The 143,525-nt window shown below is 48.4% G+C and overlaps 2 protein-coding genes across 4 annotated transcripts; one reads left to right on the top strand and one right to left on the bottom strand.

The window, feature by feature from the left end:
* Positions 1-2,087: 2,087 nt before the first annotated feature.
* Positions 2,088-4,124, top strand: VRTN (vertebrae development associated). The gene has a single exon (XM_030562614.1). The coding sequence runs from the start codon at positions 2,088-2,090 to the stop codon at positions 4,122-4,124; it is 2,037 nt and encodes a 678-aa protein (XP_030418474.1).
* A 26,724-nt stretch (positions 4,125-30,848) lies between these two features.
* Positions 30,849-143,192, bottom strand: SYNDIG1L (synapse differentiation inducing 1 like). Of its 3 annotated transcripts, XM_030559170.1 has the most exons (7): positions 140,888-141,143; positions 139,736-139,850; positions 122,341-122,529; positions 120,223-120,379; positions 46,457-46,908; positions 36,595-36,732; positions 30,849-32,977 (listed from the first exon to the last, which is right to left on the bottom strand). In XM_030559170.1, exons 5-7 carry the CDS (start codon positions 46,865-46,867, stop codon positions 32,819-32,821), a joined length of 708 nt encoding a protein of 235 aa, XP_030415030.1. In that variant the 5' UTR covers positions 46,868-46,908; positions 120,223-120,379; positions 122,341-122,529; positions 139,736-139,850; positions 140,888-141,143; the 3' UTR covers positions 30,849-32,818. The 3 variants fall into 3 exon arrangements, with proteins under 3 accessions (XP_030415030.1, XP_030415031.1, XP_030415032.1); XM_030559171.1 differs by lacking the exons at positions 139,736-139,850; positions 140,888-141,143 and adding an exon at positions 143,155-143,192; XM_030559172.1 differs by lacking the exons at positions 120,223-120,379; positions 122,341-122,529; positions 139,736-139,850; positions 140,888-141,143 and adding an exon at positions 74,457-74,958.
* Positions 143,193-143,525: the final 333 nt, after the last annotated feature.

The raw sequence follows: 143,525 nt of genomic DNA, 5'->3' as shown, positions 1-143,525 counted from the left end.
CCGCATTTGTGTCATGAAATTATAAAGAATGCAGGAATAACAAACAGTGACTTGTTAGTGAGATAAAATGAGGGGGAAGCAGCCTCCCGCTGCTATGACAGTCCAGGCAGTACAGAATCTTTTCTTTACACATGAAAGGGAGGGGGCTGATGGAGCTCAGCCCCCAGTTGCTATGATGAGGATGGTTACCAGCCGTTCTGTACCATCTACCGGGAATGACCAGGAATCATTCCTATTTTTACCCAGGCGCCCCCGTCCAGCCTCACCTGAGGCCAGCCAGGAGCACTCACGGGTTGATGGTGATGACGGATAGCAGTCATATTGTACTGTCTGCCACTGGGGAGGGGAGAAGAGCTGATACTGTTCTTCACTGCTGCAGCATCATGTCTACCACCAGCATTCAGTAGACATAGGGTGACATTGAAAAAAGTCAAGAAACGATTTCTTTCCCTTTTCTTTCACGTGGTGGGGAGAGGGAGTAAATTGACGAGCTATCCCCTGAACCACGCCAGACAATGTTTGAACCTACAGGCACTGGGAGCTCAGCCAAGAATGCAAATACTTTTCGGAGACTGCTGTGGACTGTGGGATAGCTGGAGTCCTCAGTACCTCCTCCCTCCCTCCATGAGCATCCATTTGGTTCTTTGACTTTCCGTTATGCTTGTCACGCAGCACTGTGTAGCCTGGAGATTTTTTCAAACGCTTTGGCATTTCATCTTCTGTAACGGAGCTCTGATAGAACAGTTTTGTCTCCCCATACAGCGATTAGATCCAGTATCTCCCATACAGTCCATGCTGGAGCTCTTTTTGGATTTGGGACTGCATCGCCACCCGTGCTGATCAGAGCTCCGTGCTGGGCAAACAAGAAATGTAATTCAAAATTTCACAGGGCTTTTCCTGTTTACCTGGCCACTGCATCCGAGTTCAGATCGCTGTCCAGAGTGGTCACAGTGGTGCACTGAGGGATACTGCCCAGAGGCCAATACTGTCGATTTGCGGCCACACTAACCCTAATCGGATATGGTAATACCGATTTTAGCGCTACTCCTCTCGTTGGGGAGGAGTACAGAAACGGATTTAAAGAGCCCTTTATATCGATATAAAGGGCCTCGTAGTGTGGACGGGTGCACCATTAAATCAGTTTAACGCTGCTAAAATCGGTTTAAACGCGTAGTGTAGATCAGGCCCAGGTATCTGAGAGCTTTGTTCTTTTCACAGCTGGGATCATTGTCTGAAGCTTCACTCCTTCACCTGACCAGGCAGAGGGAGCGCTCTGAACTAGACTGTCCCATTTATTTGGTAGAAAGCTCCTTGAGAATAGGCTCTGTGGTTTCTCTGTTCTTTGAGCATTGGTCTGCTAAACTCAGGGTTGTGAGCTCAATCCTTGAGGGGGCCATTTAGGGATCAAATACTGTCTTTGACAGTTTGTTTTTTGTTTTGGTCAGGTTAGTGAAGGCGGGGGACTGGACTCAATGACCTTTCAAGGTCCCTTCCAGTTCTAGGAGATAGGTATATCTCTATATGTTTGTACAGCCCTGTGTGCAATGTTGCTTTCTAACAAATTCATTCTCACAAGAAAGCTGGTGACCTCTCTCCTGGTGCTGTTGTTGGATAATAAAATGAATACATCTTTTTTTTTCCCTTTTGAGATTCCCAGGTTTTACCATTTGGGGTAAATATTGGGCTCAGTGAGGGCAAAGGCAGGCACAGAACAGACAAGGTGTAAGCTTCCCCTCTTCACAGCTCTGCCCAGGCACCAAACTCCTGGTCTGCAGCACCTCCTGCTCTTCCAGCCTTGCCTCCCACCCTCAAGCTGTCCTTTCCTACACCTTGCTTCAAATCACTGGCCAGCCTGTCCTCTCTGGAGGCCATCAGTGCCATTTTATACATTGGCCAGAAGAGGTCACTTGATCAACACAAGATTTATCCCTTGCCCATGTTTGTGTGTGGGGACCCAGGATTCTTCCTTTTGAATCTGGAGGACTGAGAGCAAGAGCAGCCTCTTTGAGTGGGGGTGGGGGGTTGGTAGGCATGGTCTCTGCTGGAGAGCTGGAGCTCACATCGTTTGAATTCTTGTGTCTTGCAGGATGATCCAGCGGCACCAGCTAGTGCAGTCTGTACTGCAGGAGCTGCAGGAGGCCACCGAATGCTTTGGGCTAGAGGGACTAACAAGCGCAGCCCTGGAGGCTGAGAGGACCTTGTCCTCTTTCTCCCTACCCAGCTACTGCGGGAGGCAGTTCCAGGAAGAGTTGGAAGTTGACCGGGTGGCAAGAAGCCTGTATCCAGAGGATGCCCCCAGCAACATGCTGCCTCTGGTCTGCAAGGGGGAGGGGAACCACCTGTTTGAGGCAGCCAGTGTGCTGCTGTGGGGGAACCCTAGCCTGAGTCTGGAGCTGCAGGTGCGCACAGTTGTGGAGATGCTGCTGCACAAACATTACTACCTGAACGGCATGATTGACTCCAAGGTGATGCTGCAGGCTGCCCGCTACTCCCTCTGCACCGAGGAGTCCCCCGAGATGACCAGCCTGCCTCTGGCCATCCTCGAAGCCATTTTTGATGCTGACATCAAGGCCACTTGTTTCCCTGGCACCTTTGCCAACATGTGGCATGTCTACGCCCTGGCCTCGGTGCTGCAATGTAACATCTACTCCATCTACCCCATGAGCAACTTGAAGATCCGGCCATACTTCAACCGCCTCATCCGGCCCAGGAAGTGTGGCCCACAGACCTCCACGCTCCACATCATGTGGTCAGGGCAGCAGCTCTCCTCACAGGTCTTCAAAGCACAATACTTCGTGGCTGTGGTAGGCCTAGAAGAGCTGGAACCCACAACCCCTTCTCCAGAGCCTCCAGTCCAGCCAGTCCAGACTCTGGAGCTGCTGAAGAGTGACCCCCGGCTGACCTACTTTAACCTGTGTGACCGCTATAGCATCACCAAGAGCACCTTCTACCGCTGGAAGCGCCAGTCCCGGGAGCACAGACAGAAAGCAGCCACCAGGTTTGCAGCCAAACACTTCCTTCAGTCTTGCTTCCAAGAGGGCAATGTGATCCCTCTTCAGCATTTCCGACAAATGTTCCCAGAAATCTCCCGCTCCACTTACTACGCTTGGAAGCACGAAATGCAGAGCATGGTCAATGGCGGCGATACCTCTGCTCCAGCTGAGTCCATGGTGTCACAGGAGCCTCATGGAGACCATCAAAAAAAGCCTCACCCAGACAGGGATGATGCAGCAAAGTCAGAGGGGGGCCTAAGGCCGAAGATCCCTCCCTTGGAGCCTAACCAAGCAGGAATCTTCATGCAAGGAGCCAAGTCATACCTAGAGAAATGCATCTCCATGAACACTCTGGTGCCCTACAGGTGCTTCAAGCGGAGCTTCCCTGGTATCTCCAGATCCACCTACTACAACTGGCGGAGAAAAGCCATTAAGGGGAACCCCAACTTCAAACCCCCTCAGCCTCCCTCAGTCAGCCAGAAGCCTCTAGTGAAAGGGAAGGCATACCTGCCATTCAAGCCTGGAAATCTGCCTGGCAGGAAAAGGCTGAATGGACACCGGCCAGAGCCCAGAAGTCTCCTCCAGCTCAAACCCTCTCTCTATAACTGGAGAAAGCAGCTTCGAGACATGGCCAAGAGGCATGTCCAGCAGTGGCGGCTGCCATTCTGCAAGTTCCGCCTGCGCTACCCAGGTTTCTCCTCCACAGCCTATTGGTTCTGGAAGAGAAGCAGCCAGCAGATGAACAAGCATCCTCTCTGGACCAGCTCATCCCAACAGCTGAGTCAGGTCATCTCCGAGGCTCCTGGAAAAGCAGAGCCTGGGATCAAACCACAGTCACAAATGGAAGTGGCTCCCAGGCATCTAGACAAGCAGGCATCAGTCACTCCCTACAATGCCACAATCTCAGGCTATGCCATGTCAGAAAGAGCCAACAGCCGGATGTTCGTGATGGATGTGATTGCCACTGCCCAGTTCAAAGCTCAGGCCAAACTGTTCCTGCAGCAGCGCTTTGAATCGAAAACCTTCCCGACCTACAAGGAGTTCAGTGCCCACTTCCCCCTCACGGCACGCTCCACCTACTACATGTGGAAGCGCGCGCTGCATGATGGACTGACGCTAGTGGATGCCTGAGGGTGGGTTGCCTGCTGGAACCTACTCTCTGCTGTCCAGGCAGGAGGGCAGTGTTTGTTTGTGAGCTGTGATTCAGCTGGCTCTCTCTTTCTTTGTGATTTTTTTTTTTCCCCTCCTTTTATTTTGTTTTCTCTTCTGTTTGGCTAGATCTGGTCTCAGGGTGCAGGGACCAGGTCTGCATGCTGCCAGTCCCTGGAGGTGCGGGGAGTGGAATGAGAGCTCTGTTTTGTGTTGGGTTTATTTTTGGGCTGCAAAGATGCTCCAAAAGAAAAAGGCAAAATGGAGTTTGCCTTCTCCTGGTGCTTAGGCTGGGATACAGGGTGGTGGGAAGAGGGAGGGGTATGTGACTCTGAAACGTTCCTGTAGGTACCCTGGGTGTAAATGCCCTTAATTCATGGACCGACAAGTTGCAGGCCTCCATTCTAAATGCTGTGTGCAGGATTTGTGGGCTCACCTGCCCCAGGTCACTGCCCAACCCAGAATCGATCTTGTTAACGTCAAGATTTTCTTGGGAATGAGGTGAGCCATACGGTGCCTGGCCCAGAGATAACAAGCTCATTCTCGCTCAGGCCCCAAGAAATGGTGCTGAGACTGTTCCGTGCATGGTGTTCTTAGGAAGAGTTCCTAACAACCCAGCCTTGGCTGGGGGCACCCTGGAGGCTGCACTGACTGTTGGGGAGCAGCTTCCCTGCTTTGGTGGATTCCTTGTTGATTTAGGAGCAGGGACTGGGGGCTGAGGAGCAGTTTAGCTCAGGCACAGCAGTGACATGATCTGGGGTTTTGTGATTGTATTAGTTCTAGAGGCCACATGACTCTGTAGCTTTCGTGATCACTCTTCTCCTGTGACTACAGGCAGGGCAATATGACTTCCTGGCATTCTTTGGTTGACAAGTGGATTGTGTTCCTGTTTCCTTCAGTCTGCCCTTCCTCTCTGGAAATGATCAAATGTAGATCTTCAGATAAACAGGGACCTGTTGGCCTTGTCCCATTCAAGCCTGTGTCTTGCAGTCCTTTGCAGGCTCTGGAGAAAGATAACTTCTCTGAGTCCTCTGCCCTGGTAGTAAGTGACCTCACTCCTGTGCCCCTCTGCAATCCCAGTGAGCATGTGCCTTTATGTTCCTGCTCTCCAGGAGCCTGATAGGATGCCCCAACCTGCTGCCCACTGCAGGGGGTAGAGACAGCACTGTGGGCTGGGGGGGGTGGAGAAGAGGAGGTTCTGCTTTCACTATCTAAAAAGAACTGTGAGTGGGTGGGAGGGGTGACTCATGGCTGAGTAGCAGAGCCCTATGCTGAGACAGGGCTGGATGTACACGTGTGACCTGCAGCAATTTAAAGCAATAAAAACCCTTCCACTCCCAACTCTGTGTGGTGTCTCTCTTGTTTCACCCCCCTTGTCTGACTGAAATGCCTTTAATGAGGGTTGTTGCCCTCCTGTTTGTTTTAGAGGAAAGCTGGGCCTAGTGGGGCCCCCAGAAGGGTGATAATTTATCTGTCTCCAAAGTCATGTGCAGACAGCACCTGTACAACTTTCCCCCATGTACCATCTGCCCTGAGCCTGTGGCATCACCTCTACGGAGAAGATGGGACTTCAAGTTGCCTTCCCCTCTCTGCTGCAACTGGCCAGGGAGGAGGGAAGTTTTGGTGCTTTGAGCACCCACCAGCTCATCTCGCTGAACAGCTAGCAGGGATGTGATGGAAAGCAGAGACAGGGAAGATTGTCAAGCCCTTCTCACTACCAGAGGATGTTGCTCCCTACAGCATAGGGCAAGGACTACCACCTATGGGTTACTGCTGAGCTGGGCCAGATCCAAACCAGTGACCTAGGAACTTATCCAGAACAATGGGGGTCTCTATATTGACTTGAACGGAAGATGCATCAGGCTCATACAATTGAATGCCTCTGGCAGGCTTTTCCCTTCTAATAATGTTAGAAAATGAGCTGGTATTTGCACCTCTGGCTGAAACAGGTGGTTTCCCACCCATGGGGGCCTGTCACACATGGATAGGTTTTATAGAGGTAGTGGGGCAGAGACACACTGCCGGCTAGTCACTGCAGTCCAGTATTGCAGTCTGTCTGTGGTACGCAGCAGCACCCACCCCCAGCTGCTGACAAAGGGAAGTGAAGCCAGTGCCTGTTAGAAATAACTTCAAAGGGAGAAGCGGGAGGGTGCTTGCACATTTATTATTAGTGCCCCCAGGCCTCTCGTGTGCTGAGCACTGTACAAACACGTAAAAGTCCTTGCACTAACAAGCTCACAATCAAAGGGACACACAAATCATTGTAGCAAGTGTCTTGTTAGAGAGCTTATTTTTTTCAAAAATAAATGTAATATACTGTGAATGGGGTGATAAATCTGCTCACTCCCTGTCCCTGGAGAAAAGTGGGGTCTGGCTGGTGAAATGGGATCACAGCCAGCAGGTGGTGCTCTTCTAAAGGGAGACTGGAAGTGCAGCCAGTGTTTGAAATGCACAGTTCTGCACTCAGCAGCCCCTGCCTATAGGTCAGTCCTCTCTACACTGCTTGCTAGGAAAGATGTACGTTAACCCTGCCTGTCTACAGTGGGGAAACAGCAAAGCCTTCCTCCCCCAAGAACCCAGTGCTTCCTGTTACCCCCTGCTTCCCTCTGCGGCCATGTCCTTCTGTGTATGCAGAGAGGAATCTCAGGTCCACGGAAGAGTGGCTGGCAACCCTGGCAGTCTGAGGTTCTGGTTCCTGTGGGCCTAGAAAGCCTGTGGCTAGGCAGTTTGGCCTGATCCCTGTTAGAACTTAGCACTGAGGGGTTGCCGCCAATAGACCCAACAGGGACCCCACAGGGTATCCCAAGTGGGACTGAAATGGGCCCTAAGGCAGGCGTTAAAATAAGAGACCGGGTGGAGGTCCAATTCAGCCTCCCATTCCCGTACTAAGAGCCCCCTCCTTTCCCTGCCATGGGGGAGCAGCATTCCCCCTCCACTACCCTGCTCCTTGGCTGGTGGGGTGCAAACCCTTCCCACACATCCTGTTTCAATCAACTATAGCCCTTGCCCTAAATCCCACTGGTAGTGGGGACCTGCCCACGTAGGATCTGACTCCTGCTGGTGCCAAGCCCTGGGGAGACTTATTCTGGTACTGCTCCCCCCCCAGCCTGGGAAGCAGACACACCTGGAGATAGCTAGGGTTGTAGGGAAAGGCCTGCCTTCCTCCTTCTATCCCTTGCACTGCAGCAGTTGTCCCCATCCCACCCCTGGTGCTGCAACATCTCTACCTGCCCCTGCCCCACCCCTAGCCCAGACTGAATCAGTGCAGGATCAGCAAACTCAGGTGGGGGGCTGGCGCAAGTAGCCCTAGGGTTCATTCTACCAGCTTGGTCCATGAGGTGCAACTGGTGTCAGTAGGCTGTTAGAGTTTGTTTTACTGTGCAGTCAGGAAAGGGTGCTGATGGGAGACATTAAAAAACCCCTACCTACAGGACAATGAAAGCAGCAGGGCTGCGATCTTGGATCCAGAGCAGTTGCCAGTAGGAAAGGTGAGCAGCCCTCCACCAGGGCAGGGATCCAGGGACTGGAGAGCACTCCCCCAAGACCAAGGAATGGGCGAAGCTATTGCAGAAAGCACTGCATTTGCTCTGATCACTGAGGTTGTGTGTGAGCATGAAAGAGAGAGAGAGATACATACACACACAGACACACACAGTAATTAGCTCCCAGTGACTTCTCATCAGTGAATTCCTCTGAGGGAGTGAGCTGGTAATTACTCCAGAATGATTATCCATGTCTGTGAACTGTGCCTAGAGGCTGGGAGATCAGCTGTTTCCCCTCAGCAGCAGTGGCAGCAGCAGCTGTGAAATTGAAATCAAGATTAAGTGGTATTTTCCCTCAGCTAGACAAAGGAAGAGAGCTATAGAGGGTGGATTGTCTGACACTGAGCCTAATAAAGCACAGGTTCCAACTCTAGGCACCAGTGGCCGAGCCTACTCAGCATCAGGGCCAAGGCTCAGAAATACATGCACCCCAGAGATCAGGAGCATAGCATGTACAACACATTGTCTGAGTAGATGAGCCTCATGGTGCTCCATCTGCTTTTATAATCAGACCCTGAGAGCAACCAGATGCTTCTGGGGAAGGTATAATGGTGGACAGTTATGCAACTCCCTGCCCAGAGGGGAAGCTTCTTTTAAACTTGCATCAGGCAGTGGTTGGTTTATCCCTGAAGCAGGCAGCTTAAATGCCATACACATATTTATCCTCTCAGATAGAGTTGTGGATGGCTTCATGGTGCTTACCTGGTCCTTTGGGAATCCTGCTAAGTTCTTGCCCTCACTATGCACTTGCAGCAGTGAGTTCCACAGATTAATCATGAGTTGTGTTAACTAAGTTATTTCTTTCATCAGTTTCATATTTGTCACCCACCCATCTCTCGCCCCGCAGCCTGTCACTGACCCTGTAATGGGGTGGCTGGAGAGCTACCGGGGGCAAGTTCCTCTGGTATAGCCTTGTGTAAAGGGGCCAGAGGGCAATGGGGTCCACAACTTAAGATCAGGAGAGTTCTAGTTTGTAATTTGTAAACACAGATTCTTTTCCCTGCTGACTTGTTGCGGATTAAATTTTCAGCTTCTGTGACTTTGCAAGCTCCCGCTGAGCTCCCTCTGGAGCAGGATGAAATGGAGTTGGGGAGTCTGCCTTGGCCTCATGTCTCACACAACTAAGAGACTGGAATTGGTGCCATCGCTGCTCTGTTCTCTCCTCACATTACTAGGGACACGCCTGGAGCCACTGAAGTGGCCTGGGGACTGTGTGCCAGAGGACTGGGTCTGTGAGATGCTAATTTCAACTTCCCCCTTGCCCCAGCACCTCTTAAAGAAAGTACAAAACCTTCCTGCTGCTCCTGAACCTCACTGGGGTTCACTTCTCCACTGCCATCAAGCAGCATGGTCACAAATGGGAGCCCTTATAGGTCCATTAATTTTGCACTCAAGATTTAATAGCTGACTTCTTTAAAGACTAATGTCCATAAAGCCATGTTGATCTCAGTCTGCTGAGAGATTTGGATTCTTAAGTGCCTGGCTCCAGCTTGGGGGAGGTCAAGGCTATAAGAGCATCCAAGTTGGAGGTCAGAGCCAAGGGGTAGCAAAGTGTGTAGGTTGGTGCCAAGGAGGGGACAAGGCAAGACTGGTCCTGGGAGGGAAGTGGCCAAGGTGGAGACTGGGAGTTTAACCCAAGCTGTATATTTTGAAGGAAGGGGTGAGTTTGCAGGGTACACAGGATCAGGGAGGATGTTCCAGGCACTGCAATCAAGAATGACAGGTCTGCCCTGAGTCTGGCTGTGGGCCAGGTTTCTTGGGGGTGGGGAGAAGGAAGGGGGTATATGGCAGATAAGTAAATAGTTGGGACTATTGGCAGCTGAGAATGTTTGGAGTACAGTGCATACTAGCTAGCCCTCCCTCAGCCTACACCAACAGTGAAGGCTGTGCAGGGCCAGTGTAGAGCTGTTGTGCCAGCTCTAAGCACAGAGTTGAACAGCCCTGTTTTGGGGCAGGCCTTGGGGGTCAATTCCACCTCCGACCCAGTGCTTTTGTGACATCAGAGCAACATAAACCAGCACAGAGGAGCAGAGAATCAGCACCAGTATCTCTTACAGAAGAAAGCCTATCAGAGCAAGTGGGCACAAGGAGAGGGCACGTTCTAATGGGTTTGATAGACAGAAGGCCTTTATGGCGTGGACAAACCTCTCCTAGGCAGATCCTTGGTGTATGTGCCATTCGAAAGACCAGAGGGTAGCCTAGCTGGCGGGCTCTACTGTCAATCCATCCTTTGAGAAAGATGGTGCTAGCCCATCAGAACTCTGTTGAACTTCAGGCTTTGCTCAGGGAAACCACTGCTTGACATTCTGGAGCGATCCACTTCTCCAACAGTCTTGAGAGCATCCCTTTTTGGGGAAGGTGCTACCTGAGAAGCTCTAAGGGCTTCTGAACAGAACAGCAATTGTTAGTAACTTTCACCTTGGGGTCAGGCCCCAGTCAGCCATAGGGCTCATGCTGTCATACCTGACAGATGGCTTTGGCACTGGATAGGAGAGCTCTCCAAAGGGAGAATGGTAAATTTATCAACGGCTGTCACTACTGGTGGTAGTATTTTTTTTCCAAAAAAATAAAATATATATATAACAAAGAAAGGAAACAGAGTAGTAATTGTGACAGATAGTTGGGTACAGCAGAGTAGCCTGTTGCAAAGGGGAGGGGATCAATCCAAGGGCTGCTCCTGATTCCTCCCATTCCTCTTTTCCAGAGGACCTGCAGTTAGTTTCTCCTCTGTTATAGGGACTGTTAGGATTCCACAGCCACCTTCTCCCACACTGGTGGATTGTAAGGACCTCCTTTTGGACCTTACTCACTAGATTTCTTAGTGCCAACATCTGTCTTCCTGGAATCTAATGCTGTTGTACTGCTGTATGCAATGACCAATCCCTTCCGCATGCTGAACTCAAGTAGCATATGGTCTCTGGATACGCTGGTCACTGGTTCCCTATGCTCAGCCGATCCCTTCTTTTCGGCAAGGAGCAGATCCAGAAAGCCTTTTGCTGGAGTCTCTGTGTTCTGGATCATAGGACTGGTTTTGCCACAAGAACAACTTTGATGATCCTTGTTGATTTGTATCTGTTACTCATAGCCCCCATGACTATTGTTCCCTGCAGTATGGAGCTGCTTGAAAGTTGATTCAGGAAGCTCTCTCACACATGGGAATGGGGAAGTGTGAAGCTAATGCTCAAGGTCACTCGTCCTTTACTATATGTTCCTTGTATCTTTGCCTCCAATCCCCCTGTTTTATCACATTATGACTCATTGGCTTTGACACACAGGGCCTTTTCTCTACCTCTTCTACTTTTCCTCTCTCCCTGTAGAGGTTTTTTCTATCACTATTAATAGCCCATTTATGGGATTTATAGCACCAGATCTCACTTACTCCCACGAGGTACTAAAGGATGGTGACAGCGACAAGTATCACTTTCAATTAATCTTACTTATTTCCAACAGGGATCACAAAGTGCTTCACAGACTTTGTGCATAATCAATAAAGTGCTTGTCTTCCTGGGCTGCAGAACATACTAGCTGTCTGGCATCCCTACAGCAACACTGCAGGACATCAGAGGACAGGAAGTGAAAAGGAATCGTGTATTCAGTAGAAACTGTAGGGGGAGTGGAGGGAGCAGAATGGAATTAGCCCAGGTTGGAATTTGGCCTTGTGAACCTACAATCCTGGAGCCATGGTTGGAGTCTAAAGGTTGGGTGAGGGCTCCAGCAGTAGCAACAGACCCATCCCCTCTGCTTTTCCCAGCCAGCCTTATCAGCTTGTCAGGCAAGGCTGCTGAGGACTGTGCAACTCTTTACGCTCATCCTCCCATTGCTGGAGATGACACTGTCCGGGATTTGCTGCAACTCACCCACCTAAAGCATGAATCCTCCAGATACACAGTCTCAGCTCTCTGGGACTCCCTCTGCCCTCGGTGTCTGCTTCCTAGGCCTCGTTTCCTTTCCCCCTCTCTGGGGTTGGTTTCTGTTTCCATTTCCCATCCTAAGTTCCAGGCTCCAGTGTCAGTTTTTCTTCCCAGTTCACATCCCTCTGGTTTCCAATCCTCAGCCCAATATCAGACTCTCCATCTTGGTTTCAATGTGACAAACCTGCATTCGCCCCCTGTCGGCTCAGGCCCAGTTTGTCTTCTTCCTTGGTCTGCTGTAAGGAAATGATGTTTTATTGCCCAGCCAGCCCGGAGGGATGTGGACAGAGGAGTACTCCTGGCAGTAATGATCAGTTGTGGGCGCTTTTTATTTATTGAGGTAGTTTGTGGCTGAGTGGAGTCTAATTGGGGGGAAAAACATAACCTGTGATGTATTCCTGTCACACTGAACTCTCATTGAGCTGACGGGAGAGAGATGAATTTCAAACAGGCCCAGCTGCTCCTCACTTTGCTGTCAACCCTGGGCCAATAAATCTCTCCCTTCACATGTGTGGAATAAGATTTAGTTCAAGTGTCACCTGAAATCCCTCACAGCCTGGTACTTAAAAACACAAACCCCAGCAAAGCAGGAAATGAAAACAGTAAAAGGAGATTAAAATGCAGAAGCTGGAGGACTGTAAAACCCACACAGAGGAGCCCTCCTGCCTATGTCTGATTTAGGGGCTGTTCTCAATCACTGACGCACCTAATTCACATTCACCCACATCTGTCATGCTACTCAAAAACCAGCCAGACTCGGTGCAGGAACTGAGAGATAAGAGCTTTCTATGCAGCATCTGGCCCCAGGCTCACCCCATGCCAGGAGGAGAGGCTCACAGAACAGAAGATTTGTCAGAGCACTGGCCTATCCAGTGCTGGATCCTGCTTCTACCGGGGGTCAATGACTGGGCCAACATTTTCTGTGTGACCACTGCCATTAGGCATCTACATGCCTATTTAGACATGTAAATAAGTGAGGTGATTATCAGAAGTGTTGAGTACCCACAGCTCACATTAGGGTCCCTGAACATGGAGCATACTGCACAGTTCATGTCTCCACTTGATAGCAGAACTGACGTTTTCAGACAGATCAGCAGGGGAGTTCAGAGATGAAACAGAGGCTGGCAAGGGGAGGGGGACTCAATTGATAAGGGTGATTGGAAGACCTAAGAGATGGCTATGAGGGGGCAGGAGAACCTTTTTGAGATATGTGAACGGTGCTTCTGTGCTACAGGTGCTCCTGCCTTCGTGCTGGCAAGAGCAGGGTTGCCTTTTCCCCAACCCCACCTCTCAGAGCAGTTGATGAGCAGCTGATTAGGTGATGCAGAGAACTTCCCACTTGTCAAAGCCTGGCTATGATGCTGTCTTTGTCTCCAGCGCCCACTGGTGAAAAACGCAAAGCCTATGTTCTCCTTAGTGAACATTACAAGTCACTCTAGAGACCGCCCTAAAACATCGTTCTGCTTAATTAGGCTCAGTCTCAAATCCAAATACAGGAGCTGGGAATCTACCACAGACAGTGCGAGAGGTCCTGTTCCTTCCGCTAGTGCTGACACTCAAAAGCCCCTCCTTCGGACTTACTTTGTTGTTTATTTGCAAGCTATAATTAGCACTTCTTCCCATTAATCAAGGCAATGGGGTTGTGTTCTCTTATTCAAGTTCTGTTTCTGTCTTTTCAGAGCTAGTCACTTGTTTCAGAGCCACATCTGTGGAGGTAGTAGCCCTTGGAGTCAGCAGCAAGGCCTTCAACTTTTTGGAACCCTACTTCACGTTGTGCGATTGGGGCCACAAAATAGAGCTCATGCTTTTTCCACTACACCTGTGTTTTGTACCTTTATTACAAGCAGAACCAGTCAGCAAATTTGATGGACATTTTCCGCCAAAAAAGGTAGTTTTGACTAAACATTTTGTGGGAACATGCCTATTTTGACAAATGTTTTAACTTTTTCCCTTTAAAATCTTGTTTCAACTGTATCATTTTGATTAGTTTTGACTAAAATTGACTTAATGTTCAATATAATAAAATTAACATGAAAATTTTAATGGTTTCAAATAACCAAGGTTTTGGAAGGTGTTTCGTGGGAAGTTGCAGCTTCTCATACCAATTTGGAACTAATTTTGTTTCAAAAAAGTTGGAATTCCTTGCCAAACAGAAATTCAGGTTCCCAATCAGCTCTAATCACCATGCATCTGAAGATGACTGCATTTTTAAGAAAAAAAATATGGAGTAACTGAAGTCACTTTAATTCCCCAGCCTGTGAGGGAAGCTGGCAGAGAACTGCAGGAGAAGGCTGTAGCACTTCCAGAATTTCTTGGAAGCAAGTGGCATTGCTCAGAAATCTGAGAGAGTGAAACACAATGGTGCCCGGAGCAAGCCTAAAAGCATTGAGGACTTGCAATCCAGTCCATTGGGAGCATGGAGGAAACTGCAAACTGCCAGACAAAAATAATTCAAAGATATCCACAATACTGTGACCCACAGAAAAAGATCACTTGGCATAGGCACCTTTTCTTTCCAAAAATCCAATAGCCAGATGAAATAATTGAACCTTATGGTACAAGCCTACCTAGTAAGGCTCAGCTAAGCCATGAAAACCTGACTGGTTAACAGATGAACTAATCAGAGTGGTATAACTGATGAACAGATCAAAGCAAGGAGACCTTGAGAGCCAGACTTGACTTTGCAAAGAATGGTAGGTATTTGTGGGGCTAGTGACAGCTGTGCTTGCAATGAAAACGTTAATAAGCAGTGAAAGGACTAAAAAGTGAATCCAATGAAGCATGGCACACAAAGGCAGAAAGACACAATACAAGGGTAAACAAATGACAAGGACCAATTTGTTTGCAATGAATGTGGAAGCCATTGCAATACACTGTGTCCAGCACAAAAGCTGCAACAGCATGTAGTGCAACCATATAATGAACTGGGATTCATCAAATCCATAATAATCCCAGTGAGTGCCAACAACAATACATCAACACCTAACATTTAATTTAGCAGAGAAGGAAGGTAAAAGCAAAATTTGACCAGATGGTAAAATTAAATGTTATTGAACAAATACAGATACCAGCTGACTGAGTTAACACTGTAATAAAACCAAATGAGTTAAGTGGACTACTGTTAATTTAAAAAAACACCAAAACACCACACCACTTGAGGTGCTGCATAACCACATCCCCTAGTAGCGTTTTAAGCCTATTAAGTCACTTTGTTCACCAGGAGACTCCAAATGAGTTAACAGTTAAGGGCCTGCAACCCATAAATGGCTCATTTTGGTTATTTGCATTATAGCAGAGCAGTAGCTCTGTAAGTTTGAGTCACTTACTGTTTAAAAGATGAGAATTTTAAGGAATCTTAAGAGGCAACTGGCCAACCGAGGACGTTGATCGTCTTGACATTTGCTGTGCCTCGTAAGAATGTGGGGATAGGGTTGGTTAGTAGCCCAAATCTGGGATCCCTTGAGCAAGAGGATCCTGAAATATAATCCCCCTAAAAAAATCAGCTGTCTAGAAAATCACCTGGTTTGGGGTTTTTTTGTCCACTCCTGGGGCTCAACCTATTGCTCCAAATCCTCCCTGAGCTGCTTGTGATTTAGCTCAGCATTTACTGACTCCCACTTTCAGGGCACATCAAAGGTTCAGTCAGTGATCAGCATGCCCCCCAAGGCTGGGTGTGGCATAGCAGCTCAGCTGTCTCCTAAAATCATAGAATCTCAGGGTTGGAAGGGACCTTAGGAGGTCATGTAATCCAACCCCCTGCTCAAAGCAGGACCAATCCCCAGACCCCTAAATGCCCCCCTCAAGGATTGAATTTACAACCCTGAGTTTAGCAGGCCAATCAATGCTCAAACCATTGAGCTATCCCTTGTAGTGTCACCTGCAGTTTAGATCACTTGGTGACCTGTTCTTTCACGAAAGTCAGCCCTTCATGCCAAGTCACTTGGAGCCACCTCACCCCTCCAATGGCTTATCCCAAGTCTTCAGTATCAGCCTGGATACAAAACTGGCTTATACTGCCTAACCTTCCTGCAGGGCGATGGGGAAAACCAGGCTCAACTCCTTCTCTGGGTTCCTGCCTAGGGCCCTTGCAATAAGCAGCTAGGGTCTGTTCCTTACAATACTTTGCTGGAGCCCTGGGCAGCTGCTTCCTACCTTTGTCAGTTTGCAGGCACATGTTACAGAGCTGCACTCTCCAGTCCTTGCTCCCTGGAGTTTCACCTCTCCATACAGCTTCCTCCCACTTTGTTGCTAAGGCACTTTCTCCAGTTGGGTGGCTTCTAGCACCACTACTCTGCAGCCTTTTATCCCAGCTGTGATTAATTGGCCAATTAGTCACAGCTTGAGAGGGAATTGACTCATTTATTAACCCCTTCCTGGCCACAAGATGAGGTCTATACATTCCATCACAGGCAGCAATACTGAAAAATGTATTAAGGACAAAGTTTCACATTCCAGATATGCAGAAGCTAAACTGACACGCCTAAAAGAGTGAAATGAACACGTGCAGCATACCCTAGTCTCTGCCTAAGCCTGAGGGTTTGCAGGCAGCTTGTTACAGTAACTGGGTAGCTCAGGCTCATGCTGGGGTCCTTGAACCGGAGAAGCACCCATGCCCTGAGGCGTTGTCTACATCACAAAATTAAGTTGACTTAACTTACATGGGCACACAGCCGCTGCAGTAATTACATCACTTAGGCATGTCTACATTTGCATCCTCACCAGGAGCACTTGTATGGATAACACTGTTGGCATGGGACATTATGGGATGGCTCCTGAAAGCCAATAATATTCTACATAAGCAATGCAGTGTCCATACTGGCACCACTTCGACCTATCTACATTGACCTTGACTCTACGCCACTCATGGAGGTGGAGCAGTTAGGTTGGAGGGAGCGAAATTTAAGTGTAGACACATCCAGAGTTAGGTGGCCATAAGCTGCCTTGCATCAACCTAACTGTGGAAGTAGAGAAAGAACTGACAGGGATTTGAAGGGCTTCCTCGCTATACAGTAAGCACTCAGCTGGGACTTATCTTCCATTGGGCCTGGTCCACTCTCCAGGTGCAGCCAAGTGTCCTAATTGAGCTTTCCAGTGAACTTTTTCAGAGCCAGTGGGCGTATACTCCCCATCGCACACACCTCCCTCTCCGAGACACAGTTCTTCAATAGGAACAGGAGACAGTTAAAAAAACCAATGAGAGCATCAAATCTCTGTTTCTTTAGGAACCCCAAATGACCAAGAGTGCTCATGTGCTGCCTGCAAAGTAGCTCATGCCTGCCCAGTCATTGACAGCGGAAAACAGTTACAAACCAAGACTCCAGGTCACAGCTTCACCTCAGGGCTCAACAGGGCACCGGGGTTGCCAGGTGTCCAGTTTTTGGTACTGACGGGGCCATTAAAAGTCTGGTTGGCAGTGCAGCGGGGCTAAGGCAGGCTCCCTTCCTGCCAGGGCTCCGCATGGCTCCTGGAAGCAGCAGCATGTCCCACCTCCAGCTCCTACATGTAGAGGCAGCCAGGGAGTTCCGCGCACTGCCTTCGCCCCAAGCACCAGCTCCACGGTTCCCAGTGGCCAGGAACTGAAGCCAATGAGAGCTGCAGGGGCAGTGCCTGCGGATAGGGCAGTGTGCAGAGCTGCCTGGCTGTGCCACCACGTAGAAGCCAGAGGGGGGACATGCCACTGCTTCCAGGAGCTGCCTGAAGTAAGCGCCGCCCAGAGCCCGCACCCTTGACCGCCTCCTACAGTCCTGATTCCCCACCCCCAAACCCCTTGATCCCAGCCCAGAGCACCCTCCTGTGCCCTAAACCTCTTTCCTCGGTGCTCCAGGGGTAGGACTAACCTGCAATGAAAACCCCTCAGCTGTCTCATGCCAGCTGACTGAGGTTTGCAGGGCTTGGACTGTGGAGCTGTTGAATTGCAGTGTAGACTTAGGGGCTCTGGCTGGAGCCTAGACTCTAGGATCCTGCAAGGAGGGAGGGTCCCAGAGTTTAGACTGCAGCCCCAGCCTGGCTGTTTACACTGAAATTAAACAGCCCCTTAGCCCGAGCCCCAGTCAGCTGGCACGGGCCAGTCCCAGTCTAATTGCAAGGTAGACATACCCTAGGTTAACTCACTTCAGCTGTGTTATCAAATCTGCTAACAGCTCTCAGGAATGAGACTGAGGTGTCGCTGAAGATAGAATGGTCACCCTTGATTTTAAGGTGCCTTTTATAAATGGCTTGTAAAGGGTTAATAAATGATTAATAGGGTTTTCAAGCATGTCACAGTATATGTAAGAGTATATGTAAGAGTGGATTCTAGGCACATCAGCTATAGTAAGGTCTAGCAATTATTGACCCATGTGACTCTATACCACTTTATTAACCATTGATTAACCCTTTATTAACTATTTACCAATGGAATTGCCATATAAAATGTGACCAAAATTGTTATACATGGGGGACTAAAGGAAAACAATAAAGGTTCATATGTTGGTGGGGAAAAATCAGGAGATACTCTCTAGCAGGTGCTGGTATATGTATCTGCTCTTCTCATTAGGGCTGGAGTTCAGTTTGCTGTTATATATGCAGGGAGCTAAGGCTCCAGGCTATTTAGGATGCGAATGGGGGGGATGGAGAGCAGGATTCAGAGGTCGTTGTGTCTTTTAGTGGGGCTGCTAGTCACGGGCTGGAGCATTAAGATTCCTCCGTTCTGTGCTATTTCCCTTCCTTTTATTATTTCCGACACGCAGCAAATAAATAAAACTGAATTATGCCTCAAGTATCTTCTCTAGCCTGATTCCTTTTGGCAGGAGCGTCCCAAGGAGTGCGGGGCAACGAGCACCTCCTTGTACACTAATTCTCCACTGCGGCGCACAGTCTGTGACAGACATCAGCTTAGATTAGCATTCAGCCCTCACCACCTCCCCTTCCTCGGCCTAGCCTCTGCAGTGGCCCTCGGTAGGGAGGGCAGGGGCGAGGAGAGGGGAGATGAAGCTGAATGTGCTTTTGCTCTCTGTGTTCCTCGCTGGCTCCAGGCTGGCTCAGGTGTGGTTTCTAAAGAGGAAGTAGTTCCACAACATGGCAAGCAGCCCTAATCTTTACTTCTCCATGGGGCTGCAGGAAATAACTGCAGGTCCAAGTGAGCACAGCAAGGAGCAGAGTGTCCCCACCACAGGCCCGCTCTGCTCCAGAGAGGTCTCTGCAGCAAACAGAGATCTCCTGAGCACGCCGTGCAGAGCTGAGGAGGGGGCTACGAAATAGACCCTGGTCTCAGAAAGATCAAGGCTAAGGAATCTCGAGCTGGAGGCAAAGTTCGTCCATGCACCTCACTCTGTGGGAGTAGACAGCCCCCAGCAATCCCTGACAGCCTTCGCCCACTCTCTTTAAGTGCCTGGAGTGACACTAATGTTTCTGTCTCTTTTAAGGCTTTACCGTCTTTTCTCTGAGTTGGCAGAAGCCCTGATGGGACTTGCTGCAGCTGTTCGAGGTAGGGGGAACACGGACCCAGCACTGTGTTCAGAAACGGTTAGTCAGGCCCCCCCAGACCATGAGATTTTTGAACTATAATACGTCTTGGGGCTGTTTATTCACCGTCCGGGTTCAGAGCCTTTCGAGTGCCCTCGGGTCACATTTCCAAGCTCTTCTTGACAACTGCAAGTGCTAGAAATCTGCTCAAAGGAAAGTTGAGATTTCCGTGCACACCTCTGATTCCTGGAGCTGGGTGTTAGGACAGACATTAAATATCGCCAGTTGCAATAGAGTCACCAGAGCTGGCATCTGTTGACCTGATCCGCAAGTATCACAGCTGACCCATTTGTCCCGGGGCTGGGCAGTTCCCAGCAGTGCTCTCAAGGCTCACCACCACTCCTCCCTGCTTAGCTCCTCAGCTCCTCCAGGCAGCAGACATTTTCTAAAGCCAAGGAGCATGGAAGCAGCTGCCTTGCTGGTTGCAGGTTCACTCTTAGCTGCTCGGGCCTGACTTCTGCTGCTGGAAGAGGCAGTTCCTGCCCCATGTGGTCTCTGAGGGCTAGACAATGATGCCTTGGGGTTCCTCCTGCTGATGCCTGAGTTAGCTGGGCAGCTCTTCTTTGCCTGCTTGCATCACCCACTGGATACAGGTGCAGTCCATTACTTGCATGGTGAGAGGCTGGTGGGACTCTCCTGTGGGAGGTGTTGTTACATGGCCTCTTTCTTGCCTTGCCCAATGAGCTCGTGTCTGTTTGGGCAGCCCTAACCATTGCGCTCTGATGCATGCTGCTGCTGGAGATCTTTAAACGGGGAGATCATGGCAGGTGTCACAAGGGAGAGGAGCAATAATGAGTATCCTGGTTTTACAGCAGCTGATATCTGAATGATGGCCCTTAATTGGCTTCTCTGTGAGTAAATCCTTTTCCTCCAGCCTCTAGAGAGATGGCACTGCCACAGGAGGAGCCTTCACAGTCTCTCCCAGCTGTAGGCTGTGGGTGAGGAACCGGAATGGAAGGGGGCAGGTGAGTATATTTCTGAGATCCTTTTTTTGCTACAGGAATAGAAAATTCACTCTGCCTCAGATAATTAGACAGTTCCTCTCTGGATTGCTGTGAAAGGAAAATATTGATTGTGCCATCAAGGGAGGAGAAAGCATCGTTCCTGTTCTATTTCTGAGTCACTCTTTCTGAAATGAGGACAGCATGTTTGCAGAGGGGCTGGAGTGACTCAGGGAAGGGTGAGCTAGCGTTTTTCAGCTCTAGGGTAGCGGTGCCAATCCAGCCACAGCTGATGCAGGGACTAATAGAGTTTTTCACTTTTAGATGATGATTTCCCATCCATCAGGGCCCTGGATGATTTAGGGGGCTGGGAATGATGAATACCTTGCTTTTAGGTAACACTTTCTCCAAGCACTTTACACGCCTGGGGCAGTGTTCGTGTTCCCATTATTGTCCATGACAACCCTGAGAGATGGAGTGGGTAAGGCCAACATGGTGATAAACGGCCACTGATTCTGAGGGCCCAGCTTCAGACACCTTGAGATGGGGTTTTCATAGGTGTTAGGCCCCCACAATCCAACTGAAGCCAATGCTGTCTCACGCTGGGCACCCAGGGCAGGTGCAGCCATTTAGGCGCTAGGATTTGGAGGGCGGCATTTTCTTCGGCAGTGACCGCGGCGGCCGGATCTTTGGCTGCCCCAGTCGCTGCTGGCATTTAGGCAGAGGGAGCTGGGACAGGGAAGCGCGGGGAGGGCCGCCTGCAGCAGGTAAGGGGGTGCAGCATGCAGGGGAACTCCCTGCCCCAGCTCACCCCTGCCCTGCCTCCTCCCTGAGCACGCCGTGGCTGCTTCACTTCCATCGCCTCCTAGGCTTGCGGCACCTAAGCTGATTGGTACCGCAAGCCTGGGAGGTAGGAGAAATGAAGCAGCGACGGCGTGCTCGGGGAGGAGGCGGAGCAGGGGTAAGCTGCCGCAGGGAGGGCACCCCAGGGCAGAGAGAGGGAGCTGCTGTGGAGGGGGTGCCTCAGGGTGGGGGCTCGGGGACGGGGGAGGGCACAAGGTGGAAGTTTCGCCTAGGACGCGAAACATCCTTGCACTGGCCCTGTGAGCACCCAAAATCAATCACCACTTCTGAACTTTTGGTTGTTGGTAACTGACTTGCCCTAGACTGCACAGTAAGTCACTGTCAGCGCTGGGAATAAAACCCAGCCTCCTGCCTCCCAGTCCCCTGCATTAATCACTAGACAACGTGGATTCCCCTTGGTACAGAATCTGATAGGTCACCACTTTGAATAGGGCCCAGGTCAGAGTGATTCAAATTCTTAATCACCAGGCCACTGTTCAGCAGTTATGGGTAATAGGTGTGAGAGTCTAGTGGGCAAATGGCTTCATAGTTGCCACCGACTTGTCCCTTTGCTGGCTTTCAGCTGAGAGGCCAAAGGATGAATGGGCCTCTGGAGTCTGCACTCCTGCTCCTAGCCATAGAAGAGGTCTTTGCAGGGCAGAGGAGAGGTACATGGTGTGGACAGGGAAGGACACATTGCTGCTGCCCCCAGTGTCCCTGGTTTGGGGATAGAGATCTTCATTTTCCAGAAATCTCATTCATTAACATTCATTTGGTAGAAGCCAGCGTATTCTGTCCTGAATATTCTGCACCAGCCCCTCTCCTTGTGCTCCCTGCTGTCTCCTCCCGATGCACTTCAGAGAATGAGAAGGACTGAAATAAATCAAGCACAGAACCAGCCCCTGCACCCTTTGTAACTACTACAAAGCCCAGCATCCAGAGGCAGCTTCTGCTTCTCTCCATCTCAAATCATGAGCCAAGGGGGAAAGGAGCATGAAGAAAGGGAAAAAGGAAGCATGTGCTGACAGACTTGGCTCAGATGTGTCAGTAACTTAGATCTGTGTTGGACAAACCAGTGCATTTTCCTTTTATAACGTTCTGTTTCACTGCATCCTCATAGGCAGCAGGGTACAAAGCATAGCCCGGCTCTGATAAAAGAGCGCTTCATCAGCCAGGTCCGTCTCAGGAGGGAAGCACTTCCTAAGATTAAAACCTGCCAGGATGAGTTTGACTTGAAATTACAAAGTGAGATGAAGGGAAATACAAGTGGGGAGACGGCACATTTTTCACTTTGAGCAAAAAGGGCAAACAAAAGAAACTTCAATGCAGCTAGCGACAAGAAGCACCAGATTGATGGGCCCCAGCTTATGAGAGCGAGGAGCCGATGGAAGGTCTGAGCCCCAGGGAGACTTTCAGGCCCAACAAGGAGAATTGTCCTCTTAAATCTCTGCACATTTTATAACTGCCCACCTGGCAGATCTGAGCTTCCTAAAGAGAGAACAGGCAGCTGGTCCTATTTCTGCCTAACAGCTGGCAAAAGCCAGGGGTCGCTTTTTACTCCCAACCTCATGGATGTAGTGACAGCAGTGTCAGGTAAGGCACATCTGTCTAGGTTAGATACCCACGTCCCTTTCATCATCCTGGCTCTCTTCTTAGGCTTCTTCCCTTCCAGACTGCAGAGTGTGTGTGACCCTGGGGAGTTACATCCTTGGGCTGCTAACGTAGATAGCTTATTAATATGAGCTAGCAACCACAAGTGCTTCAGACGTGATCTGTCTGATCGAGCCCTGCCCCAAAGAACTTCTAGTCTAACTCAATGACTTACCAACAAAGAGGGGAGGGGAAAAGGGATCCAGGATTTTGTAAAAGGCTTCAAAGACTCCTGACCCCCCCTTTTAGTGTTTCTTCATTTTAACCCTCATGTTCTCTTGCTTTTTGTTAGTCCAGGTTTAACTCTTGCCTACATTTGTAATGGGCTTTACTTTGTTTGGGTTAAACCTGGCCTGTTTCCATTGGCTTGTTGTTTACAGAGGTGTGAGTTCCCCTGCTACTGTTCTCTCTCATGTATAGATGTCAGAGCTCAACATCCCGCTTCAGAACCAGAGGACGGTCTCTGTATCCAGGGAGACTAGGTGGTGGAAAATGCCTTCTAGATGGAAGGTTGGGCACTTTTCCACCATGAGTTACTATCTGCAGTGCTGGCACCCCCCACAGTCACAGCATGGGAAGGAAATCAGGCCAAGCTGCGGCATAGTTGTGGCAACTCTGGATGAGCCAGCGAATAGCCTGCTGAGCCTGGTCTAGGATGTACACTCAAGTGGACAAAGAGGAAGGTGCAGCAAGGGACTCCTGAATTTACTTAGGGCTTGTCTTTTGGACTATGGAGGTGTGACTAGTGGAGCTTACCAAAGTGCTGTGCTGTAACTCTCCTGCATGGATGCTGTGGGCACAAACTGAAAGGTTCCTAGTGCACGATAACATAGTCCTCGTCTGACAGGATTACATCCCTGCAATTCACACCCCCCATAGTCTGAACTGCAGAGACTGTGTGTGTTTTACTCTCTTGCCAAACTGATGCATCCACTTTGTAAGGATGTAGTCTTCAGTTTCCTAGTGGTGCTGATCATCCATGCATGGTGAAAGGCCAGTGGGGATTTTGTCCAAGAGTGCATGAGCTGTCTTAACAAAGGGGTGTCAAGAGATCAGCTGTGGTGTCAAACGTGGGATTCCTCCCCTAAATATGAGCAGACCTATGAGTTTGCGCAGTGCAGGCAACTGTTGAGAAACTGGGATCCTAAATGGAAAAACCCAGCCAGTAAGCAAATGATGGTATGTGCTTCATGCTGAGGAAATCCCACTTCTGTGGAGTAATCCTGATCCCAGGGTGGCTCCTGACAACAGCCTGGTTCTAGCAAAGCAAGATGTTGCTGTGTACCCTGGTCAGCGAGTGCTCTGTTGGCTGGTTAATGGCAAGGGGTGTTAGTGGAGCTGATCACACTGCTCCCTACTCTGCCCAAGGACAAGGGTCTGCTTTTCAGACACGCTCAGCATCCAAAAGCCAATGTGGTCAACTGGAGCTGCAGGTGCTCAGCACCTCTGAACAGGAGGCCCTGGAACTGTTAGGCCTTCTGCCTCTCTCTATAAAACAAACCCTAATCAGCACCTGTGCGATTAGTGCCATCACTGTACACTTGGGAGCCACTACCGACAGAGCCCACGTTAAACTAGAAATCAGTCAGTTATTTATACCGGGCCAGCCACATGCAAACTTCGCCTGAGGATACAGCCTCTTCCCCACAGCCCTCGAGACTGGAGTAGCCAAAACCCAGTGACAGAGCGGTGAAGGAATGTAACTCAAAGCGCAGGCCTTTGAAGTACACTGTGCCCCCACACCCCCCAAGCAGCTTTGGGTGAAATGGGGAGAAGGCTGGTGTAGGTTTTAATGCGTGACCAGTTCAGCACAGGGAGGACCAGAACGCATAAGCATCACTGAAGAGAGGGTTTACTTGGTCAAAGTGCTGTAGTAACACTAGGCCTGCGTCAGAGGGGGTTTGTGATGTAGCCAGTGATTTTAATTTATTGTGTGGTTATGATTAACTAATGTCATGTCACATATAATCATTGTATGTTAAATAAAGTTAAATTGTAGGATTACAGAAGTATAAATGGCAAAGATGCAGCTGCCTTTTATAATATATCAGGGTTGGATGAGACCTCAGAAGATCATCTAATCCAACTGCCTGCTCAAGGTAGGACCAATCTCCAGACAGATTTTTATTCCACTTCCCTAATTGACTCCCTCAAAGATTGAGCTCACAACCCTGGGTTTAGCAGGCTAATGCTCAAACCACTGAGCTAACCCTCCCCACACCACCACCAAGATTGATTAGTCATTAGAAGAGATAATTATGCATTAGGTATCTAAGTAAGTAGGGCTGAAACACAATGTCTGTAGGCTGAGGCCTGCAAGATTTTAGCTTAGCTATTTTAGGCCTTGGCGATAAGCAATCCTGACATAAGTAAGTGACCAAAGAATTACAAGATTACAGGAAAAGATGTACCAATGGGTGATATTACAAAAAAATAACAGTAAAAGTAAATTTTTGCTTACAAGATGCCCAGTAGTCACATTTTTCTAACATGTGCCCTAACCACAGAGTGCACTATGGGTATAAATGCTAATGCGGTACAGTCAGAATTACATTATAAAAAGGAGGGGTGGGGGAATTGAGCTCACTATGGGAAACTCCAGCAGGGACTATTCCTCTGCTGCTGATCAATCCATGAGAGACCCATCAGACCCTAACACTGTTGTTAAGGATGTGAGTATAACTATATTTGTAACTTTCGCATAGGGCTATATAGAATGTTTATATGCTTGGGTAATCATAACTTTAAATGTAACTTGAATAAAACTTATAAAACAGTCTAGAGCTTGTACTTGTGAATGTCTGTGTGGTCACTATCCTTGGTCTTTATGTGTTCCTAGAAACTCTAAATCTGAAGCAAGTAACAGAGGTAACTTCCACTCTGTTAAGCTTCAAACTGTAGCCACCAGAGCCAAACCCACAGTGGTATAATACCACATTACAAAATTATCTTTAAATAAAATAAAAGCCTACAGTGACTAACTGGGGGGAAAGAGAGAGTTGTTTCTCCTCCTAACAGTGTAGGTGGAATGGGAAGAGAAAGACTTGCTGTTCCCCTCTGAACCTGGGCCCAGAGCAGGCCACCACCAGCCCCCTTCTCAGTCCTCATTGGAGAAGGGGGAAAGAGATCCTTATGGTGAGGCAGGGAGCAGAGGTGGAGGAGGTGGCAGAAAGAAGCAGAGGTGAAGGGGATGGGCAGTGAGGGGAGTAGGAGGAAGAAGCAAAGGGGCTGTAGGCAGGGTTTGCCGGTGACCAGGGGAGGTTCCAGGCACCAGCACAGCAAGCGCGTGCCTGGGGCAGCAAGCCACGGGGGGGCACCTGCCGGTCTCTGTGAGGGTGGCAGTCAGGCTGCCTTTGGCGGCATGCCTGGAGGAGGTCTGCTGGTCCCACAGCTTCGGCGGCAATTCAGTGGCAGGTGCGCTGAAGGTGTGGGACCGGCGGACCTCCTGAAGGCATGCCACCAAATCCGTGTTACCAGTGGACCTCCCTCAGGCATGCTGCCAAAGGCTGCTTGACTGCCGTGCTTGGGGCAGCAAAATACATAGAGCTGCCCCTGCCGGTGATGATCCTTTTCTTTTAGAGCCTTGAGCAGAAATTTAATTTTGAAGGATTTTGTAGTTTGTACGAACTCCTGGAGCTGCTTTTTAACCAGACTGTTGATTTCTTGGTTTTGTGCATCCCTTCCCTTTGCTCCCAGGCATGCAGCAGACTGTGGAGACTATAATAAGTTATTCTGAGGCAATCACCATGCTGATTCTATGGCTTTCAATTTTCCCAAGTTTCCCTTTAGGCTACTTCTAACTAATATCCTCCTTTCTGTAACAACCCCCGAGGGGATGTTCTTGCACCACCCACCCCTTATGGTATCACCGGAGACCCCACTTATAAGCAGAAAACACTTTTTAATTTTGTCGGTCCCTTTCATATCAAGTTCTTTTCCTTATAGCTTAAATTAAAAAGCCAGAGAGATGAGTTTCAATTTAATACGTTCTGTTACACAGGACGTCACATATTCCCCAGTGAGCGCTAGTCATTAAAGAGCCTGTGCAAGTGAGTTTGGGCCCTCGCAGTTCTGGTGGAGCCCAGCCAGGTCTAGTTTCTAGTTCAACGGATGGTAACCTAAGTTCTGTGTTTGATGCTCATCCCCATGACCGGCAATGCAGGGGTGCAGGCTGAGGTGTCCCAGTGCATCACCCCAGGAGGTGCCACCAAGTACAGCTGACGAGCAGAAGAAACTTGGAGCCAGCCAGTCTGTAGGGAGCTGAAGGGCTAAGCCAGAGGAAGCTTAGTGGGACTGAGCATGTGAGGAGATGCTCCCTGAATAAGCAGGAGCCTGAAGAGCAATTTCTGAGTGCAGGGAGGTGTGAAGCAGGGGCCACAGGGGTTCTTGATAGCAGGGCTGACATATTGCTCACAGTTCAGGGGAGTGGAGGGTGTGGAAAACCAGACTATTCCAGTCAGGCCCCACAGGCTGACCCATAGGCTCCTGAGGACAGACATTGGGTAGCATTTTCAAAATTCATAGATTCATAGATTCTAGGGCTGGAAGGGACCTCGACAGGTCATCGAGTCCAGTCCCCTGCCCTCATGGCAGGACCAAATACTGTCTAGACCATCCCTGATAGACATTTATCTAACCTATTCTTAAATAACTCCAGAGATGGAGATTCCACTACCTCCCTAGGCAATTTATTCCAGTGTTTAACCACCCTGATAGTTAGGAACTGTTTCCTAACATCCAAACTAAACCTCCCTTGATGCCGTTTAAGCCCATTGCTTCTTGTTCTATCCTTACAGGCTAAGGTGAACAAGTTTTCTCCCTCCTCCTTATGATACCCTTTTTGTCATAAACAGATGGTTAAGCGTTAATGTCTCTTTTACTTGTAAAGGGTTAAGAAGCTCAGTAAACCTGGCTGACACCTGACCAGAGGACCAATAGGGGAACAAGATACTTTCAAATCTTGGTGGAGGGAAGTCTTTGTTTGTGTTTTTCGTTTGGTTCCTTGTTCGCTCTCGGGACTGAGAGGGATGGGACATCATTCCAGGTTCTCCAAATCTTTCTGAATCAGTCTTTCATGTTTCAAAATTGTAAGTAGTAGCCAGGCAAGGCGGATTAGTCTTATGTTTGTTTTCTCAACTTGTAAATGTGTCTTTTTGCTGGAAGGATTTTTTACCTCTGTTTGCTGTAACTTTGAATCTAAGGCTGGGGGAGGGGTCCCTCCAGTCTATATGAATCTGAGTACCCTGTAAAGCATTTTCCATCCTGATTTTACAGAGATAACTTTTACTTTTTGTTCTTTCTTTAATTAAAAGCTTTCTTTTTAAGAACCTGATTGATTTTTCCTTGTTTTAAGATCCAAGGAGTTTGGATCGGTGTTAAGCCTCTCAAGGCAACCGAGGGAGGGGAAAATCTGGGGGGAAAAGGAGGGGGATGGTTAATTTCTCCTTGTTTTAAGACCCAAGGGGTTTGGGTCTAGGTTCCCCAGGGAAGGTTTTGGGGGAACAGAAAGTGTGCCAGACACTAAATTCTGGCTGGTGGCAGTGTACCAGATGTAAGCTAGTAATTAAGCTTAAAAGTGTTCATGCAGGTCCCCACTTTTTGTACCCTAAAGTTCAAAGTGGGGGAAAAACCTTGACAATAGATGCCTGAAAACTGCTATCATGTCACCTCTCAGTCTTCTCTTTTCCTAACTAAACAAACTCAATGTTTTCAGCCTTCCTTCACAGGTCATGTTCTCTAGACCTTTAATCATTCTTGTTGCTCTTTTCTGGACCCGCTTCAACTTCTCCACATCTTTCTTGAAATGCAGTGCCCAGAACTGGACACAATATTCCAGTTGAGGCCTAACCAGCACAGAGTAGAGCGGAAGAATAACTTCTCGTGTCTTGCTCACAACACACCTGTTAATGCATCCCAGAATCACGTTTGCTTTTTTCTGAAACAGCATCACACTGTTGACTCATAAATGCACCTAAAATGCACCTAAGGAACTCAAGAAGCTGAGAACCAGTGATTTTTTTTAGCAAACAGAAATGAATTTTCATTGGGACTCTCATAAAATCCTAGAAGATGCAGGGCTGGAAGGCACCTCAAGGGGCTGAGAAAACATTGGCTCTTGTTCTGAGTGTTCTGCACCGAAGTACTCAGGGCAGACATACTTGGGCTGAGACCCTCTCCCTCCCACACCTCCTCAGTAGATGGTCACCCCAACTCCTTCCCTCTCAGGAGATATAGAAGAGGGTCCCTAGTGGGTGAGAACTCCACCTCCCTGGGGAGCCATTGCAGGGTCCCACCAGCTGCTCCCTGCACCTGGCTCTGTTGCTGCCCGCCCCATGCAGTGTCAAAGTGAGGTGTGTGAGTGGCAGCCCAGTAGGGGAGAGAAGGCATGGTGGTAAGGTAGGCCAGGGTAGCAGAGGGGCTTCTATTATGGGGGAGGCTGCAGGACCCTGTCTCAGCACCCCTCCCAGTGGCCACACACTGTCCTGTCTTCCCACCACATTACCCTCCCCAGAGACCTGGGAATTAGCCAATCCCAGCAGCCAGCCACCTGGAGTATAGCTGATTTCCTAGTGTAAGTGGGGGGATGGTCCTACTATTGTGAGGAACTTTCCTGGCTTATGCCCTAACCCGGTAGAATTGCTAGTGAAAGGATCTGAGTCCTCGCTCCGACTCCTTTTACCCAGAGGCCTGCCTGACCTCGAGAACCCCCCTTCACTCACTCTCCCCAGCTGCTCACCCCACTTGGCTCACGTGCTACTCATGGCACAGTGAGTGTCTGCTCCCCAGTGCTGGGCTCGCAGCTCCCCATTGTAGTTCAGCTCTGGCTCACAGTCAGCATGGCTCCAGCTCCCGGCTCTGGGCTGCTCTAGCTGCAGCTCCGCTCTGCCTTCTGGGCTGCTTCTCTGACCCCTCTGGTTCTGACTACTGCTGCTCTGCCTCCAGCTCAGCTCAGGCTTCTGCTCTCTCCTTAGCTCTGCCCTACTCTGGCTCAGGCAGTTCCAGCTCACAGGAAGGCTGGGACCCTGGACTCCTAACTTGGTCACTGGGGTGCCTGCTTCCCCCCCACCCCACTCACACATGTTGAATCTATTGGCTCCCCATTTTCTACTGCATCAAACTCTACCTTCTTGTCCTCACTCTCTGACCAGCAGACACTTGCCCAGTTTTTCATCCAAACACTGGCCCCTCTGTGCTGCAACCACATCTGATTTGCAATACCATGTAGTCCCTGGGATCCTGGCTCCCGATGTCCTGGATCAGGCCACTGGTCAATGCCGTGCCCAGTATTCCAGCTCCTGCTGTAAGGGAAGCATGGCAGACTGGTCCCTGGGCCTGTCTATTTAGACAGTAAGCTCTTTGGGCCAGGAACTGTCTTGTACTGTATGCTGGTACACAACGTAAGGTCCCACTCTCTGGTGAGGCCTCTAGGCACCACTGCAGTACAAATAATGTAACACATCAGACCCTCCCACCCATGCTGCTGGTCACCTGTGCCTCACTATGGCTGGGAGGGGGAGTCCTTATTACCTCCTTGGGGGCTAGTTGATGGGCTGAGATTTCATTACACTTCTTTTAGTATGCACAGCTTCAGAAGTGATTATTGGCCATCAAATTATCTTTTTAAATCCAGCCATGATTTCCGGCATGGTGACCCCATGGGGCACTGACTCCTCCAGCTAACTAGCTGCCCATTTCCCTCACTTTGTTTCCCGTTTACTTTCTTTCACTATGATTCAAGTGACCCCACTCCCTGAGTTATGAATCGGTCAAACTGGTAAGATTTTACCAAATGGTAAAAAAAGGAAACGAAAACCTTGGACCTGCTCTAACTTTCATCTCTTTTATTCAAGTCCTGTCAGGCCTTGAATCATTTTGTTGGCTTCTCTGACTGTTTCCAGTCTCTCCAGCGGACCTGTTAGTAACTCCACAGAGGAGTTCACTGTTATTAAAAATCATTACATTTTCTCTCCCTCTCTTTTGAGCATCTTTACTTTTTAAACATCAACTGTGCACTGGGCAAAATGAACTCCATGGGGACTCCTGAATCTTTCCCCTAAAAAGCTACTATGAATTCAGAGCTCTAAGTTTAGGCTCTTTTCCCCAAAGTGTATTTCTTTGCAGAGACCTAAGTTAACTGTAATATTACAGTAATATCCCATGCTGTTGCCCAGCCACTGGCTGGATTACATCCTCCAGCCTCCCTCACAAGCATCCTGGGGTTTTACTGATCTAAATAGCTTTGTGCCATTTGCACAGTGCACTCCCATTCTGTCCACATCCAACTCATCTAGGATACATTCCTGTTCCCTGCTCTTTTATTAACTCTTTCATCTTATAAAACATAATGGGATCTTCAGAGAAGCTTCTGAACAGGTCTCTTCTCTTGTATGTTTTCTTCTTTTATGGCTCAAGTACAACAGAAATGTCAGATATTAACATGCTGTTTTAGAATGAAATGTACATATGAACAATACACGGATCAAGGAACATGCTGAGTTTCTTACAGAATGTGCTATAGTGTGCACAGAAGCCACAGGGAGGAGGGGTGAGTTGGGAGCCTGCCTACACCCCATCATGGTGAGGTGTGGGGAGGCCAGGAAAGAAGTGCAGGGAGGACTGGCCAAGGTGAGGAGGGTTTAAGATGTGGCGTCTGAGGCACAAAGTGGAGCTCAGTTTGAAGCAGAAAGTGTCTCTTTACTGTAAGCTTTTTGGGGCAAAGACGGTGCCTCCACATCCGTCTGTGAAGCACTTAGCGTGTTACTGGCACTATACATACAAGTAATAGGCTGTAAGCAGGGCTAAGTGGCACTGGCATTTCCAGTGTGGGTCCTCTCCAGCACAGAGCCTTACACAGACACTTCTTCCTGCTCCCCACCTGGGGTTTTGTCTCCATCGCTTGTCATTCAGTCTCCAACCCTGGAACATATATTTTCTCCTTCTCTGGTTTTTGTCCAGTGACAAACAGTATTTTTGGCAGGAGGTTATACACAAAGCTGAGTTAAGAGGTTTTTTTTGTTGATCTCCTTATTTGTCTGTGACCAGCCTTAATGGGATCAGGCCAGTTCCAGTAGAGGGGGTTGTTATTTACCCGGAAGAAGATGCACTGGGGGCAGAACAGGATATTTTCTTCTGGGTGTTGGCCTAAATGGCAGTACCTGGAGTGTTTCATTGCTCACTGCTAAAGCTAAAGGTGAGGTACGTAGCCTAGGGCCTAGCACTCCAGCCTAGGGTTCTGTGGCCCCTGAGGCCCCTGATCTCAGTGACCCTGTCAGCTCTCAGTGCCTCCATTTCACACACGGCCTTTGTCTGTTCTGGCTCCTGAGACAGACTGTATGTTCTTTGGAGCCAGAGTTCTTACTGTGTGTCTTTATAGAACCTAGCACAACAGTTGGGCCACTAGGTGCTACTGTGACGACGATAATACACAAGACTTGTGAGGCTTTTCCCAACCAGCTTCTACATGTGAAATGATGACACACAATTACCAACCCCAATGACCTTTCGTTGTCTTGTTTAGAATGGATGTATGACTCCAGAGCTAGGTCTGAATCACCAAGGGCTGAGCCATGGCTTGGTAAATGAGACTAGGGTAAAGCCTGGTGGTAGAGCTGATAGCTGAGGTTCTGCAGACTGAGTCCCAGAGCTCTCTCTTTATTTAGGGCTGCACTGTGTCCTCCTAGTTTATGGCAATTAAAGGGACAGTTGCCAGCCTGTGGCACTAAAACTGAAGTGTTTTCCCCACACCAGGAGCCCTGACCAATCTCTGTTGCAATCAGCCTGTGAACCCACTCTCCTAAAAGGAAGAGCAAGCAATGAACTAATTGCCCCCTGTCCTCTCTTCCCCATGTGCCTCAAAATCAGACCAGGGCTATGATATACTAGGTGGTGGGATTCACAGTGCAGGACTAGAACATGAACATGTTGTTTTGAAAACTATAAGTGGCTGCACCAGGCCCTGCCGATGAACTAAAAAGATCTCTTCCACATTCTTCCTTAAGTGAAACATGCTCCTCCCAGCCTCAGAATCCAGGACTCTCAGCCTGTGCGGAGTTCTTTACTAGCAAGATGTTGTTAGCCAGCTGTCCAAGGTGTAAAGGAGAATGGAGTCTACTGTTCATGTAAAAGGGAAAGACCCTGTACAGCGCATCCAAGCCTGGATCCCTCCACTCATGGAGCTGCTCAGCAGCCCTTGCAAGTGTTGTGTCCTATGCTCCATACAAAAGCGTGAATCCCACTAGCATTGGCCTTTGGGTGCAGAGTGCTGAGCTTTGGCGTGAAGGTCTCTGCTATACATGGCCACTTTTGGATAGATAAGCAATCAGTGCTACAATCACACCAACATAGACCCCTGTGCCGATGGTGATGGAGAGCGCAGCAAGGAAGAGGGCCCGCCGGGAGGCTGAACTTGCCATGTGGAAGTCCCCCTTGGAGACAGCCTTACTGGTCTGGAAAGAGAAGACAATGTGTAAGTGACTATTAACACCATCCAACCCCTTTGGAGAAGAGGAATGACTGTTCACTTACTCCAGGGAACAGCACTGACTCCCAACCCTTATCCTTCTCTTCCCTTCTGTGCAACTTTACTTTGACACAGCTTTCCTTTAAAAGGCAGGTTTGAGGGGTTGAGAAGTTTGAAGTACATGTGTGCATCTGATATTCTTAAACTCCACTCTCATAGTACAGGGATAATTGCACCAGCTCTTCCCAGCACAGTACACCTCTACCCCGATATAACACTGTCCTCAGGAGCGAAAAAATCTTACTGCGTTATAGGTGAAACCGCGTTATATCAAACTTGCTTTGATCCACCAAAGTGTGAAGCCCTGCCCCCCCCGGAGTGCTGCTTTACCACATTATATCCGAATTCATGTTATATCAGGTTGTGTTATATCGGGATAGAGATGTATTTCTTGGTGAGCAGCTACAGATATCCATACATTTGTAGATGGATCAGTCTTTGAACTGGTTGTGTTTGGACTTTTGAATATGTTACTTCGTGCACTTGTGATCTTGAAATGTAAGTGCAATGGAACTTCATGATGTCATGCCAGAAGGACTGTACATGCAGAGATACTAGCTATATTGTACTAATAGTCTTCAGTATGTTGGCTAATTAGAAATATGTAAATTATGTCTGGTTACATTGTATTGAAAAAGGGATAAAGAAGAATTCTGAAACAGTATAATGTCATTGCATATACTGGCGGGTCACCTTCCTCTGGTGTTCAGTTCTGGCCACATCATTTCAAAAAGGATATGGCAGTTATAGAAGGAGTTTGAAGGGGAGCAATGAAAATGATCAGAGGCCTAGAAATACTTTCATGTGATAGAGATTAAAAGGGTCTTTCCAGGCCTCTGATCATTTCCATCAAATGAAAATATTCACAATATAGTGAATAGGATAAAGTGTGTAAATGGTGCGCTGCCCTTTACACTTTCTCATAATCCCAGAGCACAGGGACATTTACTGAAATTAAAAGGCAACACATTTAAAAGTGATAAAAGGAAATACAGTTTTTCCCACAATGCATAAATAACCCATGGAACTCACTGCCACATGATATGAGGACATAGTGGAGTCAACATGTATATAAGAATACTGCAGATACATTAGCTAGGATAAACCAATCATTGACTGATAGGAGTGAAGAAGAATATTCCCCCAGAGGCAGATTATTCCATAATTGATTGTTATGGGAATTTACACCTTGGCATTTGGTTCTGGGTACAAGCAGGGGAAAGGCAGCAGACAGCCTGGACCATAGATCTGGCAGTAACTGTGTTCCTAGTCATTTTTTAATTGCTGTTACCTTTTCCTGTTTCTTCTGTTGCACCTCATCTTTAAGATGAAGTGCCTGGTACTGAATGCAGTATTCAAGGTGAGGACACACACCACTCTATGCTATGGCATTGTCACATTCCTCTCTACTCCCCTTTCAATATCCAGGCATCCCATTTGCTCTCTGGGCCACCACTGCACAGATTCAGGGTTGCTTACAGTGACATGCCGCACTGCTTCCTGAGCGGCTAATTCAGTGGCCAGCAAGATTGAAGTGCTCCTTGCAGTGGGCATCAGCTTGCACTTGTCTGTACCGACTCATCTGCCATCATGTTCCCAGTTTCCTGGCTGTGTTACATTCTTCAAGAGTTCCTCTCAGCCCTCCTCACCTAAATGACTTTGTGTCATCAGCAAATGTTGACGTCTCTTTATTCAACCCCAACATCTAAATCATTAATAAAATATTTAACATAATAGTCTGAGAACTGTTCCGTAGGGGAACCCATTATTAATCTCCTTCTTGGTTGAGGATTGACAATTATTTAGCCTTGTCCTTTAACTTTTTACCTCCTAACCAGTGTATAATAACCTATAACAGAACTGAATCCACCTTGCCCAGGGTTACCACCTTTATCAAAAGCCTTTGAAAGTCTAAATAGACCCATCTGTCATCTTTTATCCACTAATTGTTCATTCTTAGTTAAAACCTACGAGCTGATTCCCCACTGCATTGTTCTAGTTTTACATTGGCATAATGTTATTGATTTCAATGGAAACCCACTGGGCATAAAACTGGAGTGACACAGGGGTGGAGAGAGTGGTTAGACTGCAAGCTCTTCAAGATGGGCACTTTTAAATTCCTTTAAACACTGTGCGTGTTGTCAGTTGTTCAACAAACATAGAGACAGTCCCCGCCCTGAAGAACTAACAAACAATCCGAGTAATAACCAAGCACCATGTACAGAAATTACATTAGATAAACAAACAACAAGAGCTCCTCTTCTAAGAACTCCAGCAGCTTAAAGACCCCACTTTGCCTCACAGGTGCTGTGCTAGGTTGTTCCTTTCATATTACTCTCAGCTAGGTGCATTATAACTTATCTTTTATTATTGTTTCTACTGTCTCCATTCTTAAGACTGTGAGAAAAACTTTGATCTTGGTATCATCCAGTATAAAACTGGCACAACGCCATCGACTCCGAGTGAATTATTCTGGATCTACATCTGTGTAACCGAGAACAGAATCTGGCCCATGCCCTGACTAGAGCAGCAGCCAGTCAGAGCTAACACAGGCCAAGGCCCAGATTCTTGTCTTATTTGTGCCAGGCTTTACACGGCTGAGTTACACTTGACTTACACACACGTGTGAGGAGAATCAAGCCCTTGTGTGATCTGGGAGGATCACAATGGACTCATGTTTCAATCGGGAGAGCTATCAATCCATCCCCAGATTTAAACAGGAGAGTAATATTGACTCAAGATTTAACCAGCAGGTTGGCAAAGGGAGGTGGTGTTATCCCTGTTTTATAGAGGGGGAACTGGCTTTATCTGACAACATCAGAGGCCATTACTACAGACATAATGAATGGAGGGACCCCTGTAATGAGAAACAGAGGCCAGAGTCTCTGCTCTGCCCAGTCTCCGAGGCAGCTGGATTCTCAAGCAGATCCACTGCTGGCTCTGGAACAGTTTGGAGTAGCCCGGGGGCAGCTCCAAGCTACACCAGATGGTAAAGTCACCCAGGAGACCATCCACCCTTCGGGGATTGTTGAAGCACAGAAACTGGAGCAGGGCAATGTAGGAACTAACTGTAGCAGCTCCACCCCAGCCAAAGACTCACTCATGCTGGAGAAACTCATTTGGCAAGTTATGGTCAGTTTTGGGTCCCTTTGCACCACCAGAATGGCACAAAAGGTGGGACTTTGGCCGACAGTATCTAGTCTCTGCACTGAAGGGCAAGTCCTGCAGTTCCACAACATGATCATGGAGAGCCCTGGCTGCAGCGGAACCATGTAATTCTGCTGTGGGGCGTGGATGAAGGGTGCTCAGAGCACTACATGCCCTGGAGCATGACTTGCTGTGCTCCAGCACACAGAGTTGGGTCAGTGAGGGTTGGAAACAGGACCAATGGGAATGACAGAGATGTGTGTCTCACTGACTGGAATGGTGCCAGGCCCCTGACTCAAGGGGCTCTTCTGGCTTGCAGGGTCCCTGAGTTAGAGCCATTACCTAACCCAGCATGTGCAGCACAGAAAAGGAGACATCAGCAAATGGATTCCTCACCCTATGGGAGAAGTAGAAGGCAGCGATTCCCAGGGGCCAGAAGCAGCAGAGCATTGAAAAAATGGCCAGGCCCAGGTGGTCTCGTGGGGGCAGCATCAGGAAATGATCCTCACTTTCACTGTCACTCGAGGAGTCACTCTGGAAAACAAATGAGTTCAGTGCTACTGAGCAGCGCAGAGCCATCAGGCCTGGAGAGTGCCCAGGTAGAGAGAGCTTGGGAAGAGCAGTGCAAGCGCACCTCATTCGCCCCTCAGTGGGACAGGCTGGCATGTCTGACACTTACGTGACCCTGAAACATGTCATGAGGCCAGCCTGTCAAAACCAGGTGAGGCGGGGGAGGCTGCAAACACTGACACAGGGGCAGGGCCGGCTCCAGGCCCCAGTGCACCAAGCGCGTGCTTGGGGCAGCATGCCGGGGGGGCGATTTGCTGGTTGCCGGGAGGGCAGCAGGTGGCTCCAGTGGACCTCCCGCAGGCGTCCCTGCAAAGGGTCTGCTGGTCCCGTGGCTCTGGTGGAGCATCTGCAGGCACGGGAGGTCCACTGGAGCCGCGGGACCAGCGGACCGTCTGCAGGGATGCCTGCGGGAGGTCCACCAGAGCTGCAGGACCAGCGAGCTGCAGAGCGCCCCCTGTGGTGTGCTGCCGTGCTTGGGGCGGCAAAATGACTAGAGCCGGCCCTGCACAGGGGTGTCCTCTCCTCCTCCCACCAGTCTGATGCTGGCCTGCAGTGGAGGGATCTGCCACAGGGATAACAAAGGGGTGCAGTCGCTATAGCACATCCAGACCTGCTGTGTGGGGGCAAGTGTGATGGGAACGAGGCTGAGATGCAGGATCTCATGACCTGGTGGTGGAAAAAACTTTTGGTCACTACCAACCTCTGGCAACTCGGAGCTCTTGACACAAAATGCTCTGTGTCCTATTACTAAGGGTTTTCCCTGAATCAGAACTGCCTCTGTCGGTCTGCCCACCGATGGTATTTCTAGGGCATTTATCACTTTGTATATAAGCAGCGCTTCCCACCCCCACCCCCCTGTGTGGGGTCTATATATCCTCTCACCTGCCCTTATTCAGAATGGCCGCCATTTCCCATTATTTTCTGTAATGCCACAGCCATAGTCAAGATGGCTACCACTGCCTTGCATTGGAAAGTGAGGCTGTTCCTAATGAAGATGGCCACCATTTCCCATTGTTCTCAACTGAGCTGAAGTCAGGCTGATATCAGGAAAGTTGGCCACCTCCTGGGCTTTGGAGTTAGGAAACTGGACCAGAAATTGTGAAGAGACAGGGAAATGTTGGGTACACAGAGAGAGGGTGCATGGAGGCATAGGAAATTACTGGGAAAGATGAGGAGCAGGAAGGGAAACTGAGGGAGTTTTAGGGAATGTAGGGTGCAGGAGGGAGACTGAGGGAAATGCGGGGGCAGAGTCAGAGGCTAAGGAGTGCCAGGAAAGTGATTGAGGAGGTTCAGGGTAATACAGAGAGCATGAGAGAGACTGAGGATGCAGAGGAATGTGGGTAGCAGAGTGGGAGAATTGAATGATGAGAGAGTATGAAAGGACTTGGAGGGAAAATATGGGGCATGGATCTGTCATAAACAGATAGCTAAGGGTTAATGTCTCTTTCACCTGAAACACCTGACCAGAGAACCAATCAGGAAACCGGATTTTTTTTCAACCTTGGGTGGAGGGAAAAGTGTCTCTGAGTCTTTTGTCTGCCTGCTTCTCTGAGCTTTGGAGAAGTACTTTTTATTTTCTAGTCTTCTGTTTCTAAGTGTAAGGACAAAGAGATCAGATAGTAAGTTCTATGGTTTCTTTTCTTTGGTATTTGCATGAATGTAAGTGCTGGAGTGCTTTAATTTGTATTCTTTTTGAATAAGGCTGTTTATTCAAAATTCTTTTAAGAAATTGCCCTGTGTTGTGTCATCTGAATACAGAGAGAACATTTGTATTTTTTCTTTCTTTTTATATAAAGCTTTCTTTTAAGACCTGTTGGAGTTTTTCTTTACTTCAGGGAAATTGAGTCTGTACTCACCAGGGAATTGGTGGGAGGAAGAAATCAAGGGGAGAGCTGTGTGTTGGATTGCTAGCCTGATTTTGCATTTCCTCTGGGTGAAGAGGAAAGGGCTTTTGTTCCAGGATTGGGAACGGAGAGGGGGAATCACTCTGTGTAGTTTCACAGAGCTTGTGTCTGTGTATCTCTCCAGGAGCACCTGGAGGGGGGAAGGGAAACAGGATTATTTCCCTTTGTTGTGAGACTCAAGGGATTTTGGGTCTTGGGGTCCCCAGGGAAGGTTTTTCAGGGGGACCAGAGTGCCCCAAAACACTCTAATTTTTTGGGTGGTGGCAGCAGTACCAGGTCCAAGCTGGTAACTAAGCTTGGAGGTTTTCATGCTAACCCCCAAATTTTGGACGCTAAGGTCCAGAATCTGGGAATAAGGTTATGTCATGGTGGCAGCGGCGGGATATAGACAGAATCCAGAAGCCAGTAGGAATATTATTTTTTTCTTTTCTCTGCTAAGGGTTTTTTAGCAGAGAGAAACAGTTTGGTTTTAAAAGGGAACCAGAGAGAATTTTTTTTTCTGCTCTCTATAGCAGTTTGTGGCTTGCATAGTAAGCAAGAGGCCATTAGCAGACTATTGACAGTCTATTGTCACACAATAGCACTCCCATTGAGAGTCATACCAGCACTCTATATGCATGCAAATAAAGTGGTTTTTCTGGTTTCCCTTCATTGAACATTAGCTAGAGAGAGAAAGGGAAAAAAGCACTGTTGCTAGGCAGACTTCAGGAGGCAACAGAGCCTGCAGTTCAAAAGAGAAACACCGGAGGGCACCCCAACACAAGAAAACAGGAACCATGACTTCTAAGGCAAGGATTGACGCCGAAGAACAAATCAAAGACGCTGAACACAGGCGACAGATGGAGATGAAAGAAAAGGAAGAAAGCCTCAAACTGGCAGCCTTCCAAAGAGAACAGGCAGCCCAAGAGGCAGCACACAAAAGAAAACTAGAAGAAGAAGAGGTGGCCTACCGAAGGAAACAAGCAGAAGAAGAGGCGGCCCACCGCCGAGAAATGGAAAAGCACCAAAAAGAAATGGAAAAGCACCAAAAAGAAATGGAAAAGCACCAAAAAGAAATGGAAAAACAACAAAAAGAAATGGAAAAACAACAAAAAGAGAATGAAGAGAAGGAAAAACAGAGAAAACATGAACTGGAGATGGCAAAAGCTGGGCTGCATGTGCCAGCCAACCCTAACAACCCGGCGCCAATTATTGCTCCACAGCACAGGAAATTTCCCACCTACAAGGCAGGTGATGACACCGAGGCCTTCTTGGAAAATTTTGAAAGAGCCTGTCTTGGGTACAGCATCCCCGAAGACCAGTACATGGTAGAATTAAGGCCACACCTCAGTGGACCTTTAGCAGAGGTGGCAGCTGAAATGCCCAAGCCGCAAATGAATGACTATAAACTTTTTCAAACCAAGGCCAGATACAGGATGGGGATAACCCCAGATCATGCCCGTCGGCGCTTCAGAACCCAAAAATGGAAACCAGAGGTGTCATTTCCCAAACACGCCTACTACATTGCAAAAAACTATGAGGCCTGGTTAACAGGAAACAACATTCAAACCTTGGAAGAAGTGAACCTCCTCATACAAATGGAGCAGTTCTTGGATGGTGTTCCTGAAGACATCACACGGTACATACAAGATAGAAATCCCAAAACTATCGCTGAGGCGGGGGAGATTGGAGCCAAATGGATGGAACTGGCAGAAAGCAAAAAAGCTACTGTCAAGGGGAACGATTACCCCAGGGGGCACACAGACCATAAACCCTACAACCGAGGACAGCCAAAGACCCTCCATACCACCCAAGTAAAGCCACAGATACCCTACTCTTCAACCTCACCAGTCTCCAGTAACTCACCTCGGCCCAGTGACCCATCAGATGGAAGATGTTTTAAGTGTAATGAACTGGGACATATCAAGGCCAACTGTCCCAAGAACACCATGCGAGTGCAATTCATTACACCACCATCACCCCAAAGATCCCCAGGCCCTGATGCCTCTCAAATACCCTTGGAGCGAAGGGAAAATTTGAGAGTGGGCGGAAAGAAGGTTACTGCGTGGAGAGACACGGGGGCACAAGTGTCAGCTATCCACCAATCCTTCGTTGACCCCAAATTCATCAACCCAAAGGCCAAAGTTACCATTTACCCCTTCATGTCTCAAGCTGTAGACTTGCCTACAGCTGAACTGCCTGTCCAGTACAAAGGCTGGTCAGGAAGGTGGACTTTTGCAGTCTATGACAATTATCCTATCCCCATGCTACTGGGGGAAGACTTGGCCAACCAAGTGAAGCGGGCCAAGAGAGTGGGAATGGTTACCCGTAGCCAAACCAGGCAAGTTTCCAGACCCAGTCCTGTTCCTGAGCCGTCCACAGACGCCCCGTCTGTGTTACCAGAGACCCAGACAGAGGTAGTGGACCCGGATTCCATGCCTACCACTGAAACAGCCACAGCATCTCCAGTACCAGGCCCGCAACTGGAACAGCAACCAGCACCAGCAAGTGCAACCACATCTTCAAACTCAACGCCAGAGGGCGCCAGCGAGCCAGAACTGGCAGAAGCAACAGACAGCCATACCCAAAAGGCTCAGCCAGAGCCTGAAATACCCTCAGGTGCACCAGCGGAGAGCGGTTCACCAGCAACGGAAACAACCCCATCACCTACATCGCTTCCAGAGGGACCAAGCCCAAGTCCACAGTCTGAGGAGGAACTGGTGACCCCAGCCTCAAGGGAACAGTTCCAGGCTGAGCAGGAAGCAGATGACAGCCTTCAGAAAGCGTGGGCGGCGGCACGGAGCACCCAACCGCCTCTCAGCTCTTCTAATCGATCCCGGTTTGTTATAGACCAAGGACTTTTATACAAGGAAATTCTTTCTGGTGGACACCGGGAAGAATGGCAGCCGCAAAAACAGTTGGTGGTCCCAACTAAGTACCGGGAGAAGCTCTTAAGCTTAGCCCATGATCATCCCAGTGGCCATGCTGGGGTGAACAGAACCAAGGATCGGTTGGGGAAGTCCTTCCACTGGGAGGGGATGGGCAAGGACGTTGCCAAGTATGTCCGGTCTTGTGAGGTATGCCAAAGAGTGGGAAAGCCTCAAGACCAGGTCAAGGCCCCTCTCCAGCCACTCCCCATAATTGAGGTCCCATTTCAGCGAGTAGCTGTGGATATTCTGGGCCCTTTCCCAAAAAAGACGCCCAGAGGAAAGCAGTACGTACTGACTTTAGTGGACTTTGCTACCCGATGGCCGGAAGCAGTAGCTCTAGGCAACACCAGGGCTAACACTGTGTGCCTGGCCCTAACAGACATCTTTGCCAGGGTAGGTTGGCCCTCTGACATCCTTACAGATTCAGGGTCTAATTTCCTGGCAGGGACCATGGAAAAACTGTGGGAAACTCATGGGGTGAATCACTTGGTTGCCACCCCGTACCACCATCAAACCAATGGCCTGGTGGAAAGGTTCAATGGAACTTTGGGGGCCATGATAAGAAAATTCATCAACGAATTCTCCAATAATTGGGACCTAGTGTTGCAGCAGTTGCTGTTTGCCTACAGGGCTGTACCACATCCCAGTTTAGGGTTTTCACCATTTGAACTTGTGTATGGTCACGAGGTTAAGGGGCCATTACAGTTGGTGAAGCAGCAATGGGAGGGGTTTACGCCTTCTCCAGGAACTAACATTCTGGACTTTGTAAGCAACCTACAAAGCACCCTCCGACACTCTTTAGCCCTTGCTAGAGAGAACCTAAAGGATGCTCAAGAAGAGCAAAAGGCCTGGTATGACAGACATGCCAGAGAACGTTCCTTCAAGGTAGGAGACCAGGTTATGGTCTTGAAGGCGCAACAGGCCCATAAGATGGAAGCATCATGGGAAGGGCCATTCACGGTCCAAGAGCGCCTGGGAGCTGTAAACTACCTCATAGCATTTCCCAATTCCTCACTAAAGCCTAAAGTGTACCATGTTAATTCTCTCAAGCCTTTCTATTCCAGAGACTTACAGGTTTGTCAGTTTACAGTCCAGGGAGATGATGCTGAGTGGCCTGACGGGGTCTACTACGACAGGAAAAAAGACGGTGGCGTGGAAGAGGTGAACCTCTCAACCACCCTGGAACGTCTGCAGCGGCAACAAATCAAGGAGCTGTGCACTAGCTTCGCCCCATTGTTCTCAGCCACCCCAGGACGGACTGAACGGGCATACCACTCCATTGATACAGGTAATGCTCACCCAATCAGAACCCCACCCTACCGGGTGTCTCCTCATGCCCAAGCTGCTATAGAACGGGAGATCCAGAACATGCTACAGATGGGTATAATCCGCCCATCTACCAGTGCATGGGCATCTCCAGTGGTTCTGGTACCCAAACCAGATGGGGAAATACGCTTTTGCGTGGACTACCGTAAGCTAAATGCTGTAACTCGTCCGGACAACTATCCAATGCCACGTACTGATGAGCTATTGGAAAAGTTGGGACGTGCCCAGTTCATCTCTACCATAGACTTAACCAAGGGGTACTGGCAAGTACCGCTAGATGACCCTGCCAAGGAGAGGTCAGCATTCGTCACCCATACGGGGGTGTATGAATTCAATGTCCTTCCTTTCGGCCTTCGAAATGCACCCGCCACCTTCCAGAGGCTGGTAGACGGTCTACTAGCTGGACTGGGAGAATTTGCAGTTGCCTACCTCGATGATGTGGCCATTTTTTCAGACTCCTGGCCCGAACACCTACTCCACCTGGGAAAGGTCTTTGAGCGCATCAGGCAGGCAGGACTAACTGTTAAGGCCAAAAAGTGTCAAATAGGCCAAAACAGAGTAACTTACCTGGGGCACCAGGTGGGTCGAGGAACCATAAACCCCCTACAGGCCAAGGTGGATGCTATCCAAAAGTGGCCTGTCCCAAGGTCAAAGAAACAGGTCCAATCCTTCTTAGGCTTGGCCGGATACTACAGGCGATTTGTACCTCACTACAGCCAAATCGCTGCCCCATTGACCGACCTAACCAAAAAGACCCAGCCAAATGCCGTTAAGTGGACTAATGAGTGTCAAAAAGCCTTTACCCAGCTTAAGGCAACGCTCATGTCTGACCCTGTACTCAGGGCCCCGGATTTTGACAAACCATTCCTAGTAACCACAGATGCATCTGAGCGTGGTATAGGAGCAGTGCTCATGCAGGAAGCAACAGATCACAACTTCCATCCTGTCGTGTTTCTCAGCAAGAAACTGTCTGAGAGGGAAAGTCACTGGTCAGTCAGTGAAAAGGAATGCTATGCCATTGTGTACGCCCTGGAAAAGCTACGCCCATATGTTTGGGGACGGCGGTTCCAACTACAAACTGACCATGCTGCACTAAAGTGGCTTCATACTGCCAAGGGGAACAACAAGAAACTTCTTCGTTGGAGTTTAGCTCTCCAAGATTTTGATTTTGACATTCAACACATCACAGGAGCTTCTAACAAAGTTGCTGATGCACTCTCCCGTGAGAGTTTCCCAGAATCCAGTAGTTAAAAAGTGTTCTTAACATGTAAAAGTCTGTTAGTTATATACTTAGTAGTATATGTAAAGGTGCATGTGTTGTATTAATCTGTTTATTTTCAAGTTCTAGAAGGAAATTGCCGCCAGTGAGCTTCCCCACTGTCTGCAATTTGGGGGGCGTGTCATAAACAGATAGCTAAGGGTTAATGTCTCTTTCACCTGAAACACCTGACCAGAGAACCAATCAGGAAACCGGATTTTTTTTCAACCTTGGGTGGAGGGAAAAGTGTCTCTGAGTCTTTTGTCTGCCTGCTTCTCTGAGCTTTGGAGAAGTACTTTTTATTTTCTAGTCTTCTGTTTCTAAGTGTAAGGACAAAGAGATCAGATAGTAAGTTCTATGGTTTCTTTTCTTTGGTATTTGCATGAATGTAAGTGCTGGAGTGCTTTAATTTGTATTCTTTTTGAATAAGGCTGTTTATTCAAAATTCTTTTAAGAAATTGCCCTGTGTTGTGTCATCTGAATACAGAGAGAACATTTGTATTTTTTCTTTCTTTTTATATAAAGCTTTCTTTTAAGACCTGTTGGAGTTTTTCTTTACTTCAGGGAAATTGAGTCTGTACTCACCAGGGAATTGGTGGGAGGAAGAAATCAAGGGGAGAGCTGTGTGTTGGATTGCTAGCCTGATTTTGCATTTCCTCTGGGTGAAGAGGAAAGGGCTTTTGTTCCAGGATTGGGAACGGAGAGGGGGAATCACTCTGTGTAGTTTCACAGAGCTTGTGTCTGTGTATCTCTCCAGGAGCACCTGGAGGGGGGAAGGGAAACAGGATTATTTCCCTTTGTTGTGAGACTCAAGGGATTTTGGGTCTTGGGGTCCCCAGGGAAGGTTTTTCAGGGGGACCAGAGTGCCCCAAAACACTCTAATTTTTTGGGTGGTGGCAGCAGTACCAGGTCCAAGCTGGTAACTAAGCTTGGAGGTTTTCATGCTAACCCCCAAATTTTGGACGCTAAGGTCCAGAATCTGGGAATAAGGTTATGTCAGGATCAATAACAGGAAACTGGGGAGAGCATGTAGGGAGAATGTGCGGGAGGCAGGAGATTGGGTGTGGCACAGAAGGTGTCAAGAGGGGACTGGGAGGATGGTGACAAGATAAGATTGCTATAGGGGAGGGAGGGAGATGGGTAAATGAGGTCCCCTCTGAGCAGCCAATCAAGATACCCAAGTGCCTTGTGACAGAGCAGCATATATGCCACATGTGGCTGCCACACAAAGTATGACATCATTATTCATCTACAGTTAGCCATCACGTTAAAAAAGGGCTATTTCAAAGGACCCCCCGCCCCCGAGATGGCTCATTCTCTTGGCTGTATTTCTGGCCAATTCACAGTGCCCCAGATTACTTTCCAACCCTAAAAATATAACAACACCTTCACTGCAGTGCTGCTGCTGTGCAGCTATCTAGCTGACAGAAATAGTAACATTTGCTCTGTAATAAGCCAGAGCTGGAGAGGAGAGGGGTGGATGGGAAAGGACAAATGAGCTTTTTACAGTCTAAGAGAAACTCACAATACTAGGATAACATTTCAACTAATGGTGACAGGTTTCAGAGTGGCAGCCATGTTAGTCTGTATCAGCAAAAAGAATGAGGAGAACTTGTGGCACCTTAGAGACTAACAAGTTTATTTGGGCATAAACTTTCATGGGCTAAAATCCACTTCATCGGATGCATGCAGTGGAAAATACAGTAAGACGATATATATACACAGAGAACATGAAAAAATGGGAATTGTCATACCAACTCTAACAAGACTAATCAATTAAGGTGGATTATTATCAGCAGGAGAAAAAAAACTCTTGTAGTGATAATCAGGATGGCCCATTTCAAGCAGTTGACAAGAAGGTGTGAGTAACAGTAGGGGAAAAATTAGCATGGGGAAATAGCCCACGAAAGCTTATGCCCAAATAAACTTGTTAGTCTCGAAGGTGCCACAAGTACTTCTCATTTCTTTTATTTCAACCAATGGGACTGCAATATGCAAATGAAATGAGCTCATGTTATAATAATTGATTGAGTCCTCCTGGATGCTTTAATCTCAGCTCCACTTTGACTTCAGCATTAAATTAAATTTGCAAAGTATCCCACCAAAAATAACCCTGTTGGACACCAACAGAAGCAGCTAGGACACTCCGTGGTGATGGCGAGTTCAGACACAGAAGGGGATGGTAGAAATTTAACACCTTCAGTCCCATTTGTGCACCATCTATCCCCAAGGGCAGTCGGACATATTCACCGGGGAGCAGCTTGTTACTTTTTCTCCTAGAAGTAGCTCACCTCACACTCCTGGAATTCCTCCTCCTCCACCTCATAGGACACTGTTTGGATTCTGATGTCACTCTCCATCTGGCATGGCCCTTGTTTTTCTCGCCCATCTTCAGGCTCAGAGGGGGCCTCTTTGTTTTCCATGAAGGTCGTCTCGCAGCTCTCCCCTTTGTTGTCCTTGGCCTTGAGACTGGTCTCATCCTTCACCAGGATGAAGCTGGGACCATACAATGCTTCAACGGCCAGCTGCAGAGAACTGGCATCCAGCAGCTGGTGAGTCCTGGCACTGCCAGTGTTTTGAAAGATGTAAAGTTTCCCCTGGCAGCAATGACTAGGGTGATGCTGATGGTAGGAGTAGCTACCGTGAAGATGCCTGCTGCTCTTGGCCAGCAGTGGGTTCTGAAGCTCACTCAGACTTTCCATTCTGCTAAAAATGGCCTGGAGAAGCTAACAGGAGGGTAACCCTGAGGAATAAAAGAGAGCAGAAGGAGTGAGTGTATAATATCAACAAGGCGAGGCTGCGGATTCAGGGGTACCATTCATAGTAACATCTACTGTGTACAGCACAGATGACTGCAGGACAGTGACCAGTGCAAAATGGCACTATCTGGCTGCACTGGAGAGATCAAGAATCTAGGAACCCTATTCCATGGCTTGAACACTGTCTCAGATAATCAAGGAGCTCTTCATCTGTCACAAGCTGATAGTAAACTAAGCATGTGATGAGATGATCTGATAACATCAGGCTGGAATGAGTGGAAGATTTGCTGTATCTACAATGCACATTGAGAAGGGACCATACAGTCAGGATGCAACAGGCATTCCTTTCTGGTGACTCATAATTTATATTGCTGTAGAGGATACCAGATGGCACTGCAGTAGATGCACAGCTGGCATCCATTTGAGGGGCCTTTCTGACGTCCAAAACTAGCAGGACATACAGTAAATTACCGCCTTTGATGCATTACAGTTTCAACAGCTAATGGTTTCTAAACATACTCAAGCTTTCATAGCGCTTTTTAATGCCTGGGCTCAGGCTGATGAGGGGGTGAGTATAAATTCAGGGAAGATGGAAGGTTGCTATGAGGATCTTTTAATTATGTTACCATCTTAGTGTTCTCGGGGGGGGGGGGTCTGTCTCTCCATACACTATACAAAGCACAGTAAGGGAGAGAGGGATTGAGAGGCTGAGGCCTGGTCTACCCCTACAGCTGCACTTACCTATCTATTGAAGGTTCTTATATGGCCCCATCACTGTAGTAACTGAGCACCTCACAATCTTTAATATATTTGTCCTCCCTATACCGCTGTGTGGTGGGGAAGTGCTATTGTCCCCATTATACAGATGGGGAAATGAGGCACAGAGAAAAAAGGGTATGGCTACACTCTGAGCTGGGGGCGTGATTCCCGTCTCATGGAGACACTTAAACGCTAGCTGTCATTGAGCTAGCCTGTTATGAACAGAATGCAGCTGTGGCTACCCTGAGTTCCTGCCTAGGATCTCGGAGAGGTACGTACTCGGTGGCTAGCCTGTCTCACAGCCATGGCTATATTCTATTCTTAGCTCCTGGCTCAGTGAGAGCTAGCACAAGTATGTCTCCTCGAGCTATGAATCACACCCCCAGCTCCAAGTGTAGACCTACCAAGCCTAGGGATATGTCTCCACTAGACACGCTACTGTGGTTCAGCTGCACCACTGCAGTGTAGACACTCACTACAGCAATGGAAGGGGTTCCTCCATTAATGTAGTAAAACCACCTCTCCCAGAGGTGGTAGTTAGACTGATTGAAAAATTCTTCCATCGACCTAGAGGTGTCTACACTGGGGCTTACGTCAGTTTATTATATGACACAGGGTGTGACATTTTTAATGGCCCTGAGAGATGTAGTTAAACTGAACTAACTTAATAGTGTATGACAGCCCTACGTGACTTGCCTAGGGTCATGCAGAATGTTTGTGACAGAGCAGAAATTGAACCCGGGTCTCTGACAGCCCCGAATAGCCTCCTAACTACTGTACCATCTTTCCTTTCTAAACCCATTTTTCTTAACTAGTGCAACATCGCAGCTTTAATCAAACCAGCAGCACCCCAGGCATAGAAAAGCGCTACCACTGAGCTCACTTCTGGAGACTCTAACTTGAGCTGGCTGACATTTTTTTTGCACAAAACAATTTCCCATCAGAAAATGTGATTGTCAAAATCAAAATTTGCCATGGGAAGATGCCGATTTTGACAAAATTGTTTGACTTTCCATCAGCAAAATATAAACAAAACAAACATTTGGTTTTGAACAGACATTTCTTAAATGACATGAAAAGAATTTTTTTAAAATGTCAATTCAAATCAAAATGTATTTTGGGAACAACGAATCATTTCATTTTCATTAACAATGCAGACATCGCCCATTTTAACATTTCCAAATCAAAATATTTTGGAACCCTTTGTTCTGTGAAAACGGCTGATATTTTGACTTTTCCTCCTGATTTGGCATGAAAACAAATATTAGAATATCAGACTTTCCCGTGGGGCACAAATTCCATTATTTGGCCACCTCTAATTCTAACACTGGACACTGTGTTTTTACAGCAGTTCTTTAGCATACACCTGTCTCCTAAACAGACCTCAATGCGACACCCTGCTGCCTTGCAGCCAAGAATGTCATTTCTTTTTAGACACCTTAGTAATTTCTTTCTCTGCAGTATGTTATATAGTATAGGCAGATTCATCTGCCCGATATAGGGCTCCCTGGGGTATGCCACTCTTTCTGATCTAAAGCATATCACCTTCATTTTATCTGTCCTCCAGATGAAAATTTAAATAAAGAAGTTGAATTGAAGACTTCTGAGGATCAAAAGCCCAGTCAGCTCCCATGTGTTTGCCCCCAGGGCCAAACCCAACTTCCCCCCTAGTGTACAATTCCTAGTATTGTATCCAGCTTCAAAATATCCCTATCAATGAGCTTCCATCCCTTCCCTTAGGGCAACATTTCTCAAACTTTTGAAAGTTGAGCCTCCCTTCAGGAAGATGAAATCATTCTCTGTCTTACCCTTCCCCCTCAAATCCTTCAGCACCATCTTGTGTTGTTAAAGGCCTACCCATCTTAATTCACATATCTTTCATGCCTCTCCCACCAAGAGAGTCACTGAGATCATAGCCTGACCTTCGGTATGTCACAGACCACCAACGCCACCCAGCACCCATACATTTAACCCAACAACCAAAATAAGACCAATGGCATGCCCCAGATTCTTAACCCAGGGTTGTGAGTTCAATCCTTGAGGGGGCCGGTTGGGGACTGGTCCTGCTTTGAGCAGAGGGTTGGACTAGATGATCTCCTGAGGTCCCTTCCAAACCCTAATAATCTATGATTCTATGAAATTTTCCCATCCTACTAAGAATTTCTATTTGAACCATTAACAAGTAAGGAAGACCTAGTTAAAATAAAATAATAAAGGCTAGTACAGGCATATATGGGAAATTTTCAATAGAGAAGTGAAACAATCTGGATGATGTGTGTTTTAAGAATATTGAAGGAATGATATAACAAATTATAGCACTGACAGTTAATTCAAGGAAATCACAGAGAACTGGGCTTGTAATGGAGGGTTGGAAAAGAGAAAAAGTGATCCTGCCAATTACTTTTCTGTAAATTTAAATTCTACTTCTAATAAAATAATGGAACAAATATTAAGCAGTGAAAAATCACGAGATGTCTACAGGATATGATCCAGCCATGGAGTTTGGGAAGAAAAGATCTTGGCAGACAAACTTGCATTTTTAGTAAAGTATTTGACAACTTTTCTCATGACATTTTTTTCTGCCAAAGTTCATTCAAAGTGGGAAATAGTCACTGAACTGGACAGAAAACTGCCTGAAGGACCATGAACAGAGTGCTGATAAATTGTCCTGTATGGGGTTGCAGGGCAACGTTTAATGAATATTGCATGTTTCAATGTTACATCTAGTCTTATTTAAGATCTGCATTAAACGATCTGGAAGAAGGAATGAACTGCAGAGAAAGGCCTAATACAATTCAGTGGCTGGAAGTTGAAGCTAGACAAATTCAGATGGCAATAAGGTGTAAATTATTAACAGCGAGGGTAATTAACCATCAGAACAATTTACCAAGTGCTGGGCGGGCTAATTCTCTGTCACTGGTTGTTTGGAAAGCTTGAAGATCTGTTTCTCCAAACAATCTGCTTTTGGTCAAACAGATTAATTCAGGGACATTCTAAAGCCTGTGTCATACTTAAGCTTAGTACGAATGTGGACACAAGAACAAATGGATATAAACTGGACACTAGGAAGTTTAGACTTGAAATTAGACAAAGGTTTCTAACCATAGAGGAGTGAAGTTCTGGAACAGCCTTCCAAGGGGAGTAGTGGGGGCAAGAGACATATCTGGCTTTAAGACTAAACTTGATAAGTTTATGGAGGAGATGGTATGATGGGATAGCCTAATTTTGGCTATTAATTTGGCAACTGATCTTTGATTATTAGCAGGTAAATATGCCCAGTGGTCTGTAATGGGATGTTAGATGGGGTGGGATCTGAGTTACTACAGAGAATTCTTTCCTGGGTATCTGGCTGCTGAGTCTTGCCCACATGCTCAGGGTTTAACTGATCACCATATTTGGGGTCGGGAAGGAATTTTCCTCCAGGGCAGATTGGAAGAGGCCCTGGAGGTTTTTCACCTTCCTCTGCAGCATGGGGCATGGGTCACTTGTTGGAGGATTCTCTGCAGCTTGAGGTCTTCAAACCACGATTTGAGGACTTCAGTAACTCAGACATAGGTTAGGGGTTTGTTACAGGAGTGGGTGGGTGAGATTCTGTGGTCTGCAATTTGCAGGAGGTCAGACTAGATGATCATAATGGTCCCTTCTGACCTTAAAGTCTATGAGTCTGACATTTGCTCATGGTACTACAATTGGAAGCACTGTGAATATTGGTGGGCAAAGAAATAATGCAAAGGGTCCTCGGGAAATTGAAAACATAAGTATAAGATAAAATGAAACTGAACTTGGAAAAAGGCAGCTAAAACATGAGGAAAATAATCTGAAACATGGGCAATCAAATGGTATTGAAGCGCTGGGATGCAGAGATGGCTAAAAGAGATTTAGTGGTGATACTGGACAACAAATTAAACCAGCAGTGCAATATGGCAGCAAAACAAGCCTTTGTGAGGCATCAAATAACAAAGCCCAAAGGTGATTATTTCTCTTTATAAAGCTCTACTGCAAATGAATCCGGATTATGTGAGTTTGGGAACCTTATAACTAGAAAGATACTGATGAACTGGAAAAAGTTCAGGGAAGAGCAACAAAGATGGGGCTGGATGACAGATTTACAAGGAAAGATTGAAAGAGCAAAATCTGTCTAGTTGGGACAACACAGAGAGACGTGGTAACAGTCTGCAAATAGCTGAAGGGTGTAAGTATCCAGAAGGGTGATGAATTACTCAGGGTGGCTCAAGGGAGTAAAATTGGGAGTAATCAAGGAACAGATGGGAAAATGTAAGTTAAGTACTAAGAAAGTCTTCCCAAGAGTGAGCGGTAGCAGTTGCAGAATTCTATCCCATGGGAAGTGATGAAGGCCAATCGCTTGGGACTTTTAAAGCTATGCTGGACAAAGCACTGAGCTACGTAGAGAACAATCCTGCATTGACAGCAGGTGGATGGGAGGCACCCAGGGTCTTTTCCCTCACTAACTTCTGTAACTCTGCGGAACAGAGCTCCCTCTGTTATAATGTTCTCTGTGATATAAGGTCCCCAACACTCTTTTCCTTGCTTCCCTTCAGCACCCTAGGGGCTTGGCTCCCAGAAATGATGTTATAAAGAGAGGGAAAAAGGATATTGGGGTGTTGATTGCAGGGGATCAAAGGGCCACAGAAGTAACTTAAGTACCTCTGCCCTAAGCCATCCCATAAGACTGTGGCTGCAGCAGGAAGGAGTACGGAAATTGCTGTATTAAGTTGAGGGCCAACTCTGCACAGGGAGGATCATGGTCAGCAATCTCTCTTTTGTGGAACAGCTACAGAAAAATCCCAGCAAACTGCATCGGCAGCTCCCTCTTTAGGGAGAAAGCTGGATAACAAGGGTCCCAGGGTAAGGAGAGAAATGAGAAGCGAGACCTTTCCACCACAGGTCTCATAAATATGCAAAGTTACCCTGAAGTGCAGCCACAGGAACAGTCTGATTATTAGGTTGCAGCTGTAGCTTTATGTGGAAGTGGAGCTGTCATAAACAGATAGCTAAGGGTTAACAAAGGGAACCAAACACCTGACCAGAGGACCAATCAGGAAACAAGACTTTTTCAAATCTGGGTGGAGGGAAGTTTTGAGTGTGAGTTCTTTGTTCTTTGTCTTGGTTCGGACCCTCTCGGCTCTGAGAGTGATCTTTCTATCTCCTGCCTTTCTAATCTTCTGTTTCCAAGTTGTAAGTACAAGGATAGTAAGACAATAGGTTTATATTGTTTTGTTTGTATTTACATGTGTGTAGTTGCTGGAATGTGTTAAATTGTATTCTTTTTGGATAAGGCTGTTTATTCATTTTTTCTTTTAAGCAATTGACCCTGTATATTGTCACCTTGATACGGAGACCATTTTATGTCTTTTTCTTTCTTTTTATATAAAGCTTTCTTTTTAAGACCTGTTTGAGTGTTTTTCACTGGTTAAGGCTAAGAAACGAAGGGAGGGGGAAAATCTCTTTGTGTTAGATTTACTAAGCCTGACTTTGCATACCCTCTGGGTGAGGTGGGAGAGAGATTAGATCTCTTGGTACTTGTGTTTCAAGGACTTGAAGCAGGGAATCTCCCAGAGTACCCAGGGCGGGGAAATCTGGGAGGAGGTAAAGAGGGTGGAATCCCTTTGTTTAGATTCACGGAGCTTGAATCTGTATATATCTCCAGGAACCCAGGGAGGGAACACCGGGAGGGGAAGAGGGAGAAGGGAAGTGGGTTATTTCCCTTTGTGGTGAGACTCAGGGCATCTGAGTCTTGGGGGTTCCCCAGGGAAGGTTTTGGGGAGACCAGAGTGAGCCAGACACTGGAATTCTGGCTGGTGGCAGTGATATCAGATCCAAGCTGGTAATTAAGTTTGGAGGTTTCATGCTAGCTTCTCATGTTCTGAACTCTAAGGTTCAGATCTGAGTAGGACAGTTATGATAGGAGCATTGAGGGATATTGTGTTAGAGTCCTATAGGTGCTGTGCTCAGCTATATTGTAATGCAAGCAAGGAATATGCTTCCTGCTTTAATACAACAGGGTTAGCATGTCCTCTGAAGAGCCCTCTAATATCACAGAGGCAGCTGGAGCAGGGGAACGGGGGAAGGAAGCCACAATTGTTGAAGGGTTAGGGATCATTCTAATTTCTTAAAGGCGCCAAGGTCAGAGCATTGCACAAATATAGCAGGTGAGTGTGTGTGTACACGTGTTTGTGTGCAGTGAACAAAGTAAGTTTTTCAGGACAGGGACTGCATTTCATATGTTTGCACAGCACCTACGATGCTCCTGAGAATATCTGGATGATGCAGGAAATCCCAGGAGAAGCAAGAAAAGAAAGACATACAGTCATTTCCCTCCCTGACCTCTGAAGAGACAGAGTCCAGCAAATCATGCAGTAAACTCCAAACCAGACTGGACTTCCTTGAGTTCTTCAATTAGTTTAACTAAATTGGGGCCTTATTACCCATCATCAGGCTTTAGAGAGAAAGAATGAAACTGGCAGATCAAAGCGAAGAAGCAGTGAACAGACAAAATTGGCTGAGAGCAAGGCACACTCCATCCTCATTATAGACAAACTTGGATGGAATGTGGCACTATTCACCCCATAGGATTAGTCTACATAATACTGAGAGCGGGTAAAAGCAGGTGTTGTAGGGTGGTTAGGGAAGATACATACACACAGAGCTCAGACAGAGAGATGCACCTGGAGGAGAGAGTCTATCAGATTGACAGAGACAGACTGTACCTGCAGTCAGGCTGGGATATTTCCCAGGTACCCATGGATGCTGTGTCCCCATAATTACTTGGCTGCTTTCTCCCGACAGTTGCACACTCATAGTCACTCCAGAGGGTGCCCTCTACACCCCTAGTCTCAGCCTACCCTGCCCATTGCTCTAGTCCTTGGCAGAACACAAAACTGATCAGTGTGCCTAACGCCAAGAGATCATCAAAACAAGTGCTGCATTGGAGACAATGGACATGAACTGAGCTAAGGAAAAAACAAACAGGGCCAGATTCTGGTTTCTGTAGCCCCAGGATAAATCTGGGTCTCGTTGAGTGTGATTGATGTCTCCCAGCTCCAAAGCCCCCAACTCTCAAGACTAGACTGGCACATTTATGCTCCCCGTGCAATAAGGTTACAGTCACTGAATACTCCTCTCTCTGGACAGTCCTTGATTCTAATTTGACACTTGGCACAGATGCTGGGTGTAACAAGTCGGGTTAATGGTAAATTAAGTAGCTTTTCCAATAATCAATCACAATTTAGTTGTTCTGTCAGATGAACATTCAGTCCTGCCTCACTGTTAGGTTATGTCTGGATGTCATAACATTTCTTCCCAGATCTGGACCTTAGTGTCCAAAATATGGGTGTTAGCATGAAAACCTCCAAGCTTAGTTACCAGCTTGGACCTGGTAATTGCTGCCACCAGCTAGGAATTATACAGTGCCTAGCTCACTGTGGTCTCCCCAAAACTTTCCCTGGAGGACCCCCAGACTCAGATGCCTTGAGTCTTACAACTAAGGGAAATAACCCCCTCCCCTTGTTTCCTTGTTACTTCCTCCCAGGCTCCCCTCCCTGGACGACCCTAGGAGATTCCCTGCTTCCAGTCCTGGAAACACAAGTACCGAGAGATCTAATCTCTCTTCCCCCCTCACCCAGAGGGTATGCAAAGTCAGGCTTAGTAAATCTAACACAAAGAGATTTTCCCCCTGACTTCTTCCTCCCACCAATCCCCTGGTGAGCTGCAGACTCAATTCCCTGGAGTCCCCACTAAAGAAAAACTCCAACAGGTCTTAAAAAGAAAGCTTTATATAAAAAGAATGAAAAAAGGACATAAAAGGATCTCTGTATTAAGGTGACAATATACAGGGTCAATTGCTTAAAGGAAAAAAATGAATAAACAGCCTTATCCAAAAAGAATACAATTTAACACATTCCAGCAACTACACACATGTAAATACAAAAAAAAATATAAACCTATTGTCTTACTATCCTTGTACTTACAACTTGGAAACAGAAGATTAGAAAGCCTGGAGATAGAAAAATCACTCTCAGAGCCGAGAAAAGGAACAGACCAGGAACAAAGGACTCACACCCAAAACTTCGCTCCACCCAGATTTGAAAAAGTCTTGTTTCCTGATTGGTCCTCTGGTCAGGTGTTTGGTTCCCTGTGTTAACCCTTTACAGGTAAAAGAACATTAACCCTTAGCTATCTGTTTATGACACTGGATTACATCTCCTCCAGAGGAGGTTAGAACACCCTGATGAGACTTTAAGCCACCGGACCTTCGGGCTGATATGCAAGAGCACTTGCAATTGAGCCATGCTGGCACATTCAGAGAGCAGTACCGGGCACTGCAGCCACTCTGCTGGGACCATGGTGAAGCAGTTTGAGAGAGGAGCAATCAGGGAAGCCAAGAGAGAACAGCACAGCACAGCAGCTGCTGGAAGAGGAGCTCCTGCTCCTGCTCCAGCTACAGTGAAAGTAGCATACAAATAGTCTCACCTGCCTTTGCCTCGAGGCATAACAATAGGCAGACTCCAAATCAAACCATGTTGCGCAGCACTTGACATGACAGCAATGGCTGCACAGAGAAGGCAACAGAGTCGTTATTATTGTTACTTGTGGAGTGCCAACCCATAAGTGCACATGATCATAATTGTGCTTGGTGCTTTCCAGAGATAAGAGGAGGTCCTGCTCCTGCCTAACACACAAGGAGACAGCCCTGCCTCTGGGAGCTAATTATCTGGTTCAGACCAAGAGAGAACCAACCCAAATGGGCAGGTGAAAAGCAGGGGATGAGGATACCAGGAAGAGGGTCACAGTTGGAAGCGTGAGCAAAAGAAATCGTTTGCAGGAGGGATCAGAAGGAGCAGAGACCAGCCATTCAGTCACATGGGTGTGTGGAAAGCTGTCCCAAGTGGAGGAGGCAGCATGAGAAAAGGGGCCAGGTCAAGTGTGAGCAAGAGACAAAAGGAGCCTTAAAGTGAGAGCAGTAAGCTCAGAGTAGTGTATGGTGGGGGAAGGTAAGGCAGAAATGAATGCCGTGATGTAGGCAGTGGTGAGATTACGTACGGCCTTGAAGAGAACGAGGAGCTTGAACTTGATGCAAAAGGAAAGGAAGCCAGGGAAGGGATGCAAAGTGGAAGGAGACATCATCAGAGCAGCAAGGGAGAAAGCTGGTCAGAGCAGCATATGGATGAAAGGGACGGAGTCTGTGGGAGACACAGGGAGAGGGAAGTGTAATCCAAACAACCTATGAGCCAGGTGTGTACAACAGCTCTAACAAGCAGGATGACAAGAGAGGAGATTTTAGAGCTATTATAAGGGAAGGATTTACAGGAGGAGAAGGTGACACAGACTGTGGACCTGGCTAGTGGGCATGATACAGGGTGTCTGTGATGAAGAACAGCTAATGCACAGCCGTGAAGCAACTTGTTTGAGAGAGCTGGAAAGGAGTAAATATGACGTTTGTTCTGCTCTCCTAATAGGGGTAGAGTCAGCTGCCTCAGCGACGGGCTTCCAGAGCTGACAGAGACTAAATTGCTTTGATAATTGGGATACCGTGTGCTGCTTTTTCAGGGATTCGCTAGTCAAATTGGTCGATTTCCAGATGCAAATCAAATCTTCATTCTCACTTAGATAAATGTTTCTCTGCAGAAACATTTCATCCAGACTACTTAGGACTGAAGCATGGCTCCTGATGGGGACAGCCAGAACATCAGCCCCCAATCCCTTCAGTGGCACTAGTCTGGCAGCTGCCTGAGAAACAGCATCACAGGGGGGAAGTCCATCAGGATTCCTTACATTCCCACACACCTCCCTCCCAGTTCCATAAAAACGTACCAATGCAAACCAGATGGGCTCTCGCAGAGATCAGGTTAGGGTGCACTTAGACAAAAGGGGCTTGGAACATGCTCAGTGGTTTGAGCATTGGCCTGCTAAACCCAGGATTGTAAATTCAGTCCTTAAGGGGGCCATTTGGGGATTGGTCCTGCTTTGAGCAAGGGGTTGGATTAGATGATCTCCTGAGGTCCCTTCCAACCCTAATAATCTATGATTCTATGCTGGGTAAGTTAACGTGCTACATGTATATATAAGAGGTCCACATTTTGACTGTCTCCTGCTTTCCCCCATCATTTCTACATTGCCTGTACTCCTGGAATGTGAGCTCCTTGGGGCCAAGAGCCTCTTCACATGTGTAGGCAGCACCTAGCACACAATGTGCAGCATCAGCACACAAAAAATAGATTTTCCTATGAAATCCATGGACCGGATACTTTTCTATCTGGCCACTAGATGTCTCAGGCGCTCTACAGAGAATGGTGCATTTATCAGAAGGTAAAGAGTTGATTCCCAATCAGGTACCAGGCATGGATAGTTTAGAATGGTTCTCAGCCTGGGGTATGTGTATCCCTGGGGTACTCAGAGGTCTTCCAGGGGGTACTTAATTCATCTAGGGGAGTGTCTTTCAACCTGGGAGTTGTAGCCGACAGAGGGGTCATGAGGTGTGTTCCCTCTAAGGTGCATGCCTGTGCGGCTACACAGGAGGCCATCAAGGGTTGTGCACCAACTGTGCACATGGGTGAGCGTGGAGGATGTGTAGGGTGGGTGAGGGCAGTGGGATGAGGCGAGGGTTGGTGATGGTGACTTGGGGGAGCTTGGGGTGTGCAGGGCTACGGTGGGGAGAAGGTGCTCCCTCAGCAGCACTGGACAATTTATTATTAACCATTGCAATTTATATTAAACTCTGAGCTGATCTTGGAGTTTACATTATTTATCAGCTCTGAAAACTGCTGCAGCTCCCACAACCAGACAATAGAAAATGACACATTATGTTTCTTACTCTAGTACAATTGAGCTGAAATGTAAAATAACTTTTAAAAATAGCCAATGTGTTTACAGAAATACATTGTTACTTTCATTGAGAAAAATTACCTGTCCTCTGTGCTCTTGGGGACCAGACTACTTGGTCATAAAGCTACGATGAGAGAAATAATAGTATTAGTACAAGTTCTCCATTTGTAGAAAGGAGCTGATGATATTTACCTGCTTCAAAATAGTTAGTGTGTGGCTAAATTAATTCAGATATATAAACTTATCTGATGGCCTCAGAAGGAAGAGGTGTAAATTATTAGTAGTTTTATTATTACTCCTCTGTTAACTATTTTTTTGGGGTGGGGTGTATGGCTTGGATGGTTCAGGAAACTAATGGGATATGAAACCTTTAGTTAATGAGAATCCAAAGCAATAAACTGATATTAATAAAATAGCTTTATATTAATATTATGGTAATGTATTATGTATTGTTTGTGTTTATACTTCCTTCCCTTTTCCTTTCCTCCTTTTTTCCCCTTCCATTAACTGTATATTTTGGTGTATCTTACTCCCCCTGCCATACATCTGCTCACACTCACATCCCCGCACACCCACATATCCGTTCACACACACTGCCCCTCAGGCCTATCAGAGGCACTTACTCCACTTCTGGGGATGTCTTTCCGATGCTGCAGGGGCGGGGGGAAGAGGATATTTCTTGTCTCTATCAGAGAAGGGGCTGCTGTAGAAAGGTCCTTTCCTTTTCTCCTTGCTAGATCTTTAGGCTTAGGGCACTGGTCTGCACTGCACTCAGTTTACTGTGCTTAGTTTAGTCTTAGCCCAGGCGGTGAGCTGAGTTACAATCAGCCATTCAACATGAGTTCAGATGGAGAAGGGGACAAAGGGGAGGGAGCTGCAGTTGGAAGTGGGGGAAAGGGAGGAGCAGGGTTGGTCAGTAGTTGCTCTGAGAACAGGCACAGGGAGGAGAGGGCACTAGAATCCTGGGAAGGGCAGAGGGAGGTGCAGAAAGGAAAGTAATTGTTTATATTTGTCTCCCACCTGCCATAGGTAGCAGCAGGGTCTCTCCATAGAGCACTGCTTGCTCAGGTGACAGGGGGTATTTTTATTCATATAAACATGTAATCCTTTTATGAATGCTTATAAATGCTTGTGTACAGTTTATCTATTGGCAGTGAGTTCCACCAGTCAATTATTCATTATGTTAAAATGTTTCCTTTTATCAGTTCTAGATGTGTTGCTTTTCATTTTGATTGAATGCCACCTTGTTCTTGTATTAAGAGAGGGCAAAACTGGAGTTCCCAATTTACCTTCTCTATCCCATTCATTATTTTATGCAACTCTATTATATCCCTTCTTACCTATGCGCACTCTAATCTAAATAGTACTAATCTTTCCTCATGTGGAAGTTTTTCCATGACTTTCCCACATAATCCGGTGAAGTCACAATGGCTCCCAGATCTCAGCATTACCTCGATATTGGTGCTGCACGTAAAAAAATTCATTCCACACACGGATGGAGAAAATTAGAAGGAATATTGGTCATGGGATGGGGTTAGGGGGTTGCAAGTGCAGGGCTGGCATTAGGAGGTGGCAAGCAGGGCAGTTGCCTGGGCCCCATGAAGCTAAGTTACATGCTTCAGCCCCAGGTGGCAGGGTTTTGGCTTCAGACAAGACTCACAAGTGAAAAACAGATTCAAGCATCACACTGAAATGTTCGTACAACATTTATATTCCAACTGATTTATTTTATAATTATATGGTCAAAATGAGAGTAAGCAGTTTTTCAGTACGAGTGTGCTGTGATACCAATGGGAGAGGTCTCAGACCCCTAGCTCTCTTGACTTGATCCAGTGGTGTCGGTGGATAGTGGAAATCCATCCTAGCTACTCTGAGTGCTTCCTCACTGGCTGCCTTCTTTGTTAACAATGACAGTTCCCCGTGCTCAATCTTCTTGTTTCTTGTCATAATGAACTGACATTTCTTTAGGGCTTTTCATCCAGAAGGATCACAAAGCTTTTTGCAAATGTAACAAACTGATATACAGACTGCACACCGGGATCCTTTCATCTACCTTTGGGATGGAGCCACTTGAATTTACCTTTATTTTTGCAATATTTGTCCATTCTATTTACAAATCAACACATCTGAGTGCCATGCACTACAGGCTCGTATGGCAATTAGCCAGTGATTCGGCTACACTTATTATTGCCACTTCCAACTGGGAAGGTACAAACTGGAAAGGTCCTAGAAGATTTGAGAAAGACAAAAGTGGGACTGATCCTCAGAAAAAGCTGAGTGTGAATCCAGCAGTTACATGGATTCTGGTCTTGCTCACACTAGTTATTAATTACAGTAGTGCCCAAGGGCCACAATCAAGATCATGGCTCCATTGTGCTGGGCACTGCAGATACACATGGGAAGATATGGCCCATGCCCCAAAGAGCTTACTGTCTAGTTTAAGACAAAATGCAACAGACACAACAATTTGGTGTATCAAACAATCAAAGGGAAGGGTGAGGGAGGACGAGGGTAACCGTGGAAGAGGAACACATGGTTACATAGGCTACAGGTGCATAGTAGCATGTTTCCAGTCAGTGTGGTCTTTTAATTTATAAGACATAAATAAACTGGGTACCTACACTGGCCATTATCCACTGGTGACTTCCTGTGGGGATGGTGGCAAGGGTGGGGCTTGAGGAGGAGAGGGTAGTGGCCTTCTAGATCAGTTCTGTGTCCCATGCACAGTGAAGAGACATGGAAGGAGGCACAATGGTGCTTGAGGGAGAAGCTAGAAATGGAGGCTAGTGTCACTGGTGGAGCAGAGTGGATGGGGAAGGCAACACACCAAGGTACAAATGCAGGTAAACAGGAACAAGGGGAGCTGTGCTGGGCCTTACAGGGGAGGACAAGAAGCTTGAATGTGATGTGGTGGAGAAAGCAGAGCCAGCAGAGGGCAAGGCCCAAGAAGATGACCTTAGGAGAAACATCCTGAATGGACCCGAGGTCTGCAAGGAGGTGTTAGGGAGGCCGGAGAGCAAGAGGTTCCAGTAATGAAGTCAGGAAATGATGAGGGCCTGGTCAAGAGCTTTAGTAGTGCAGATTGTGATACTAGTCTAATTCTACTGGCTTCAGCGCAGCTACTCTGGATTTACACCAGAGCAGCCTCATTCCCCATAACTCTGCTTTCAATCCCTAATCAAATAATGGAACCAGGAATAAAAGGAAAAGTCTCTACCCCTAGAGGGCAATGTGAGCAATAGCAACATTTGGGAGTGGGAGTGGGGGTGTAAAGAGCAAATCGTGTCAGACGCAACTGATTTTTTTTTAATTTGGAAGGGATCAACTGGCTGCTGATAATGCTCTTCTCAGAGGAGGGGAAGGCCAAGGCATTGACTTCAGCACAGTGGAGTCTGGTGGAGGCTGTCATTCAAATTCTCAAGCCCTTTGAGGAATTAACCCATGAGAGAAGCTTGGGAGACACTTGAGTATCTGACATGGTGCTAGCTGTCAGGGCTCAGACATCCCATCTCAGCAATAGAGCGCCAGACCAGAGAGTCTGGGCCATGAAAAGGGTAACTGTAACTTTTACAACAACTTGCAGCCATCCTCAGACTTCACAGCACAGAAACAGAGTAACAGGAGTGCAGGCCACGTGCTTTGAGTTCCCCTTGCTCACTTCTGAATCTCACCAAGAAAATCATGCCAGAGTTGCCATATATAGGCTGGCTGGCAAACAAACACCAGTAGAGAAGGTGAAAGAGAGATTGTCATTTAGTCCCCAAGAAAACCTGCTTGAAATTTCAAGCATGTACAGCTTCTGAGAACCAAACTTTTAGACTTATTGGATCCAGTGGCTATGAATATTTTCCAACGAGATAGCACTTGTCTTCACTGACCCCACTATTCCCCACCCAGGGGACCTGGCTGGGGATAGAAGTATAATGCAATCAGATTTTGTCATCCCATAAAGCTAGCTCTGCCTTTTCTTGGAGCTCTGTCAGGCTTTGGATGCTAAGTATGAAACAAGAGATATCAGCTGCTGCTTGAAATGCACAGAGGCTTGTGCTTGTGCATTATGATGTGCCTGTGGTTGATTTCATGTGCCAGTGGTTATGTTTCTGAATTCTTCACCATGCTTTTCAGCAGTTGCTCATGTTTGCTGTACTACAATATGCATTTAGTCTCATGGAGAGCTTTAGGAGTGCCAAGATCTCTGCCAAGATAGTCTTCCCAGCCTATGGCAACCCCCCTCTTTGGATTCATCAACTGGCTCACTGTTTTTCCATCACATCAATTTCAGTTCCTTGCCCTCACCTTCCAGAACCTTTACCACTCTGCCTTGCCTTCCTTATCCACTCTTCTCTCTTATCACACCACCTCTTTGGCTAGACACCAGCCTCACCAGCCCACTGGTCTACTTCTCTCCCAAACATCTCTGTGCCTTCTTCCACACTGCCCCCAATGCCCAGAATGCCCTAAACTGACCTGTAAAGCAGCCCGCTGCAGATTCCCTCCTCAAGATCTATTTCTACCAACCAATGATGGCTTCTGTGACACTGCACCCAATATTCGTCATAGTAATATTATTATAATATGGTTGTGGCATAATTATGATGCATTTTGTACAAGATAAGCCACGTGAGGTGTCATTGGAAAAGTTATGATTTGCTGAATATGATTATTCTATTTGTATGCACATCTCATTTTTGTATCCAAAGATATAAATATTGACTATCTATCTGTACTTCAAATGTAGTTAGACCTAAGTAACCCCCTGCTTTCAGTCTAGATGGCTGGTTGGGAAGGGCCTAGTCAGGGCAATGACCCATTAGAGAAAACAATAGGAGAAGCTTGTCTCCCACCTAGTGAGCCTTCCTGAGAACACTCCAGACAGCCTGTAAGTAATGGCTGCTATGACTCTACAAAGACATCTGACCAGCCCACATGATTCTGCACTCCTTCTTGGGATGTCAATATTTTTCCACAAACCCGTCTGGGAACCAAGTTTTGAAACAAAGGGTTCCCGGCCTATGCTAAAGCTATATAAGGCATGGCATGACATCATCTGTGATTCTTCACTCCTCACACAAAAAGACTCCTGGTAATACCTGAGGAACAAAAACTGAATTGGAGGAAGTGCTGGACCCAGGCTAATGGGATTTCTAGCCTGTATATGAAACACCTGGGGATTCCAAGTTGCAAAGCAAGTGCAGCTTGTGCCTTAAGAATCTACAAGCCTGTACCATCAGTTAGGGTGAGAATCTTCTATTCATGCTCATTCTGTTTAGTATATTAAGCTCAGTTTGCATTTTTTTGTTTATTTGCTAGGTAATCTGCTTTGATCTGTTGGTTATCACTTAAAATATACCTTTTGTAGTTAATAAACTTGCTTTTGTTTTAATCTAAACTAGTGAGCTTTGACTGGAGTGCTTGGGGAAAATCTCTGCTTGGTACCACAGGTGTGCATTGTACTCTTCACATTAAGGGAGAGGCGGACCAGGTATTAAACCCATACAGTGGCCAGATTTGACCAGGGCAGGACAGATCTATTCTGTGGTCCCAGGCTGGGAAGCTGGTGGTTAGAGAGCCTGTGAGTAACTGCAGTTGGGCATGTCCCTACCTGTGTGAATGATGGTGAAAGTGCAGGCTGGAGGGCTTTGCAGCTTCTCACAGCAGTACAGTGTGAAAGGCAGCACAGACTGGTAGGTCAGAGGGTTCAGTGGTACCTCAGTTCCAAGTGGCATCCTGGGGGGAACCCATCACAGCTTCGTAAAGGTGGGGCTGTCAGACATTGCTAGTGTTATTGGAAAACCCAGGAGGTGGGTGGGTGCAAGCCCGCCCACTTCTAAAGGCCCCTCCCCCACTGCTGGTATTTCTACCTTCCTAGTGTGTGTTATACTCAGGGTACGTCTACACTACGGGATTATTCCGATTTTACATAAATCGGTTTTATAAAACAGATCGTATAAAGTCAAGTGCACGCGGCCACACTAAGCACATTAATTCGGCGGTGTGCGTCCATAGTCCGAGGCTAGCATCAATTTCCGGAGCGTTGCACTGTGGGTAGCTATTCCGTAGCTATCCCATCGTTCCCGCAGTCTCCCCCGCCCCTTAGAATTCTGGGTTGAGAGCCCAGGGGCTGATGGAACAAAAATCATTGTCGCAGGTGGTTCTGGGTAAATGTCGTCAGTCATTCCTTTCTCCGGGAAAGCAATGGCAGACAATCATTTTGCGCCCTTTTTCCCTGGATTGCCCTGGCAGTCGCTGTAGCACGGCAACCATGGAGCCCATTCAGCTTTTTTTTTTTTTACAGTCACTGTATGTGTACTGGATGCCGCGGACAGAGGCGTTACTGCAGCGCTACACAGCAGCATTAATTTGCTTTTGCATGATAACAGAGACGGTTACCAGTTGTTCTGTACTGTCTGCTGCCGGTGTAAATTGGCAATGAGATGACGGTTATCTGTCTTTCTGTACTGTCCACTGCTATCATGGGTGCCCCTGGGTGAGATTGGCCGGGGACGCAAAAGCAAAACTGGGAATGACTCCCCGAGTCAATTCCTCCTTTATGGTTTCTAAAAATAGAGTCAGTCCTGCCTAGAATATGGGGCAAGTGTACTAGAGAACCAGTGTATCAAACAGCACAGCCGCTCTGTGTCAGATCCTGCAGAAATGATGAGCTACATGCCATTCATGGGGGGGGGGTGCCCCTGCAACAACCCCACCCGTTGCTTCCCTCCTCCCCCAACCTTCCTGGGCTACCGTGGCAGTGTCCCCCGCATTTGTGTCATGAAGTAATAAAGAATGCAGGAATAAGAAACAGTGACTTGTTAGTGAGATAAAATGAGGGGGAGGCAGCATCCCAGTGCTATGACAATCCAGGCAGGACATTAAGCGGTGCAGAGGAGAGGAGCCCAGCATCTCGCTGCTATAATAGTCCAGGCAGTACAGAATCTTTTCTTTACACAAGAAAGGGAGGGGGCTGATGGAGCTCAGCCCCTAGTTGCTATGATGAGGACGGTTACCAGCCGTTCTGTACCATCTACTAGGAATGACCAGGAATTGTTCCTATTTTTACCCAGGCGCCCCCGGCCGACCTCACCTGAGGCAAGCCAGGAGCACTCACGGGCTGATGGTGACGACGGATATCAGTCATATTGTACCGTCTGCCACGGGGGAGGGAAGAGGAACGGATACTGCTCTTCACTGCTGCAGCATCGCGTCTACCAGCAGCATTCAGTAGACATAGCGTGACATTGAAAGAAGTCAAGAAACGATTTCTTTCCCTTTTCTTTCATGTGGGGAGGGGGGGAATAAATTGACGATCTATTCTCTAAACCACGCTGGACAATGTGTTTGAACCTACAGGCATTGGGAGCTCTGCCAAGAATGCAAATAGTTTTCGGAGACTGCTGGGGACTGTGGGATAGCTGGAGTCCTCGGTACCCCCTCCCTCCCTCCATGAGCATCCATTTGAGTCTCTGGCTTCCCGTTACGCTTGTCACGCAGCACTGTGTAGCCTGGAGATTTTTTTTTCAAATGCTTTGGCATTTCATCTTCTGCAACAGAGCTCTGATAGAATAGATTTGTTTCCCCATACAGCGATCAGATCCAGTATCTCCCGTAAGGTCCATGCTGGAGCTCTTTTTAGATTTGGGACTGCATTGCCACCCGTGCTGATCAGAGCTCCATGCTGGGCAAACAAGAAATGAAAATCAAAATTTTGCTGGGCTTTTCCTGTTTACCTGGCCACTGCATCCGAGTTCAGATTGCTGTCCAGAGTGGTCACAGTGGTGCACCGTGAGATACCGCCAGGAGGCCAATACCGTTGATTTGCGGCCACACTAACCCTAATCCGATATGGTAATACTGATTTTAGCGCTACTCCTCTCGTCGGGGAAGAGTACAGAAACCGATTTAAAGAGCCCTTTATATCGATATAAAGGACCTCGTAGCATGGACGGGTACAGCGTTAAATCGGTTTAACACAGCTAAAATCAGTTTAAACACGTAGTGTAGACCAAGCCTCAGAATCCTGTCCTGTTTCAAATTAGATGGTAAGAGCCTCAGTGCACAAACTATTACTGTCTTTGCCTACCATGCTCAGTGCAATGGGGCCCTGATTCTCATGCGGGCCTGTGGGTGCTACTACTAATGTATTTAAAGCCCTTATTCACTGTGCTTTACTGCCAGTACTAAGCCATATTTTGGATGCTGCACTTTTCTATTTCAGTTTTTCAAACTCAGAAGTATTTCTCACAGATGCAATAAGCTGGTGTAGGGAAGAAATGAATCATTCCATTAAAGTTCAGGTAAAGAATTCCTTGTTTGATACAAAGCGTGAGGCCTGTCTCATTACCCAGCTTAATAGCTGCAGCCTGAAATTTTTTTAGCCTTGTTTTTAGTGTCTGATGTTTCCACCTGGACTAGTCAGATGGCGATTTGCCCTCTGTCTTTAAGATAGTTTGCCTCCAAATTGGCAGGAGCTTCTGGACTGAAGGAGCTTATTATGTTTTCAAGGATGACAGAAGAAATAACATCTGCTTCAAGCTTTTAAACTAAACTACTTTTGCTCTCCCTGCAACGCCCATGGGAAGAGGGAAGTATGGGAACTTCAACAATGTAGAGTCTTATGGCTTATAGTCACAAAGACTCTTGCAATGTGGCTGGGAGGGAGAAGAGAGCCCTGCTCAGAGAAAGCCTAACCCTGGTAGAAAGGCCACACTTGCCAGCCTATAAAAACCCAATGCACAGCAAATGAATTGTTTAAAGATAAGATGAGGGGGGAGATTTTCAAAATCACAGAAGGCTCGACGGGCCCTGTCATAAACAGATAGCTAAGGGTTAATGTCTCTTTCACCTGAAACACCTGACCAGAGAACCAATCAGGAAACCGGATTTTTTTAACTTTGGGTGGAGGGAATTGTGTGTCTGAGTCTTTTTGTTTCTGTCTGCCTGCTGTCTCTGAGCTTTGGAGAAGTAGTTCTATTTTCTAGTCTTCTGTTTCTAAGTGTAAGGACAAAGAGATCAGATAGTAAGTTCTATGGTTTCTTTTTGGTGTTTTTCCATGTCTCGGCGGTGGGCCGCCTCATCTTCTGCTTGTTTCCTTCGGTAGGCCACCTCTTCTTCTTCTAGTTTTCTTTTGTGGGCTGCCTCTTGGGCTGCCTGTTCTCTTTGGAAGGCTGCCAGTTTGATGCTTTCTTCCTTTTCTTTTATCTCCATCTCTTTTTGTTTTATTTCCAGTTGTCGCCTGTGTTCAGCTTCTCTGAATTGGTCTTCAGCCTCCATTTTTGCCTTAGAAGTCATGATTCCTGTTTTCTTGTGTTGGGGTGCCCTCCGGTGTTTCTCTTTTGAACTGCAGGCTCTGTTGCCTCCTGAAGTCTGCCTAGCAACAGTGCTTTTTTCCCTTTCTCTCTTTAGCTAATGTTCAATGAAGGGAAACCAGAAAAACCACTTTATTTGCATGCATATAAGTGCTGGTACTTGCCTCCTAATGGGAGGGCTATTGCATGACAAAAGACCCTTAACAGTTTGGTAATGGCTTCTCGCTTAACATGCAAACCACAAACTACCAGAGAGAGCAGAAAAAAAAATTCTCTCTGGTTCCCTTTTAAAACCAACTGTTTCTCTCTGCTAAAAAGCCCTTAGCAGAGAAAAGAAAAATAAAATATTCCTACTGGCTTCTGGATTCTGTCTATCTCCCACCGCTGCCACCATGTCAAACCTTATTCCCAGATTTGGACCTTAGCGTCCAAAATATGGGGGTTAGCATGAAAACCTCCAAGCTTAGTTACCAGCTTGGACCTGGTACCTGCTGCCACCACCCAAAAAATTAGAGTGTTTTGGGGCACTCTGGTCCCACTGAAAAACCTTCCCTGGGGACCCCAAGACCCAAATCCCTTGAGTCTCGCAACAAAGGGAAATAATCCTGTTTCCCTTCCCCCCTCCAGGTGCTCCTGGAGAGATACACAGACACAAGCTCTGTGAAACTACACAGAGTGATTCCCCCTCTCCGTTCCCCAGTCCTGGGAACAAAAAGGACTTTCCTCTTTACCCAGAGGGAATGCAAAATCAGGCTAGCAATCCAACCCACAGCTCTCCCCCCTGATTTCTTCCTCCCACCAATTCCCTGGTGAGTACAGACTCAATTTCCCTAAAGTAAAGAAAAACTCCAACAGGTCTTAAAAGAAAGCTTTATATAAAAAAGAAAGAAAAAATACAAATGTTCTCTCTGTATTAAGATGATACAACACAGGGTCAATTGCTTAAAAGAATATTGAATAAACAGCCTTATTCAAAAAGAATACAAATCAAAGCACTCCAGCACTTATATTCATGCAAATACCAAAGAAAAGAAACCATAGAACTTACTATCTGATCTCTTTGTCCTTACACTTAAAAACAGAAGACTAGAAAATAGAACTACTTCTCCAAAGCTCAGAGACAGCAGGCAGACAGAAACAAAAAGACTCAGACACACAATTCCCTCCACCCAAAGTTGAAAAAATCCGGTTTCCTGATTGGTTCTCTGGTCAGGTGTTTCAGGTGAAAGAGACATTAACCCTTAGCTATCTGTTTATGACAGGCCCCCCAAATCTCCTTGAACATCGATAACAGTTGGGCATCTAAAGCCCCTTTGCAAATCTTTTCTGATATGTCTGGGCTTGGCCTGGCGCTCAGTTCTATTCAGAGAAACCACAGTGCTGCAGTGACTGTGTAAAGCCCAGCATTCCCCTCCAGTGCTTAAAGTGTGTGTGGTGGATGGGGGAGCTCTGTTTAGGGGTCATGGACCCAGCAACAAAAGAAAAGAAAATTCAAATTAAAAACCAAGCCCAGTTTCCGAGGGGCACACTTGAGGCACTGTCTTACCACGGCCATGACTCCCAGATGATAGCACTGATTCTCCCACACTCAGTCTGAAGTCAGGAGCAACAGTAGTCGAGGAGGGGAAAAGGGATTCAATATTCCCCCAAGCCCTTCCTCAACCCTGTTCATTTCCAGCCCCAGGCACAGGTTGTTCTAGGCAAAAAGATCCAACACAAAGGCGCTCCCTCTCTTTCCCTCGCCTCCTGCCTTTGCCAGCAGCTGGAGGGATTGTACTCAGCAACAGAGCCGTGTGTCGGGGGAGAGGCAGGTGTGATGGCAAGGAGGCAGATGATGGCAGTGGATGCCATGTAGGGATTTTTTAAATGGAGCCCTCACACTGTGCCAGTGCCTTGCTGAACAGGGTTATCAATGCCTTTGTCCTTCCCTTCTCCTTTTGGTCTGTCCCCCCAAACTGGAGATATACACACGCTAGGTCTGATTGAGCTAGCATGGTTATATCTACTGGAGGTGGAATTTACCCCACTGGTCTGTTTTTCCTTCTCTCCTTGTCATGTCCCATCTGGATTTAGATCGGCAGGTCTTGGAGGCAGGGGCTCAGCCTATCAGTGTTTCATGAAGTGCCATGCACACTTTTAGGTCCTTTAAAAATAAACAATCACCACTGGAATTTTATACTGTGCACCATATAATTGGACCTGAAAAACCAGTTCAGCCTGGCTTGGGTCTGATATAGCCACCTGGATTAAGAATCTGCCAAGGGACTGGAAACAAAGGATGAAGACAAACAGCAAGGAATGGATGGGGGAGTGGGCTGTAGGGCTAGTATTGGGTCTGGTCTGATTTAGCATCTCTATTAGTGATCTGGAATGGGGTGGTTAATGATGTTCACAGATGATATTAAGAAGGAGCTACATAAGCACACTTCTCTGTCCTCAGTGGGGTATCTACCCTACTGAGCACTCATGTGTCTAAAGGTACCTAGTGCTTCATGAATAAGGTTAAGATTTAGTCACAGGTATTTTTGGTAAAAGTCACAGACAGGTCACCGACAATAAATAAAAATTCACAACCTGTAACCTGTCTGTGACTTTTACCAAAAAGACCCCTAACTAAATCTTTACTTCTGGTCCCTGCTGCGGGGGGAGGCTGCTCCAGTGCTGGGGTTTGACTGCCTCCCAGCTGCTGCTCCCAAAAACTGCTCTCCGGATGGCCTCTAGGCACCCCAAGACCGCTGCGCCAGCTGCCCTGGGACTGCTGCTGCTCGAACAGTCCCCAGGTCACCCCCCAGGACCGGTGTTCAGGTGCTTTCTGAAGCCAACTGGCCCTGGGCCTCCCAAGCAATGGCTGGTGCAGCTGCTCCCAGGGACCACTGGAGCAGCTGGCACCCCTGCCGATGTCTCCAATTTCCCCTGTAACAACATCCTCTGGGATCTGTTGAAATCCTGGGCAGTAAGCAGGGTTTATGGGGCAGCCCCCTAGACTGCTAGGTGGGGAGAGTGGTGAAAACTTCTTGAAGGAACAACTGGAGAGAAATGCCACTGAAATTTCTTCCCTTTGTCCTCTCTTGAGTCCCGAAGCGCTTGGGCATAGGGAGAGTGGGTCTCAGACTCTGTAACGCAGTTAGCATCTTTTGGATGCTGGGGCTTGAATCCAGCAAAGCACTTAAACAGCTGCATAACCCTCAGCATGTAAATAGTCCCATATAAATCAATGCATACTACTCATGAGCTTACTGCAGTGGTCCCCAAACTGTGGGGTGTGCCCCCCTAAAGGGGCATGGAGGAACATTCGGGGGGCATAGGCATGGTCCAGGCCAGCACCCCAGATGGGAGCCTCACTCAGCCCCACTCTGGCAGCAGAGCTGGGGGCAACAGCCCCATTCCTGGTCCCAGCCCCAGCTGCAGCTCTGGTCCCAACCCTGACTGTGGCCCCGCTCCCGGCCATGGCTCTGCTCCTGGCTGTGGCCCCCAGCTCCAGGCCCCGACCGGGGCCCCAGCTGCAATGCTGGTCCCAGCCCCAACCAACCATGGCCCCATTCCCAGCCATGGCTGCACTCCTGGTTCCTGCTCCCCATTGAAGCTCCCTGGGAGGCACAGACCAGGTAAGTAGGGGGCAAAAGTGACAAAGTTTGGGGACCACTGGCTTAATGATATGCCTATACCGTACCGGCTCAGAGTCTCTCTGCCTCTCCCTCAATACATAATGAAAGTCCTCACATACTCTTCCTCCCCCTGTGAGGTGAGTCAGTATTATCCACATTTTACAGATGGGGAAACTGATGCATGGAGACATTTTACTGACTTGCCCAAGATCACACAGCAAGTCAGTGGCAGAGATGGAACTTGAATCTGCATCTTCTGCTTGCTAGTCCCACGCTAAAGCTACAAAAGAAGCTGCCACTTGGGGTTAGAAAGGTTAGAAAAACAGGCAGAAAAATAGCAATGTAAGGGCAGGTTTACACTTAAAATGCTGCATTGGTGCAGCTGTGCCACTGTAGTGCTTGCATGAAGATGCTCCTATACACAGAGCTCTCAGAGAGCTCTCCTATCAGCGTAATTAGAGGCAGGAGCTCCAACAATGGGAGAAGCTCTCCCATCGACATAGTGCTGTCTACACAGGGGGTTAAGGTCAGTGTAACTACAGTGCTCAGGAGTGTGCAGCAAAATAGTTATACTAGCATAGGTCTATATGCGGACCTGGCCTAAGGTTCAGTTTGGGAAAGTTTGTATTACGCCTGGGGACAATAACCCCAAACACCATTATCAGCGGGAGGGAGAGCTGAGACCAGGAATGGCTGAGAGAGATTTGATGGGGAAAGTGGGCAGCAAATACCACACTGCAAAGGACTGTGTTCTAACAAAAAGGTCAATTCAGTTTGGTGCCATACACTCCAAGGTTGAATGCCCCAGAGCAGGGAGGGGAAGGTGGCTCTGGTGCCACCACTCTGGGTTACCACATTCAATTCTAGGCATCCCGTTACAGAGGGAGCTTGACGAATTGGAAAGAGTCCAGAAAAAAAAAGCAATGAAAATGACAGAGGACAGGAGAGAAAAGCCTCAGGCAGGAGAGATTAAAGGAGCAGAACACCAGCATGCTAGCAGCTGGCAAATGTCGGAAGGGTGTACACCCCAAGGTGAGGGACGGCTTGTTTAGGGTAATACACAGGGATGTACCTAGGTGTAATGAGATGGAAACAGTGAGATCATTTGGGCTGAATATAAGAAAACACCTGCTGAACAGCAACCTAAACCTAATTTCCCTCTCCTGTTACTCACAACCTCTTGTCAACTGTCTGAAATGGGCCACTCTCATTACCACTTCAAAAGTTATTTATCCTGCTGTCAATTAAATTGTCTCGTTAGACAGACCTCACACTTGGTAAGGCAAATCACATCTTTTCAGGTATTTATACCTGCTCCTGTATCTTCCACTCCATGCATCTGATGAAGTGGGTTCTAGCCCACGAAAGCTTATGCCTAAATGAATTTGTTAGTCTCTAAGGTGCCACAAGGACGCCTCATTGTTTTTTCCTCTTGGGCTGGGAGATCATCTCCTAAGGGATGAGGGGTAGCTCCATCCCTTGGACGTTTGGCGCTAGAGAACAGCCAGTATGGAATGACCCAGCCCAGGAGATGGGCAAGGTGAGCTAACTGGGCTTCCTTCTCCAGCTTCCAAGATTCCAATCTCACAATTCAGGCAGTGTTTCCCCTTCACCCTGGGGAAGCTGCCTGACAGCCTCACAGTTTAACCCTTCCTGGGCAGTGTCTGATTTTCATCAAAAGGAGACGGGTCACACCAGAATGCTGGGCCAACCTGACAAAGAGCATCCCAGTTGGGCAGTGCTGACCCTTTACCAGGCTAGGCACAGGGGGCATAGGAAAGAAAGATATTATGAAAGGGAGATTCATAGCAGGGCCTGAGTGTGCCTGACTCCTCTCCCCTAGGAGTACTGAAGTCTGAAGGTTAGGAGGGGCAGGGAGGGACAAAGCTCTGAGGCCTTCAAAGCAGGGAAGTGGGCTGAACAGACTGAGGATCCCAAACAGGAGCTGCAGCAACCTACTTGCTCTCCAGTAGCCTGTTTACTCCCTGGCTCTGGTGAAGAGGCAGGGAATCAGAATGAAGAGTGTTTAGCTTCCAAATGCTGCAGATCTACCAGCTATTTCCATTGCACTGGAAACTTTTGCTAGATAAATATAATGACACCCTTTTTGATGGGCTAATTCCTCCCGCTGCCAAGTTGGGAAGTAGCCATCTATGATCCTCTTAAGACAAAGTGGATTTTCCTGTGACAGTCTCAGCCAGCCTCACACCTGCCTCCATTTATTATCTGTATTATTTACATAGCATCATTGCTTTCCCTTCAGGTCCCTTTGAGGGGAGAAGTTTTTGGTGGCAGATGCTGTGCTCATTCAGAGGAAATCTAGTTTTCGGAAGCTAAGCAAATAGGTTCATAATGGGGGGCTGAATAGAATAGCAGGTGTTTCTATACAACCTGGAGCAGCCTAGGAGAATGAATTACAAGCCAGGCACTGGTCAGATACCAAAGACACTTTCCTTCCACACTAGCCCTTTGAAACTCTAAACGCACAGCTCCTTTCCCACAGACACTGCTCAAGAGCTGATAGGACCTTGCAAACCTGGACTGAAAAGGGGATACCTTCTACTTGTACGTGCATACAAGTAGAAGGTATTGTTATTGGCACAATTAACCAAAATGACTAATTGCCTCTTCTATTTTATTTAGCTTTTTATAGATCTTCCAGGAATCTCAGCATTTTCCAGTGATGCCTTGAGTGACATGACTAGCATCTATCATGCATGGTTTGATTATTAGTTCTCTTTAGCCACACTGTAATTACAGATCCCCAAACTTTAGCAGGGGGCTGAGTTGTAAGGGAAAGTCCACAGAGCCCTTCTCTCTGTGGCAGCCTCAGATTTTCAGACCCACCTGAAGTGGCTCTGCAATTTCTCTGAAATATTTGGCGTCAAAAATCTTTTGCTAAATCCTAACCAGCTCCTGCCCCTCCTAGAAACAACTATCCATTAATCCTGCCCTGGCTGCTATTGTCTGATCAAAGCAGGAAAGTAACCTGGATAAGAAAAGTCCAGGGATGCTCCTTACCTGAGTGATGAACAGTGTCTCACCCACTAAGTTGGAGAGAAGGTAACTGAAGTAAACCTGATCCAGGCATAATGCTGGCTAGGAACAGCCCTTCACCTGGGATGATTCCAGCCTCTTCCTTTCAGGATGGATTCTTGAGCTGCTTTGCTTGGAAGCCTTAGGTAGTCAGTGACAGCACCAGGTATAGCACTGGGGACCACTCCTCAGCACAGCCGGAGACAGCACTGGGAATGTGCATCAGCATAGCCAGACACAGCACTGGAGATGTGCATCAGCACAGCCCTCTAGCTGCAGCAAAACCCTACTTCGCATTTGTGTCAAGAGAGCCCAGCGTTCACTCACTCTCTAGCACTCCAGCTGCGGTGTGATCAGCGGCAAACATTCCCGAAGGAGAGCTGCACATTGCCTGATGATTTCCCACGTTTATCCTGCAAATTCAGCTAAGGACTCGTAAATGCTGCCTTTTTTCATTCTCTTTCTTTTCGCTGCCTTTCTCTCAGCACTGCTACTCCCTCTGCAGCTCCTGCAAACACCCCGGGAAGGAAAGACGTAGGGCTGAACAGCAGAATTTCAAGAAAGAGACAAACTGGGTCCCTCTGTGACAGTGCTAAGGGTTGAAGAGGCCCAGCACTGCTATGGGTCTCACTGGGACAGCCAGTGTGCTCTCTGCTCCAGTGGGACACGGCTGCCTCAGTCCATCTGGGAATCCTGGAGCCAGAGTTCGACTGTTTATTTTTGTGGGTTGGAAAAGCTGAGCTTCTCCTTTATCTGGGATTTCTTTCTTAAGGCACAGCGTTTGTATAAAAGAAAAACTGAAGGGCCGATTCAGATCTACCTCAGAGTTGCACCAGGGTAAAACCATGTGAGTTCAATGGGGTTAATCCTGATCTACACCAGCATGAAGTGAGATCAGAGCAAAGCCTCAACAGCCTACTCCCAGTGATGAGCTGCCACAATCTTAACCGGTTCCCTACAAAAAGTTCTGATTGGGGTGGGGGGAGAAGAGCGGGTGAGGGGCTGGGGGGAGACATACTCGTAGGGCCCCTGCAGGGCCTGGGGCAAATTGCCCCATCTCCCCTCCCCTTCCCTTGCGGGCAACTCAAAGCAGCAGGACAACTCAGAAGCTCAGCTGAGTGTCCCAGCTGCTGGCCATGCTGCAGCTTGGGGGATGTAAGGGAAAGGAGGTGGGGTCAGGGGGAGACATCCTTGTGAGGCCAAGGGCCTGGGGCAAATTGCCCCACTTGCCCCCTGTGGCCCTGGAGCTCACAGCCCCCCCACCCCCTCTTACCTTGCCGGCAGCCTGGAGCTCAGCAGAACTGCCCAGCTGCTGGCCATGCTGTGACTCTGCGGGGTGGATGAAGCGGGGGAGGGCCTGGTGGCCTCTGCAGAGCCCAGGCCGATTGCCCTACTTGCCCCCTCCCCTTCCCTCTGGCCAGTCCTGGAACTTGCAGCAGCCCTCCCCACACACCTTGCTGGGCAGCTCAAAAAGCGGCAGCAGGATGACTCCCGAGCTCAGCTGAGCTGCCCAGCTAGTGCTGGCGGCTGGCCACGGTGCAGCTGGGGGTAAGTGGGGGAGGGGCCGGGGGAGCCTCAGCCTCCCCAGCTGGGAATCCTGGGAGCAACAGGATGGTCCGGTCCACGGACCAGAGTTCTTTGCCCACCCCCTGGCCCTTTAACAACCGGTTCTCCACGAAGGTCTAATTTTAGCAGCCAGTTCTTGGGAACCGGTGGGAACCGGCTCCAGCTCAACACTGCCTACTCCCAGAAGCCCTGTCCATTCTGACCCTGCACACTAAAGAGCTCATACAGCTCCCCAACCCTCCAACTCCTTCCTCACTCCCCCCACAACTCCTCTACTCCCCCCAAACAGCTCCCCAGGCCTCTCCCAATCCCCCTAAACTGCTTCCCTACTGCTCCCTTCACACTCGCAAACTGCATCCCCTGCTATGACCACAACCCACTCAAACCTCCTCAAACCTCACCCATACTATGCTCTGGCATCCCCAAACAGGTTCCATGCTGTATCCTAACCTTTCCTCTGTCATGACCCCAGCAGCACTAGGTCACTGCCCTGCCATACATCTGTGCCGCCATCAGCCCCAAGTGTTCCTGTGCCATTACCCCAAGTCTTCTCCTCAAATCCTCACAGTGCTCCCATGCTACATTCCTGGCCCCCTCAAACCACTCCATCCCTACATGGTTTCCATAGCATGATCCCCTCCCCCACAGAAGCCATCTCCCCACTGCTATACCCCAACATGCTCAAGAATATCCAGTTATCACTGGCAGTGCTAACATACATTTAGGAAAGGCTAATAAGCCTCATGTTGGGCGCTTCAGCCAATCTCCAGCTGTTACAGATAAATGTGAGAGCTAACAAGGGGGAGGGGCAGATTTTATCCCACAGGTGCCTACTTCAGGGTTCTTACACCTTCCTGGGAAGCATCTGGTACTGGCTGCTGTCAGAGACAGGATACTGGGCCTTGGCTCTGATCCAGTCTGGCAATTCCTATGTTCAAAGCATACCAGTGTCATGCTGCATACCCACATGCCCACGGTGGTTCTATGCAACCCCCAAAGCCAAACTGCCCTGATCCCACATCTCCATGAGGCCTCTCTGCCCAATGCCATGGCCCTAGCCAGGCTAAACCTGTGATTTCTCAGCAGGATTTTTCTTTCCTGTAAATGCTCAGAGTGGGGTCTGGCCTAACCTCTATCACTATGTGATTTCTGCTTCCCACATACTCCACGAGCGGCTGGCAGGTTATTTCAAATGTATAGACATTTCTGATAGCCTAGCTCCCATGTGCCACCAGAGTTCTGACTGGGAGAATAAGAATGAGAGAATCTGTTCTGCTCACACTTTGGAGGCTTGTTTCTGGGTACATCTACACTGCAATTAGCCACCCACAGCTGGGCCATGCCAGCTGACTCAGGCTCACGGTGCTGAAGCTAAGGGACTATATAACTGCAGTGTAGACATTCAGGCTCAGCCTCTAGGACTCTCAAACCTCACAGGGGCCCAGAATTGCTACTAATAACAATGTAACACCCCCATATAGAATGGTTCCCCATGGCCAGATCCCACCCAGCACCAGGCAGTGTCAGTAGTTGATTCTTAAGAGCAAAGCTCAGATGGGCTCAAAGCAAAACCCTACATACAGGCACCCCTGGATTTGGGGGAAATTTGTAATCCAAACCTGGATCCAAATTCAGAATTGGTGGCAGGCCTCCAGCCTGTAGCTGGCTGAACCAAAATGCAGGGTAACAATAAAACAAGGAGAAGGTGATGGTACTCTCCTTTCGCAGCTCTAGGAGCAATGAGGTTTGGTGGCAAATGCATTAGCGAGGTGAAAATCCTAGATAAGGATCCTAACTACAAGTCACCAGGAGCAGCTAGAATCTATGGGTACAGTTTCAGCTGGCACATGGCCGGAGACAGGGTGCCCAGACTCCTGTTTGCCTTGGTTATCAAGCCACTTGCAGCAAGATTCAGGCAACATGTGCCGATTAAAGGTAAACAAAGAGGGCCTGTAAGGGACAAAGCCTTGTTATATTAGAACAACCCGTTGGCTTATATGGCAAGGCCTCGGGAAGAGCTCTCACAAACCTTGCCCAGTCTAAAGAAGTTTAAAGGACTCGGGGGTTCAACAGTAAATCACCACAAAAGCGAGCTCTTACTGTATGTCTCAGCAAAACCCCACTGCCCAAATCACCAGAGAGCCCCAAAGAAAAAGGTTGTCAGCCAGATGAAATACCTTGATCTACAGCTTGCTAATTCCCTTCAAACTAGTTTGAATTTACATGATGATAAGCTGCTGAAACGCACACCAAAAAGGACTAGAAGGATGGACGGATGGGTAATCAAAACAGCAATATTACCAAAGTATAATCGTCTCTGCCACAGCAGCCCCATCAAAATCCCCACAAGCTGCTTTCGTCAATTCAATGGAGCCGCTCTCCTGCCCTTCATATGGGCCACACACAATCACCGGATTAAAATGCAGGCACAGTAATTACCCAGACAGGGTGGGGGATTAGCCCTCCCAAACTTCTACAAATACTACTTAGCAGCAGAGCTGTAGCTCTGTGTCCCCTGCTTTGACGATGATAAAGTGACATTAGCATCCTGAATCAAAGTCTCTGACCCAGGATGTCTCTTTGCTAGCTTACCATCATGACTATCTGATAACTTTTATGAATGCGGGTCAGGGTGCAGCTTTAAGAGAAAAGGGGAAAAGCACATAGAAATTTGTGGTCCAGTCTCTCACATGGCTACATGCAGAAGGACTGGATGACCTAATAAAAGTCAGGAGGAAAAAAAAAGGAACCACATACAGTACAGAAACATTTTTCATGCAAGAAACAGAAAAGGAATTCAGAAAGGATTGAAGCAATAATGTGCAAAGTCTCTTGCTCTGCTGAGCCTCACTGTGGATATTTATAAGTCTAATGGGATGAATGAAATGGGCCCATTAGAAAAAAAAAGTGTAAGAATAAGTGGTCCCCTGATCTCAGTTTGAGTGGCAAGGAGACCTCTGGCAAGGACACATGCAGTTAGAGGAAATGAATCTTATTACATTATATACCAGTGGTTTTCAAACTGCGGGTCACAACCCAGTACTGGGTCACAGAGGCTCTGGTCAGCACTGACAACCAGGCCATTAGAAGTCCTGTCAGTGGTGCTGCCCCACTAAGGCAGGCTAGTCTCTACCTGCTCTGATACTGCGCTGCGCCCTGGAAGTGGCCAGCAGCAGGTCCAGCTCCTAGGCGGGGGGGCCCATGAGCTCCGCATGCTGCCCCTGCCCCAAGCACTGGCACTCCCACTGACGTGCCTCTGGACCTAGGAGCCAGACCTGCTTCCATCTGCTTCTGGGGCACAGCGCGGTCCATGGTGCCAAGACAGGCAGGAAGCCTGCCTTAGTATCCCCACTGCGCCACTGACCAGGAGCTGCCAGAGGTAAGCCTGCACCCCAACCCCGCACCCAGCCCTGAGCCCTCTCCAAACCCAGAGCCCCTTCCTGAACCCCAACTCCCTGCCCCAGCCCTGAGCCCCACCAAACCCAGAGCCCTCTCCTGCACCCCAAATCCCTCATCCCAGCCCTACCCCAGAGCCCTGACCCCCTCCCACACCTCAACCTCCTACCCCAGCCCAGAGTCCCCCCCAAACCCAGAGCCCCCCTGCACCCCAACCAGCCCTACCTGCAGCCCTCACCCTGGCACCTCAACCATCTGCCCCAGCCCTGAACCCCCGCCCCCCACTCCAAACCCCTCACCCCCAGCTCCACTGGGTTGTGGGCATCAATTTTCTTCAACTGGGTTGCCAGGAAAAAAAAATCTGAAAACCACTGTTGTACCAGATGATATCACATTGTAAACATTAGACCACCCAAACAATTCTTCTGTTTAAAAACAAACATACTATGGACAAACTATATGAGTAAAAGGTCATGTTTTTGTTCTGGAGTTACTCTGCATTGGGAGGAGATGGTAAATTATATGTCAGACATTAGAAGCACCACTGCCACTATGTCCTGTGCTTTGAATTCTTCATCTAACAGACACAGCAACTAATAAATATGCCAGAACAAATCTAGCATTATTGGCAGCCGAAAACCTGATCACTTTAAATGGGAAACCTGAACTCCCAGCAAGCAGTAACAAGTGGTTATTTCAGGTTAAGGGTTTAGTGCCCATAAGAAAATACACCATACAGGCCTCAAAATAATTGAAGGTATTTCAGATGAGGACTCTGCTGCAGGATGTCCTCAAGGCCGCTGATTAGGCTAGGAAAGAAAAAGGTAAAAGAAAAAGGAATGACATCAGACTCAAGAGGATAGGAAATTCTTTTGGGAAAAAGCATGAACACCTCTAAAACTCCAGACTCAGGCAGCTGTATTAAGCTGAGCCCAGACCACATCAGAAAGGGCCGGATTTGCAAAAAGAGCTCAGCATCTACTTAGGCATCAAAATAAGTGGCCAGATTTCATGTATCTATTTATTAAAGATTGGGGAGTGGGTGGAGGAATGTTGGAGATAAAATCAATATTTGAAGCTGACTAACCTGATGGCTTTTTTATCGAGTGCAGAGAAGACTGTAGGGAACATCAGAGGAACTAATTACAGTTAATTGAGCAGTATGGTGGGAGATGGAACTCAGTGTGCAGGGCCGGTGCAACCTATTAGGTGACCGCCTGGTGCTAGGATTTGGAGGGCAGCATTTTCTTCGGTGGCGACTGCGACAGCCGGATCTTCGGCCGCCCTGGTCACTGCTGGCATTTAGGCAGAGGGAGCTGGGGCGGGGGGGCACAGGGAGGGCCGCCTGCAGCAAGTAAGGGGGGGCAGCACGCAGGGGAACTCCCCGTCCCAGCTCATCCCTGCTCCGCCTCCTCCCCGAGCACGCCATTGCTGCTTCACTTCTCCCGCCTCCCAGGCTTGCAGTGCCAATCAGCTTAGGCGCCGCAAGCCTGGGAGACTGAAGAAGTGAAGCAGCGACAGCATGCTCCGGGAGGAGGCGGAGCAGGGGTGAGCTGGGGCAGGTAACTGCCGCACGGCTCCCCGGGGGGGGGAGGGAGGGGAGCTGCCATGGGGGGGCACCTCAGGGTGTGGGGGGAGCTGCCGCAGGGTTCGGGGAGGGGGTGGAGCAGAGGTGAGCTGGGATGGGGAGCTGCTGCACGGCTCCCTGGGGTGGGGGGGAGCTGCTGCAAGGCTCGGGGACAGGGGAGAGCACAAGGTGGAAGTTTTGCCTAGGGCAAAACACATCCTTGCACCGGCCCTGTCAGTGTGGACAAATGCAAGGTGATGCACACCTGGGGAGGAATAATCTGAACTATTTGTATATTCTAATGAACTCTAGATTAACGGTAATCATTCGAGGGGAAAAAGACCTGTGTCTCATTGTGGAGAATACAGTGAAACTGATCTGTTTAATGCACAGGAATGGCCAAAAGTGCAAACATAGTGGTAGATTGTACTGAGAAACGGATAGAGAATAGCAACAAAAATATGACATTTCCATTCTTATGGAGGCATCAGTAATGATTCCAGAGGTAGGGGGTTTGATTTGAGTTTTGCACTTAGAGCAGGGATTCAACCCGTTATGTATGAAAAATTCATGTAGCCCTCTGCAAATTACACTGTGAACTCTGAGTACAGAATGACATTCCTGACCATTTATGAAGTCATTTTGTTAGTTTAGGAATTAAACTATGTGTTCTCTAAGACATGTAGTACCCAGTGTCAGAATTTACTTTGCCCCCGATATTCTCAGCATAGACTGCTCAAACTTTAACTGTAGTTAAAACTCACTAAAATCTTGTATACATTTGAATATTTCTCTTTGGGGATTAATGGTCATTTCACCCAATTGTTTCTCATAATGAAAAATGTCTCCTCCTGCAGAGGCTGAAGGATACAACATTTTGCTACAGAGAATTCCACAAAGAACTGCCTCCTTTCAAAATACTCCCCTATCTCCCATTATTCTATGGGACTGATGCCACAGCAGCCATTTTGAGAAGGCTCTCATTGTCCATGAGATTAAGTGTCTCTGCCACCACACAGCACAGGGAGCCACAGTCTTCCTGAGGGCCACTGGGGCTTCAGTCCCATCAAGAACAGTGGGAGATGAAGGCCATTTTGAAAGAGAGCAAGTCTTTGTGGCAGATAAATGTTCAATTATGAAAAATAACAGCACACAAAGACCATCAGTCTTTCAAAGGCCACCCATTGCACCAGATCGAGATAGGAGGGGATTGGCTGAAACGGATGCATCTCAATGGAGGATCCAGAAAGACAATGAGAATCCCAAGGACTGAACAACTGATTTATGGGAAACTCTGGCAGGCAGAACATGTGAACTTAGCATAAGTCTGCAGGAGGAAGACAATGGACCAAAAGATGAAAGGATGCTGGAATGAGAGCTGATCTTTGGGAGAGACATAAGAGCACTCATCTGGGACTAACAGAGAGAGACAGAGCCAAAATGGATTCTACGGCAGCTTGTCTGGGTAGAGTTGGGAGATTGGCCAATCTGAACTGTCTTCACTTTTGCTTCTCTATGCTAATCAACGACTGCTAGATGCTGTATTCCAGTTCACTAACATATCCTACTCTGTTTTGAAAAGGTTGCCTGGTGTCATTGCAAATACTTGCTGAGGTACAAGTCTCTGAACAGGAGTCTGTCTCAGTTGGACTCGCTGAACAGAACTCATGGTGTGAAACAAGTGCTGGAGCCCAGAGGCTCAGTCTTGGAGATGTTGAGGTCTCATAGCCTACCCTGAAGGAGAGTGGAACCACTTGGGAGCCTGGCACACTGAAGGGATTCCTCCAAGGGACTGTTCAAAAGCTGGGGCATAGGACAAATCCTGTGGATCCTTGACAAGGAGAAAATAGGGGCCTTACAGGAAAATGGTGTGCGCACATATGGATATGTGCACATGAATACACACACAGGAAAAGTAGGGAAGTGCCAGTAGTCGTGGGAATGTTAGAGTGGGTGTGTGCACGTAGGGAGTGCAAAAGACAAGGGGGATTTGGAGGCCAAGAGGGAAGGGGAAACCGCAGTCTACACACTGGCTGTTTTGCATTGCTCTAGCACAAGGGTAGGCAACCTATGGCACGTGTGCTGAAGGCAGCACGCGAGCTGATTTTCAGTGGCATTCACACTGCCTGGGTTCTGGCCACCAGTCCAGGGGGCTCTGGATTTTAATTTAAATTTTAAATGAAGCTTCTTAAACATTTTAAAAACCTTATTTATTTTACATACAACAATAGTTTAGTTATATATTATAGACCTACAGAAAGAGACCTTCTAAAAACGTTAAAATGTATTACTGGCACGCGAAATCTTAAATTCGAGTGAATAAATGAAGACTCAGCACATCATTTCTGAAAGGTTGCCAACTCCTGCTCTAGCAGAACAAAGCAGCAGTAACCCCATTCTAGCTGGCCTGTATTCTCTGGCTGCTTTACCCTACTTTGGAACAGCAGAAAGCAGCCAGAATGCACAAAAAATATATAATTAGAGAAAAAAAACAAGTGCAGTGACTCCATGAAAGGGAAAAACCAAGAAAACCAAACCAAACCCAAATATGATTTAAAAAATCAGTTTGTTCTAATCTGGCTCCACAAACACTAACATACCTTATCATAATCACGTGGTATTTCCATGATGTCTCTGCAGGGTAGAGTTGAAATTTCTGCTGAAGGAGAAACTTGAATTATGAAGAACTAGGGAAAATGACCATTAAATAAAAATATGTATTTCAATGTACCCTATGCAGAGGATTGCAGTGAGCTTTAACTCAATGAGAAGCTGGAAGAGCCTATAGCAGGGAGAGTCAAGATTGGTTGGATGTCCTCATTGTGCATTTCCGTACCTTAACATGTTTGGACTTCTTTTAAGTTTAACCCTAACTGTGAATTTCCTGGGTTTAACACGTCTGGGGGCGAGATAATTACAACAGCCCTTTAACATATTTGACCCTAAATTACAGATAGGTAGTCTCCACCTTCACTCTATTTTAAATGTCATTTTTGTCTGGGACGATATATCAATGGTATGCCCTCATCTGGAATAACTGTTCACTTCTGATGCCCCAAGAAGGGCAATGAAAGAAATGGAGGGCCCTGATCCAACACCCGCACAGTCAGTACTGTTGACTTCGATTTGCGCTGATTGGCCCCTAGAGGTCTGGAAAGTAGGAAGAAATTAACAATGTAAAGACTACTGTGTTTGGAGGGCAGATGACTAAGAGGAAGCTTCTGCCTACCTGAGCCAGCTTTGAACTAGTGACCTTCATCCTTTCAATTCCCTAAGTGATCTGTTCTGCAGTATTTCTGTTCCTTAATAATTTGTCCAGATCTTTTCTGCGTTCCCTCCGGTTTGTTGGTATTTTCCTGGCCATGAGGTGCTCAAGAATACCATGGCCTAACCTGCACTATCAAGTGGGATAGTTCTTCACACTGATAAAGGCACTCCCCTCCCCTGGAGGTGTGCACTCCCACTGGTGCCACTGCTCTGTGTCCAGCTCCTTGTGTGCACAAATTTATCTGACCCCAGCTGAGACTGGGACAACCTGCAGTTGCCCTCACCTACCTGAAAGCAGGTCCCCCGCTGTCTAATAGCTGAATAAATCTTCTTTAGAGTCTGAGAGACAGAGCCCTGGGGAGCTCCTAACTCAAGCTATTGGCAGGAGGCAAGTCTCTGGAAATTAAGCTTTACAACATTGCTGAAGCCTGAGATGAAAGACAAGCAGCAGGATGAGGAATAAGATATCAAGAGGCAGCTGCATGAGCTCCATAAGGATCTTACCCACTTCACCTCGGTCACTTCACAGCGGACAGCAAGGGCAACGGGGGCTACATGGGTGCTCCTAGAGACTGCATTCTGCCCCACAAAGTTCCCATCTTGCCAAGGGGCACATGTTTCACCTTCGGACCTCCTGGACACCCATACGAAGCCCTTTGTGTTTTAGTTAGGAAGGGTGTGCGTTCTTCTGGCTTTGAAAGCATCGTTCCCTGGAGGAGAGCAAGCGCCCAAGATAGTCACCCCCGCATATCTGGTGCCTGACATCCAGCCTTGCCACAGGTAAAACTCAGACCATGTTCTCATCACAAACCCCGTAGCCAGTGACTTCTAACTTTCAAAACTGGAAACATCTCATGCCTGGTGTCAGACCCCAAGGGAATGTTTTGGGGAAAGTTTAGGCAAATTCAGCTCAGCAAGCATGAATAGGAGCCCATCCCCCACCACACATTTTAAGCATTATTATTCTCTTAAATAACTAGAAAAAGGCTGAACTGTCGCGTCTGAACCACAAGTCATCTCAGAGAGGCAAGCGATTTGGGCAGTATTTGGATTTGAAGTAACAGTAATTAGCATTGGATGACAACTCATGGCACATGTGCTTCTCATTGTTTTCCATTCAGCACAGAATTCTGGCACCATATGACTATGTGGAAGTTGGTATCTTGGTCCTGGCTTGACAAAGTCCCTGGGGGCAAGACCCATCTCAAATTTGTTCTGTTCAGCACCAAGCACATTAGCAGCACTCAACCAATAATAATCCTCATTGCCAGATAGGAGGGAATGCAGAAAAGAGCCACACAAATCCTCAGATGATCAGACAATGAATTCAAATGACATGGGCTCTGAGGCTGCCTTCCCCATACTGTGCCTTTTAGAGGGACAAAAACTATAAACTGAGGCCAGACACCCATAGAGAGGCTGTTCTTCCAGCACTCAACCCACAAGTGTCAAACCACACCTGTTTTCCTGACTCTGTGATCCCATTCTCGATCTCTTCTGACAAGATCGCAGTCCCCATCCCTGATCCTCTATGGAAAGACCTTGGATTCCCTTCCAATGAATCCCTTCAATATAGGGTTGACCACATGTCCTGATTTTATAGGCATAGTCCTGATTTTTGAGGCTCTCTCTTATATAGGCTCCTATTACCCTCCACCCCCTGTCATGATTTTTCACACTTGCTATCTGGTCACCCTACTCCAATACCAGAGTCCAAGACCAAAAGGACAACTGTGACCATATAGCCTGACTTCCTATGTAACACAGGCCAGAGAACTTCCCCAAAATGATTTCTAGAGCATACCCTTTCAAAAAGATCCAATCTTAATTTAAAAATTGTCAGTGATAGAGAATCCACCACAACCCTTGGTAAATTGTAAACCACTTAGAGTTTCCCCGACAAGTCTTCAGATACCCTCAGTTCCACAATCCGAGTCCAGTTTCCCCACTCCTCAAGCCTATGACCTCTGTGCCATGCTTACTCTGGTGGCCTGTGACCCATCAGGCCTTCCTGGTTTCCCCACACATGTTCCACTGTGCTCAGCCTGGTGGATATCCTGTGGAGGAGGTTGGGAGAGCAGAAGAAATAAACAGAAAGGGAGGAAGGGAAGAGAGAAAGAAAACAGAAGGCAAAAGAGGGAAAGGCAGGCTACAAGGAGGAAAAAGTCAGGGAGAAGAAGAGACTGGATTTGTAGCTTCCCAGTGGTATAGCGTTGATTTTCCCTGTTACAGATCGAGTCCCTGTAGCTCATAGCTTACCCCTCTCAAACCATTCACCAAGCTCTTCCCTATCTCTTCCCCACCCCAAGGCCTGGCTACCATCTCTCTATGCCAGGGTTCAGTCAAGGATTAAACAACCCAGATCCGTATCCTTTACTTAGATCAACCGCACCATCTATAAAATGGGTAAGTATGTAGGATTTTAGTCTCCTGCTTTCCTTCAGGTTTTCAAAAGGAGCCTGTCTTGGATGGTTTAGACACAACAAATCCGGCATCTTGGCAAGGGGTTGGACTGTGATTCTCTGATTCTAAGTACAACATTAGCCTGGATGTGAGCCACAGCAATTACTTTGTGAGTGACAAAATCAGGGCGACTGAGTTCAGTCAGCTTTTTCTGCTATCACTTTCGGTCACTTAGGGAGCTGGAACACAAAGAGCTCAGTGTTCCAGAAGCCACATGCACTGACTGCTAACCCCACTCTAAGGACTCGGCACTCAGATTAGATAGAAGGGAGATGAAAAGTAGTGGGATGGGAATAACTGTTGGGGAACAACCAGTGTGGTAAAAGGCTTGGGGATCCCAGGGAAAAGGTGGAGGGAAGTTCAGTCACTCTCTGGCTCACGTAACTGAGACACACAGATGTGTCAGGGGGCCAGATGTACAGTTTCAGGCTGAGGGAGAAATGACCATTTCCCCTCAGGGAGGTTAATATTTGTAGCTAAACTCTGTGGCAGCTTAACAGTGCTGTCCAGAGGACTCCTGTAGGCTGCGGAGTGAGTGATTTCACTTGTCCTTGAGCATTTTCCCTCTGTTTCTGTACCACTGGTACCGAAACTTCACTGCAAGCAAAGACAACTGGGTTTAGAGCTTTCTTTAGTGGAGTTGCTGTTTGGCACCCTCAGGAGAGGGAACCACAAACAAGGTACCAGCCAGGGCGCAAGGTCATGGGCACAGAGAAGGCTGCAGTCTCTCCACAGGCAGTGCCTCAAGGGCTTGTCAAGGCCATTTTGAACTTACGGAACAACACAAAGAGCCCAGTCCTGCTCTTCATTAAATCCCCCGTGAGGGGCTCCAGCCCTGAGCCATGTGGGGGAGGATGCTGTGGAGAGTGAAACAGTGCTGGCTGGACTTGTGGCACTACTGAGCGCCTGCAAGCATAGGGCAGGAGACTCACCAGGCTCTCTCACAGGCTCAGGGCACTGCAGTCTCTGGCGCTCGTGCCTTGCAAAGGCCAGTAACATGGTGAGTGTGCTCTGGGTGCTGCTGTCAGATGATTCTGTTAGTTATAAACCACATTGCTTCAAACAGGACTAAGGCGCTTGGCCTCAGTGAGGAAAATGGAGCTGGCAAGGAATTCACTGGAGTTACCCTACCAAGGACAGGAAGGAAAAGAAGCATCTGGAAAATGTCTGTGGTGAAGACACTTTCCTCCTCTTTGAATAACTCAAAAGCCAGCCCAGCCAATTTTTAATCAAACTTTACAAGACACACCATCTTTGGCCTAAGAACAAGCAGGAGAAAATGCAGCCCGAAGGGTAATCTTTCCAAAAGAGATAAGCCACTGGAAAGAGGCTTACAATTGAAGTGCCACCTCTACAATAACTGTAGCACATTGAGAACAGCACCACTCTCTGCTAAGGATCAAGTATTGTTGGCAAAAGCACTGATGTTCTGCATGAAATCTATAGAGGAAATCTGGTTGCTCACTTCAACTGCTGACATACCTTGATAGGGTTGGATTAACAGAAGAAATCTTACAAGACTGGAGGCAAGAACCCCTGGGGACAAACTGATAAAAATACAATACCTACAGGCCACACTAGGGAATGAGGGTCATATAAGGACACAACACCGATTCAGGTTTCTCTATAACCCCCAGGATAACAATAGAGCTAGACAGATGCCAATAATATCATCTGCGACCCTGCGGTACCATGCTTCCTTCAGATCAACTCAGAAATTCCTTTCTAAGCAGAGGCTATTGTTGAGGGATTATTCTAAGGACAGCCAGTGAGTTTGTTTTCCTTAAGATATTCAGCTGCAACAGCAAGCCATGCATGAAGTCTATTCAGCTGTTTGAACTTTCAGCCCATTTCTGTGGCTATGGATTTTAGCTATATCAATAGCTGGCTCAACCTCAGAATAAAAATCATTTGCAAACAGGGAAGTATTTCAGTTCTCCAAAATGCAAGCATTCAGGGCAAAAGGTAATAGTTTGGATGGACTGTGCCAAAATCAAACAAAGAGATTATTTTGGAGCCATCTGAGAAGATGCAAACTGGAAAGTACTTTCTTTAAAAAGGTAAGAAATGCTTTACAATCCCATCTAGATTTCCTTAATCCATGAATGTGTTTCTAATGTTCCCATAACAACAGAACCAGGACATCAAATCCATCATTACAAACAGCATCACTTTTCTCCTGAAACCACCTAACCTGCCCTAAGTTTATTGTAAACATCTAGGGAGAGATGGGCCTCTTGCAATCTGCCCAGACTAAGAGGCAGTAACTGCTTAGCCAGTCACAACTCAGACCCTGCTTCCCACTGGGCAAAATAAACGGCACCATGGCTTTTTCCCAGGGCAGCTTACTTTCCCCGATGCCAAGGCTCCACCTATTCCTCATCCTTGCCTGCCCATGACTGGCCCAACCCACCTGCGTGAGAAGGTGAGTAGCAGCACCACGAAGGCTACCTTTCCCACCACAAGCTGGCCCACAGTGCAGGTAGCCCCCTCACTACACTGCCAGAGCACATAGGCCAGCTCACAATTGAGACCTTTTGTTATTTAAAAAACACGAGGGCTCAATTTTAAAAAAACAGACCCCTGATATAGGCACTGAGATAGGGTGAACTTACCACCAGAGCCAACCCCTGGCTTCAGAGCATGGCACTTCTGGGGTCCTTCTCCTCTAGCAACCCTTATTCCTGCTGTGCTGGTTCTGTTAAAGTCTGCATTTTCCATGCCATAGCCCTCCAGCCAGTTCAGTCACCTTTCAGGGTAAAAAGGTCCAACTGAACAAAACATCTAAACACACCACATTTCCACCCCTCTTGGGCTCTTATTCAGCCTGCCCTCTGGGAGCTTAGCGAACAGGAGCTGCTAACAGGGAGTTTCGCAAGGGAGTTTGGAAGGGGAGTAGGAAGGGAGTGGGGGTCCCTTGTCGGTCTCATTGGTGACCCATTGGTCCCCTGAACCTATAAACCAAGCCACATCCAAAACCTTTCTGTTTAAAGCAGAGCAGACAGGGAGCTGCAGACGGGAATTTGAGAGAGTTTGACAGAGGGAGGCTTAAGATGGTGAGGAGGACCCGCAACACCTGTGGCAGCACTGCTTCTGTCTCCTCCACCTGCGCCTGTAGCCAGACAAAGCACCAAAGTATGGATGCTTTTACCCAGATTCTGGTGTGGGCTTGCAAAGACTGTAACTTGCAATTTCCTCTTACTGATATCCAGGCTGGGGGTGGCATCCAATGTGAAAGGTGCCTACTGGTGGAATCTCTCAGGCAGCAGGTGGGAGAGATACAGGAGGAAGTGGCTAGGCTGAGGAACATCCGTATCCATGAGCAATTCCTGGACAGTATCCATGTGGAGACAGCTGACATAGCTGTCCCAGTTCACAGGACTACTGACACACCAGGGGAGGAGGAGATGGCTCAGGGTGGACACTGGCAGCTGGTTACTTCTGGCAGCAGGCAGTGCTCCACCCCTGCTGCGAACCCTCCTGCTATGGTAATAGATAACCGTTATGCTCTTCTTGATACAGGAGAGAAGGAATCACCTCCAACAGTTAAGGAGGCGAAGCCTCGTACCCCTAAGGCTGGGAGGTCTGCTGCCACCACTGATAATAAGAAACGTAGGGTAGTGGTGGTTGGAGACTCTCTGCTGCGGGGGATGGAGACACCCATCTGTCTCCCTGACCGTTCATCCTAGGAGGTATGCTGCCTGCCAGGGGCCCGTATCCGAGATGTTACAGAGGCATTGTCGAGGATTATCCGGCCTTCTGACTACTACCCCATGCTACTCATCCATGTGGGCACAAATGATACTGTGAGGAGTGACACTGAGCAGATCAAAAGTGACTACAGGGCTCTGGGAGTACGGGTTAAGGAGTTTGGAGCGCAGGTGGTATTCTCTTCGATTCTTCCTGTCGAAGGTAGGGGCTCGGGAAGAGACAGATGCATCGTGGAGGTGAATGCCTGGCTGCAAAGATGGTGTCACCAGGAGGGCTTTGGCTTCCTCGACCACGGGATGCTATTCAAGGAAGGACTGCTAGGCACAGATGGCGTTCACCTTTCGAGGAGGGGAAAGGCCTTATTTGCGCACAGACTGGCTAACCTAGTAAGGAGGGCTTTAAACTAGGTTCGATGGGGACAGGTGAGCAAACCCCACAGGTAAGTGGGGAACAAGACCTGGGAGATGGGTTGGAAACAGGAGGGGGCACGGGCTATAATGGCAGAGAGAAATGAGGGTCAGGGCAAAGCTGGGAGGCAAGATCAGACTGGTATCTTAGATGCCTATATACAAATGCAAGAAGTATGGGTAATAAGCAGGAAGAACTGGAAGTGCTAATAAATAAATACAACTATGACATTGTTGGCATTACTGAAACTTGGTGGGATAATACACACGACTGGAATGTTGGCGTGGATGGGTATAGTTTGCTCAGGAAGGATAGACAGGGGAAAAAGGGAGGAGGTGTTGCCTTATATATTAAAAATGTACACACTTGGACTGAGGTGGAGATGGACATAGGAGATGGAAGTGTTGAGAGTCTCTGGGTTAGGCTAAAAGGGGTAAAAAACAAGGGTGATGTCGTGCTGGGAGTCTACTACAGGCCACCTAATCAGGTGGAAGAGGTGGATGAGGCTTTTTTCAAACAACTAACAAAATCATCCAAAGCCCAAGATTTGGTGGTAATGGGGGACTTCAACTATCCAGATATATGTTGGGAAAATAACACCGCGGGGCATAGACTATCCAATAAGTTCCTGGATTGCATTGCAGACAACTTTTTATTTCAGAAAGTTGAAAAAGCTACTAGGGGGGAAGCTGTTCTAGACTTGATTTTAACAAATAGGGAGGAACTCGTTGAGAATTTGAAAGTAGAAGGAAGCTTGGGTGAAAGTGATCATGAAATCATAGAGTTTGCAATTCTAAGGAAGGGTAGAAAGGAGTACAGCAAAATAGAGACAATGGATTTCAGGAAGGCGGATTTTGGTAAGCTCAGAGAGCTGATAGGTAAGGTCCCATGGGAATCAAGACTGAGGGGAAAAACAACTGAGGAGAGTTGACAGTTTTTCAAAGGGACGCTAGTAAGGGCCCAAAAGCAAGCTATTCCGATGGTTAGGAAAGATAGAAAATGTGGCAAAAGACCACCTTGGCTTAGCCACGAGATCTTGCATGACCTACAAAATAAAAAGGCGTCATATAAAAAATGGAAACTAGGTCAGATTACAAAGGACGAATATAGGCAAATAACACAGGAATGCAGAGGCAAGATTAGAAAGGCAAAGGCACAAAATGAGCTCAAACTAGCTATGGGAATAAAGGGAAACAAGAAGACTTTTTATCAATACATTAGAAGCAAGAGGAAGACCAAGGACAGGGTAGGCCCACTGCTCAGTGAGGAGGGGGAAACAGTACCAGGAGACTTGGAAATGGCAGAGATGCTTAATGACTTCTTTGTTTCGGTCTTCGCTGAGAAGTCTGAAGGAATGTCTAATATAGTGAATGCTTACGGGAAGAGGGTAGGTTTAGAAGATAAAATAAAAAAAGAGCAAGTAAAAAATCACTTAGAAAAGTTAGATACCTGCAAGTCACCAGGGCCTGATGAAATGCATCCTAGAATACTCAAGGAGTTAATAGAGGAGGTATCTGAGCCTCTAGCTATTATCTTTGGAAAATCATGGGAGACGGGGGAGATTCCAGAAGACTGGAAGGGGGCAAATATAGTGCCCATCTATAAAAAGGGAAATAAAAACAACCCAGGAAACTACAGACCAGTTAGTTTAACTTCTGTGCCAGGGAAGATAATGGAGCAGGTAATTAAAGAAATCATCTGCAAACACTTGGAAGGTGGTAAGGTGATAGGGAATAGCCAGCATGGATTTGTAAAGAACAAATCGTGTCAAACTAATCTGATAGTATTCTTTGATAGGATAACTAGCCTTGTGGATAAGGGAGAAGCGGTGGATGTGATATACCTAGACTTTAGTAAGGCATTTGATATGGTCTCGCATGATATTCTTATGGATAAACTAGGAAAGTACAATTTAGATGGGGATACTATAAGGTGGGTGCATAACTGGCTGGATAACCATACTCAGAGAGTAGTTATTAATGGCTCCCAATCCTGCTGGAAAGGTATAACAAGTGGGGTTCCGCAGGGGTCTGTTTTTGGACTGGTTCTGTTCAATATCTTCATCAACGATTTAGATGTTGGCATAGAAAGTACGCTTATTAAGTTTGCGGACGATACAAAACTGGGAGGGATTGCAACTGCTTTGGAGGACAGGGTCAAAATTCAAAATGATCTGGACAAATTGGAGAAATGGTCTGAGGTAAACAGGATGAAGTTCAATAAAGATAAATGCAAAGTGCTCCACTTAGGAAGGAACAATCAGTTTCACACATACAGAATGGGAAGAGACTGTCTAGGAAGGAGTATGGCAGAAAGAGATCTAGGGGTCATAGTAGACCACAAGCTTAATATGAGTCAACAGTGTGATACTGTTGCAAAAAAAGCAAACGTGATTCTGGGATGCATTAACGGGTGTGTTGTAAACAAGACACGAGAAGTCATTCTTCCGCTTTACTCTGCACTGGTTAGGCCTCAACTGGAGTATTGTGTCCAGTTCTGGGCACCGCATTTCAAGAAAGATGTGGAGAAACTGGAGAGGGTCCAGAGAAGAGCAACGAGAATGATTAAAGGTCTTGAGAACATGACCTATGAAGGAAGGCTGAAGGAATTGGGTTTGTTTAGTTTGGAAAAGAGAAGACTGAGAGGGGACATGATAGCAGTTTTCAGGTATCTAAAAGGGTGTCATCAGGAGGAAGGAGAAAACTTGTTCACCTTAGCCTCCAATGATAGAACAAGAAGCAATGGGCTTAAACTGCAGCAAGGGAGATTTAGGTTGGACATTAGGAAAAAGTTCCTAACTGTCAGGGTAGTTAAACACTGGAATAGATTGCCTAGGGAAGTTGTGGAATCTCCATCTCTGGAGGTATTTAAGAGTAGATTAGATAAATGTCTATTAGGGATGGTCTAGACAGTATTTGGTCCTGCCATGAGGGCAGGGGACTGGACTCGATGACCTCTCGAGGTCCCTTCCAGTCCTAGAGTCTATGAGTCTATAAGTCTCAGCTCTTGTCCCATCAGGGTTACCTTAAAGTCCTTCCAGGTCAGTTGTAGAGAGCTGATCCCTGGATGCCTTCCCTGTTGTCCCTCTCTCAATCAATGATTCACTGAAGTTTGCTGCTCTCCACCCCTATTCCCCCAAAGCTCATCTTTGCTTCTTTTAGCTGAGAGCTCTCCTGGGACCTTCTCCCTGGAGGTTCTTTTCTTCCTGACAGGATTCCCATGGCTTCACCTCCTCCTGGACAGCAGCAACTTCTCCCAGAGCCTTCCTTGCTTCTTTTACAGGCCCTATCTCAGGGTCTTCCACAGCAACCTAACCTGCTCCCTGCAGGGTCACTCCCACAGCTGCCTCCTCATGTTTTCTCTCAGGCCTCTTAATTTTATTTAATGAGGCCCAGATGTTGTTCTCCATGCTGATCCCATTAGTCCTGCTCCCTCAGGCTGGGATGCAGTTAATTATGGCAAAGGTAAGTCTAACCTGTTTCCCTTAAAGGGCCAGTTACCCTGTGACTCCCACACGCACGAGGTCATGACAGTCTTTCATGATCACCCAGCTTCAAAAACTGTATTGGAATGAAAAGTACAGCCAAAGTTAGAATACAGGAGCCAGATTTTCAAAGGTATTTAGGTGCCTAAATATTCAGATAAATGTCTGGTTGAATTTTCAAAAGCAGATTGATTTCAATGGGAGTTAGGCACCTAATCTGCTTAGGTGTTTTTGAAAATATCACAAGGGACCTAGCTGCATCTTTAGGTGCCTAAATACATTTGTAAATCTGGCCCAAGACCTCTAATGACCATCATCCCTCTAGTCCAGTGGTTCTTTTCTTAAACTTTTCAGGGTCATTCCTCCTCGCCCCAGAGCTGGGGCTGGGAGTGTGGGGGTAGAAGGGGGATGCTGACAAGGTTAAGGGGGCCAAGGCTGGGGCCACAGCTGGGGATGAGGTCAAGGCTGAAAGTGGTACCCTGGGCATGGGGCCAGCAGCCGGTGCTGAGGCCAGGAGTGGACCTGGATGCCATTCCCTACCCGTTCCTCCATGGGGGCTTGCATGGGTCTCAGCCATGCCTCCCTGAACGTTCCTGTGTGCCCTCCCCTAGGAGGTGCATCCCACAGTCTGGGGACTTCTGTTCTAATTTGAACCCCTTTTATTTCTGCTGTATCCTTTTTGAGAGAGTGATACCAAAGCTGAACCCAGTATTCCAGGTGAGTATCTGTGTACACACATGGGGAATGTATTTGTTTTCCTCATGGTGAAGCGCTTTCTTAAAGGGACAGCAGGATTTAGCCTCAAAAGGAAAGTGATGACAAAGCAATATACTAGGCGGTCCAGGATCAAGTATTCAGCCTAACCTCACATCCACCTTCATTATCAGTTCAGATAAGGAATAAACAGGCTTTAATCACTGGGAATGTACCAGAATGTAAAGCAGAATTGCTCACTGCCCCATCACTGAAATGAGTTCACAGAATCACAGTGGCTAGAGAGGAAACACAGTCCTTAAGTCACCCAGTCCTTCACTCCAGAGTCAATACAGGATCTTAATACAGGAATTCCCCTCCCCTCAAAGCCAGTCCATGGGTTGTTTATAGGCTTCCCAAGTGTACCTGCTCAGATAAATTCATCAGCAGACCAGGAGGCAGAAAGTGCCACTGTTGCTACAAAATAAGTCAAAGAAATCCCAGTCAAGGAGTCTCCATTGGGGAGGTACAGGATGCAGGTGCAGGATAAAGAACCACCATGCAATTCTGTGAATTGCCACAACTGGTGCCCAGTGGCTGGTCTAAACTGTGACTCCTGTATGCTCAGGAATGAATGTTGTCTAAACAACTGTAACCCTTCTGCCAAGTGGAGTTGGCAGCAACAATGGCCAGGTTCAATATCTAGGGGTTTCTCTTTACGATACAAAATAGAACCGGCTCAGCCCCCGCAGTAATCTGGGAAAACTTAATACCACCCCGGGCATCTCTAAGGCTACATCTTCACTACCCGCCGTATCGGCTGGTAGCAATCGATTGCTCGGGGATCAATATATCGCATCTCATCTAGACGAGATATATCAATCCCCGAACGCTCTTATATCGATTCTGGAACTCCCCCAACCCCAATGGAGTTGCAGAGTCGACATGGGGAGCCGCGGACATTGATCCTGCGCCATGAGGAAGGTGAGTAATTCGATCTTAGATACTTCAACTTCAGCTACGTTATTCACGTAGCTGAAGTTGCGTATCTGAGATCGATTTTCCCCCGTAGTGTAGACCAGCCCTAAGAGGCAATACTTCCTACCTCGCAAGCACTGAATCTGTGTTTAATGAGAGAGAACAAGGAAAAAGGGGACCCAACTTTAATTTGGGAGAACACCACCACTGTGATTCAAAAGCACATGAGCATAGGCAAACACCCATCCCACTGTGTGTTGGGCAGTGTCCTTTGCCTGTTTCTCACCTTGTGGTGTGAAAGTCTGACAAATAAATGTTCCTTAACACACCACTCCCCACTCTCTGTGCTGCGCCCAGCTCACAGTTGGCTGTCCTTGGTTAGCAAAGACCTAGCATTCAACGGTGCGTTCACAGCAGTTCATCTCCCACCCTGGGGGAAGTGGGGGTGACGGGTTGTTGATCAGCGCCTCTACTGCTGCTATCACTGCAGCTGGCTCACAGCTGCCCCTCTCTCTCTGTTGATATCTGCCATCAGGGCTGTCTCTAAGGAGAAGCAAGGCCCAGGACATAGGTGCCAAGTTTCTAATGTGCCGGGGGGGTGCTCCCCCCAGGCTCTGCCTCTACTCCACCCCTTCTCTCAATGCCCCACCACCTCTTCCCCGCCCAGTTCTGCCCCCTTCCTCTGAGCACACTGTGCCCTTGCTCCTCTTCCCTTCCTCCCAGGGCCTCCTGACGCTGCAAAACATCTGATCTGCAGCAGGTAGTAGGTGCTGAGAGGGGGAGGTGTTGATCGGTGGGGCCTGCCAGTGGGCAGGAGGCACTGGGGGGAAAGGGAGGTTCTGGTAGGGGGCTCTTCCTCACACCCCCTGCCGCTTACCTTCCTGTTCGCCTCATCACTCCGCTTGCCCGTCTGCCTCACCTCACTGCCTGCCTCCTCACGATTTTATCAAAGCGCTGGGCCAGTGGCAGTCGCTCCAATTCACTGTACCCAAGGAACGGCTCTGGCTGCCATTCTCTGTCACAGCTGGCTGCCACCACCCACTGAACATCATGTTCTGAAGTTCTACCACTTAACCTAGCTCTGAGTGATTTCAGCTCTCAGTGACATCAGCAGGCGATGGAGAACCTTGCTGCCAGTGCAGTTTCTGTATTTTCTTTGCTGCAACATTATCCCCACACAAAGTCTAAGGCTGAGCCCCTAGACCTGCTCAGCAGTGAGAACAGCACCAGGAACCACTACCCAGAAATAAAGATTCGTAATTGAATCTAATTAGCTCAACATTTAAACACTGGAAAGGAGCAGGTCAAATGATCTCTAGAACTCTTTCAACAGCATCTCTCCCTCCTCCCCAGCTAAAAACAGTTGAACCAACCACTGTCATCTTAATTGGGATTTGGCACCCCTCCATCTGCTTAGCAAGTGAGGTTCAGTTTAGGGTAACCCCATCAATCAGGGGATGCTAAGCACAGTTCTGCTGCCCTTTGCTCATAAAAAAAGGATAACAACACTTCATTACCCGTGCATTCAAATACTAGAGTGATTTGTAATCCAAAACCAGCCCAAATTGGTCATGTTGGCAAAGCAACTCCATCATGCTGCGCTCCAAGGCAGAGTAGGCATATCTGTGCAAATATGGTTTGCTCCTGAAGTCTTTTCCCTCAGTGCATCACTATATGTCAGGAGAGGGCTCATTCAGACCCTGCTTACACAAAGAGAGTGTGTAATGTACTGGCTAGCCTGCCTGGGTCCAGGGCTGGTGCAAGGAAGTTTCGCGCCCTAGGTGAAACTTCCACCTTGCACCCCCCCCAGCTAACCCCCCCCACGGCAGCTAACTCATCCCCCCACCAGGGGAGCCCCCCCCACAGCAGATACCCCCCCCATGACAGCTAACCTCTCTCCCCCCCAGGGCAACTAACCCTGCCTGGAGATACTTCCCCTCCCGGCGGCTAACCCTGCCTGGGGAGACTTCTCCCCTTCCCCCTTCCCCCGGCAGCTAACTCTGCCTGGGTAGCCTTCCCCCCACCCCCAGCAGCTAACCCTGCTTGGGAAAACCTCCTGCGGAAACTAACCCTGCCTGGGTAGCCCGCCTCAGCTCACCTCGGCTCCGCCTCCTTCACTGAGCACGTCGGCGCTGCTCTAATTCTCCTCCTCGCCCAGGCTTGCAGCACTGATTGGAGGAGACTTAGAGCTGGGCTGTGTGCTTAGCAGAGGAGGCAGAGCGGAGGTGAGCTGAAGCAGGGAGTGGTTCCCCTGTGCGCCCCCCCCCTCGTTATTGTGGGCAACCCTCTCCGCACGCCACCCCACCCAGCTCACCTCCACCTCCTCGCCTGAGGGGGCTTTTAGGCACCCCCAACCACTAGGTGCCCTAGGCGGCCGCCTAGTTTGCCCAAATGGTTGCACCAGCCCTGCCTAGGTCACAACAGACCCTTGCTGGACAGGATGCTAGACCTGCTCAAGTGCCTGAAGTCATACAGCCTTCTACTGACTGTGACCCATGGAAGGTATAAGCCCTACTACTACAGCAGCTACTGAGGATTCACTTTTAGCTCAAGCAACAGGGGAATGACTATGTTTGGGGCAGAAGATCCTGTGCTTTGTTCCTGCTGATGCCAGTGAGGATTGCAGAACCAAGGCCTGGTCCACACTACGCTGTTAAACCAATTTTAACAGCGTTAAATTGATTTAACGCTGTACCCGTCCACACTACAATGCACTTTAAATCGATTTAAAGGGCTCTTAAAATCGATTTCTGTACTCCTCCCCAACGAGAGGAGTAATGCTAAAATCGATATTAACATATCGATTTAGGGTTAGTGTGGCCGCAAATCGAAGTTATTGGCCGGATAGTTATAGTGATAGCTACCCACAGTGCAACACTCCGGAAATTGATGCTAGCCTCGGACCATGGACGCACACCACCGAATTAATGTGCCTAGTGTGGACGCGTGCAATCGACTTTATAATATCTGTTTAATAAAACCAGTTTACGTTAATTCGAAATTATCCTGTAGTGTAGACATACCCCTACAGTGTGTCCCAGTATGCGGTAGGGGCTCAACACTTGAGACTTGCTACTGGCCACAGAGGATGGACTAAGAAGTGATCAAACAGGACTTCCCCAGCTCTAATCTCTAGGATTCCCTTATCATTTGCCATGTTGTGGTTTTTTCCAACAGAAAGCTACAGATGCTCCCACTGATGCAGGCGTATGAGGGTGCAAACTGCTCCACAGGCTCCCGATTACTGACAGGAGCTGGGAAATGCACCGTTTACCACACAGGGCTTTGGACATGTTTTTTAGGTGTTTTGCAAGGACGCTGTCAGCCCCAGGCACCATGACAACAAGGTAACAAAGTGTTTCATGTTTTCCCAGTTGTGCCGTTTGCACAGGCTTTGCCCTGATTTACAGCATCTTGTCATGACCTTGAAAGAGCAACACATGCCCACCTGGCCATGAGGTTCAATTATTGTCATTCCCTCTCAGCAGGACTTCTCCATCGCTCCTTGCAGCATGCTCAGAAAGCAGCAGCCTGTTCACTCGCTGGTTTGAACTACATTGATCATATTGTCTTCATGTCAGCTGCCAATAAATCAGTGGATTGACTATCCTGGCCCTGACATCCCTTAAAGCCCTTTGAAGTGCAGGCTATGGATATATTAGAGACCTGCTCCTTCAGCCTCTTCCTGGCAGGAATCCTCTTCCAAAAATATTTGTCAAGCCTCCTCTCGCATCTCATCCGGATCATTCCTAAAGACGCACTCCTGCCGCAGCGCCTACCAAAAAGCAGTTGAGTCTGTGTTTTACAGTAAAAAGAAAGATGGAACTACCAGGATTAATCTAAGATGCACAGTTGGCGTTCATTTATATGCAGTAGCACCCAGATTGTGCTAGGCATTATCCACAGCTATACAGAGCCACAAAGAGCCTACATATATCCCTCCTATTTCAGAGTGAAGGGAGGGAAGAAAAACACATACAATTTTTAACAGATACACATCAGCTATCCGCAACTGCCATTCTGAGCAGTGAGGTGGCCTGTGTGTTGTAGACATTGCAGCAGAGGTGGGTCTGCAAGTGAACTGGAAGAAGAAGGTAGTGGTCTGTCACCTCATGGCAGGCATCTGATGAGGTGAAAACACAAAGCCAGCTGTGAAGGAAGCAGATAAATAGGTGATCAAAGCTGGCATGGTTGGCAGATTGGAGGGGGTGGAGATATGCAGTAAGAGACTAGCAGAGAACGAGGGAGGGACAAAGTTTAGAAGGATCTTGAAGGTAAGGAGAAGAAGCTCAAACCTGATGCAAGGGGGAGCCAGTGGAGGGATTAATAAAGGTCAGAGTTGCAAGCAAGGAAGATGATCTTAGCATCTGCATTTCGAATGGACTAAATTGGGGACAATGTGATTGTCAGGAAGGCCAGAGAGGAGGTTACAATAATCAAGGCAGGAGATGCTGAGGTCCTGGACAAGCATTTGGATTGTTTGCACAGAGAGGAGAGCCTCGTCTTAGAGACGCTCTGGAGAAAGGAGTGTCAAGTTTTGGACACAGCCTGGATGGATGGGGCAATTGAAGATGACCATGTTTCAGGCCTGGATTACAGAGAGGATGCTGGTGCTCTATCAACAGTGACAGAGAAAGGAGGAAGGGGAGAGGGGTTAGGCGGAAAGACATGGAGCCCAGTTTTGCCCCATTAAGCTGAAGTGACCATGAGACAGTGGATTAAGGTAAATCTGTGGTTCATCAGTACAAAGAAGATTGGTAAAGTTGTGTGAGCAGATGAGATTGCGCAGAAAGAGTATGGAGGGAACCCCACAGAGAGTGGAAGAGGGTAGAAAGAAGACAACTATATTTCCATAGCCTATGACACTCCCAGCTCCTCACATTCCTGGGATAGTCCATATTCCCCTTGTCTGTCGAGTTTACCACTTAAGTCCTGATCCTGCAAGTTGTTTGGTAAGTGCAGACCAGTGCACTTGTGTCATAGTATAATTCCCAGATTTGAACCTTAGCGTCCAAAATATGGGTACTAGCATGAATTTCCCTAAGCTTAATTACCAGCTTAGATCTGATATGCTGCCACCAATCAGGACTTAGGTAGAGCGCCTGATAGACTCTGGTCTCCCCCATAACCTTCCCTGGGGACCCCAAGACCCAGATTCCCTGAGTCTCACAACAAAGAGGAATAAACCATTTCCCTTCCTCCTCCTCTCTTCCTCCCAGCTCTCCCCACCCTGGGTACACTAGGAGAGAGAGAGAGATTCAAGCTCTGTGAATCTAAACAAAGGGATTCCCCTTCACCCTTCCTCCTTCCCCTCACCCAGGGGTAATACAGATTCAAGCTCCGTGAATCTAACACAAAGAGGAAATTTATCCTTCCCTTCTGCCCACCAATTCCCTGGTGAGTACAGACTCAATTCCCTTGAGCCTCAACTGGCGAAAAAATCAAACAGGTCTTAAAAAGCAAAACTTTTAATAAAAAGAAGGAAAAAAAAATACAAGTTATCTTTGTAATTTAGATGGTAAATATTACAGGGTCTTTCAGCTTATAGACAATAGAAAGAAAGCTTTCTCTAGCAGAAATACAATTTAAAATACTTTCACCCAAATACTCATTAAAACTCTACCAGCCAGATACACAGTTGCAAATACAGAAAAACAATTAAAAAGACTAAACTGTCTTTCTACTTTTGTACTTACAAAATTGGAACAGAAGATTAGAGAGCCTGTAGGTACATGTGGTCACTCTCAGAGCCTAGAGAGAACAAAGCAAAACCCAAAACTACAAACAAAGGCTTCCCTCCACCAAAATTTGAAAGTATCTTGTTTCCTGATTGGTCCTCTGGTCAGGTGTTTTTTTTGGTTCCGTTTGTTAACCCTTTACAGGTAAAAAAAGACATTAACCTTTAACCATCTGTTTATAACAACTTGCCCAGAGCCCCACTGACTTCCTACCTGCATGGTGCAACTTGCAGGATTGGGGCCTTTTACTGTATGTTCTTTAGGGCAGGGACTGGTTTTGTGTGAGAAGCACCTGGCATACTGATGGGTGCCTGTATACGACTCACCACCTCAGAGCAAGACCCAGCATTGCCACACTCTGCCTCAGTTTCCCCTCAAAAATCTTCAGCCTACTCCAGATGTAGCGGTGACTGGCTGCAGTGACTTGGCCCTTCAGCTAAACTATTACCACAAGTTCACCCTCTCAAGGGAATCAAAAACCTAAACCAAACAAAACATGAACTCTGTCCCAGGCCAGTCCCAAAGTGGGCCCAGCCCGTCCTTCCTACGGGGTCTGTCTTCTCTTCTTCAACTTCAAGCACCCTTCTCCCACTCGCTGCCTTCCCAGGCTCTTTTCCATCTCTCCCCTCAGCCTGTCCAGCTCCTTTGGGTTATTCCTCGCTCTGTTCCAAGCAACCATTCCAAGGCCTTTCTGCCTGGAGCCTTCCACAGGCCTCTGCCTGCCTTTTGCTCTCCTATGGCTCCTCATTGCTGGGCTTCCTTCCTCTTAAGATTGTAGCTCTGCAGATGAGGGCTTTGGAGGTGGAGAGCAGTTGTCCCTGACAGACCTGTAGGTTGGGTCTGAGAAGGACCTGAGCCATTTCAGGGCATTGCCCTTCACCCCTGCAGCTTCTTGTAATGCTTAATTTGTAATAAAAGGGGAGATGGGGCTAAAGCAATTTTTTTACTTTCATAACTGCCGCAGCCAGCCCAGAGGTGCCGGGGCTATGAACTGCCAACCTAGAGATGCTGGGGCTCAGCCCTGGCACAAGTTCAGCACAGGCAGAGTATTTGGTGATCATTGGTATTAAGCAGGAAGAGGCTAATTTAATAGGGCTGACTAGCCCAAGACCAAGGGCTGCCCAGAGGATTCAGGGGGCCTGGGGTCTTCGGTGGTGGGGGGCCCCCGCTTCGGCAGTAATTTGGCGGCGGGGAGTCCTTCCACCCCAGGGTTTTGTGGAAGACTGCAGAAGACCCAGAGTGGAAGAAGCTTCAGGGGCCCGGGCCCCGCGATAGTTTTCCGGGGCTCCCGGAAGGAGTGAAAGACCCTGCTCCAGGGGCCCTGAAAAACTCTCGTGGGGGCCCCTGTGGGGCCTGAGGCCTGGGGCAAATTGCCCCACTTTCCCCTCCCCCCCCGGGTGGTCCTGCCAAGACCTCCTACCCATTAAAGGGGCAGGCCAGCCTGTTACAGTACCATGAAATAATAGAGGAGGACACCTGATCTCAGTGCTCAGACTCCATTACTATGTAGGGACCCCTGTCATAACTTTCCTACTCAGATCTGAACTTTAGAGTTCAGAACATGAGAAGCTAGCATGAAACCTCCAAACTTAATTACCAGCTTGGATCTGATATCGCTGCCACCAGCCAGAAAATTCCAGTATCTGGCTCACTGTGGTCTCCCCAAAACCTTCCCTGGGGGACCCCAAGACTCAGATTCCTTGAGTCTCACAACAAAGGGGAATAAACCATTTCCCTTCCCCCTCCTCCCCTCCAGGTGTTCCCTTCCTGGTTTCCTGGAGAGATATACAGATTCAAGCTCCCTGAATCTAAACAAAGGGATTCCACCCTTCCCCCCGCTTCTCTATTCCTGTTAAGTACAGACTCAATTCCCTCGAGCCTCAACAAGGGGGAAAAAAAAACAGGTCTTCAAAAGCAAAACTTTATATAAAAAAAAAGAAAAAGACATAAAAATGGTCTCTGTATCAAGGTGACAATATACAGGGTCAATTGCTTAAAAGAAAAAATGAATTAACAGCCTTATCCAAAAAGAATACAGTTTAAAACATTCCAGCAACTACACACAGGTAAATACAAAAAAACAATATAAACCTATTGTCTTACTATCTTTCTACTTACAACTTGGAAACAGAAGATTAGAAAGCCTGGAGACAGAGAGATCACTCTCAGAGCCAAGAGGGTCACGGAACCAAGACAAAGAACAAAGAACTCACACCCAAACTTCCCTCCACCCAGTTTTGAAAGTATTTTGTCTCCTGATTGGTCCTCTGGTCAGGTATTTCAGGTCACTGTTTGTAACCCTTTTATAGGTGAAAGAGACATTAACCCTTAGCTATCTGTTTATGACAACCCCACTATCAGCAGTTAGACTGTACATTTGCTGTGGGAAGCTCTGGCGGTCAGAACCTTCTCCCCACAGAAATGTGTCTTTTCCTCTCTCCCAGTGCATAAAAGATGCCTTCAAATGTCTTTGTCCCACCTGGGTTTTTAATTTCGTCGCTATTTTTTAGTTATCATCCCCCTTCCCACGCACAGCCCATTTTTGCCCCCTCTTCCCATTGCCAATCCCCTGCATTTATGTCACTGGGGTTCTGTGATGATGATTTGTGTCCAGGCCCACCGACGGGGGGAGGGCGGCAAAAGGGGCAATTGCTCAGGGATCTGGGAGATCTCTGTGTGCTGCCTCTGCCCTGAGTGCTGACTCCACAGCTCCCATTGGCCATGAACTGAGGCCAATGGGAGCTGCAGGGGCAGTGCTTGTGTTCAGTGGCATGCAGAGACCCCCTGAGACTCCCACCTAGGAGCCGCTGCTAGAGGGGTGTGCCAGTCGCTTTTGGGAGCTGCCTGAGGTAAGCACCAACCCCCTGACCTCCTCTTGCAGCTCAACCCCCTGCTCCAGCCTAGAGCAAACACCCCACACTCAAACTCCCTCCCAGAGCCTGACCCCTCATCCCTCCTACATCCAAACTCCCTCCCAGATCCTGCACCCCCTCCCACACCCAAGCTCCCTCCTAGAGCCCAACCCCACAACCAAGCTCCCTCTCAAAGCCCACATCCCACTCCCAACCCCATACCCAAACTCCCTCCTAGAGCCCAACCCCACACCCAAACTCCCTCCCAGAACCCAACCCTGCATCCCCTCCTGCACCCAAGCTCTCTCCCAGAGCCCACACCCCCTCCTGCATCCAAACTACCTTTCAGAACCCAACCCCACACCCCATCCCACACCCAAACTACCTCCCAGAGTCTGCACCCCACACCTCCTCCCATACCCAACACCCCTGCCCTTGCCTGGTGAAAGTGAGTGAGGGTAGGGGAGAGGGAGCAATGCGGGGGCAGGGATGGAGTGAGCGTGGTCTCAGAGAAGGGGCAAGGCAAGGGTCTTCAGGTTTGTGCTATTAGACAGTTGGTAGCCCTACCGGGCAGGCATGTGGAAGCCCTGGCCATGCCAGAAGAGCCCGCCCAGCAGTGTAGCCAGCAACTCGCTGGGCACCAGCCAGTGCAGGTCCAGCACAGCCCAAATGTCAGATGGACTGTGTCCATGCAGGGGGTCTGTTCTGTTCTGTTGACTGTTCTGCCCTGAGGCCCAGAATTGCTGTCAGTGGGCCTGTCTGTAGCAGATTATGTTTGTACCTGTTGCAGGGCTGTAACTCCCCAAATGTCTTCTCAAGATAGGGTGAAATCCTGGCTCCACTGAAACTGATGGCAAAATTCCTGTTAACTGCACTAGAGCCAGGATTTCACTGCAAATGAATGTTACCTTTGAATTAATGATACTAAAATGGATATTCCAGGGGTCGGCAATCTTTTAGAAGTAGTGTGTCGAGTCTTCATTTATCCACTCTAACTAAAGGTTTCGCTTGCCAGTAATACATTTTAACCTTTTTAGAAGGTCTCTTTGTAGAAGTCTATAATATATAACTAAACTATTGTTGTATGTAAAGTAAATAAGGTTTCAAAATGTTGAAGAAGCTTTATTTAAAATTAAATTAAAATGCAGAGGCCCCCGGATTGGTGGCCAGGACCCAGGCACTGAGAGTGCCACTGAAAAATCAGCTTGCGTGCCACCTTCGGCACCTGTGCCATAGGTTGCCTACCCCTGGGATATTTATTAATATTCTATTTAATCTTGGCTCATAGGGGAGCAAGTTCTGAAATGTGGAAAAGATTTCACAGGGTACCTGTGGAACAGGCCATGCTCAGGAAAAATGCCTCCATTTCAGCTGCTGAGGAATGTTATCAATTTGAGTCCAAGTCTCAAACACCCATAGTGGAGTAGAATTGGGTGGTGCAGCAACCCAGTGCTGGGGAAATCCAGACTCTGCTCCCTAGGATCTGATCCTGCACCCATTGAAGTCAATGGCAAAGCTTCCATTGACTTCACAGGTGCAGGACCAGTGCCCTAAAGCCATGGGGCTAGTATTCAACAGACCAGACCAACTCCTATATTCTGTGTTTCCATGGGCCCAGTGTCCCATGCAAACATTAGGATCCATGGCGTAAGCTCCACTTGCAAAGGTGCAAGCTCCAGGATGTAGGGAGAGATGCACTTAGCATAAGCTTTCCATTTACTCCCAACACCTACAGCGATGAGGAGGAGGAGGAAGCACTAATATCCCTGTCCTTTGGAATAACAGGACTGTAGGGGGTGGATGGGATCATTGCTTAAGGTGGGCAGTGCAGACATTTGCTCCCAGGCAGCGCAGTGTCAGTTTCAGTGTGTGTGTAAATAGCAATTAAAAACCCTGTGGCTGGCTCATGCCAGCTGACTCAGGCTCCCAGGGCTCAGGCTGTGGGACTGTTTAATTGCAGTGTAGACACTCAGGCTTAGGCTGGCGCATGGGCTCTAGGACCCTGCAAGGTGGGAAAGTCCTAGAGTTCAGGCTGCTGCCCAAGCCAGAATGTCTACACTGCAATTAAACAGCCCCACAGTCTGAGCCCATGAGCCTGAGTTAGCTGGCATGGGCCAGCTGTGGGTTTTCAATTGCAGTGTAGACGTACCCTCAGTGACCAGCAAGGCCCTGAGTGGGATCATCATCAAATCCTCCTGCAGGTGATGAAGGAATTAGCTTCATGTTTCAGTAAGATATTTAAAATCTCTCTTCTCCTACCAACTGTCCCAACAAGATATTCCAGGCAATGCAGCTAAATCTATTCTTTTGCATTGATTGTGTTTAGAACAGGCTGCCTGAGGCAGCATGAGCTCAGGATGGGAACTTTTCACGTGTGTATATCACTTGAAATTAATAAATAAAACAATCTCCTGGGCTTCTGTTTCTGCTAATGAGGAAGGGCCTTAGCAGGCCCTGAATAGTGGCTGTGCCTACCCTGCTGCGCCATTTCATCCTAAACTCTGTACAAGCTGGGAATGGGGAGATTTGCTACATCCACTGTTGCAAGGTCCCCATGGCAACCGGCTACTGGACAGAGGCTGCTTGCAATTCTGCACAAAGCTGCAGCTTCAATCAGACACCAGCTTTGCTTCTCCAGTTTTATGGCCTCTTGTCTCATGCTTCGTCTCGCTGAAAATTACATTTATGAGCAGAGCTGTGAACTTTACCACATCGCTAATTTTACTGCTGCCCTTGTCTAACCATTTTGTGCTGTTCATTACAAAGAGACTAAAAGGAAGAAAGATGAGGCGGGAGAAACAGATGCTGGAGCTGCTGCGAGGCTTACAGCTGCAAGGGTTTGGTGAGGATAACCACACAATCCTGTCAAAGGAAGGGAGGGAGAATGGGCAAGATGCCCCAGCAGAAGCCAGTAAGATAGCCACACAGCAAGTATGAACAATCTAGGTACCTGCCTGGCCACCATTACTGTCGTATCCAACACCTGCCAAGCATTTAAAAACAGAAATAACCTTACTCTTTCTTTATTCCTTCTCAGCCCATACAAGAAAAAGCTGGCTGGTTCACAGGGTTTGGGGTTGTTTATGCGAAGGAATGTTGGGTGCTTTATGTGCAGAAGTTATCAAGGGAAAGATATGCTAAGGGGTTGAATTCTACTTTGTATTCTGAATGCGGGCAAGTCTGTGCTTGGTCTTGTCTCTTGTAGTGGTTGGTTCCATAGTCTGGACACAAATCCCGTGAGCCTCCCTCATTGGTTGCACATTTCATTGTTCTGGTGGGCCAGAGCTGTCACTGGAGGTCCTGGTTCCAGAGGAAGAGGTGATTGATCTCTCAGGGACTTAAGGCGAATTCCATCAGGGGGTTAAATAGCAGGACAGAAACTTCAAACTGGACTAAATCTGATGCCAGTGCAGGGTGCAGCCTGGGGTGATGTGCTCCTGGAGACCTACCTAAGCAGATAGGCTGCTGCATTTGGTACCAGCTAGGGCTATGCCATGGCCTCTTGGTTCATTTGTGGATCTCATGAGTTGCAGTAACTAAGCCAAGAGATCATGAATGCATGGATCCCCATGGCCAGGTCTCTGAGAGGATGCAGTGCAGGCTGCTGGCCAGTAACCACTGGAGTGGTGTCAGACCAGATGAGCACAGTGGTCCCTTCTGGCCTTAGAATCTATGAAATCTGAGAGCAGATGCCTTCCATATGATACAGGAGGCAAGTTCTTCAAAGCTCTTCCCTCTTCAGACCAGCATGAGGTCAGTCTAGCCTGGGCTCACCCTTAGCCAGCCACTCTTACCCAAGTGCCAGATTCCGGCAGGCACAGAGAGTGTTATTTGCGATGGATGTAAAGGAGAAGACAACACCCAGCTCCACCTCATCATGCTGGCTCTTCAACCCATGTTGTCTGACCAGCTCCCCCAATGGCTACATTTAGATATTGAGTAATACGAGAGAGAGAGATTGGATTGAGCCTTGTGTAGTTCTGCAGATGAGGGTTTTGAAGGCAGAGGGCAGTTGTCCATGACCACTCTCTAGGCTGGAGCTGAGAAGGACCTGAGCCACTTCAGGGCATTGCCCTTCACCCCTGCAGCTTCTTGGAAGTGGGGCAGGAGTATTTGGTGATCACTGGCATCAAATGATGCCCAGGTGTCCAGCAGGATGAATGTGGTGCACTTATCTGTTCTAGAGTCAGGAGGAGATCATCTACCAGAGCAACACCATGCCCTGGCCTGAAGTCCAATTGGGAGGGATCCAGGATACTTGTACCTGGCAGATGGCATTGGTGCTTTTTTCTGGAGCTCTTCCATTAGGCTGCTTACAAAAGATGGTTTATGACCACTTGGGAGTTTGCAAGATCTCTCCCATCATCCTCACCTGACCTATGTGCCTCTAGCCGACATGCTCCAATCTAGGCAACATACCTCAGTCTGCAGCTGTCCTAAGAGCCCTGGCACTAACACAGCAGGCTTCATAGAGGGCTCTAACATCCTGCAGCCGCACATATTTTTCTTAAAAGGATATTAGCATTAGCTAACAGCTCTGCTACCCCAGAAGCTACTGTGATGCAGCGAGCAAACCTCCTTGATTCACCAGCTCAGTCCTCTCTCTCTGCCCCGCCTTTCCCAGCAATGCCCCACCATCATTTCCCCCTCCCTAGCCATGGTCTCCCCCACATCCCCACACTTGTACTCCATAGGAGTTTAGTCAGCAATCCTGCAAGAGACGGCAATCTCTGGCCCCGAGGACCTCCAATACTATATCTCCTCCTCCCTCCCCCCACTCTCCATATGCATGTTCCCCACATTCACTGTACCTTCCCCAGAAGTGTCTCAAGGAGCATAGCAACCACCAGGAGCAGCTCTACTAGCTATGCTTCTCAGGGTACGTCTACACTATGGGATTATTCCGATTTTACATAAACCTTTTTCATAAAACAGATTTATAAAGTCGAGTGCATGTGGCCACACTAAGCACATTAATTCGGCGGTGTGCGTCCATGGTCCGAGGCTAGCGTTGATTTCCGGAGCGTTGCACTGTGGGTATCTATTCCATAGCTATCCCATAGTTCCCGCAGTCTCCCCTGTCCCTTAGAATTCTGGGTTGAGAGCCCAGTGGCTGATAGGGCAAAAATCATTGTCGCGGGTGGTCCTGGGTAAATGTCGTCAGTCATTCCTTCCTCCGGGAAAGCAACGGCAGACAATCATTTCGTGCCCTTTTTCCCTGGATTGCTCTGGCAGATGCCATAGCACGGCAACCATGGAGCCCGTTCAGCTTTTTTTTTTTTTTTTTTTTTTTTTTACAGTCACCGTATGTGTACTGGATGCCGCGGACAGAGGCGATACTCCAGCGCTACACAGCAGCATTCATTTGCTTTTGCATGATAGTGGAGATGGTTACCAGTTGTTCTGTACTGTCTGCTGCCAGTGTAATTTGGCAATGAGATGACGGTTATCTGTCCTTCTGTGCTGTCTGCTGCTATCATGGGTGCCCCTGGCTGAGATCAGCCAGGGGGGCAAAAGCAAAACTGGGAATGACTCCCTGTGTCAATCCCTCCTTTATGGTTTCTAAAAATAGAGTCAGTCCTGCCTAGAATATGGGGCAAATGTACTAGAGAACCAGTGTATCAGAGTACAGCTGCTCTGTGTCAGATCCCGCAGAAATGATGAGCTACATGCCATTCATGGGGGGTGCCCCTGCAACAACCCCACCCGTTGCTTCCCTTCTCCCCCAACCTTCCTGGGCTACCGTGGCAGTATCCCCACCATTTGTGTCATGAAGCAATAAAGAATGCAGGAATAAGAAACACTGAGTTTTTAGTGACATAAAATGAGGGGGAGGCAGCCTCGTGGTGCTATGACAGTCCAGGCAGGACATTAAGCGGTGTGGGGGAGCCCAGCATGCCGCTGCTATGATAGTCCAGGCAGTACAGAATCTTTTCTTTTCACATGAAAGGGAGGGGGCTGATTGAAGCTCAGTCCCCAGTTGCTATGATGAAGACAGGTACCAGCCGTTCTGTACCATCTACTGGGAATGACCGGGAGTCATTCCTATTTTCACCCAGGCAAACCCGGCCAGCCTTACCTGAAGCCAGCCAGGAGCACTCATGGGTTGATAAGAAGGACGGTTACCAGTCCTACTGCACCGTCTGCCACCGGGGAGGGTAGAGGAGCGGATACTTCTCTTCACTGCTGCAGCATCATGTCTACCAGCAGCATTCAGTAGACATAGGGTGACATTGAAAGAAGCCAAGAAATGATTTCTTTCCCTATTCTTTCACGTGGGCGGGGGGGGGGGGAGTAAATTGACGAGCTATTCCCTGAGCCACGCCGGACAATGTGTTTGAACCTACAGGCACTGGGAGCTCAGCCAAGAATGCAAATACTTTTCGGAGACTGCTGGGGACTATGGGATAGCTGGAGTCCTCAGTACCCCCTTCCTCCCTCCATGAGCGTCCATTTGAGTCTCTGGTTTCCTGTTACGCTTGTCACGCAGCACTGTGTAGCCTGGAGATTTTTTTTTCAAACGCTTTGGCATTTTGTCTTCTGTAATGGAGCTTTGATAGAACAGATTTGTCTCCCCATACAGCGATCAGATCCAGTATCTCCCGTACGGTCCATGCTGGAGCTCTTTTTGGATTTGGGACTGCATTGCCACCCGTGCTGATCAGAGCTCCACGCTGGGCAAACAGGAAATGAAAATCAAAATTTCGCGGGGCTTTTCCTGTTTACCTGGCCACTGCATCCAAGCTGAGACTGCTGTCCAGAGCGGTCACAGTGGGATTCCACCCGGAGGCCAATACTATCGATTTGGGGCCACACTAATCCTAATCCGATATGGTAATACCGATTTCAGCACTACTCCTCTCGTCGGGGAGGAGTAGTGCTGAAATCGGTATTACCATATCGTATATGGGGGGTCTACCACAAGAGCTGGGAGTTCCGACACCCGTCTAGCTGAGGTGATAGCTACTAGAAAGGCAGTCTTCCAAGAGAGGTAGAGCAGGGAGCAAGTAGCTAACGGCTCAAAGGGGGGCCCCACGAGCCGGGACAACACCAGGTTAAGATCCCAGGTCGGAGCAGGGGGACGGACGTTAGGGAATAAACGTTCCAGCCCTTTAAGGAATCTCGACACCGTTGGGTGAGAAAAAACGGAGCGACCGTCCGCACCCGGGTGAAAGGTGGAGATAGCTGCTAGGTGGACTCGCAACGACGATAAGGCCAGACCTTGCCCTTTGAGGGACCAAACATAGTCTAAGATTTCGGTTACCGAAACTTCCATAGGGCGGAGATTTCTCTCTACGCACCAACAGGAGAAGCGTTTCCATTTCGCCGAATATGTGGCTCTTGTGGACGGTTTCCTGCTGCTCAAGAGCACCTCCCTCACAGGCGTGGAGCAGCGCAGCTCGGAACCAGTCAGCCACGCAGGAGCCACGCCGCTAGATGCAGCGACTGCAGGTCTGGGTGACAGAGGGTCCCGTGCTCCTGGTGATCAGGTCCGGATGAAGGGGCAGGGGAACTGGGTCGGCTACGGCCAAGTCCAGCAGCATGGTGTACCAGTGCTGCCTGGGCCATGCCGGGGCCACCATGATCACGAGAGCCCTGTCTCTGCGCACCTTCAGGAGGACCTTGTGGACCAGAGGGAACGGGGGAAACGCATAGTACAGGTGGGTCGACCACTGGATGAGGAAGGCATCCGCTATCGACCCCGGCTCCCTGCCCTGAAAGGAGCAGAACGCTTGGCACTTCCTGTTCCCCTTGGACGCGAAGAGGTCCACCCAGGGATAACCCCACCTCCGGAAAATGGAGAGAGCGACGTCCGGGCGAAGGGACCACTCGTGTGACAGGAAGGATCTGCTCAATCGATCCGCCAGCGTGTTCCGTACTCCAGGGAGGAAAGAAGCCCTGAGGTGAATGGAGTGGGCTACGCAAAAGTCCCAGAGTCGTATCGCCTCGAGGCACAGGGAGGAGGACCTGGTGCCGCCCTGCTTGTTGATATAGTACATGGTCGTCATGTTGTCCGTGAACACGGCGACACAACGACCCTGAAGCTGATGACAGAACGCTTGACAAGCAAGGCGGACCGCTCTCAACTCCCGCATGTTGATGTGTAGCCCCACCTCCTCCTGAGACCACAGGCCCTGTGTCCGCAGGGTCCCTAGGTGGGCCCCCCAGCCTAGATCTGAGGCATCCGTTGTCAGGGATACCGAGGGCTGAGAGGGGTGGAAGGGAAGACCCGCACATAATACGGACTGGTCTAGCCACCAGCCGAGAGAATCTAAGACCTTCTGGGGGATTGTGACTAACATGTCTAACGGTTGCCTTGCCGGCCTGTAATGACTGATAAGCCACAGCTGGAGAGGCCTCATGCGGAGCCGAGCGTAGTCGGTCACAAAGGTGCAAGCCGCCATGTGGCCTAACAGGGTTAGACATGTCCTCACTGACGTCAATGGGGCTGACCGCAAACGTTGAACGATCGCCACCATGGTCTGGAACCGTTGCAGAGGCAGCGAGGCCCTGCCCACAGTGGCGTCCAGGACGGCCCCGATAAATTCCACCTTCTGAGTGGGCCTCAGGGTGGACTTGTCTGTGTTTATCAAGAGGCCCAGACTTGCAAACATGCCGGTGATCACGCGGACATGGCTGTTGACTTGTTGTTCCGACGTGCCCCGAATCAACCAGTCGTCCAGATAAGGGAACACGTGGACACGGTTGCGCCGAAGATGCGCCACGACAACTGCCATGCATTTTGTAAACACCCTCGGGGCCGTGGACAGGCCAAATGGGAGGACTGCAAATTGATAATGAAGAGCCCCCACAACGAAGCGGAGGAAACGTCTGTGGCAATGTGAAAATACGCGTCCTGCATGTCGAGGGCGGCGTACCAGTCTCCCGGATCCAGGGATGGAATAATGGTCCCCAGGGATACCATGCGGAACTTCAACTTCACGAGGTATTTGTTGAGCTCTCGCAGGTCGAGGATAGGCCTGAGGCCCCCCTTGGCCTTGGGGATCAGAAAGTAGCGGGAATAAAACCCCTTGCCTTTCTCGCTTTCCGGAACCGCCTCTATAGCTCCTTTGCTGAGGAGCGTCTGCACCTCCTGCCGAAGGAATTGCTCGTGAGAGGGGTCCCTGAAGAGGGACGAGGAAGGAGGGCGGGAAGGAGGAAATGAAACAAACTGCAGGCGGTATCCCGTCTGCACCATGTTTAAGACCCAGCGGTCCGATGTTATTTGGGACCACGCCGGGAGGAAAAACGAAAGGCGGTTGGAAAACGGGGGGGAAGGATCCATAGGGGAAACTGTTACTGCGCCCTCGGGCGCACCTTCAAAATGAAGGCTTAGGTCCAGGCGGGGGTTTTGAGGAGCCTTGGTTCTGCCTCCCTTGGTTCCCCGAGTGCCTGCGCCTTCCGTTCCTGCCGCGGCGCCTGTAAAGGTCCTGCCGCTGGCGGAACTGGGAAAACGGCCTGCGTTGATGTTGTTGCTGCGACCTAAAGGGTCTACGCTGCGTCACGGGGGTGTGCATCCCGAGGGACCGCATAATGACCCGGTTGTCTTTCAGACTCTTGAGTCTGGGGTCTGTCTTGTCAGAGAACAAGCCCTGGCCTTCGAAAGGAAGGTCCTGTATAGTATGCTGGAGCTCCGGCGGAAGGCCGGAAACCTGCAGCCAGGAGATGCGACGCATCGTAACTCCTGACGCGAGGGTACGGGCAGCCGAGTCCGCAGCGTCCAAGGAGGCTTGCAAGGCCGTGCGTGCGACCTTCTTGCCTTCGTCCAAGATGGCCGCAAACTCTTGGCGAGCATCCTGTGGCAGCAGCTCCTTAAATTTGTCCACTGCCACCCAGGAATTAAAGGCATATCTGCTCAGCAGGGCCTGCTGGTTGGAGACCCTGAGCTGCAGCGCCCCAGCCGAATACACCTTACGGCCAAGGAGGTCCATCCGCCTGGCTTCTCTGGATTTGGGGGCTGGAGCCTCCTGGCCATGACGCTCCCTATCGTTCACTGATTGCACCACCAGTGAACCCGGAGTCGGGTGTACATGGAGATATTCGTATCCCCTAGAAGGGGCCATGTACTTCCTCTCGATGCCTTTCGCTGTCGGAGGGATGGAGGCCGGGGACTGCCAGATGGTGTTGGCGTTGGCCTGGATGGTCCGTATAAAGGGCAGGGCGACCCTGGTGGGAGCATCAGAAGAGAGGATGGTTACAATTGGATCCTCTATCTCCGAGACCTCCTCTGCCTGCAGACTCAGATTTTGAGCCAATCGCCTGAGGAGGTCTTGGTGCGCCCTGAGATCCAGCGGGGGGGGACTGTTGGAGGAGGTACCCGCCACCGCCTCATCCGGGGAGGAGGATGAGGAGACCCCAGGCACGAGAGTGTCTAACTGAGGGTCTTCCTCAGGCCTCGCCTCTGCCTCAGGAGCCACAGTGGAGTCTTGCTGCTTGGACCCTTCCTCCCCTTCCGGGGAGGGAGGGGGGCGAGACAACGAGGCTTCAGGAGCCCTACGCTCCGCAGTCGCCAGCCTAGCAGGGAGCTGCTGGGGGCCCTGGGCCTGATGGTATGCCCAGGGTGTCCAGAATCCCCACTGTTGTGGGCCTTGGTCCTGCAGCGGCGGATCACCGAACAGCGCCGTCTGCCGGTCGGTGCCCAGCGCATACCCGCTGTCCGTCTGGGAGGATACGGACGGCTGTCTAGAGGGCCATGGAGGGGCCGACCCTGGATGGTAAGGGTCTGCGCGGGCCGGCACGGAGGATCATCTCGGTGCCGGGGACCGGTGCCGGGAGTCATATCGGTGCCGGGATCGGGACCGGGACCGGGTTCTGTCGCGGTGCCGGGATCCTGATCGGTACCGGGCGCCGCGTCAGTGCCGGGACCTGCCACCGGCTCGGTGCCGGGAGGTCGACCGAGACCTGCCACCGGCTCGGTGCCGGGAGGTCGACCTAGACCGGGACCTGCCACCAGCTCGGTGCCGGGAGGTCGACCGGTGCGGCGAGTAGCGTCGGGACCTGCTCCTGGAATCGCGGTGCCGGTCTCGGCGACTGGAACCTGACCGCGATCGTCTCGATGTCGACCGGTGCCGCGAGTGCGACCGGTACCGCTGAGGGGAGCGGTGCCGGGACTGCGAGCGGCGGCGGGACCTGGAGCGCCCAAGACGTCGGGACCTGGATCGTGAACGAGATCTTCTGGGCGGTGCCGACATCATGGGCTTGCCTCTGGACACAACCCGCACCGGAGGTACCGGGGGTGGCAGCCGAGTGGGCTCAGTCAGGGCTATGAGGTCCCGAGCCGAGGCGAAGGTCTCCGGTGTGGATGGGACCATTATCTCAACCCCAGATCTCATGGGGGAGCTCGGCGGTACCGGACTCGACGGACCCGCTGGGCCCGGAGTCGACGGTGCCGGCGGCGCCGCGGCCGATGTCGAGGCCGGGCACTCTAGCCGGGTCTGCCTGGCCGGAGTATTGGACTTCGACGGCCTTGGTTCTGACTCCGGTGCCGGAGAGGGTCGGTGCCGGGGAGTCTTCTCTGTGCCGGTGCGATCCGGTGCCGGCGCCGAGATCACGGCCTGCGAAGCCGTCGGGTCAAGTGCCGCCTCCATGAGGAGAGTCCGGAGCCTTTGATCCCTCTCCTTCTTTGTCCTTGGCTTAAAAGCCTTACAGATGCGGCACTTGTCAGATCTGTGCGATTCCCCGAGGCACTTCAGGCACGCTTCGTGGGGATCGCTGGTAGGCATGGGCTTCTTGCAGGCCGCACACTGTTTGAAGCCCGGCGAAACAGGCATGAGCCTGGCGCCGGGTGCCGGGAAGGGCTAAGCCCCCGGCGAAGAACTACTTAACAACTATTTAACTTAACTATCTACTTAACCAACTAATTAACAACTATAATGGACTAGAGATGAACGATAGATAAACGATAGAGAACTAGGAGAGCTAGGGACGTGGAGGACAGCTATGCCACGCTCCACAGTTCCAACGACCGACACGGCGGTAAGAAGGAACTGAGGAGCGGGCGGGCCGGCAGGGATATATATTGGGCGCCATGGCGGCGCCACTCCAGGGGGCGACCTGCCGGCCCACTGGAGTTGCTAGGGTAAAAAAGTTTCCGACGAACGTGCACACGCGGCGCGCACACCTAACTGGAATGGATGTGAGCAATCACTCGAAGAAGAAGTGGGAGTTTCTGGCAGGCCCTGTTGCCTACCACAGGTGCACATGCTGGGATCAAGTAATGAAATTCAAGACACTTGTCTAAAAAGTTCATAGAATTGGCTCAAATGTGAAACTAAGGGATCCCTGAGCATCCCCCACTGTAAGGGCTCATAAGAAAGCTCACAAGAAGGACACTCTCGTTTGGGAAGAAAGTCCTTGCATGTTAACCTCAGATAAGGATTTGGGCCCCCATCTCCTCCTGCTCAGGCATCCAGCCAGGTGCCTGCTCTCCTCCGTGCTCGCCTTGAAGCCACTCACTGTGTCACATTCTCCCTGGGGCCCAAACATTATGTTATGCTGTCTTGTGCTGGCCTCATCTCCTGTTCCTTTCTCTGTTGGCTCATGGCTGCAGTAGAAGCAGTGCCAGGTCTGCTGGCTGCATTGCTGAGCAGAGGACCACAACATCCTATTTCACTCTTCAGTTCCTGCCAAACACATTCCAGGAGGGCTGGAGGGACCCAGAGCACTGAACAGTCACATGTATTTCTCTCCTCTGCTTGCGTTCATGCCTCCGTTCATGCTCTATGGGGCACAGAGAGGGGCCATAACAACATAACAGACAGCAACTGTCAGAGCCCCAAAGGGAAGCCAGAAGTCCTGTCTCTGAGATCTGTGCTTTAATCACAGAACCATCCTTCCTCCACAGGCCTTGCCTTCAACCTTGTGCTTCACAGTGCACCAGCGGTGGGTAATGCCTACACTTGGGTGTGACTTATTGCTGTGTTGCCAGAAAGCTTACAACAGAGATCCTTTCCACAAGAGAGAGGCCGCCTAGAAGTACACTGAAACCCATACTGGAACAATCACCTGTCCTGTGAAGAAACCTACTCCCCAAAAATATCCCCCAGGGTTTAGTTACCTGTCTTTAGGCACAGCGCCTTCTGTCAGCAACCAGCCAGCTGGCCATGAAACCGACTGCTTGTAGCAGTGATGCTGTCAATGGGGATAAACAAGCTGCAGATTTGCTAAAAGCAGAAGATGACTCAGAAGGTGAAACCATGAAAACCAAATGGAAAAATCTGCAGGTGACTCTTGCGAAGGGTCATTCCAAGCTGTGATGGGAGTGCCGCAGCTACCACAGGTGCACATGCTGGGATCAAGTAATGAAATTCAAGACACTTGTCTAAAAAGTTCATAGAATTGGCTCAAATGTGAGACCAAATCCCAAATATTAGACTCCAACACCCTGATAGGAACTAAACACATGCTGTCCGGCATTGCTGTTTGTAGTGCACTTTAATTTCAGTGCTGGCATTTTAGCTTATCCATCTGTATATGAAAACTGTATGAACCCAGGTATATTATTTAAGGTTTTATAAATAACATTTTTATATAAATAAGTAAGTGTTATTCAATGTTTAGCCGGGCTTCGGTTTCAGTTGATTTCTCCACCTACATCAGAAGGCCAGCACTGCCACTTCTGCTAAGCAAATGATTTGTCAGTCCCTTGAGTTTCTCTACATCTGTAGAGAACTTAAATCTCACTATGTTTGACTAATCTTGAATTCCCAGACATACTGTGTTGCCCTTCCATGCATCCCAACAACAGTTTCCACCGCATGGAGTTACAACAGAGATCCAAAAATCTCATGACATTGAAAGCTACCAACTAGCCCCAAGCCCCTTCTGTTCTCTGATATCATCTGCTTTTCCTTGCTATTCAGAAGTGCAGAGTTCCACTAGATTTTATTGTGTTACCTTCCAAGATCAATAATCCATCATTAATCCTGAATTGAGGTGCAACAGCAAGTATCTGCCTGGTACAACTAGTTCAAAAAGAACAGCTCCCTCCTCTGAACCATGCCCCTCTCAGGTCCCACGTTTCTATCTCTCTCTCTCCTTTTTTTCCTCTGTAGATTCCAAAAATCTATCACAATTCTCTCTCTTCCTCACACTCACTCTCATTCTCTTAATCTGTGCCCTCATATCTTCATTTACTCCTTTCTCTCCTGCTCTTCTGTCTCCAATGCCTCCCTTTCAATTCCTCACCCTCAATTTATCTTTTGCTGTACCTTGTTTGTTTTCATTTGCAAACCATAATAAAGACAAAATACCCAGCACTTGGGAAATACAGGAGGAGGAGTTGCTTTCCCCCGCCCACACACACACACACACGTGCGCACTTTTACCAACTATATTTTATCTTCCCACCTCTCCCTTTTACAGAGGCCAGGACTGCGTGTCAGGTATGCACTGGCAGGCTTAGCATCACACCAGCAAAAGAACAAGGTGGGGAAAGATTGCAAACAAAGGAGATAACTGAGCAGGGCCTATTCCCCCTCTAGCCCACTTTTAAGAGAATAAATGACAAAAATGAACCAGGGTAATACTTAGCTCTCATCCAGGGATCTCAAAGCACTTTACAACAGTGGGCTAGCCTCATTATCCCTACTTCACAGATGAGAAAACTGAGGCAGGTCAATATATTTTTATCTTTTTTCTAGAGAGAGAAACAAAACATTGAACACACATCCTAAGTCAAATATTGTTAAGGGGGACTATGAAGAACCACACAGAACTCCAATACCTAATCACATGTGCCCCACAATAGGAATACTCCATTAGCAACTGTTAGCTAGAGAATAGGGTCAATGACATCAAACTCTCATCTAAGCCTGGAATTCTTCTGCCTCCAGACTATGATGTCAAAGAACAGGGAAATAATTGACTCAGTTTAGATGTGCATGGGGAACAGAAACTGGGACCTCCGTCACAGTCCGCAGCATACAAGAGCAATGTCTGAGAAGACTTAGTGATGTGGAAGCAGATGGTGACATCAGTTCATCCACTAATACCAGTGCTGGAGAAGGGTCTGGCATGGTAAGTGTCTGTGATAAGGGGCCTCTCATCATCCACAAATTCCAGAACAGAAATTCTTGAACTTTCAACTGATTCATTCAGTAGGTGCTGCTAAACACTGATCAACACAATCCCTGGCATGTGAGACGATTTTCTGTTCCTGCTGTGGGCGAACACCACACTGATCCTGGCTTGGCAATAACCACAGCAAGAGCTCATTTAGAGGCAGTTGCTTACTTACAAGCTAGTTCCGCACATCCTCGTGTTTAATCACTACATTTACTGATCTTTCCTGTTGATCTAGCTGTGCCTGTTCTTTCAGCACTTGTGTCATTCTGGGTGAGCTCAGTAAATCAAAACAGATGCTCAATTGACAGCTGGGTATTAGCAGTGTTAGAGGCTCCTTTGCAGTGGCAAGAGTGGTTTCAACAAGATAATGAGAAGTTAGGCAAGCATTTCTGGACAGATGCTCTTCCTTCTGAGAAACACAGTGCTTGCTTCATTGTTTGGACAAATCTTTCTGCTAAGCTGTTGCTAGCTGGTATGGTGCTCCTTTGATGCGATGCACACCCTTCATTTTCAAGCAAGTTTCAAACTCATGCAATAGAAACCAAAGTCCATTGTCACTTACTAGCTGCTCTGGCAGAACATGGCTGCTGAACATTTATGCCTCTCACAGGCAGTACAGATTCAGATTCAGTAGACGTAGAAAACATTTCCTGAGCTGGTCCATGAAGTCACTGCACTCTTTTCATTCACCACCACCTAGAGACTCACTTCCACAACACCTACAAGAAATTAGTGTACAAGGAGATTAATTTATTGTATAAATAAATGGCTTTGATGCACCATTGCACTAGCTGCGTTGTTACTGCATCAACTTATCATTGTCTCCCTGTTCTCCCCCTCCAACTGCTTTCTACTGCTTACCTACTTACTTCATTGTGTTATGTCTGAAATGAGACATAACAGGTCTCTGGGGCTGGGATTGCATCTTCTTATTCCTATCATAAAACAACTAATAATAAGTACATAATAAAAGTCACTATCACACAGGACTCTGGCTGCTCTGAGCCAAACAATAGCTGCCAAAATCATATGTACCTTCAAAAGACCAATAAAATGCACATGAAGACACTGCCATGGATTTTTGGGCTACCACCATGGATACATGAGTAACAGTCCTGACATATTGCTCATAGCGTGACACAGGTTACCATCATTTTCCCCTTCATCAATGGTGTGATCCAACCCAGGCTGTTACAATTACTTTATGACAGATTCTCAAACTGAGGGGCCATGCCTTCCTTGGGGGAAGAATGTATTCAGGGGTTGGGGCATGAGAAGCTTTAGGGAAACTTACTGTGCACATTCAAAGCTGGGCCACAGGAGGGTGGTGGCTGCTGGCTGGGTGCCCAACACTGAAGGCAGCACCACTGCCAGCTGCACCAGAGAAGTAAGGGTGGCAACACTATACCAAGCCACCTTACTTCTCTGCTGCTGCTGGCAGCAGCGCTGCCTTCAGAGCTGGGCTCCCAGCCAGCAGCCACCACTCTCCGGTTGCCCAGCTCTGAATGTGCGCAGTAAGTTTTTTTCCCCCACCTAAAGCTTCTCATGCCCCCTCCCCCAAATACATTCTTCCTTAAGAACTGGGCAGCTGGAGAGCAGAGGCAGCTGGCTGGGTGCCCGCGGTGGGGAGGAAGGGAGCTGTAAAGTACTACAGACATGAAGAAGGGTTGCATGATCAAATAAGTTTGAGAACCACTGCTCTAGGACAATATCCTCTGCATACAGCATTCAGCAGGATATGGTGTGAAGAAGGCATGGCAGCTCAGCCTAAAGGTAGTGAAATAAAAATGCAAAGATCCCATAACAGAGAGACAAGGTGGGTGAGATAATACCCACCTTATCTAATATCCTGAGACCAACACAGTTACAGCAACACTGCATAAGACCCCATTAGAGACACCCCAGACTGAACTGAGAGTTCCTGCCATCTGGAATAACAGGGTGGGAGCTGGTCTGATTTTCTTAGTGTCAGCTCATGTGGCCAAGGTCCAAAAATCTGAACAGCACAGGGTCTGCTATGTCTGTATCTTCTCACCTTATCAGCTTTGTCCTGATCTTTCCTTGAGCTAAAAGACTGGAGAAAAGATCCATTTTTTACTGTTGCCAGATGATATGTACCCACACTAGTTCAGAAATCCCTGAAAAAGAATGTACTTAACTCTATTTTCAGATACAGTGGCATCCACTGTGACTTTGATGCCCATTGGTGTCAGCAACATAGACCAAATGCCCTCTGGAACAAAGTTGATGCCAACACAATATCTGTCACTATCGTTGGCAGCTCCTGGGGTCTTTCCTTCCCTATGCCCACTAAAGGTCAGTACTGGTAAATTTCTGCCCCACGAACTAAAAAGGGAGAGGCTATTGTTCTGCACATAGCACTGAATTTAGAGTAACTATGTATTTACCCCAGTTTTGTTACTGTGACATTTTGGGGTTTAACCCACACCAATAAGGGGCTGTATCACTGCCTGCCTGGCCACTCTGGGTGCCTTCAGTGCTATGCAGCCATGGCTAACAACTCTGACCCCAACAGCCAGCCTACAAAGCCTGCAGGTCACACCCTGACTTCCACTGCCCAGTAAGTGTTTGCAAAGTGAATCCAACCCCCAGTGCTGAATTTTTCCAACATTGTCTACCAATGTGACAATCTCCTGAGGTTCCCAGAGCTGTGAGTTACCGTGTTCTGCTCTCAGCCTCAGCAAGAGTTTTGCTACTGCAAAGATGTGTGACAGCTCCCTGACACACCAGCTTGTTTGTCTTGTCAGCAAACTCTTCAGGACCCTGCTACTCCAAACCTGGCCTTGCAGGTAACCATCAGTGAACTCGTGCTCCCCAGAGACATCTCTCTGCAGCGTCCAGCCCTTTCCTGGAACACATACAGACATAATTAAGTTTGTTGCTCCAGTAAAGAGACAATATGCTGCAGCTCATTTAACTGGGCTTTGACAAACACTCTTATTTTAATCACAGCCCTGAATTGGTTTACAGTAAAACAAGTTTATTTAACAAAATGACACAGGATGAAGTGACACCAAGTACAAGGAACAAGGATAGAAAGGATCACAGCAAACAAAAGTACAAATACACTTCCAAGACTAAAATTCAACTTCAGCAAGTTACAGTCCTTGCCTAAGCAGGTTTCTCACCTAAACTCAATTCCCAGAGACTTCAACTCCCTTGACTGAAGGATACAATGTTCTGTGGTTCCAAGGGCTCTGGCCCCTTGAATTCCCCAAGTGATGGATAACTATGGGGTTCTCTCCCCCTTGGTTTTATAGGCTAGTAAATCTTTGAAGGGTATTTGTTGAAAAATAAGCCCAGACCAGCTTTTTTCCCCCTTCTGCTGGGGTGCAGACACCCTGCTGTCTTTCCAAACTTCATTGACCCTCCTACAAGGGGCAGGAAGACTTCTGCTTGTTCTTCCCTTTCTGTTGACTTCCCATCCCCCTGCAGATTCATATGTAAATGGGGCTTCCATTGTTATGATTCCAAACTGCTTAATTTGACTTGCACTGGAAACAGATAAATAGCTGCCTTCCCTCCGGTCTGGGAGAAAATCAGTTTCTCCCGGTGCTTGGTCGCAGACTTTAAAGCAGTGGTTCTCAATCAGGGGTACGTTTACCCCTGTGGGTATACAGAGGTCTTCCAGGGGGTCATCAACTCACCTAATTTTACAACGGGATACGTAAAAAGCACTAGTGAAGTCTGTACAAGTTAAATTTCATACTAAGACATGTTTATACTGCTCTATATACTATATACTGAAATGTAAGAACAATATTTATATTCCAATTGGAATATTTTATAATCATATGGTAAAAATGAGAGTCATCAGTTTTTCAGTAAGTGTGCTGTAACACTTTGGTGTTTTTATGTCTGATCTTGTAAGCAAGTAGTTTTTATGTGAGGTGAGACTTGGGAGTATGCAAGACAAATCAGACTCCTGAAAGCGGTCCAGTATCTGGAAAGGTTGAGAGCCACTGTTTTAAAACATAACAATGAGTATCCATAATTCCTCATGTAGTGTTATCATTGTGAAATGTCTGTATTGCTAAGCACCAGTGTGTCACAAGCATTTGTAAAAGACTTTGTATGCAATATTACTGTAATGTAAATGTATATCAAGCAGTAAGTTGATTCAATTGCTTATCATTTGAGAATCAGACCCCGTCTTTATAATTAGAAGGCTATCTTCCCCGGTCAGTAGGTTGATGGCTTTATTTGCCTTGTCTGTAAAAGTCCTTTCTTTGGCTGCAGGGTGGTCGGACAAGCAAATACCCATTCATTTGGGTAAGGCAGGCTGTGTATATGTATTGCTTACCAAACACATTTTAAGAACCTAATTCTAGCACATATCCATAACTCTTCGTACACACAACCTGCAGGAATATTAATGATCAGTGAGTTATATTAATTTCTACCTTTTGAGTATATATAATGACAACAGTGAGGGAGGTGCAGCGAGTATGTCAGGCCTCAAAAGAGTTGCTGAAACAGAGTAATGAACCACCAGTGGGCCTCTGTGTCACACGTGCCTTCTTCCTTTTTTAAAACCTCAAGCAGAATCAGAGATGATCATTCACCATGTGGCTATAACCAAACTCATTCTGCCTCTTCAGGAAAGACAGACCAGTCCCTCTGGTTGATTAAACACCACTTTTCTTGCTGGAGCACTGGATTTATTATAGGCCACTTGACAAATCAAACCAAACAAAAAACATAAGCCCTATGATGGACTGTTATGTGTCACAGACAACAATAAGGAACAAGAATAACTCAGCACACACAGTAGGAGCATGCTTTCCCCAGCTATCTGCTCTAGTGTCCTTATTCAGAGACACCTGGCTGGTCTCTGCACTCTCCCTTCAGCCCTGCTTGAGCAAGGTCAGTACGTTACATAGCCCTAGTTGGCAAGATAACCAGGATATCTGTCAGAAAAACCCCATGGATCCTGGTGCACCACTGTAGTAGTAGCAGAGATGCTGAAGGCTGGGGCTCATGTTAAGGTGGGTCTTGTCAGTCCAGAAGGATTCCACTCTGAATGCTGAAGGGCCAATACACTCCATCACAGAGACAAGTAATGGCTTGACTAGATCCACTTTGACCTTTGGTCTGATGATTGCTCCCTTTAATGATGCCTTTCATGTTTTCTGCCTCAGGGGTTCTCAACGTCTCTCTCTCTGAGGCCTCCTCGTTATGCTATAAAAGCTCCAGGGCCCAGCAGGGACAGGGAGGGATGGGCCTTGGGCATAGGCATAGTTTGACTTCTATTTTTTTTTTTTACTGGCGGGGAGGCGGCAGCAAGGGCCAGTGGGCCTCAGGCCAACTCCACACGGTGGGGGCCAGCCAGGTAGCACCATCTCCACCCCCTGACTCACCTCAGCAGGCCACCCAGCCTGTATGGGTTATGCGGGGATGCAACCAAAAATATAACTCAAAGGGGAGACTCAGTTCAAAAAGTTTGAAGACCACTCAGGGTGCAGGGAGAAGATATCTAGGGGCTGTGTGCAGGCAGGGGAATAGCTCATAGTTCAGGGAGGGGGTAGCTAGGGGCTGTGTGCCAGGAGGGCTCTTTCTGTGGTGGCTGCTCCTGAGGACTCTGCCAGCCCCAGAGCTGGGTCCCCCTGACAGGCTGCTCTTACCAGCTGCATGAGCAATCAAAGGGAGTTGGGAGCTGAGGAGCTGCTGCAGCCCCAACCAATAGCAGCAGATTGGTGAATGCCAAGGCTGCCTGCTCCATGGCACCCCCAGCCAGAGGAGCAACTGCCCTGCACTGCCTGGCTCCTGACCTATGACCTGGCCAAAGGGCTGGGCCTGAGGGGGACTGGAGCTGCCCCTGGACTGCCCCACTTTGGGTAAGGCACTGCAGTTTGGAGTTGCAACACCCTGTGCCCCCCCCCAACTCTGCCCACGGGCTCAGGACTTCTGCCCCCTGCTGCTCCCCATTTCAGCCCGGGAGGTGCCCTGGTGAGGGGGGCCACCAGGGATGCCCCACAGCTCCCAGCTTCAGCAGGAGATGGGAGTGCCAGGGCTACCGCCTTCAGCTCTGTGCCATTCCCATCTTCAGACTGGGGGAGGAGGGGCACCGAGGCTGCCAGCTTCTGTCCCACACCACTGCTGGCTTCAGATGGGACAGGGGCACCAGGGGTCCCTAGCTGCTCCTGGCTACAGCTGGGGCGGGCAGGGAGGCACCAGGGGTCCTAGCTTCAGCCCCATACCACCCTGGCTTCTGCTCCACGCCACTGCCAGCTTCAGGTGGCGAGGGAGGGCGGGCACCAAGGCTCCTGGCTTCAGCCCTACTTCTCCCAGCTTTTAGGGGGAGGGAGGAGAAAGGCACCAGTTCTTCCAGCACAATTGACCCAGCAGGGAGGGATAGTCACCCTTCCCCAGAAAAAGTAGCCATCTAACCATTTGTCCACAGACACCTGTGTGTTCACTAATCACCCCATACCTATCTGCCACACAGCTTTAGCAGAGGAAGGCGATGCTGTTTGGTAAGATATGTGACATCTGATGCAAGTGATACCATGCCTCCACTTCCCTTTAAAGCAGTTATCCTCACCCAGAATCCTTGAGAAGATCCCGAGACAGTGAGCATAGGTAAGGCCATTTCTTCATCTATCTTGCTCCTTCTTCCTATATCTGTGGCAGGGAACACAGGCACATTTTCTTGACATGCCTCATTGGCTGTTTCCCTGTCTCTCCACCCACATGTTCAGGTACCATGTCTTCCTACAGCCATTTCCTTCCAATTGCAGGAGCACTGAGTGGGTCTCTTTTTAACCACTCTTTTGGCACACCACAGCTTTACTTCAACATGTTGCTTCTGAATGACTTGTCCGGCCAACTGCATAACATTCGCAATGGCAGCTTGTAGCAAAGCAATGACTCACCATTGCAGCACCTCCTGCTGGTCATCCTGGGAAGTAGCTCTTTCAGCACTCAGAGCGTCTCTTGCTGGCCAGTGTCTTGCCTGCTTCAGGCCCCGTGTCCCTCCTGGACCCCAGTGCCCTTTACCTCAGGGTTCTGCCCTCATAGTACCCCCACACTGTGGGTCTCCCCTCTCAGGGGAACCCCCAACCCCCTATCCCCACCTTGCCTCAGTGGCTACTGCCAGTCATCATCTAGCCCCTATTCACTGGGGCAAACTGCACTGTAATGGCCACTCATCATTGGCAAGGGGGTTTGGACCAGCTGCTTCTGCCTAACCCCAGGCTGCACCTCTGCAACCCCAGTGTGACGAACTGGGAATGTTCTTAATGTTTTCTCTGAATACTGTGTTGGTGCCTCAGTGTCCCCATGGCAGTTAAGTATCTGGCAGAGCAAAGGGCCAGTGCACCTAAATGCCTGACACTCTGTCTCCTAGCAACTGCTGGCCTGGGCCCCTCCTCTGCAAAGGTGCCAGCTGAAGGTGTTGGAGACAAAGAGATCAGGTGACCTCCTGGCCCGGGAAAGGAGCTGAGCAGAGAGAGGAGGGGCAGCAGGGGGTGGTTAGACTGGAGCTGGCTGGGGACGAGGAGTGAAGTGCAGACGTGGGGGGTCTGGTTCACTGCCCCCCAGAATGGACCCAGCTGAGGGGTCCGGTTCGCTGTATCTACAAGCTCTGTTTTAGACCCTGTTCCTGTCATCAAATAAACCTCTGTTTTACTGGCTGGCTGAGAGTCACGTCTGACTGCAAAGTGGGGGTGCAGGACCCTGTGGCTTCCCCAGGACCCCACTGAGGCAGGCTCGCTGTGGGAAGTGCATGGAAGGGCAGAGGATGCTGAATGCTCCAAGGAGAGACCCAGGAGGTGAAGCCGTGTGAGATTCTTGCCCTGAACAAGTCTGCTCCAAGGGAGAGGAGGCTCCCCAAAGTCCTGACTGGCTTGGTGGGGAGCAGTTCCAGAGCATCGCCCGGTGACTCCGTGACACCCAGTGTCTGGTCTGGTCTTTAACAAGGCCTGTAGCCTGGGGGTTTACTAGGCTAGAGCTCCCCAGTTTCTCTTGCCTTTCCCCACCACTGCTCTGCTCCCAGGCAGTCAGGGCCTTCTCTCTTCACAGCTAGAGAAAGAGTCTGTAGCACCTGGCCTCCACCTCTCTTATCAGGGCCAGCTGGGCCCTGATTGAGCTAGCCACACCTGTGGTCAGCTATTCAGTCAGCTTCCCCTAGCTGTTCTCACTCTTCTTATTTCAGGAGTGGGGTAATTACCCTGCTACACAGCTGCTATGTCCTCTTCTGAGAGAGTCTAAATTCTTTGTTTCCTCCTTTCTTTCTCAGTCAAAAGGTTCCATACCTCACTCCCTAGTCTCAGAAGCCCATAAATGCAATGATCAATCTGCTAGGCTTCTCTCAGCAGTGGGATTAGAGATGTCACAAACCACCAGTTTTCTGCTGACCACTTCTCCCAGTTTGTCTGTAAATCCACAACAGCAAGGTCCTGATTTCATCTCTCCTTGCCGCTCAACCTTAGACAACCGCTTGGGATTTATTATGCTAGGGCTTGTGCTCCAAAGCGTGAGGATGTTACTGTTAGCAGCAGCTGACAGGCCATCAAGAAAACATTGCTGTCAAGCTGACAAACCAGCAGTAAACAGTTCTCCAAACTCCTGTTAGCTTGTAAGCAGCAGGAGGAATGCAGTTCAAGTCAGGCAGAAACTGCGGGACTCTCCTTCCCTCCTCAGGGACAGTGCCCCTGCCCCAGCTATGTGACACTGGTGCTTTGAGGAAGATACACTTTTAATATTCATTATTATTATTATTATTTTAATTTATTTCTACAGGTTGAAGGAAGCCCTGCCCTTAAAGAGCTTACGGTCTAATGACAGATGTGAAGCCACAAGGGTAACGAGCAGTAAAGATGGGATGTTGAACTGGATTCTCGTTCAAGATGAAACAGGCACCCTGGGGACATCTGATTGGCTCAAATAGCCTCTTGGGTTAGACCTACACTGCAGCTGGGAGTGACTGTCCCAGCCTGGTACAGATTTGAACTAGCAAGGGCTTGAGCTAGCATTCTAAAAGGAGAAGTGTGTATGTTGCTGCCCAGGCTAGAGCTTGGGATCTCAAGCCCACCTGACCCTGAGGCTGGAAAGCTTGAACTAGTGTGCTAGCTGAAGCCCTGCTAGCATGAAGAGGCTCCTGCCCTTAGAAACACAGGAGGAGAGCAATGGTCTTTTCACATCAGAGCAGTACACCATCTAGCCTAGGCCCTGTCTCTGAAAGTAACTCGTACGAAATGCTTCAAAGGAATGTGCAAGAACTCTGCAGTTGGCAGTTATGGAATAACTACTATGGACTGTTTTCTTCATAACCGCAATAGTTAGAGACTGGCTTATGAACTGAAGTCTGGGGATTTATATGCCTTCCAATTAAAGAAAAAAAATCATCATTATAACTGTGGGTATTCTTGTTACCCATATAAATCCAACCCTTTTTTTGAATCCTGCCAAGCTCCTGGTCTCAGTGATATCATGTGGCAATGAGTCCCTTAGGTTCATTATTTGTGGCATGAAAAAGTATTTGCTTGTATCCATTTTATATTTGTTATCTTTCAATTCCCTTGACTGTCCCCTTATTCTTTTATGATCAGAAAGAGAGAATGGAAGTTCACGATCCGCCTTCTCTATAACATTCATTATTTTGTAAACTTTTATCATGTCCCCTCTTATCTGGCTCCTCTGCAAGGTAAGCAGTCCCCATCTTGTGCATTCTCCGATGCTGTTATGGTTGATTAAGTAACCTTCCTGCAGAATCTAAGGATTTTAATTTCCTCACTTTTAACGTGCGTGTCTCTTTGACTAGCTTCCTCATTTTCTTTTTTAAATCTCCCTTTCTAAAATTTAGTGCCACAGTTTTTGGCACAATCCCTCTCCTGAGGACACTGAATGTCATTGAATTGTGGTCACTGTTACTTAGTGACTCAGCTAAAGTTACTTCTTGAACCAATTCTTGTATGTAAATCATTTAGGACTAATAGACTAAGAATAGGATTTAGAATAGCCACTCCCTTTCTATGCTCTAGAAGGGGCTGTTTCAGAAAGCAATTGTTTAAGATGTCAGGTAGGAGGGACCTTCACACGTAAATTATATCAATACATAAAATCTTTTTTAAAAAACCTTTCTTGTATCTTGTTGGGGATTCTCTCCTTTAGATCAAGTCCCCAGCAGTGGATCAGGTGGAAAGAGGGTCTTTGGATCTCAATGGCTATGAAAGTGGATGAAGGCTGCAGCAAGTTGGAGCTCTTCAGTTGTCTCAGACTTACTCTGCCACTGGGCCCCAAACCTCCAGCTTGTCATGATCATGTGATCACTATAGGCACACCAGTTTCCTCATCTTAAAAGAAATCACATGGAGGCTTTGGTGGTTCCAGAGTCAGACTCCTGAGTCATCTCAGGCTCAGGACCCATATGTAAATCTGTGGTAGAGATCATCCTTGAATAGAGATCACTGATGATAATCTCCTTTCAGTGATGGTCAGTCCTCCTCCCCTCAGGTCCATCTTCTGTGGGACAAGCCTGCTTACTGTTGTTTTGCTAGGGATTTATTATTCTACAAAGGGTTTGCACTGGAATTTAACCCAACACATAGAGGATATTTTCCCTTGGCATCCTGTGAACATTTCCATCATTAGATCTGGTTGAGGGTGCTTTGGTATTAAATAGGTCTGTTGTTCACTCTAACAATATGTCACAAGGAAATAAGCGAGGGGGAGGGGAACTGCTCAAGTCCATCTAGTGACTCAAATAGCTACCATGGCCAGGCATTAAAGGCCACAATTCTTAGCATTTCACTCTCTCCTCTCAAAAAATCTTTCTTCCCCACGAGGCCTCTTGGTGAAGTGCCCAGAGGTATTAAAGGGACCCTGGATAATGTATGACTGTCCATCTGTATCAACCCCTCAGATGAAATTTCATCACAGAAATCAGGAACCGTTGATTCTCAAAAATGACATTTTGTTCGGCTTGGTGTGCCCTTTGAGTCAGTGTCAGCAGCATTAATCAGACCAGAAAGAAAGCTTGACTCTTGAGTGCTTCTGTAAGCAGCCTGGGGGTCAGCAAAATCCTGCCACTTTAATGGAAAAAGAAACCAGCTAATCTAATATGGTAATCCCCATTCAAATCCAAAGCCTGTCATTAGTAAAGAGCTGAGAGGTCACTGGGAACTCAGTCTGATATTTACAATTCGGTTTTGTTAATTTCCCTGTTGTTCAGTCAGATGAGTCTAAAATAAACCCACTTTTAATTAATTTAACCCTTATTCAAAAAGACATTTTGGAAACAGATGAGCAATCAGAATCACATATATAGAAATGTTTATGTATTCCTCCTTGTTGGCTATCTCTGGGTACAATGGCAGGGTAGACACGCTTACAGAGTACGGAACAGTACTACATTTCAGAGTGCTCTTCTAGTGCTGTTTATTGTTGCCTCTGACCAAGATCAGATATTAAACACTTGCTTGCCAAGAGCTTGATCCTTCTCCCATTAAAGTCAGTGGCAATGTTCCACCGAATCCAGTGGTTCAGGATCAGGATTTATAGGCTGATACTTTATTTCACGGAGGAAAAGTGTTGGCTTTCCCCAATGCTACTTGAGCTAGCATCAATCAGAGAGAAATGGTTCCAGTTTTCAGTCCTGAAGTCAAGAGTTTAAAGAATGAGAGAAAAATCACAAAGCACTCTCTACCAATTAAATAATAAAGAGTAGCATTTTTAATGTTATGACCTGGATTAACAGGCTTTTACTTTTCCATTGGTAAAATTGAGAAGCTGGTGAATTCTTCGCTGAAGACTATTTTCAAATTAACTGGTGAATCTATTAATGTTAATCTTTAAATTACATTAAGTTCTTTTGACTCAGAGTTTTTTAATTGGCACTATTTTAACAAGCAGTGAGGGGTTGAAAAATTTAATAGTGGAATAACTGTTTTGCTGTGATGCCACTGATTGCTTTTCTGTATTCTTAGCCTTTTTTACATTATACATGGAACTCCGGTGTTTACTTTTCATGGAAGGTGCTCAGATACCCTGGTGATGGGCTACCCAGATAGACAGATAGATAATCTTATGTCTGATAGCTGGTTACAGTTGCTAGTGAGAGGGACTCTCCACTGTTCCATTTGTACTTCCTTTTTTGACATCAAGTGTTAATATTTGAACTTTAACAGAAGAAACTTGCTATAGAGAAATCAGTGTCAGAGCTGGTGTTAGCACTCAGTAGTTCCTAGCTCCCAGCCCAGTGCTCAGACTACTATGTCACAGCACCATTTGGAAGTCCATGAATATCTTCCTGACCTGGACAAAGGGCCAGGCATTTCTGCAGCTTGCTCTCACTACCAGGAAGACAAAGGGCTCTGGGATGGCTGGATTTTGATCTTCTTTTGGGCAGTTTCATGGCTCCTGTAAGAAGCTGGACAGGTTCCATGAAATTCCTCAGAGAAGAATTATTATTGGGTAAGTGCCAACAACATGCTGGACACTGTACATGATACAAAAGGAGACAGTTACTGCTCCAAAGGGCTTATAGTCTAAAAGGTGAAACTAAGAAGCCAGGCCACCGGGCAGGAGCAGGAGGAGGAGTAACAAGGCGGGAGCCCAAGATGCAGTGCAGAAGATAAGATTGACAAAGTCATTTCAGTGATGCAGAGGGATTTGTGGAAATGGCTCTCCTACTCCCATCACTTGATGATTCCATGTTGCCAGAGTTACACAACTAATGAGGAACATGAAAGAACAGAAAAGCTAGTCGAATCCCTGCTGTTCTTTCTTCCAGGAATGTTCTGTCACAGCACAGAGTCAGCACCCCGGTGACTTGGGGTCACGGTGAATAGTGCAGAGGGTTAGCAATAAGGTGTGAGGGAAAAGGAAACGGGGCCTGATTTGGGCTGCTTTGAACGCTAATGAGCTCTGAAGTCTCTGGTGACTAATAGCGCTGTCCCCAATTCTATCTTTAGCTTTGCTGCTGTGTATTTGAATGAGGTTGAGAGAGGATGAACGCTGCTGGAATTCAGAACTGGGGATGAGCAGCAGGGATAGCACCGGCCTCTCACAGAGCCAGGGCTGGCTTTAGCAAGTGCGGGCCCGATTCCTGCGGGGAGGGGGAGGCTTGTACTCACTGGGCGGCTCTCCCAGTCTTTGGCAGCACTTCGGATTGTCGGCCGGGAGAGCGGGGCCGCAGGGCTGTCGCGCTTCGGCCGGAATTCCAGCCGGGGTCGCGGGGCTGCTGCGCTCCGGCCGAAGCTCTGGCTGGGAGAGCGGGGCCGCGGGGCTGTCATGCTCCAGCCGGAGCTCCAGCTGGAAGAGCAAGGCCGCGGGGCTGCCGCGCTCTGACCAGAGCTCCGGCCGGGGCCGTGGGGCTGCCGCGCTCCAGCCAGAGCTCCAGCCGTGGGGTCCCAGGCCGTGAGGCTGCTGCGCTCCATCCAGAGCTGTGGCCAGGGGAGTGCAGCCGCCAAAGACCCAGCCGGGGTGAGTAAAAAAATTAAAAAGGCGCCTAAGGCGCAGGGCCCAATTCTGGGGAATCAGGCAAATCGGTCTAAAGCTGGCCCTGCACAGAGCTACAGTCAGACCCCTTTGGTCTGCAAATCAGGTATCTGTCCAAACAAGAATGGACCTGCCCTCGCTCCCTGCCAGGTCACCATGTGAATTTTGGGGGTAGCCTGCAAGATTAACCTCAGGAGGCACCTCCTGGCTTATTTTAAATCAAAGGAGTTAGGGAGATTTTCTGCCCTCCCAGCTGCCTCCTCTGTCCCTGTGGCAGAAGTTGAGCCCAGTTACTCACACTGGGGTCTGTGCGTTGCTTGCCAGCATTTGAACAAAGCAACAACGAGTCCCGTGGCACCTTATAGACTAACAGATGTATTGGAGCATAAGCTTTCGCGGGTGAATGCCCACTTCGTCAGACACGTGTTAGTCTATAAGGTACCACAGGACTCTTGTTGCTTTTTACAGATCCAGACTAACACGGCTACCCCTCTGATACTTAGCATTTGAACACTTTTTCACTGTCCAAGTCTGTGTACTGGGATTTCTAGGGATCCTGTAGCAAGAGAACTGGGGCACGGGCACGGGGAAAGGGGCTCTATAGTGAAGTTTACCTAGTTTTCCTAATTAGTTACCACCCAAATCAAGAGTAGACACCAATATTAATATAACCTGGGGTAAGTGCTCAAAATAGTCATCCTCTCCCCTCCATTCCTCAAATGTATGGAGATACAGGAATCTACCAAGGAAGGACAAGTAAAGAGAGGAGCAGAATGAATTACAGTCACTAATCGAAAATGAGGATTTTTTCATGTATCGTATTCTTCCCTCTCCTCCCATCTTTGACATGTTCTCTCCATCTCCACGTCACTTGCTGACAGTTCTGTTCTCTTTTTTGCTTGATCCCTCCGTGTCCCACTCTCTCCTCCAGTCCCATATTTTTTCCTCCCCTGCCTCTGCCTAAGTTTCCCTTCTATTTGTTCTGTGCCCACATCACTGTAGTACTGAGGTGACCAACACAACAGCCAATGCTGTCTGCTGACAGTCCATCTTCTCTGCTCCCCCCTCAGATATAAAAGTGTGACTTACAGGAGATGTATGGAACAATGAAGAGGGGTAGATCTTACTGGGCATGGGGAGTCATCTGGATTGGAGTGGCCTAGACAGCCAAAGTGCTTTCAGGGGCTCTGTTTGACTGGGCTGGATCCTGATCATGGGGCAGCAGGCTGTTCCCACTATTTGGCTTTTGCTATCTTGTACTATGCTGGGTTTTCCAGTGAAGTCAGTGGAGTTCTTCACAGCAAGTGGCCCCAAGCTCTGGGGCTGGTGCGAACACTCTGGCTTTTGTAGATGGTTAACTCTCAGGAATAGTTCTGCTGGCCTTGATATAACCCTTCAGTGAATCTCAAAACTCTTCCTCCCGTCTCCATGAACGCCGCTGCACCTGTGTGTGCCAGTGCTGCTAGCTCTTGTGGTGAAAGTCCATGCTGGCAGGCAGCTCAGGAAACTGCTGAGCTGCAGGCTGCTGCTAGAATTCCTTCACAGCAGCCCTTGTACCATTGATGGAACCCCAGAGAGCAACTCCACAGTGCTAAAGTGGTGCAGAGTCCCATCCAACAAATCGGGCAATGCCTGGCCATATGTAAGCTGAGGAATGGTCCCACTATTGTGGAGAACTTTCCTGGCTTATACACTACCCTGGTGAAATTGGCTGGCAAAAGGACCTGAGTCCTCACTCCCACTCCCTTTACCCAGTGGCCTGACTGACCTCGAGGGCTCCCCTTCCACTGTCCTGTGTGATAGAGTCCTCATAACCCGAAAAGGGTGGGCCCAGGATTCCTGGAGGGCTTGACCCCCAGTTTTGTCATGATCACTTAGGACAGGGGCTAGAATGTCCCAACTCCGGGTGCTCTCTCTGCTCTGGACCCTTCCCTGACCCACTGATCTGTGAATATAGTTCCAAGCAAATACAATTTATTTGACCTAGAGTGACCTAGACAAATTGGAGCATTGGGCCAAAATAAATCTGATGAGGTTCAAAGGGACAAGTGCAGAGTCCTCCACTTAGGAAGGAAGAATCCTATGCACCGCTATAGGCTGGGGACCGACTGGCTAATGCAGAAAAGGACCTGGGGATTACAGAAGACAAGAAGATGGATATGAGTCAGAAGTGTGTCCTTGTTGCCAAGAAGGCCAATAGCATATTGGGCTGTATTAGTAGGAGCATTGCCAGCAGATCGAGGGAAGTAATTATTCCCCTCTCTTTGACACTGGTGAGGCCACACCTGGAGTACTGCATCCTGTTTTGGTCCCCCTACTACAGAAGGGATGTGGACAAATTGGAGAGAGTCCAGAGGAGGGCAAAGAAAATGAGTAGGGGGCTGGGGCACATGACTTACGAGAAGAGGCTGAGGGAACTGGAGTTATTTAGTCTGCAGAAGAGAAGAGTGAGGAGGGATTTGATAGTAGCCTTCAACTGCCTGAAGGGGGGTTCCAAAGAGGTTGGAGCTAGGCTGTTCTCAGTGGTTGCAGATGACAGAACAAGAAGCAATGGTCTCAAGTTGCAGTGGGGAGGTCTAGGTTGGATATTAGGAAAAACTATTTCACTAGGAAGATGGTGAAGCACTGGAATGAGTTACCTAGGGAGGTGGTAGAATCTCCATCCTTAGAGGTTTTTAAGGCCCAGCTTGACAAAGTGTTGATGGTGCTTTGTTGGGGATGGTCCTGCTTTGAGCAGGGGATTGGATTAGATGACCTCCTGAGGTCTCTTCCATCCCTAATATTCCATGATTCTATGAAACAGTAATCAATTAAAAAAAATAAGGAAAAAATGGGAAAGGTTAAAAGAAAACATGTAACCCCACCCTAGGGGCACAGGGAAACCCAAACAGTCATTGCAGGAATGTAAGGGAAGTTCACAGTCTGTCCCTCACACATCCCCGGCCTCCGTCCTAGGCCCTGGTGGTGCTGCAGGGATGCAGCAGGTCGGACACTTGCTCTAGCAGTGGCCACACACCTTCAGGCTCTAGGTGGCAGGAACCTTCTTCCCAGCATTGGCCCTTCCATCAGGGTTACAATCCCCCTCCAAGTCCAGCCTGCAAGACCTCTTGGCTGGGGGCATCTCCCTGCACTGGGCCCTTTGCCCAAGGTCCCCCTCGCTCTCCCCAGCTGCTCACTGCACTTAGCTCCAGACTGCTCCTGCTCCAGCTCCAGTGCTGCTGCTCTGCCTCCAGCACAACTCCCTGGACTGCTCCATTGGCCCTGGCAGCTGCAGCTCTGCTCAACTCAGGCTGGTTTGCTCTGGCTCTGGCTGGCACAACTCTGCTCAGGCTCCTTAGCTCGGTTCTGGCCCAGCTCACACTGAGGATGAGACCCCAGCCTCCCAACTCGCTCATTGACCTGCCTGCACTGTCAATCAAGCTGACCTGAAGCACTGACCTCTCCCCAATAGCCCAGGGAACTGTCAGTGTCAGGGTCCTTATTTCTCATCATCCCTTCCTTTTGGTAGGGGGAGATGGCCAACCAAAAAATCTCACTAAGTTTCAGTAAGGAGTCAGCAGTCCCCTTACACATAGACTTCACTGTCCCCACATGCTAGCCCTGGACAATGGGAGCACAGGAGGGGAACATCCCCATGTGTTTCCCTGGACACTATTTTTCTTAGGGGAAGTGTTTGGGTTGGGCACATTGACTGTCCCACTTTGGGGGGGGGTAGGAGGGGTCTTTGCAGAGAGTCACTCCATTAACCTTGTCAACCCTTCACCCCCTTGCTCACTAGGAGTCTCCATGTGACTCCTTATCCAGGAGAGCTCCATTCTGTGATGCCCCCACCCCGGTTGGTTCTGTTATCATCTAATAGGCTGCTGTGTACAGAGCAAAGGCAGCTGCCTGGCCAGGTGTGGCTTGTCCCTGTGCTGCCAGCTCATTGCTGAGTCTAATAAGTTCTCCTGGCCTTGCTCTGTCAGCTTCCCCTCCCCCTTCACTTACACTTATTGGAAAAAATAATTGGATGGATTGAAGCGCAGCACCATTTTATACAACAGATAAGAAATACCATATCTGCCCTGATTAGAAGCTGAGAGATACAAGTTCTCCATAGCAAGCAGCAGACACAATTTGAGTTCACTTCTGCTGATATGTGGAAAAAGTTGGCAGGCTGAGCACAGCTGCAAGAGCTGCTGCTTTAGTACCCTGTTCCATGGGCTCTTTCCTCCCATAGTGAGGGGGTCCCACAGGCTCTTCCACTGCCTTCCCCTGCAGTGACAATGGAATAGTGAAAGCCAGCCCCCTTACCTCATCCACCCCCCACCCCATGCTGAGGCCAGGAGCAAAGCCCTGGGTGCAGTGCAGCATCAGCAGACTCTGGGTGCTGGGTGATAGCAGAGCCAGGCAAGGGGCAGCAGCCAGGACCCCAGGTGAGGGGACAGTAGCTGGGACACCGGGCCAACAGTGGATCCCCAGGGCGGTACCGGCAGCAGCGGAGCCCTGGGCACGGAGCCAGCAACAGAATCCCAGGGCGTGGGGTAGCAACCAGGACCCCAGGCTGCCAGTGGAGTCCCCGGGATGGAACTGGCAGCCAGGAGCCTGGGGGTTCTGCAGCACCCCCTGCACTCCTAGTTCCCATGCCTATGTTCCCCTGGATGGGCTGTGATTGGGAAGGCACTGTGGGGAGACTTGCAATGGAGGACAGAGTGTTCTGATAGAGAAGACGCTCCTGTCAGGGTGCTCTTCCCTTGGCAGAGCTAGTATCTGCCTAGCTCTGTAACATCTCCCTCGGCATTCATGCTCCACCAGCACATACGTAGAGGCCAGTCTTCAGGAGTCAATGCTCAGGGAGCATTTCATTCCCACGGTGGCTACTCTGTGATGTCACCACAATGGATGCAATATAAATATCCAACAGACTGAACTAATGATTTCCCCAACTTTGGCCTCCATGGCTGGGCTGGGCACACTCTTTGGGGCAGGGCAGAGCAGCAAAAACCCATCCCCTTATAGAGGCAGTGGGAGTGGTGGGGGTTTTCTAAAGGAGGGAACTAAACATTTGCCACAGCTAATTAGGTGGAGCTCCAAACCCACCAGCTCATTGTAGGTGGAAAATCTAATCCAGCTCTCCAACTCTGTGGCTAAAATGCAAAACAGAGGTGCAGAAAGGTGGAGAAGCAGCCACAAAGTAGGAGACAAGAACTTTTCAGCCTTTAGTGTACCCTGTGGGACTGTGACCGGGACCAGAAATTATTATAGTTAATTATCATAAGCATTTGGTGCCTCAGTGGAACGGTAGGTACATCTAAGGCCCTCATCACTAGGATTCAGATGTTCCACAGGGGTTGGAGTTTGGCATCACCACAGAGGCAAGCTACAGGACAGCTGTGAAAGGTGAGGGTGTTAGGTTTGAGAGGATTCACACCTGAAGGCAAATGATGAGAACACCACATGTATTTTTTTTTATTGAATCATGAGTCTTGGCTTTCTGATTGGTGGGGGCTGTGGATGCTGTTTCCTGCCACCAGCACATTGAGAAATGCCCCTGTCATAAGTTGTTCTTATTCACCTATCAGAAAGTTTTGGAAGCAGCTGTTAAGCGCTCATCTCACACCTCCCAGCCATAGCGTTTTGTCACCAGTCCACAGCTTCACTTTTAGCGCTACTGAACGCTGGACACAGAACAACGCAGGGATTAACATCTTCCTGCCAGGCAAGGAGATGTTTGGAGCTAGAGCTCATGGGAAGAAACTGAGGAGAGTTTGCCTCACAAAACTGATGCTGAGTTTTTAAATCAATAGCTTCACCTTCTGAAATGTCCCAGAAAAGCCTGTACTGATTTTTAATCTATTCTAAATGGCAGAACAAACATTATTTCTTCTGAAAGCCTTTAAGGCTGCCAGTGCTAGGAGACGAGCAGGCGGCACTCTCGGCCCTGCTCCTGTCTATTCACCTCTCAGCTAGGGTGGTTGGAACGACCAGAACCTCACAAAGCTCAGCCGGGGTAAGGGCTGTTTAGTCAAACTGTAAAGCACCTTTTGCCCCATCCCCTCTACCTAGCCTAGCCCTTCTTACTCTGCTCTCCTCCCAGCTTGGAGTCCCTTGAAGCTGCTGATGCAGCCCATCTCAAGTCCAGCTCCCCAGCATGTTTTCTCCTAAAGGTTTAGAGCCCCCAGAAAAGGATGAGGCCTAGGCACAATACCTTGTCTTGTTAGGGACTTCAGCTCTTGAAGTGCCCACAGAGCTGCCGTTACAGAGTTTGACTCTAAGCACTGACTGACCCTTAGCCCTGCTGGATTAGCTCAGCCCCCTTCACCTGCAGAGGATGCAGAACGTTAAGTCTTTGTAAGCCAGCACCCTGCCACGCACCTCTTCTCCATGGGCACATGATGGTTCTTCCCTCTGACCTAGAAAAGCCCTTCAGCACGTGAGAGCTGACGACAACTTCCAGCTGCAGGAGTCTCGTCTCACTGCAGCTTCCACTGGTGCTAACCCTGCCTCACCTGAATGGGTGTTAGAACGATCTTAAACACTGGGTAAATTCTCCCTGTGCAGACAAGACCATAGGCCCAGATCCTCAAAGGTATTTAGGTATACAACTCCTACTGAAATCAGTAGGGGATAGGTACCTTGAGAGCTTCAGAGACAGCTGGATTCACCTCTCCTAGTGCTTTTTAACTCTTGCCACTTCAGATATGTTGTCCGGACAATTCTCCTGCCCGCTCTCTCCTCCCCTCTACTAAACTGCAGGGAATAAAAGCGGTGAAGATATGAATATAATGATTTCTTTGAAACAGGTCAGCAATGAGAAACCCCCTTATAAAATATATTACCTCACCCACCGAGTCATTGCAGGCCTCCCCCAGTGCACTAACAGCCCAGTGGTAATGACACAAGGGCTACCATCTAATATAGTGTCTACCAAACCTCATCTCAAAAGGTACAAGGTGCAAATGTCTCTCTTTTGCCAAGCCAGCACGCCCAGACAGGCTTGCACTGACTTGGCTGGGTGACACTGACTGATATGCAGCTGGGCATAGTGAATTGAGCCCAGACACATGCCTTAACAAAGGGTTTTAATGCATTTGGGCATGGGGGAATTGAGACAGACATATAGCAGGAAGCAGACGCTATGACTGTGGAGAAGCTGCAGACAGAGCCATAGTGTGGCTGGAACTGGAATCCAGGGGTGTTTTGTTGCAGCTCTGAAAGGGGCTATGGTACATCAGTTACAAACTGCAATTTCCTTTTACCATTTAATTGCCCCACCAAAGAGTATATGCACTTGCCAATACATTAGACTAGGACACAGTATCCCGTGCCCACTCATTTCTCTCCTGTCAGGAAATCACTCACTCACAGAGCCAGAATGTACCTAAAATCTCACTGTCTCTGTTACTGTGCACTTCATCTGCCATTAAAGGGAATGGTGGGTGAGGTAATATCTTTTACTGGACCAGCTTCTGTTGGTGAGAGAGAACTTGGACCTTTCTGTTTTATTGATTCCATTTTCCCCTCTCTCACCAACAGACATTGGTCCAATAAAAGATACTACCTCATCCATCTTGTCTCTCATAGACTGGGACTGACATGGCTGCATACATTAAAGGGAATGTTCAATCCAACCCCTGCTTCACACAGAGGACCGTGAGAACTTTCATGGATACAAATGGTCAGGGCCTCAGTTTTCTTCACTGCCAGCAGACCAGTGCCCTATCGTACCACACTGTGGTATGGATTTGATATTGACCCAAAGGAAAGAGCATCACCTACTGACTCACCAATAGCACTTCCTGCAGCAAACTGGGAGCTCCTTTCATCCAGACTGGTTTATCTGATGAGACCTGACAAGATCAGAGATCAAGGTGGTCTGGCTGAAGTCTCAAGCAGATTGGAATTGATCCCAGCTCATCCCAGGCTGCCCTCTGAAGTGGTGGTTCAAGATTATCTGGCCACAGGCTGGAGGCTGAGACATTTCACCCCAACTTGGAACTTTCTTTTTTATTGATTCCATTTTCCTTTTTCTGTGGGCACTAACTTGGCCATAAAGCATCTCTGAGGCCTTTTCTCTAGCAGCAGTTAAAAGAAGGTGAAATCAGGGTGGCATCTTCCTGCCTCTCAGGGAATGTCTACACTGCAATTAAATACTCGCAACTGGCCTGTGTCAGCTGACTTGGGCTCACAAGGCTCAGGCTACGGGGTTGTTTAATTGCAGTGTAGATGTTCAGCCTGGGCTCTGGGACCCTCCCTACTCATGGAGTCCCAGAGCCCAGGCTCTAGAGTGAGCCCAAACAGCTACACTGCAGTTAAATAGCCCCACACTGTGAGCCCCTCGAGCCTGAGTCAGCTGACATGGGCCGGCTGCAGGTATTTCATTGCAGTGTAGATATACCCCCAAAGGCTCATGCCCTCTCTGCTGGGATGATTTTACTGCTGCCTTATACGAGATCCTTTTGGGGAACAAATTATTTTGCATTTGAAATGCACCAACTGGAAGGTCTTCCCAAAGCCTTTCCTGGGGAGGAAATCCCCAGATCTCTCTGATATGTTCATAGCATACAGATAGAGTAGATAAAGCCATAAAATACTCTCGCTGGAAGCTTGCAATGTAACACTACTTTATATCTTAGACTTCAGAATGATAACATGCAAGAACTCCAAAACAGAGAGAGACAAAGCAGGCTGCTCCTGAAAAACCAAGTGGCACCACCCACTCCACCTTACTCTAAGCTGCCTTTCTGCAGACTCACTCCACAAGACCCAGTTCAGATCGCACACTTCCCTGCAGAGCCCCTTAGCCTGCAAGCAGGACCAGGAAGCCCCCTACATTTCAAGTGCTAGCTAGTCATTTTAACACAGTTTTCAATACAACACACTCTCCAATGCCTTTTTCCTGCCCCTCTCCAATCCCCAAACATGGGGAAGGTAGAAGCTAGTCTCCAGCTGGCTCTTTTTGGGTTCTCTTGGCAAGTGTCCCCCCATAGTGACTGGCAGCCCAAAGAAGCAGAAAGCAGAGATGAGCTGAAAAGATCTGAGCAGCCCCAGTGTAAGCACCTAGGGCTGAGCCATTTATATTGTTTGACTTTGGTTAAACAGCAGCTTCTCAGGGCAACACAGGCAGGATAGAGGCAGGGATTAAGGCAAAGAACATTTTCTTCCTCCTCTGCCAGCCCTGCTGAGACTCAATCCCTATAATCACTGCCAAAGTCTCCAAAGGGAGCTGCCTCTGTATGTCTGAGGAATGTGACAGAAGCAGGTCGGAGGGGCTGCAATGGGCCTGCCCAGCAAAATCCCCCAGATTTGTTGTTCTTTGCTTTTCTTTGCACTTACATCTCACAAAGGTTAGAGAAGCAGAGAGGGCTGCAGGGGCTGGTAGTACCTCCCTGCTTGGATGCAAAGCCTGGTGTTCAATCACCTCTCCCCCAGACACCAGGAGATAAACGTTCCCCTCGAGGCACACACAAGCCTGAGCAGATATGGAACTACAAGCCAGTCATCTTTGGTAAGGGAGACAGCAGCACAAACCAGCCTGATTCTGGGGCTGTGGAAGGGCTCCAAGGTCACCTGGTGAGACACTGAAAGCTGCAGACAGACATTTTCATTAGAAATAGCAATCCTGCAGCAACCGTGGTCTGCGCAAACCAGACACTCCTTTCAGTTCCTCCTTTCCCTGGTACCAACAAATGTCTACCTTGGAGCCTGACCCTTTCTGTATAGGGAAGCTATACTCTTCGCACCATAGAGCACTATAGTAGGCTCCTTCTGGAAACCCACTGTTTGTTGTGATATTCTCCTGAAACAGAAAGGTCAGGCCACAGCCATCCCTCTTCTGGTGATTGTGGGCAGGGCCGTTCTTAGGCATAGGCAGAATAGGCAGCAGTGTAGGGCCTCACACTGCCTGGGGGCACCACTCTCCAGGCAGCCCAGACAGTGTAGAAGCAGGGCTGCTGGGTCCTAGAGAGAGCCGAATGCAGCACAGTCTGAGGAATGGGATTGGCTGCTGGGGTCTCTGGGAAGGGGAGGGGGTGAGGTTGGGGAAGGAGCTCACCTGTGAGTGTGACTCTTTCCCCCCGGCTGAGGTCAGGTGAGGCTGTGGCTCTGGAACCAGTATCCTTTGTTGTCTCCCATAACATCCATTCTTCTCCCCCCCTGCCCCACGCAGCACCCCCTCCTTTCTCCCTCCTCCCCAGGAGCACCCCTCTCTCTCTCCTCCCTCCCTTCCGTCAGGGCTGGGTTGGGTGAAGTGCTGGGGGGGAAGGGAGGCTGGCTGGCTGCCTGCTGAGGAATGAAAGTGAAAGTAACTCACTTCCTGGGCAGGCAGCCAGAATTGGAACGTCACACAGGGCTTGGCTGGGGTTAGCCAGATATGTGAAAAATCAGGATAGGGGTAGGGTGAGCAGATATCCCTATTTTATAGGG

Source organism: Gopherus evgoodei, chromosome 4, assembly GCF_007399415.2.
Source record: "Gopherus evgoodei ecotype Sinaloan lineage chromosome 4, rGopEvg1_v1.p, whole genome shotgun sequence".
NCBI classification, from domain to species: domain Eukaryota; kingdom Metazoa; phylum Chordata; order Testudines; family Testudinidae; genus Gopherus; species Gopherus evgoodei.
The sequence above is the reverse complement of the archived record's forward strand: the minus strand, read 5'-3'. Positions and strand labels throughout refer to the sequence as shown.

Excerpts from the sequence above, each read along its gene's own strand:
- SYNDIG1L (XM_030559171.1), bottom strand. The coding sequence starts at position 46,867 with ATGGAAAGTCTGAGTGAGCTTCAGAACCCACTGCTGGCCAAGAGCAGC. Across the intron at positions 36,733-46,456 it reads AGGAATTCCAGGAGTGTGAG|AGTGACTCCTCGAGTGACAG; the intron begins GTGAGCTACTTC and ends TTTGTTTTCCAG. Across the intron at positions 32,978-36,594 it reads CCTTCTACTTCTCCCATAGG|ACCAGTAAGGCTGTCTCCAA; the intron begins GTGAGGAATCCA and ends TTCTCTTTCCAG.
- VRTN (XM_030562614.1), top strand. The coding sequence starts at position 2,088 with ATGATCCAGCGGCACCAGCTAGTGCAGTCTGTACTGCAGGAGCTGCAG.